Source organism: Xiphophorus maculatus, chromosome 5, assembly GCF_002775205.1.
Source record: "Xiphophorus maculatus strain JP 163 A chromosome 5, X_maculatus-5.0-male, whole genome shotgun sequence".
NCBI classification, from domain to species: Eukaryota; Metazoa; Chordata; class Actinopteri; order Cyprinodontiformes; family Poeciliidae; genus Xiphophorus; species Xiphophorus maculatus.
The window spans coordinates 23777107-23921285 of record NC_036447.1 but is presented as its reverse complement, the minus strand read 5'-3'; the positions used below and the strand labels follow the sequence as shown (position 1 = coordinate 23921285).

General features: G+C 39.4%; 5 protein-coding genes and 1 long non-coding RNA gene across 13 annotated transcripts in view; 5 read left to right on the top strand and 1 right to left on the bottom strand.

Annotated features, from left to right (window-relative positions):
• LOC102236256 (neuron-specific protein family member 1-like) overlaps positions 1–1140 on the top strand; it is a 13862-nt gene extending 12722 nt beyond the window's left edge. Inside the window, exon 5 of the mRNA XM_005806500.2 lies at positions 1–1140. This exon is cut by the window's left edge and continues 459 nt beyond it. The gene's annotated coding sequence lies outside the window, so the exon portion shown is untranslated.
• A 51203-nt stretch (positions 1141–52343) lies between these two features.
• Positions 52344–54689, top strand: LOC102218804 (homeobox protein MSH-C-like). Its single transcript, XM_005806517.3, has 2 exons — positions 52344–52907; positions 53565–54689. The coding sequence occupies exons 1-2, from the start codon at positions 52472–52474 to the stop codon at positions 53975–53977; spliced, it is 849 nt and encodes a 282-aa protein (XP_005806574.2). The 5' UTR covers positions 52344–52471; the 3' UTR covers positions 53978–54689.
• A 1891-nt stretch (positions 54690–56580) lies between these two features.
• On the top strand, positions 56581–60736 carry atp5pd (ATP synthase peripheral stalk subunit d). The gene is made up of 6 exons (XM_005806501.3): positions 56581–56666; positions 58304–58434; positions 59765–59861; positions 60128–60199; positions 60389–60451; positions 60553–60736. Exons 2-6 carry the CDS (start codon positions 58313–58315, stop codon positions 60682–60684), a joined length of 486 nt encoding a protein of 161 aa, XP_005806558.1. The 5' UTR covers positions 56581–56666; positions 58304–58312; the 3' UTR covers positions 60685–60736.
• Positions 60737–62838: 2102 nt separating this feature from the next.
• On the top strand, positions 62839–103953 carry pnpla6 (patatin like phospholipase domain containing 6). Of its 8 annotated transcripts, none has more exons than XM_023333153.1 (37): positions 62839–62922; positions 68386–68474; positions 70085–70138; positions 70844–70931; positions 71038–71120; positions 71467–71561; positions 71650–71790; positions 71890–72049; positions 73462–73542; positions 73950–74078; positions 75434–75514; positions 76535–76670; positions 77645–77716; positions 78450–78550; positions 78726–78905; positions 80361–80438; positions 80519–80724; positions 80923–81054; positions 82266–82389; positions 82481–82594; positions 83433–83508; positions 83641–83790; positions 83908–83971; positions 85275–85443; positions 85520–85702; positions 85805–85923; positions 88259–88415; positions 88562–88678; positions 89234–89303; positions 94386–94502; positions 97233–97349; positions 99448–99596; positions 99694–99846; positions 100315–100431; positions 100555–100642; positions 100929–101068; positions 102201–103953. In XM_023333153.1, exons 2-37 carry the CDS (start codon positions 68427–68429, stop codon positions 102264–102266), a joined length of 4155 nt encoding a protein of 1384 aa, XP_023188921.1. In that variant the 5' UTR covers positions 62839–62922; positions 68386–68426; the 3' UTR covers positions 102267–103953. The 8 variants fall into 8 exon arrangements, with proteins under 8 accessions (XP_023188921.1, XP_023188918.1, XP_023188917.1 ...); XM_023333150.1 differs by having other exon boundaries at positions 100315–100443; XM_023333149.1 differs by having other exon boundaries at positions 76535–76658; positions 100315–100642.
• Positions 98281–99454, bottom strand: LOC111608511. The gene is made up of 2 exons (XR_002752715.1): positions 99304–99454; positions 98281–98411 (listed from the first exon to the last, which is right to left on the bottom strand). It is a non-coding gene; the product is annotated as an uncharacterized LOC111608511 (long non-coding RNA).
• Positions 103954–105100: 1147 nt separating the features above from the next.
• LOC102236767 (ependymin-like) lies at positions 105101–107920 on the top strand. The gene is made up of 6 exons (XM_005806502.2): positions 105101–105222; positions 105617–105651; positions 105771–105905; positions 106733–106916; positions 107346–107433; positions 107671–107920. The coding sequence occupies exons 1-6, from the start codon at positions 105147–105149 to the stop codon at positions 107819–107821; spliced, it is 669 nt and encodes a 222-aa protein (XP_005806559.1). The 5' UTR covers positions 105101–105146; the 3' UTR covers positions 107822–107920.
• Positions 107921–144179: the final 36259 nt, after the last annotated feature.

The following is a 144179-nucleotide window of genomic DNA, read 5'->3' as shown; positions in this document are numbered from 1 at the left end:
TAGCATTAGGTCTGTATTTGTGTTTTTGTGTGAATTATCCAAATCTTTAAAACTACGCAGTCTATTAAAATCTGCAGCGTCGGGTCAAATCGTTGTGTTTAGAGACAGGAATGGGGTTCACTTTTAGAGCGCAACTCAAAAATGGATTTAAACAAAGTTTGCATTCTATATTTGCATGCGCTCATGTAAATACCCCAAACGCCATCATTGCCTACAGGCAGATATGCAGAGTATGCGTATTTGCGTTCATGGTTCCATGTGTACATACCTACACTGCATAATGTGCACTTATGTGTGAGAAAGTGGAAGGTGAAAGCAAAGAGGCGGTGTGAGATTTTTGGGGGGTGAGAATTGAACTGAACACGTTTCTAATCAAATCGCTGCAAGTCTTGAGCGCTGACATCTTGTAATTTGTTTGTCTTAGAGCAGAATGCTTAAAATAATAAATGAATGTGCCCTGCCCAGTTTTACTGTTGTAATATTTTGATTTCATGCTAGATTAGGCATAAATTACATTTTTGTACTGTTTGAATCGGAGAACATCTTAAAATATTGTCCTGGATTTCTTTTGCAAATCACATCTACTTTCTTTTTAAAAGCTAATCGTTGTAAATGTGTGTAGGGGATCTAATGATTCCAGAGCCATAAATCAACTTAATTTGAACAATCTTATGTTACGCATTGATATAAGCTTCTTAACGTATTGTGAATGTAGCTATTTATGTGTTACTACAGACAAAAAATACATCTCTATAACTGTATCTTTATGTGTGTTGGCTAGATGTAAACACAATGCAGGGAAGTGCCATCATTGTTTTTGCTTCTTTTGGTGTTTACATTTTCCATTAATTTTCTGTTTTTCTCAGAATATTACCTTTGTTTTCATTAATGCTTAGAATAATACCCACAGTATTACATCAAATGAATGTGTAAAATAGCAGCTTTTATCTTTTAAACAAATGTTATTCATGGGTATTATGCTTGCACTGAAAGATTCACTTGATTAATTTATCGCACATTAATGTTTTCTATCTTGAAAAATAGTTTTTTGTAAATAGACATCTTAGCGTAAAGGACGTCATTCAAAGTCAATCTTAATATTGTTTTTCAAGAAATAAACAGCACTTGATTGACAAAATTGCATTGTTTCGTATTGCTTTGTTCGCCACACATTTTCCCCGTTAAGTCAGCTCTGTTAGAAAACCAAATAGAAATAAAGTGTTACGTTATTTTTGCTATAAGCTAATTCTACTTCATTTGTGTGCAGCTCCATCCATCCAATGGCAAACGGCACTAGAAAAGCTTCTTTGAGATCAACAAACTGATTTTATGCTTTGATTTTATCTTCATCATGATTTTATCCTGGCTTGAATAGAAGATGTTCCTTCTGTAACAATACACATTATGCAACTTTTTTACCCCCAAAAACACTGACATGAAAGTCAACTGGTCCATGAGGACACATGGGCGGACTGGCCATGGAGAGCACTGGGACGTTTCCCTCTGGCCTGGCCCACTCAGTGACCCCTGAGAGTCTGGACCAAAGGCTCAGTTCGGATTCTATTTAATTAAAAACAATCTATTCCATTCGAAATTTGGATGTCCTGTCGCAGGAACACGCATTGCTCAAAACGGACTGAAATATGAAAGACAAGGCAACTTTTAAAAATGGGTCAATCACATTAACATGTTTCTTATCTATGAACACCCTGAGAAAGTTATTTATTTTTGCTGATTAATAGAAATATATATATGGTTTTAATCCCTTTATCTAAACATGTTTGAGTCAAATGTCTAAAGTCGGTGTGTGTGATGGAGTTTATGTTGTTGCTTCTACCAACAACACAAACACTTAGGCATTCTGTGACATCAAATCGCTGGAATGGGTGCAGTCTAAGAGAGAATAGCATTTATATCCACTGCTGATGGTAAAGTGCACAGTTTAATTTAAAATTTAATTAATTCCTGGTGATTTGCGTTAATTCAGTGGTGGTGGCCTGGGATGGTATCAAATTCCTGACAAGTGTTATTGCCCCAGTTTGCCCCTGCTGGCATTCACATGACAGCTAAGGAGTTTTAAAGAGGCAGAAACAGTCAATGCACCTCAAGGACAGCTAACCGGTCTGCGTGGATCAAAAATCTTGCTGGTTGGAAGGAGATCAATTGAAAAGGAACAATGATTTAATGTTCTTTTTATTATTTTTATTTGAGGTCAAATTAAACATTCATGCCCAGATCAGTGTGAACTTGAGGTAAAGGGCTTTTACGCAGTGGCACATGGACACACAGGAGGTGAAACTGGAACGACTTTTTGAATGTTTCTATTGAGCCACTACCATTCGGTTGGCATTGTAGAACTAAGCCCAGTTTAAAAACATTAACCGAAAGAACAAAAAGCAACAAAAGAGAAGAAAAATGTACCAAGAGTCAATTAGAACACAAAGAAGGCAATGGAGTCATTTTGTTTGCGTTTCACATTTTGACTTTCTCAACTCCTTGTATGACATAGTCTACTATGGGTGGCATATGCAGTATAAAATATTGTAGTGTTTTAGTGGAACATTTGCTGTACAGACCATTGTCTTAAAGCCAGAGGAAAATGTGCAGATCCTTTACACTCCGTTGCTCAGGGATGCTCAGAATGCACAGAATTTAAAATATGGCTCCTTCCTTCTCCTCAAACTGTAGTTTAGCAATTCAAAGCCAAGCCACATCCTCTGGTTCCCTCACTTTTTCTGGGTTCACTGGTGTGAGCCAGTCTGCATCTCATTTACAGTCACATTTTTTCACACCATTGCTTTAAACCCGGAGATGTGTGGGTCTGAAGTGTGTGCGTGCGTGTGTGTGTGTGTGTGTGTGTGTCACTAATCACTATGAAATCATTAACCTAAACTATGTGTTATAAACTTTACGTGTCTTGTGTTTCTCTAAGTGTGTGTGTGTGTGTGTGGGCGTGTGTGTGTGTGTGTGTGTGTGTGACAGAGAGAGTACATGTTTGGCCTATTAATTAAATCTACATTACACACAGTTTAGCCTGTAGGACATACTTTAGATGCTGTTGGCCCAGGGCATGGAATTAAGTGAAGTACTAAAAAATATTTATTAGGGCATTTACGGATCCCAGGTTTCATCAAAACAGAGCAAGTGGAGCCAGAAAGGCTTAAAGTCAGGGCCGGAGGAAAATCATGTAAAATCAGCCGAATAGTCACTTAGACTTTGTTGCACCAACAGAACCAAACAGTAAAAATAGCAGGTTAGCTTTTAATCTGTCCTGACTGTTTTGGAGCCTCTTCCACCTCGCTTTTTTAATTACGTTCTTTTTTTTTTTTACTCCTTCTGAACATTTTATCACCTTACCAAGAGTTATTTGGTTGTTAGTATCCCAAACCTCACATTCCTCTGAGACCTGGTTCACCCGAATCTGAAGCAGAGAAGAAGGGCTTCAGGGTGACTAAGCCTAAGTGCTCCCATCTTTCTGTTTTTCCATGTGTATCTCATCCCACAGTGTTTGGCTTTTAGCTTAAATGAAATGTACTGTGAAATAATACAAGTAGGTACATGGACTTATCAAACAGGTGCAGCTGAATTCTTGGACGCAATTTAAAAGATAGAAACACTTTTATTCAAAAACTAAAAGGAGACACGGAAAAGCATTGCTTAGTAACGAATGCTAATTACTGCTACTGCAACTGATGAGAAATTTTGTCCTGTCACTACATGCTACATTCAAGGCAGCCATATTGAATTATGAGGGCAATGCTGAACTTCCCATCTGGACCTCTCTCTTAATTTTTTCTTAATTTCAATTATGAAAATCTTAACTTTTGTGAGAAAATATCTGGAAATAAAGCAGCATCAATAGATGGTAAAATCCCCCAAAATGTTTTGTTCTACTGTTGTAAGGTGTCTGTCTTGATGCCGGTACTTGGAAAAATGTAATATTTACTGAAGTGGTGATAGAAATCTCTAAATCATTTTATTGTAGCTCTGGCTGCATGCTTAGCCTTGCTGTCCTGTTGGAAGTCGAGCATAAGCGTTTTGGTGCTTCCAAGAAGTGTTCTTCTATATTTATTTTGGTCCATCTTCCAATTAGATCTGACCAGTTTACCTGGAGCGATGGGGGAGATTGTGCCTCTCTCCGGCGGTGACTGGGCGAGAGACGGGATACACTCTCTACACGTCACCAGTCCATCACAGGGCAGCTCTCTATACCATGCTGTGTCTTTCAGTTTAGAATGGCGACCATGTCTCAGTAGGTTCATAGATATGTCTGTTCACAACCTTCTGAGGCCTTCACAGAACAGCTGTATTCACACTGAGATAAATCGCACAGGTCAGTTGGTTGCACTGGACTTCATTTAGAGGCATCAGAGTGAAAGGAGGCCAAAAATATCTTACAGTGGCCCACGTGTGGAGGCGTTGGTCCTCGGCGTGGCTGTCGCTGGTTCGATTCCTGGCTTGATGACCCTTGCCGCATGTCTTCCCCCTTCTTTAAAACCTTTAATAATAAAAAAAATCGAACAGTGAGGATCATTGTTTTTTCGATTGAACTGACATTGAGGTGCAATGTCTGTACTTTAACATATCTTTCTTTGTTTTTGTGCTTGATCGTGCAGTATGTAACTTTTAAAAAACCTTTATATACTGTATATACTGTATATATATACATGCTGTATATATATATACAGTATATATATATATATATATATATATATATATATATATATATATATATATATATATATATATATATATATATATATTTGCTGAAACTGTTCCTATGGTGTGACAGCATGGTATGAGACAGTGCCAAAATTCAGCGCCTTTGCCTTCACCCACTGCTACTAGAAGCAACCAATCAGAGCCTGGAGGCGGGTCTTAGCACTGTCAATAATAATCTCCGTCCCCCTCCAGTTCCCCTCTATAGCTACAGCTTTTCCCCCCCATCAGCAGATCCTGTTGTAAATGCTCAGGCTAGTTAGCATGGCTGCCAATAACGGCAGATAACTATTTTTCTGTAAGGGTAAATTGTTTCTCCGCCATTAGTACATTTAGCGGATAGTACACGAGGTTGAGTGACAGCGTTAAGACCCTCCTCCTGGCTCTGATTGGTTGTTTTTGGTCGGGAGCAGTGAATTTCTTCAGAGGCAACAGCAGCACAGATTATCTGTCTCATGACAAACCGTCACGACATGGTGGCAGTTTTAACAAATACGTAAATAAAATACTCTTTTTAAAAGTTACACACTGCAACTTTAAGCGTAATTTTCTTGTAGTCTTGGCTTTGGTCTCCTGTAAAACATGTTGGATTACCTTCTGAATAATACTAAGTAAATAACTTGCCTTGCCTTGGCTACCAGCACCTGTTTTCTATAACCCGCAGACATCCAGTGATAGTCCTGACTATTGTTACTGGTTGGACACATTATTTCACCGAGTTAAGCTCAGTAAAATAATGAGCTTGACTCAGCAATTACCAGCAGCGAATCAAAATTCGTTGCTGGTAATCAATCTCTTGTTCCCTGCAACGGTGTTGCTCCAACCAGACCCTGTCAAAGCAAATCCGGAGCAGTAAAGAACATGCTTCTCATCAACAATAAATGAATGTGCTCTCTCCTTTTTTCTTTTAGTTATTTAAAGTTTGAATATCCATCTAAAGGACACAACAAGTCTTATCTCTCGTTGGAGCTTCTGTGTCGCCACACGTAAACAACTGTGCAGCGAGAGCGGCGAGTGGTCTCAATCAACTGTGCCTCAGCCACAAACATGTTGCTTGGAGCATGGCAGTATGGATTCTGGTGAGAACCCAGCTGCTCTGCTGCATATGGAGGGACATAAAAGGGCTTTATTGGAAGCTAAATTAGAGTACGTGATTTCGTTTTTATTGTTTTTTCCAGGAAATGGCAATCTCCAACATACCATGAAGAATACCTCCGAAACCACATCCATATATTGAGCAACTGTGCAAACCGTAGCGAGACGGTTCCTGATAGGCTCTTCCTGCATGGCAGAGCTCGTTAAAGGTTACTGTTAATTGAAGTCTCTTGAAAAATGTTTCACTGATTGCTCTAATTCAGCAGCAAAAACCCCCAAAATTGGCTCCTTACGGTTCCTTTGAACGCAGTTTTAGACATTTAACGAAAACTCAAAAGGGTAAAGAGTTAATGGAGCTAAGGCAGGACAGAAATGTACAAAAAAAATAAGAGATAAAGATGGGAGCAGTGACGATCCCTGGGAACTGAAGACGGTGATGGTGAGGAGGGGGGATTTGAGCAAAAGAGGAGGAGGAGAAGGAAGAGGGTGGATCCAAGCTGACCCCCATGTCTGTGTGTGTTGTTGTGTGTCTCAGTGGGTTTCCTCTGCCCTGGCGCCAGCTGGAAATGCCTCCACTAAGCACAGGGAGCACACACATCATCCTCCATTCACCACCGTTCAGTCCCCCTTTGATGAGGGTAACACTATACATGCCCAGCAAGCCCCACGGATCACAACAGGCCGCTGTTTAAAGGCTGCGTGGAGGAGCCCGGCCAGCTGATCATAACTTACAGAAAGTTGTGCATCATGCAGGTTTTATTTTCCTAAGATAATAACAACAAAAAAAATAATATAAAGTGAGTACAAATGATACAGTGTTTTGTATTTGCAGCAATAAATCCGAGCGAGGTTTTTATGAGATGCATTGCCACCTGCAGGGCGCTCCTGGTTACTGCAAAAGAGAAGCCTCTACTTTGAGCGAGTGGTGCTAAAAAAGCCCTTTTAATCTCGATGTGATTGTTTCCCCAGTAAATTTTTACCTCATTGGTCCTAACTAGGATACCCTGCAATCAGATGAACCCCAGGTGCTGTTTAAAGTTGACCTTCCTTATTAGTTCCATTTGTAAAATGACTCAATATCCATGAAATTAGTCATTACTCTGTTACCCTGCAGTGATGTTACCCTCACGCAACAAAAACGTTGCCAGAAAATAATTATCCGACCGGCATGGCCCAAAGCTGCAGCCCAGACGCTCAGCAGGAAAAAACAAGCAGCTTTACTTCGCTTGGATTCAGATTCGCTTTGTTCTGGCGATTACAGAGCTGAAATATTGTCATTACTCACAGACCGAGTCACTTTACGACATCCTGCAATTAAACTTTAGAGGAATAGGTTAATGAGACAAATTAAATTTGAACGCAGAAAGTCGGTTTCTTTTAGTGACAGCGATGCAGGGAGGAGTAGGATACTGCACTCGCACACAAACAGAGAACAGACTGGTTTGATTTGGGTTTTTGCGGTTCCCTCCCGGTGCAGCTTCAGACAACCAGAGGGGACCAAAGAGAGAGAGAGAGCAGTGAACTCCAGTTCAGCCCGGTCCCTGGCTGTCTCTGCTCAGCTTCAAGTCCAAACCTCTCAAATTGGGTTTAATCTGTGTTTTGCTTTGCCAATTATCGACCCGCAGAGCTGCGTGGCAAACGGGAATGAGTGATGCCGTCGATGGGCCTGGTTAAGAGGAAGGTCACGCTGTGATTTATGGTGATCCGCTATTTGCTGAATCCGCGGCGAAAAAAAAGAGAAAAAAGTTAAAAAGTAAGATGGGTCGAGTCGTCAGCGCAAATGAACATCTGCAGGACAAATGCAGATCGCTGCGTAGCAAAAATGTAGCAGGAAACCAAATATACAACAAAATGAATTGTTCGGATAACCAAAGTGGTCGTGCAAACACATTTGTTTTTCAGCAAACTTGGTTTGTAAATGCCTCCAGACAGAAGATCTGGTTTCAGTCTCCTGTTATGTTGGAGCTGCGGTGGGAGCAGTTTAATGAAGATGAACTTGCTGTTTGGTAGCCTAATGTTCATTACAATCACTGGCAATTATTGTCAGAAAACCACAGAGCATATGATAGATTAATCTGGGAAGATTCAAGTTTTGTTGTTGGCTACGCTTTAAAATATTGTTCAGTGTAGTGCTTTACCAAGTTCAGATGTGGAATTTGATTTATTTAAAGAAAAACCATCGGTGTAGAATTTGCCAGAGCAAGCTGCAATTTTACATGTTCAACTCCCACCTGATTCCCAATTATAACACCACCCATCTGTCTGCAAACTACATATATAATATTCTCTCTACCTCCACTTTTGCACAACTTCTGCTGTCCTGCGTGCAATATTTTAGATTACATTCATCTGTTCGTGTGGGTGTTCTCATCTGTCTCTTCTGGTGTCACACAAAGCATATTTGGGATTCCATAATTTAATTATAGGATCACAATGTTCACAGCAAATTACTCATTACACCCCACAGCAACTTAGCTCTGACATTTTAATCTTAATTCTCATCCTCTGTTTGAAATACACATATTGTTTTATTGCAGAGTCTTGTCCATAAAATCCAACAAGGAGCTCTCGTCACGTAAATCCTAGCCCATTGAGTTCAAGGTAGTTTAAACATTGTTGTCACTTATATTAATGATGTCTAAATGATATAGATTTTATGTTTAGTATTTCATTTAACATGAATGTGCCCAATATCATGTTTTTTTTTTTTACATACCTTGCAACAATAAGTTTAGCTTGGACACGCTAGGCTAAACCAAGCTAAGCTACATTAAACAACCTGAGTGGAAATAATATAAACAAAACTAAACGAAACTTAGTTAATATAAGGAGATTTTCTACGATAAGATAAGCTAAATAAAATTGAGCTAACATATGCTAGGTTAAGCTAAAGTAAACTAAGCTGAGACAAACTAAACTTAACTAGGCTAAGTTAAGCTAAGCTGAGCTAAACTAAGCGCCCTTTAGCACTGGATAACGAGCGCTTTCTGATGTAAAAGTTAAACCAGAAGAAGTCCTGAGCTAAGATATCCCATGCTCAGCTAAAACAAACTAAGCTAAGCTAACTTAAACTCGGGTACCGTTCACATTGGGTGATGGTTGGTGCCTATCTTTTGCAGTCGCATGAATACACACTAGTCTCCATGGCAACACAGACACCTACAGTGAATGGTGCTGAGCGCTCACCTGCATTGCTTAAGGCTAATGAGTATTCCACTGGAAAATAGAAATTAATTTGTTTACTTGAGATGGAAGGAGGAAGAACAAAGTTCAAACAACAAAACAGAATTATATCTCATTGTTTTCCCATCAAACACAATTTCAAAAATTGTTTATCTAAGATTTTACCTATGGATGCTGTTTTGACGTTTATGCTAAATTTGACAGGTTCAAGCAAACAGCAGCAACAAGGCAAAAAAATAAAATAACATTTTTAAAAATCCTCAGAGCTCTACCAACACCTTTCAGTCCCCCAAGTTTCAGACGCTGATTTTCCAGAGTAAGCAGTCCGGCATGTGGGTTTCCCATAAAGGGTGTTGAAAATCCAAACCCCAAACCCAAATTTAATCATTTAACATTTTTCACTGGTGACAATGCAACAGCCAGCAAGTAGCACCTCTTTTCTCAGAAATGCAAAATATTTAAAAAACTTTGTGGGGAGAAGATATATCTGAGTTTTAGCGGGTAATAATTCATTTCATCCGTGTTCACATTTAACATGCGCTGTGGTGTACTAATTCCTATCTAGTAATAGGCTTCTACTCCACATGTCTTCCTGTTTGTCTTTTTTTTTGTCTTGTTCGTACAATAAATTCCTACATCCTTTGAAATTTAATCTAACAAATATAAAAGCCTACAATTAGTCTTTGCTGCCTCTAATCATGTCATCTTTACACTAAAAGTCATAATGATAATTTCCAAGTTTTACTCAAAAATAGAAGAAAATTCAAAACCACACCCTTTGATAGCCTCGAGTTATATGTCTGTATCTAATCTGCTGCATGTGCAGCATTCTTTAAAATTGCTAAATACTTTAAGTACCTTATGATATAATTGGTCTCAAAGCAGTGTTGTGAGTAGTCAATGTTTTGTGGTTTAGAGGCCTCCTTACATTTTGTTTGGATTCTAGGATAAATCCTAAGACATAGAATGAAGCTGAACATATTCAGAGAATGGAATAAGGAGAGAAGAAAGTGTCAGTCTGCACTGTAAGATTGCAACGTTATGCAACATTAGCGCTGTTTCGGTTTTACTTGCAAGTATGGCAACAAGCGGCAAACCTATTGTGTGTGAAACACGCCGCAAGTTCATGAATGTAAATCCAACAAATGAAGGATCCAAGAGACATCTGTGAAAAAAACAAAACAGGACTGAGGTTTGGGAATGTTCTGAATAACAACATGAACAACAACAATTAATTTAGTCATTTTCCTTTTGTATCCCAACTTGGCCAATATTTATATTTATCTGAGTGGAATATTGCTCAAGTGTGTGCTTTTCTTAAATGCTACAAGTATAACAGCTTTTAGTCGGTTTGTAAGACCATTTTGGATCCTATGGCCTCTTTGGTTACGCCATCATGTTCTGGTAGCACAAATTGTGTTCTTGGTACTGATCCGACTCATGCAGAATTAGGTTTTTGTACTGGGTGTTCCTCTGATACTTCATTGTAATCTTTGCTTTGTGCATGCAAATATTTTGTCCCAAACAAAGTTTCTAAAGGACATCCCAGATTGTTTTTTGTGATTTCCTCAAGCCTAATGATAAATTGACGGCTGCAGACTCTGGTCAGTGAACTGCATTAGTTTGCATTGGATCTGTCATCAACTTTTGACACAGCAGACTGCAAACTCTGCTACATCCACAGCAGAATGAGATGGGAATTTCTTTAAAGGTTTTTTTCCAGAACTGTTTTTTCCATGTTTGAATGTAACATGAAAAAATGTCCCTCCTTTGGAGAATGGTGTTCCTCAAGGTTCAGTCCAAGGTCCCATTCTGTTCCTTTTATTCATCAGATTATCAGAAACTCTAATAAGATGAGTGAGGCTTTTTTTTTTTTTTTTTTTTTTTACGAGTTCTGTCACCTTTGACACATTCTTCTTGTTATTGTGCCACACACACCCATGCTCTGGTTGCTTTTTAGCTGAGTGGATCTTATTTCTGAAAATAAAAAGGGAAAAAAAGCAAACACAATGCAATTGCTATTAACACAACTACTAATCACAAGATTAAGACTTCACACACATTTCAGTTCACTAAATTATACACGACAGAAACAAAGAACAGAAATGAAAAACAGACGAGCAAGCTGAGCAGATCAAAACAAATGATGGTTTTTAAAATTTGGTTTGTTCGTGTGTTGCAGCTCATTTAAAAGTCTATTCCTGCTTTTGATTGCAAAATCTTTGAGTGATAATTTTTGGGGTTTTTTCTGTTACCAAATATTTATTAATTGCACTATCACTGAAAATGTCACTGGTTTCAGTACAGCCATCACTAAGGGAAACACATCATGTAGATGATTTACACTCAGACTGTTGTGGTTGTTGAGGTTTGTGGTTTTTGTTATTTATACTTTTTACATTATTAGCTCTGTCTGTTGGTCTGTTTTCTTACGTTATTCTGTTGTTTCCCTTCCTCAATAGTTTCCCCGTGTTGTTTCTGTTGGTTAGTTTATTCTGGTTTAAATCATTTTATATCCTGGCCGTTTCTTTCCTTCCTCTCCAGGTTTTTCCAGTTCATTTCTACATTCATAGTTTATTGTTAATTCCTCTAACGTTCTTGTGTCAGTGTTCTGGTTTTCATCCATCCTCGTTAGTTTCATTTGTGCCGGTCAGGTTTGACGTTCATTTCTTTGTCTAATAAGTGTTGCTCTGCTATGTTTTTCTTAGTGTTACACTTCTTGTGTATTTATTCATTTTTCGAAGATTATTGTCAGGTTTGTTTCTCCTTTTGCTTCCTCAGTTCAGCTACTTTGTCCCAGTAATCAGGCCCATTGAACCCATCTGTGTTTCCTCGTCTTAGTCATGCCGCTCACCTGTTTCACCGGCTATTTAAGTTTCTGGCTTTTCTTTGCTCACTGCATGGATTGCCTGTTCTGTTTCACTAAGTCCAGGTCTGTTCCTTGTTCATGCCCAGCCTGTTTAAGTTTGTGCTTTGTTTTGAGAAAATAACTCACCCTAATGCCACACTCCAACGTTTGTCTGTGATTTGGCTCCTCAAGACCCACCACGATTCAGACGCATGATTTCAAGCCTCTTTCATTCCTGGTATTTAGGACTTACAGCTGATAAAAACACAACATTTAAGATTAGAATATTATATCAGACCAATTATAGAAAACGTTTATAAAATATATATTTTTGGACATATTTGTTGGCACTATCTCCATGTCGTGACAACATGATATGAAACAGATAATGTGTGAAAAAAATCAATCTCCTTTGTTTTCTCCCAGTGCTAACTGGAAACAACCAATCAGAGCCAGGAGGCGGGTCGTAGCGCTGCCAATCACCCACCATGTGCCCCTCCAGCTTTCCCACTTGCTCTCTGTAGCTAGCACAGCCTGTCATAAATGCTCATGCTAGTTAGCATAGCCACCGACGACAGCAGACAAACAGTTTTCCTGTAATGATGAGTTGTTTCTCCGCCATTAGAACATTGAGCAGCGAGTACATGAGATTGAGTGACAGCGATAAGACCCTCCTCCTGGCTCCGATTGGTTGTTTTTGATCGGGACGTTGCTCAAGCAGGAAGAGGAGGAGCTTGATGTTTTGCAGATTGTCTGCCTCATATTATACAGTCACAACATGACAAATATGTAAGCAATAACATTTATAAACGTTAAATGATGCAGGTTTAATACAGAAATGTGGGGTTGAAAAAAAATTATGCTTAACACCTGCTTAAAGGTTATTTCTAAAACAAACGAGCTTCATCAGAACGCATACTTTTCATAGCTGAATATGACTAGATATTGTTTTTAAGTTTTCAGCTTCAGTCATCACTTACTTACTTCCTTGTGAACACTGAACCCTGTGGTGCAGCTTGCTTCAGGTGGGGCCAATGCTAAACTCCACATCAGCACCTCCATCTGTCATTTTGGAGCTAAAATACAGCTGAGGTTGATTTTTTATTTTTTTATTTATTTATTTTCAGGATCAATTTTGAATGCAACCGCTGATGGCTTGATTGCCTGAAGCCCCGCTGAGAGGGGCCACTCACACAGAGAGTGGCCTGTCAGCAAATCCCACCGAGACTCACTCGGCTCGCTCAACGCAGGACAACACGATCCTCTGTCATTTGGAGGATCTCTGTCTGCCCGTACATGTTCCGTCCTCGTCGTCCTTCACGGAGGAAATTTAAACGTCTCTGTCAATTTCACACACTTTCTTCAGTCCGCCGGCTCTCGTTGCGCGGCGCAGCAAATGCGAGGACAAATAAACTCTTGCGGAGGTTTTATTGATATTTATTGGTTTGGCTATTCGGGGCGAATCTGCCGGGGAGAATCCCTCCAAACACGTCACATCCGGTGGGGCAACTCCCGTCATCTCTTCAGCCCTCACCTCAGGAAGCCACGCCCAGAAGTGGAGAAAACAAACGAAAAATACTTTCAGGGGAAGAAAAAAAAAAACAACAACAATAAATCTGGTGAGTATGATGAAGAACTGTCAACAAATAATGACGGTCGCTATTAAAAAAAATCCCGAAGCGTCCCAGTCGCCACAAGCCTCCCCGGAGGGTAGAGATAGGGGAGGCGAAGGAAGCCAAGAATAAATTGCCTGTCTGTAGTCATTTGAATGCAACATTTAGCTGTGATTTATGCGAAGGCAGAAAAGCATTATGAGAGGAACATTTTCCAAGTGCAACAGCTTGCAGCAATTTACATTATATGGGGGGAAAACCACTGAAACAAATATTTGACCGGACTCCCATAATGAAATGGATATATTTATACACGCTGAATTGAGTCAAAGGCTGAGTAACGAAGGCACGGCCTCACCAAAGAACTAATCTGCGTTCTTGTCGTAAACATTTTACTGACGCTTCGGGGGCCTCAAATGAAAGTTATTAGAGCCGTAATTCTTCCAGCGGCCCGAGAGAGGCAAAGATAATCCACATTTAGAGAGAGGGGAGGCACAAGCTAGCTGCTAGCAGGAGGTGGCTGCTGTTGGTTTGTGTCTGTGAAGGAAATGCGTTCAGATTTGCACATTTTAATCCTTATTACGCTTGAATTGACTTCATTTTTCCTGTATTATTAGGTTGTTGTGATTTGATGCCCCCCTTTTTATCTGTTTCCTTCAACAACAACAAAAAAGTCAATGTATTTTTAAAAAAAAACATTTTCAAATGTGACCACGTTTGACAAATGGGTCATTCCAGAATTGGGGAACAATTTAATAATTTAAGCTTTCACAGAATAAACCCTTTGATTTATACTGTATTTTTAACGTAAACTATCAAATAATTTGAATAATGCCACAGAACCGTCAAAACAGGAACATTTTATGATATCTTAATATTTAAAACCTAAAAAAAAAGTATTTTGACATTATTTTTTTTTCTTTTACTCCAATCCATATTGGATCAAGGCTTTCAAATTATTAAAAAGGCGACAAGCCAAACCCTCATGAGCTTAGCAAACATGAAGATTAATTTTATAAAAATAATGTAACTGGGTTAAAATTAGAGTAACAGGGATGAATGGATTATTATTACACATATTATTATTACAGTAGCAGGTTTGGAAAGATTTTTGGGGAATACCTGCTGGCCGTAAAATGAAATATTACTGCAAATTTCAAAAGTCAAACTTGGTTATATAAATAAATAAAACATTGGAGTTAATTCATATTAGTGTGATAATACAGGTAAAATGATTGGTTGGTTAGCGCACTTATCAAAGGCTGAAACATATCAACAAAATAAAAGATGACTGACCTGTTTGGTCCACTCTTGTCCTCAGCTTAAGGTTTGATGATGTCATTTCCTCCGTGTCATGTGACTTCATCATCCTAAATAGGTTTTGGTTGCAGGTTTGAATGCATGTCACGTGACACAACTCCAGCATATCATTACCATCATTTAAGAAATGTTGATTACTGAAGTAAATATTTACACATTTTACCAAAATCATTAAATAAAAAGGACATTAAAACTCATTTTAATTATATTTGATTTAATTTATATTATTTGGTATGGAAGTTTGTAGGATAAATGTTTTTCTACAACTACATTTAGTTATTATTATTTTTTGACGGTTCACCAGTGCATGTGTTTGTGTTTGGCTATGAATTATTGTGCGTTTCATGGATGGGCCAGAAAACATCCATCCGCTCAGTAAAAGCCCAAAAACTGTTTTACAGTTTTTACTGAACCCACGGGGGAGGAAAAAAAAAAGAAGATAAATAAATAAATAAATAACCGCGCTCAGTTGTCCCTCTTCCAGCTTGTACCTTTTCCTGTCAAGATTTAAGTCAGTTTTATCAGGCTACCATTAAAATTCCTGCAGGACAATCTCTGAAAATCAAAAGTATTTTTTTCTCCCCCTTTCTATGAGAAAATAAAACGGGAAAAACCAGCAGAACCATCAGTCATGCTCGTTCACGCTCCAACATCGCAGTGGAAAAATGTGGGTAATTTGTCACAGGGATGGTCACTGTGTGTAATTTGTATTCCTGGATATTCTCTGGCAGAGTCCAAATGTTTTAGCGTGCAATCAGAGGCAGGGGAGCATTATGTCATCTCTGATCGGCTCAGAGTAAAGAGGTCTGTCTCGCTCTCGGGGCTTAAGGGTACACTAATGTTCTGTTTTGAAGTTACAACAAAAGAATATAAAATATTATTCCTGTACTTTGCAGAAGTAATGAGTCATTTTACCATTGGAGTACTTTTGCTGCGTCATCTGGTTTGTCCGTTGTGGCATGTTCTGTAACAGCCCACGTCAATTTATAACCATCTTGTGGATTTATTTTGTGATGTGATTTAAGGTAATTTTCTGCAACCTACTGATACTGTAGGGAAATGTGGTCGTGTAACTCCATTAACATAGGATTAAAATCATATTTCCATTTTTTTTTCTTTTTAAAGTTGAGGCATCGATCTAAAACAACAATGAGAGTAAAAATAGTGTAACAAGTTCAGTAATAAAAATAAAACCCAATAAAATGAAATTACATGTGAGATTTTAAAATAAGTAGTTTTGAGTTTTTATTTTTCATAATTCAGCAATGTAGTTTTATACCAGTGCTATAAAACAAATAAAATGGCAACATCTTAGTGCAAAAAACTAAAAAATTCGGTTGACTTGTGTTCACACTAACATTTTCTAGACAAGAAAAGCAATTTTAACAACTTTCAGTATATTATCCTTTCAGTGTGCTAAACTTGTTCACTCTTATTCATCGGAGATGATCAGTTTGTATTACATAACTAAACTGAAGTGTGCAGACCTGTATAGCAATTAATTTTTACTCTACATTGCAGTTTTACTCAAACATCACTTTTAATACTTTTTAATATTGTAGCCGATTTAAATATTCCGACAGGGAAAGCCTGAAAACAAATCAGAGTTCATTTACTCATGTAAATACACCAGAGATTCTGGCAACAAATTGTAGAAAAACGTTTACTGGTAGAACCAGGTGGTGACTGTATGGTGGGTCTAATTACAGAAGGCACCATACATGAGCAACACTCTTTGGTGTGGAAGCTGTTCCTGAGTGAGGAAGACCTAACCAAGCCCCAAATTACTAATACTCATGGCAAATGTTTTCCAAAATACTCCATGTACATTGCTTAATTATCTCTTGAGAGATTCCTCCCCCATTTCCTACCAGAAACAAACTTCTTGGCAGAATAAAAAATAGTTATAAATGAAAAACTCTTTTCCGTCAAACCATTTCAAAATGAAATCAAGATAACAAACACTGATGTAGGAAGCTGTTTGAGCGACAACTATTTTATGAGCTGAGACATTTCAGGCTGAGAGAAAGCAAGACTTATAAGAAGGATAATCGCTTAGCTACTGCAAAGCTGCTCCATTTGACCCTTGATGTGGGCCTTTTTCTAAGATGTTAGATTCAGAAATGTTGGCTGCCTTTCTCAGAGTTAAGCTGAGACCCTCCTGGGAACACGCACATGGAGATTGCTGCTTTTGTAATGCTAGCTAGATTTAAGGTAGTCGAAATGTGTACCCTGTAATTGTTTAGTTGATAAAGAAGCAGTATTAAGTAAAAATAATTTTTTGAGCTTTACAACACCTTATCATGTTATTCCATCGTCAAAAACATTCCTGTAGTGTTGCCTTGATTCTTTCCTGCATGGTTAAGAAAGCCTTTAATCTCCATGGCAACCATTCGGATGTGCCTAAATGTTTGATCTCACGTTTGATCTTACTCTGAGATGCAGTCTCAAAGCTGAGTTTCTGCCTCACAAAGCAGCCCTCCTCCACCACTCCTCCACTCAGCTCCTTCAGACTAGCGGCAGCAGCAATTAGCAAACACCTGGTGCTAATTGCACCAGGTGTTTGTATGATTGCTAATTGCTTGTATGAGCTCAACATACAAGCTGCTTCTCGTGGAAACACTCCTAAAAACGGAGAAACGTTATTGTGATTATGTCGGAAAGAGACAGAGGCCCAATTTCAAGGCGTTAGATTGTGAAGTCAAATTTCTAACAACTGAAGGTGACATAGTTACTTGATTGTACTATAAAATGGCATGTATGTGTCTGGAAAATAAATAACACCACCCCTTTAAAACCTAGTGAAGTCCTATTTTGACATCAACCGATCTTTCTTGTACACGCCGCTCAGAGTCAGTATCCTGCGGCATTAAAAGAAAAGCTTCAGCGTTTGCGTAAATTCAACACTCAGCCAACCAAACTTCACATTGCTGTCGCTGCATCTGATGGGGCCCAGCTGAAAACACGCAGCTTGAAGTGAATGAAGTCGGCTCACGTCACCACCGTGAATAAATGTTCGGCAGCACACTTGTCAAAGAAGCTTTGTAAAGGAGTACCATCTGCCATGATGTGGTCAGAACATTTTATGCTCTATAAAAACATCAGTTGATACTTTCAAGGGCGCAGTTAGCATCTCACTCCTGTTCATTCGTATTATCTCACAGCTAATATACGATGGACAGTCATATTAGTACTGCTTTCAAATGCAGCTGCGCCTCCTCAAATACAGCTTCAGCAACCTTCTATAGTCACTCGTCTTTTTTTTTTTTTTTTGTCTGCTGTAGGTCGATGATTAACAAACCCTTAAAAACCCCCCAGATGAACTAGTTGCTGTTTTGATCCGCTCTCAGATCAGCACAACCGACGCCGCGTGCAGTCATTTGTTATCACGCGCGCGGAGCTCCGGCGGCGCTCATGAGCAGGCGGGAAGACGAACAGAGCTCTGTAATTAATATGTCACAGAGAAAATATTTTAATAGCTTACAAATGGGGGTGACTGTACGCTGCCCAGTGCCATTTACATGTGCTGAGGCTGAGACTTCCTGGCATGAGGCAACACATACAGCAAATTCTTAGACATCTAAATTACAGGGGACCCGGAGTGTCGCGGCTTCGGATACATGTGTGTTACCCCTGTGGTCCTCAAGTACCCCCCACACCTCCGACCCCCAAACCCCTGCTTCCAATTTGCGTCTTCCCTAATCAGTGCCAAATGCTGCTCTTTTTCTTCTCCGTCTTGGAGGATACCGCTGCACGGAGTGGAAGGAAGCGTCTTCCATTTTTGTTTTTCTCCCCGCTTCCCCTCCCCTCCACAACCTTTCGCATAAGGAGCCCTTACAATTGCCAGCGCTTTTATGTGTCACAGTCAGCGGTTGGTGGGAGAAGAAGGGCCAATTGGTTATAATTGAGAGGTATTTGTTTGGAAGCTGTGGGGTGTGAAATTCTCCATGCGTATGGGCTCTTTTTCTGTCATTTTTTTTATCGGTGTTCACTTGCTGTGTGTGTGTGGGGTGGGGGAGTGGGGGGGTAACCCCAGTCTGAATTAAAATGGGATCTTTTTTAAATGTGAGAGGAACAGATCTTTGCTAATTTACGGCAAAACATGCAGTCAGAGGGCCTGAGTTGCAACAGTTGGGGCACTTCTAATCTCATTTGCACCTAATGCCACAGTAAAAGAATTCCACTCTTCACCCAGCATATGCAAGCCATTATTAATGAAGTGTTTTTTTGTGTTTTTTTTTGCTTGCATTTTTAATGAGAGGGAAAGCCCGTAAAAATACTCTCCCTCATACCCAAGGCAAATGCCTCGCAATTAAACTTTACTATGTGTTTGTTTTTCGATAGATTTTTAATGTCCGGCTGATGCAACAGCTTGGCAGACGTACACACGAACGAGTTAAAGTTCCTAATGCGAAGCAAACCGAGCAGCAGCGAGAGCGAAAAGGAAAGGAAAGGTTTCTTTCTTCCCTTTCTTTGAAGGAAGATAAAGCTCGTGTGTTTCCTTGTATATTTTATTTTCTTTTGCTTATTGTGGTTTTTCTTGTCTTTTTATTGCTGTTTTAATTTGGTTGGAGCTCGGGATGGGATGTCAGCTGTTTGCCAGTTTCTAAATTTGCTGCCAGATATGTTAGTGGCTCAAATCGTAAAGGTTTGTACCTTTTTATGGCTTCACTCGTTGACCTTGATGCGTTTTTATTACAAGACGAATTGTGTATTTAAAGGTATCCGGTCAAGATGTATTTTCTGCTCAGTAATGGCAGATGGCAGATGGCAGACTTAAAACAGTAGTTTCAACTTTTTTGAATAAGGTTCTGTTAAAATATCCAAATTCAAAAATACTTTATTGATCCCGAAAGGAAGTTAAATGTTTCTGCAACTCATATTATTCAAGATTCTTCAGAGTTATTGTAAATAGACAAGAAAGGGCTTCTGTAGCAGTCTGTGTTGCAGTGAATTTGAAGAAGCCTCTGACTGAAGACTGTTTTCCTATGACAATCTCATGAAGAGGATCTTCAAGGTTGTCCAAAATGTTCTTAATTCTATGTAAAATCCTTCATTAAATTCCACTTCCATTAAATAACTCACCTGCAGTTGACAACATTCTTGGCATTTTAATTTTGTGTAAATCCAGATTAGTTAGTTCCAAAATGCTAAAGTGTTTTAAACGCTTGGTGAGAGAAAGGCAAACACCAAAATGGACTTATGTTACCATAAAAATATTATCTCAGAAACATCGTAGCTGTTTCACACAGGAAGGTTTATGGCGGTGCACCGTCTCCTCCTTCCATTTTCTGTGTAAACAATCATCAACTTGTGTGTAATTACCCATCCAATGCATACATGGCAACAATAAAAAGTCCACAAGAAGAAGTTGAGAAAGTGGAAACACTTCAGGACGACCATTAAAGGTGAAAGGTCAGACGCCTGTTTCTGCTCCAGTTTCTCATGATCTGTTTTACAACTAGTAAACGAAACGTAACACTAGAAATAGTAGTGAATTTTTGCTCCGTTCAGTAAAAATCTGAAGTGCAGTAGAGAAACCTCTTCATGGCGTTGCCACATGCCTGCAGGCCACAAATTGACAACAGGTGAAACGAAGCAGGTGTCTGCAGCAGCATCTCAAACAAAACCCAGCTGGAAATGTTCATTTTCCTCTCAATCAGCATACAGGCGACGGTAAGGATGATGCTTTGACACTCTACAACTTTAAAGTGCATTATACATTTACAAAAAGCTTTGATGAGTTAATTTGTGGAAACCCCAATGATTTTATTGAAAATAAATAATCCTTAGTGCAGGGATTTTATTCCCCTCATAGAAGAAATTGTTCAGTTTGTTGCTGCAACAAATGATGAATATGTTTTAAGTTGTTTTACACACCTTTACCTGTAGTGCCGTAATTGTTTTATTTTGTACTGCTTAAACTAAGTTTGTATTAAACTCTGTCCCATTTCAATCTAACAATTCAAAGAATAAAACAACAATTATTAGCTTTTTTCCCCCTTTTTTTGTAGCTCTTCTTGTTTCTGTTTTCGACTTATTTCCATTTACCTTGTTGGAGGTTTTCCCTCAGCGAACTTTTGTTGCTGCCGTCGTCTCTTCCTGATGGCGCAAACAACATGCTCGCTTCTTCTCTTCTCATCTCCAGGGGAAGTTACTCAGATCAACAGAGCAGTGCATCTCTGCAGTGATGCTCTGCTCGGTGCAGTATTTGTGTGTCAGAGTGGGGGGAATTACTGCCACAGTGTCATTTTGGTCCCGCTGACACGGCAGAAAAGCGTCTGGGTCACAGAGTCAGCTGGCACCAGAGCTAATGGGCCTCTGTGCATATGTGAGTGTGTGTGTGTGAATGTGGACACATGAGGGTCTTTTCTGTGTGCGTTTGACAGAGAGGCCCTCCCCGGACCCGTCTTTTGCTCCTGACTTCATGCACAATGAGCTGCGTTCTGAAACATGGAGCCGTGCGATGACAGGCCGATCGGCGGGAGACAATGTGTTGTAATTTGTGAGGGGCCCTGCAGCAGGAGGAATGATGGGTAATTAAGAGGAAGACACTGAGAGAGGCTGCAGGGGGGGCTCGGTTACAGGCAACAGGCGAATGGCTGTGTGTAGCGACAAGCCAACAAACCCTCCTCTGGTTCTCCGGTAACACGCCGCTCCGTTTCACACTCAGATACTAACGCAGCACTCAGACTCTTCTCCGCTTTTCCCACAAACATGACTGTGAACTTTTACTATGTTTTTAGAGCAAAGTTATAAATAGAAATACCATAAACATAAGGGGTTTTCTGCAAAAAAACAAAGTTTATTTTCACAATACTAGTTTTTTGAGGCACACATTTCTGCATTTATGTAAGACCATCTAGATGTTTTCTTAGAACATGAAAACTTTTTTGCCAGCGAAAAGTGAAACTGCTCTGCGGCCACTGCCGTTTCTTTTTAAATAAAGGCTCAAAAATATTATTCTGCTCAACAATAAATTAAATAAAGCATGTTTAAATTAAACAAGTGGTCTTATTTTTATAGAAAAGTGGTCTACAAATCATTGAGGATCTGTAACAAAATAAAAGGATCTTTTGCATTGCTAACAGAAAGGCTGCATCCAAGAAAGGGTCAGTTACACAATGGAGCAATAGGGCCACACTATGAAACTAAGAAAAATTCAATTGTTAGAACAAAGTCATAAAATTATGAGAATAAAGTCAAAATAATACAAGAACAAAGTGTCACAGCTTTACCCCAACATAAATTTATTCTCGTAACATTGACTTCATTCTTGTAACGCTCCGACTTTATTGTCATATTACTTCACGACTTTATTCTCATTATATTGACTTTGTTCCCAAAATGTACATTTTTTTCTTAGTGTGGCCATAATACTCCGTCGTGTAATTGGCATCATCTTCATCAAATTTGTACCATTTTTTAAATGTACCATCAGGATATATATTATATATATTCCTTTATTTAATCAAGTAAACCCCGTTGAGATCTAGATCTCATTTTCAAGAGGGACCTGAGCAAAAATTTGCAATACATAGCAACCTGGTTACAAGATAAAAACAATTAATACATTTGCACAAGGATGCAAATGGCCGACAGGCCGCGCGTTTAAGAGGTTGAGCTGAAGGAAAGCAGCATAACCCTGAGCTTTCTTTGTTTAAAGATATCTTCACTTACGTGAAAATATTGGACTACATTGTGTTATTAAGTCACATTTGCATACTATACGTATGAAAACGACCCTATTGGTTTGTCTCCTGCTTTGCATGTTTGCAGTGCAGTGCAAAATCTTTCATGAACTTCCACGCGTCTCATCACATTACAGCCGCATACATCAGAAGATTTTATCTGGATTTTACTTTATGTTGACAATAGGTCAACATAAAGCTGAATGGTAAAGAGGACGGGAAAGGATACGTGATTTAAAAAAAATATTAAACCAATTAAAATCTGAAAAGTGTGGTGTAAACTGCCCACCTGGTTCAATACTTTGTAAAATCAGCTGCAAGTTTGTTGGGCTTAGCACTTGTGCAGGCTACACTTTCTGCCTATTATTTCTCACAAATAGCTGAAGATCAGTCAGAATAGAAGGAGAGCATCTATGATAATAATCCACTTTTGGACTGAGAGTGGACTGTCACACTTAACAAAACAAATATAATCAGTTATATAGCCAATACACATTTCTGTGGACTGTAAATACAAGCTACAGTTTGACTGACAGAGACTCTGGCTCACAAGACCCAAAGAACGACTTAAAGAACGGTTTCTGTGGCACTTCAGAAAATAAGAGAACATTTTACCTGAAGGTTTTGAGGGCCAATCCCAAAGCCAATACGGTGAGTGACGATATTGGATACAAGCCAAACTGAGATAACCTTGAAAACACACTGGAGAAATGTTACTGTGGTTCTCCTCCTGCTGGTAGATGGTGTTTACCATCTACTGACAATATCCAGAGTGGTAGATATTGATGCATAAAATTCATGACTTCTGCTGGGTTTCCCGTCTTATCATCTTATGTAATTTCATCCATTTGAACACCAAATATATCCTCAGCCCAGCACCAAACTGACCCAGAATAATAAAAAAAGCAAATTACCATTGATGTAAAAGCCAAAATGCTGTGAATGGACAGCTGAAGGCTATTTAGACTTCCAGCTCAATATTGGGATAATTTAATGTTTTGTGGAAACTTGTTTCTGCTTCCATATTTTTTTTAAATTCATATAAGTTTCATATGGAGTTTCAAAGTTTGTTCTCTTTCTAATTAAAAAAAGAAAAATCACCGTTGTAATGTTTGTGCCTGGCTCCTTCCTGCTTTAGTGTCTTTCAGCACCTTATCATTTCCAGTTTTATTTTAACAGAAGAGTCAATTAAATCACCTGGACCATTATTATAATTGCTTTACGTTTGTTTCAGAACCTCAGTAGAATTTCATGTTCTGCACTCAGTTTATGTTCACAAAATCAATGACGGCACGCTGCCTCCTTTCCCCGTTTCCATTGGAAATAAACATCGACTATGGTTTAAAGTTTCATAAAACGGCGTTCCCATAAACCGCTTCGAAGTTTTTGAGGTTGCAGTTGTTTTAAGATGGTGGAAGTCTGCTCTGGTCCTGGCCCCTCCGGGACTGGCGCTTAGCTTCAGCCTCCAGCTGATCTGAAAATGTTTTAAGGACTTCACTTCAGGAATTCACAATTACCCATAAATCCTGACATCTGACTCTCAACGGTCAAATGAAAAACAGTCAAATCTTCTCCAAAGATTACAGCAGTATAAAAAACATGTTCTTTTCAAATGACAACACGCTTTTCTATGTTTCACAGTGAGGAAGTTGTTACCGGCCACAAGTGAGTTTTCACCAGTCACTTTTTGATTAAGCTGGGAAATGGCAACATTTTAAAACTAGAAGTACTTTAACTGCTTTAGCTTTTCCTTTTATATGAATGTATAGAAGTTTGACAGTAAAATGTTTGTTATATTCATTAAAATGCAAAAGTTACCTCAAATGTTTTAAATTTAGTTAGTGTGCTTTTTCTTCAGAGTGTTGGCTGCAGCAGTCAGATACTTGGTGTCGATATTATCAATATTTTTGATTGATCCACCCATCTCTAGTGAACAAATAAATCTATAACAAACTTCCAGAAAACCGCAAAACAACCGACACACTCACTTGCTTTAAATGAAGGCTTAAAGTTTCCCTTGATTCACAATTCATGGAACATTGATCAACATACTACGAGGATGATTATTATTGATGATTCTATTGACGGCATTTGACAAAATGTGATATTTTTTTATTTATTTATTTATTTATTTATTTCGAACAGACTTTAAAACAATCAAAAAGAAAATAAAATAAAATGGAATGAAACAAACTTAAGAAATAAAATATGAAACAAATTATTATGCCCATGTGACATGCAAAATTTTCTGTTCGAAAAGGAGCAGGTAGAAGATACATCTTATAATGTCCTGCCCCTTTCCTACTTGTCAATGTATTTACAATGAACTGTCATAACATCAAAAAGAAAATTTTTTCCATTTTTTCATCATGTATAACTATACAAAATTATTTTAAGTACTATTTATATCATCAATTACATTATAGCCTATTGGATATTAAACATCTTATACAGCATATTTTGAAATGAGCTCTGCTTTAATCAGCTTTTTAAATTGGTTTACATTTGTAATTTGTTTTAACTCATCATTCAATCCATTCCAGACATTTACTCCACACACAGATAAACAAAAACTCTTCCTGGTTGTTCTAATATGTTGTTTTTTAAAATATCCTTCACCTCTTAGATAATAACCACCCTCTCTGTCAGCAAACATTTCCTGTATACTGTGTGGAAGTTTTTGATGTCTGACCTTAAACATGAATTGTGTATCCATCGCTTGTTTCACAAGTGGTTTCTTTATGACGCCCCGTTGCTGAAACGTGCTACACAAATAAACGTGACTTGACTTGATGGAGGTTCATAAAACCTGGTTTGGATGAAATGCATTGACCGTTGTGAGTGGAGATGTTTTAACAGAGCGGCAGTCAGTCTGCTTTCGTCTTGGCCCGGCGTTGATTTGCTGTCAGCACTAAACTTCATCTCCTTCATCAAACCGCAAGATGCTAGGAGAGTCATCGTGTTCTGACAGAATATGAACGGGTCTAAATCTAACGGGACCGCACTCTACAACTGTATGCTCAATTTTGTAATATGGAGCTAAATGCAGTTACTTCAGAACTCGGTGAGGCTAATCTGGGTTCACGTTATTGACCAGAAATTCACTGAGTAAGAAACAGTGTTATCACATGGAATATATCTGCTTGAAGAATGTTTTATGTGTCCACTAGAAATGGGCAATCGATCCACAATATCCATAATATCGACACCAAGTATCACTCTCATGATAAGAGATACTTAAGTTTTTGATTCAATCTTGAAATTGTATTTTTTTTATTGTAGATCCTCAACTCTACCTCGAAAAGATTTTGTTGTGATTTACTCTCCAATTAAATCGTTTTTTTTTTTAACTTTTGCAGACAGCTCTAAACTTTATCCATATTATTTCACAGGTTTGAAGAAAACAATTCGGGGCAAAATACACACACAAAAAAGCCCATAAAGGTCAGAAGTTTGATATCAAACTTAAATAAAAAGTATGGGCGTCTGCATCAGATTTGGCGATACTGGTCCTGTATTGACTTGGTATCGGATGGATCCCAAAATATCCACTATTTTGGGATCTTTTAAGTTTTTTCCTCAAAACAAAAAGCAGCAGAAAGCAATCTTCTCCATTCATCAGTTAATACGACAGTCTGTTCTGAGTCACTTCATCACACCAGGAGGTTGCTCTCGTCTCGATTTGAACGCTTACGTTGCACTGAGACCTTCAAAGCTTTTCTATGGCACATAAAAACCTTTAGCATGTAAGAAAAAAAAAAAACTGTGGTTGAAACCAAACACTTACAAAAAAAGTCCAGAAAATCTCAAACATTCTCGTCTCCCGTTGCATTTTTTTTCTCTCTTTCTCTGCAAACCTTTTCATCTCAGCGCATTACTGCAGAGACCTTACACCACAAGACCCGAACCTTAAGGTGCACAGAGCATCGGCTCTCTTCCCACACACACCCACAAAACCAAAAAAAAACACGTCAGGCATGTCAGAACATCCTTCCCTCACATCTACCTTACAGCCTGTAAATCAGCAAAGCTCTCTTTTCTCATTAAATAAATGTGCTGGAGTCACTGACTAATTGATGGCGTTACAATGTGAACTGCTTCGTAGCAGCTTTAAATGAGAAACACCCAGGGAGGAAGACAGGGCCGCGTCGGTAGTGGAGGAAAGGAGGATGGGGAGAGAGAGCCCAGTGGAAATGTGTGGAGGGGAAAGAAGACGAGTGGAAATGAATGTAGTAGACACAGGAAAAAGAGTGGAAAATGATTACTTTTAGAGGTTTACCTGCACTGAATGAAAAGACACTTTTTTTCCCCCCCTCACTGATAAATCAAAAATAATTTCTATTTGCTAAACGCCACAATAATGAGAGAGCGAATATGTCAGATTTACTTATTAATGTTTTTTTAAATCAAGAGTTGAGGGATTACTGTCTCGTTAAACAATGAGGGGAAATCCTAGATGATGATGTCATCACTTTGGAAACTTCTGATAGGTTGACTGAGCCATTTGAGCTAATTGAAGGCACACCTGTGTCTGTGTTTCAAGGCAGAAAATTGATTATGACTCGCTCCGTTTTCCATTCCTACTGTCTGATGCAAAAAGTTTAGAAATAGCAAGAACTAAACCAACTAAGGACAAGGATCCTGATCAGTTATCTGGACCCGATCACGCAGACAGGAGGATGAAAAGAGAGGTAAGTAACAGACCTTATTTGGTCCATTTACAAGCTCATCGCATTATTCAATTAATCAATTAATCGCATGATAAATTAAAATGAGCTCCAGAACTTCCATTGTGATTATTAATATTTATTGAAAGCCAGTTTTTTTTTTTGTTTTTTTTTTACAGGCACATCATAATCCATTTTTTATGGTTTTGGTTGTAAGTTGTTTTTCTTTAGTGTTTTTGGTTGTTGTATTTTAAAATATCTTCCAGTTCCAGTATGAAGTTTTCTTTACAGCTGACTTGTCAAACTCATTTCTGCTTTGGGCCAAATCAAGATCATAAAAGCTCTTGAAGGGCCAGAATGTATTCATCAAACCTGTTCACAAACTGTTAAAATATCAATGAATCCTTAGAATTAAATAATATTGTTAAACATCTTTTCAGTTCCTCCAGGATTTTTGTGATTTTTTTTTTTTATATAATAAAATTCAAAGTGTTTGTGGTACTAATTTGGAAATATTTGCTATATCTGTGCTTATTTATGACGGTAAATGTGACTTTTTAAATAGATCATGGACTGACATTAACTAAGACTGAGGCAGCTCATTAGTACAAATCAGAAAGTTTTTGAGAAAAATCCCAATTATGTAATCCCAGTACATAATTGGGAATAAACTCCCAATTATGTATTGGTGGGAAAAAGTATGTGATTTGTTGATTTTGCATGAATTTCCACAATAATTCTTAAGAAACTGAAGGGACTGATTGATATGTTTTGGCAGTAAACCGATATAAACTGCATGGATTTGATTGATAACATAATATTTAAGCACACTTAGTGTTTAGTCCAGAATCTACAGGGCCACATAAAAAGCTATGGTGGTCCAGATTTGGCCCACGAGCCTTGAGTTTGACACGTGTGCTTTACAAGATTCAAGTTTATTGGTTGTCAAAACACAACAAGAATATTAGTGTTTATTGTGATATTTACTGGGGCAATTTATCATCCAGCATAGTTTGTCGTCGTATTAATGATCCTTGACATCGTGACGGATTATTGCTGCATGTGGAGCTCGATGGCAACAGATGCCATCTGAAACTAAGACGTAGATTTGTACATCCGATCTCGACACTTCGAGAAAACAAGAGCCAACATTTATATATCCTGTTGGTTTCTGCCCAAAATGTTTCTGTGTTGGTCCGGTTGAAGATTTAGTCGGACGGAGAGCAGCAGAGACAGAAAGCTGAACGAGGAGAGGAACGGTGAGCAGGGGGGACGGAGGAGGAGGAGGAGGATGAAGATGAAGAGGAGGAGGGGGACGGGGACGTTGTCTTTGATCTCCCTGCATGTCTGCCATGCTGCTTTCCTTCAAGGCTTCCTGGTAAGTTTCAGTAGACACCAGCGGGTCCGGTCTCAGCGACTGGACGCTAATGGATCAGTTAAAGGGGCCTATTCTTTATGGTGGGGCTAAGCGTTATCATCTGGGGTTTAAAGACGCTGACCATGGGGCAAACTCCTGCCGGATAGCCACTCCTCCGGGGATTACAGTAGGCCCAAATGTAGAGAGCCCAGTGACAGAAACCCTGATTCTTTTCGTTTATCTAATTTGAATCTCCCATTCTTCATCTAATTTTTCACCCCCCCCCCCCCCCCCCCCACGCCCTTTAACATCTCTTCCCTCCTCACTTTTCTTTCTTCACACACCCACCAGGGAATACCTCTCGAAAGCCCCCCGAATGCTGCTTGAAACCATTTGTCAGCTGCTGGAGACAGAAAGCTGACGATGGATTCCAGAGGTTGAGGCGACCCCTTTCATACGGCCGTTTATCCGTGGGACCTGTCAGGGCCGACCGGTCCCAATACGACGCAGGCAGGGCCCGCCAGATAACCATCACAGAGACGGCGACGAGCCTCCTGAAGAGACCGCTCCCGGCCCGTGTTTTTGTTTATCGAGCAGGCGAAGGGCTGCGCCGGCAGCTCACAGACTCCCTCTAATTGAATGTGATAGCTTGAGTCATTTAGTTAATTGGCAGCTGGTTTTGATCACGACCTGTCACACTCGCTCAGGCGCTTTACGGCATTATTTCTGCAGCTATGAAAGAGCTCACGTCTCCCAAACCCGGCCTCGACGGGGAAAACCTGACCTTTCACTCGGGTTTCTTTGTCGTCTCAACTCGTCGTCTTCCACTGACGCAAACGCAGCTTCGCCCGTTGCTTTCCAGGCCTCCGCCAAACAGGAAGAGAGATTTTTTTGCTGAATTTATCTACGTGCAAACCAGCGAAGATTTTGACAGCGAAGTGGTGATTTACAAAACCAGACACAAAGATATTTAGTGTATCACTCTTGGTAAAGTGAAATTTTAAAAGTTTTTTTTATGTAGAAACAATGACGTAGGTAGCGGCGGCTTGCTTCAAGCGTGCCCGCTATCGATTTCTGCACTGCGAAACCACAAGAACACTGAAGCCGATTTTATGGGCTTCTCCACATCAGTCTCACCTTATCTCAACTCTGTTTTCAGTAAACTTCAAAGGCGTACTAAAAAAAAGGTAAAGACTGAGAGGAAATGGCAACCGGTAAGAAAAAAAAAAAGCAAGAATCTGGGAGATTCTTTACTTCAGGGATCGTTTTAGCCATTAGATCTAAGCATGCGTTTTTCACAGCATGATAACCTTGAGTTAAAAGAAAACAACAAAACAATGTAAACAAGAAAATGCATACATGATCTACGGTACATGCTTGTATTTATTGCAGAAAAACATTTATTTGCACCAGTAGCTTTACAGATGCTTAGAAATCTGATTTTTCACACATTCAGATGCAAACTCCGATCTTACGACAGCTTCAGGGCCATTCTAGGAAGGAAACTACACATTTTAAAAGTGAAATGATAAGAATAAAGTAGTAAAATTCTGAGAACAAAGTTATAATGCTATGACTGTATTCTTGCAAACGTTTTACGTTTCTCGTAATTTTGTTTTTTAAAATGTTTCTTAGCGCGTGCCCAATACTCCGTCGTACAAGCCAGACTATTGAAAAAAAGTCTTCACCATGCCATAAAATTAACTTAAAATAATATTCTGTTTCATAAACCTCGCAAAGCAATTATTTTTCCTCCTTAATCGCGAGGCAGAAGAAATAATTGGTAGACGAAGACACACAGAATCATTGAAGAAGTTGCGCCTTTGCCAAATTGTAACTCTTGACTTGATCAGCATAAGAATTTGGTTGCATAGTTTGCATTCAATGAGGTTTGTTCACTGTTCTACCTTCTAGGAAGCCCTGCTGCTTTGCCTTCATGCACCTGCCACAGAAACGTCCAACAAGATAACAGCTGTTTTATCTAGAACTCACTCCTGAATAACAAAGGGGGGAGCCAGGACAATCTTGCGCCTTCGCCTCCCTAGGGAGAAAACCTTCAGGCTGAGTTGGACCATAGCTGAAGCCGTTAGTTTACACACACCGACTAAAACTGACACCTTGTTTTTCACTGTACGACGTTAAATCAGACCATATTTCTCTTGCTTTAAGTCAGTTACAATTACCTGAATTATTTCTATTTACTAAATGCTACAATAACGACAGAATATGTCAGAGATTTATTTAACACCGTCTTCAAAGTCAGAAATTTTCATTTCCCCAGTATTTGACAGCAGTGCCTTTGAACTGAATAAAATGGGTCAAACCCTTCGGTTTTCCGTCCTCGAGTTTCTCAGAACGGTTTACGGGAGTTCTGAACCGTTCAAGCTGACAGAACTGGTGGAACTGAGTTCATTTTGGAGGCTGCCTCGCTCACACGCGACTTTTCAGATCTACCCACAACTTCTCCATTGCACTGAGATCTGGGCTCTGTGATGGCCACACCAAAACATCGGCTTTGTTGTCCTTACGCCACTTTGTGACCTGATTGGCCGTATGCTGAGGGCCACTGTCCATTTGGAAGATCCACTTGGGCCAGAACTTTAACTTCCTGGTTGTTGTCGTTAGAAGTTGCTTCAATATTTCCACATCATGTTCTTTCCTCATGATGGCGTTTATTTTATGAGGTGCACCAGTTCCTCCTGCAGCAAAACAGCCCCACAACATGATGCTGCCACCCCATGCTTTACAGTTGTGTTGATGTTCCCAGGCTTAAGGTCAAACAGTTCCACTTTAGATTCATCAGACCACGGGACATGACTCCAAAAATGACCGTCTTTGTCCCAGTGTGCATTTGCAAACTGCAATCTGGCTTTTTATGTTTCTTTTGGATTACTGAAAACCTTTCATTGTGGGTAGTCACCCCGTCTTACCAACTTCGTCCAGCTTTGACAACGTCTTTGCCATTTTTCGGGGATTGATTCGCACATTTCGACTCGGTGTCTCTGGGACACAGAACCCGACTCCCTCCTGAGCGTTACGGTGGTAGGAAATTCCCATCATCCCAACATGTGTATCACCGTTTGAACAGGCGGCACCTTCAAGCATCTGGAAATTGTTCCCACGGATGAACCGGATTTGAGCAGCTGCACAATTCTCTTCCTGATATGTCGACTTATTTTCTTTCGACTTTACAGTTGTGTCAAACCAAAAAACAGTGTTTCTCCAATTAACTCAAACTTGTCAGCTAACTTGTCAGAAGTCTCAACAGTCATGACATCATCCTCATCATCTGGGCTTTCTCTCATTCTTTAAAGTGATGGTTATCATTCTGTATGCAAACTTCTGGTTTTGAAGCCACTGATAAATAAATCTCTATTGAGTTAATGGTCTCTTTCTTGTGACATTTAGCAAGCAGAAATAAAATTGGTAATTCTAACTGATCTTAAGAGAAGTTTGGAATAATTTAACTTCAGACAAACAAGGTGTATGTGTTGTTTTATTCAGTGTACGTACAGACAAATTAGAAACGGAAGCTGATGAGGCATGGACTCTGTTGAAGTTGTTGGATCTCCTAAAGTTTGGCGTTGACGTATGTGGTGCCCTAGCTTGATCGTGAATTAAGCTGCGACTTGAAGCTTGCTGGATTGAATGACTTCATTCATTTCCCCCAAGACAAGACTAGAACTCAAGAACAGCGCAGAAATCTATGTCATCGTTTACAATTTCTCCTTCCGTTTGCTGACTGACCCAGGTGAAATGAATCCTGGAAAATCAAGCTCAATGGGAGAAAGCCGAGACAAATCACTGAAGGCAGATGAGAATCAAGCAGAAGACAATGGCTGAGAATTGTATAATTAAACCAGATATTAAAAGTAATATGCTAGCCTAAAGATTATCTCTGAACACCTGTTTTATATATATATATATATCCTGGAACAGAACAGACGTCGAATCCATTACTGAGAAATCACAACTAAACTTTAAGAAGGATGGAGTCAATTCCTCACAACATCTCCAGAGAATCTTCCAGAGTTAAACTCCTCAAAGCACTTTGACGAACCCTAAATGTGAAAATCTTTATTGTAATCATATCAAAAAAGTTACATTTGGGGCTCATTCAGAGCAGATTTCTTTCTTCCACATGTTTTCTGTTCAGCTGTTCTCTATGCGCAAATCTGTGTCTATAGATTATTTACACTCAGGCGTTTTCTGAGGCTTAGTATTACTGATGATTTTGCTGCTCTGACTCCAGTTTCATGAAAAAAATATTACACAAAGATACGAAAAAATCAGGCATATTAAAATTAATAACATTTTATGATGTTCTGAAAACAATTTCTTCATTTCCTCAGACCCGCAGCTTACAAGCTAGCAAGCTTCTGCCTCACAGAGCAGACCTCCCTATGACTCCCCCCATTCAGCTCCTTCAGACTAACCAGCAGCAATTAGCAAACACCTGGTGGACCTGCTCATCTGCTGAGCTCGTTATAGGAGCTACTTCAGTGCAACAGTGATAAAAACGTTATTTAATAAAGGAGCAATGTTGTGATGACATCCTGAAGGTGGAGTGTTGTTAAGAGCAGGAGCTTCTTAAAGAGACAGAGGCCCAATTCCAAGGCATTAAATTACAGAGTTAAATTTCTTTGAAGTCATGTTTGACATACTTAGCGTTTCGACAACTGAAGGTAACATAGTTACTTGATTGTGCTACGATATGCCTGGAAAATACACAATACTGCCCCTGTGGGGCGTGCCGTGGTGGCGGAGGGGTTAGCGCGACCCACATTCAGAGGCAACGTGGCCTCGACGCGGCTGTCGCGGGTTCGACTCCCGGACCCAACGACGTTTACCGCATGTCTTCTCGTCTCTCTCTTCCCCTTTCCTGTCAGCCTACTTTGAAAAAGGGACACTAGAGCCCACAAAATTTCCCTTTGCTGGGTGACAAAAAACAAATGGAAAAAAGAAAAAATACTGCCCCTGTAAGCCTGTTTTAAACTCTTTCACAACTTTCTCGCTGCAATGTCAGCTGTGCTTTTTGGTCTTTGTTGCATTACACATAGGTAGACTCTAATGCAAATCGGTTGACTTCTGAAGATGGCAAATTGTTATTTAGGGTGACCAGATTAGAGGTAGCTGGAAAAAAATGCACACTTTTACATTTTTATTTATTAATATCAAAAACATGTACTCGTCTCGCTTTATGAGCTGTTTTAAGCAGGTTAACAAAATCCTAATCAAATGCATTTAAATTTGTAGTAGCAATGTCACAAAATGTTTAAAGTTTCGTTTCCTGTCACGTGTCAAGCTGAAATGTGATGTTTTATGAACAAAACAAGCTTAGATCAAGAGAAATTGATGAACTATGAGATAAAAAAAACCAGTAACCTGTACTTTGAACTGGCCGTGGGTTATGGATCGGTTTAGAAAACTGTCTGATTATCGGCCTGGTGGCGCTTCTCTGTGTTGATAAAGCACATGAAGCACCAGGGAATTGTGGGTGAATTAGTTTGCTGGGGCAGAAACTCCCGCAGACACCCAATTAAAGCTGCTGGCCTGCAGTCATGCGGCCCGCTCTTCCTGTTGACGGCTCACGCAGTTATTCGGAGCCTCCGGCGGCTCCTCCTCAGGTCTGCCAGAGTAAAACTTTTTCTTTTTTATTCTTTTACATCCAGAGCTATTATGAGAGCGTTTTAGGAAATCTCCATGGTTAGTTGGATTTGACCTGGGGTAAAAAAAAAATTTTTTTTAAAAGCCAAGCGTGTGTTTTTGAAGATTGTACAACGCACTGATTAAGTTCCGTTTTGCTTCTTTTTTTTTTTTTTAAGTCGCTGGAAAGTTGTTTATGCTCAAATGTAAACATACATAAACATATGAGGCAATAAGTGAAATCAAAAGAACAAAAAGGTACTCAAAGCAAAATGGGTTGATTGGAGTAAAGGCTAAAGTGGTGCAAAAGATGACAGGAGATGATTGCAGGGAATCAAGCTTTCCATTCGTCTCTGTCTCTCCGTCTCTGTCACACGGCAAAACCTACCGTCTACAATTTCCAGGATGAACTTTGCAAACTTTTTTTGTCCCCCCTCCCTCTTTCTCTCTCTCTCTCTGTCTTGTTGCTTTGGAGTGCCACAAGCTGTTATTACGGAGCCCTTTGTTCACATACGGGGCTGAGAAATACAATGTTTGTGCCGCTCTGCAAACGGAGCGTAAGAGTAAACACTGTTCCGCGGTGAGATGCCCGTAAGGCTCGCTAAGCGGAGTCAGTCGCTTTAAAAATGGCTGAGAGCTGAATTGTTCAGCTGTGCTTGTTTTCCCATCTCTCGCGTTATCTTCTTGACAAACGGCATGCAAAAAGTAAGAAGAAGAAGAAAAAAAAACCAGAAAACGTTTAGAGCAAAGAAAAGCCAGAGCGTAAAACTTCAAAGATGAAGCATATAATTTAATCAGGTTTGGTCAGATGTCAATCAGAGTGTCTGTCTGTGTGCCGGAGGGGCTTGAAATGAAAGAGAGGGGAGTCTGGCTCCGTGGATCGCTGTCATCCCCGCAGCTACACGGCTACATGCATACCCACTTAGGATGATGGCCTGGAAGGAGTCGACAGACGCGGCGGGCGTCAGCTGATCTGTGCCCGACGGCCACAAAAAGTGGCAAACCCTGCAGAACAGCTCCTTTAAAACCCAATTATTACAAAAGGCCGACATAACAAGATTCCCCCCCCACCACCACCACCACCTCCCATCAACCCTGCCACGATAAGGGACACATGGGTTCCATCACTCTTAATTGAAGCAGGGTTTCCTGAAGAAGAAACAACCCTGCAGCAGAGTCACAAAACAAACAGCTTTAAGAACAGAACAGCCGGAGTTGTGATACAAACATTTTTCACGTGGAAGTTGCTTCTTGGGGAGGCATTCGTCTTCAAAAGTCTCACGGCGAAGCAGCACAAAACGTGTGAGATTCTTTTCTTTTCTTTTCTTTTCTTTTCTTTTCTTTTCTTTTCTTTTCTTTTCTTTTCTTTTCTTTTCTTTTCTTTTCTTTTCTTTTCTTTTCTTTACTGGACATCGTTCTGTCTTGGAGAGCGCGCCGTGGCGATAGGCTTCCAAACCTTCCCGAATTTAATTACAGGTCTGCGAAAGCGCCTAACAATGCCGCGGTGAGCACGACAATTACAGTCGCGAGCCAAAGGTCCGTCTGTCTTGCATGTCTTTCTCTCTTCTTCTTCTCCCTCTCTCGTTCTGGTGACCTGAACCTGAAGACATACAAGTCTGATCTTTTTTTTTTTTTTTTTTTTTTTTTAAACTGGAAACACGTGGAACAAATTTACAGTAAAGGCAAAAAGAAATAAAACAGTTAAGAGGCTGATTATGCGCACACTCAACAGAAGAAGACAGACGTTTGAGTGCAATTTCAAGAAAATCCAAGAAGCAATTTGTTTTATTTTGTTTTGCGAATAACGGCGTGTAGAAAATAATTTCTTGCCCTTTCTGAAATGGTGTGGAAATCTTTATTGGTGTCATAACAATCACACTGTAACAATTGCTGACCAGCTTTTTTTTGCTTGATTTCGTTCCATTTACCTTCGGCAACGAGCTCCGTGGTTCAGAGCTGAATCCTGTTGCAAAAGACTTGAGATTGGAGAAGAGGTTTGCCTTCCAGCACTACCATATACGTTAGAATGGCCTAGTTAAAGTCACGATTTGAATTTGATTGTAAATATGCAGCAAGACTTCAAATTCTAACTGCCGATTTGCAGTAAAAAGAGTTTAGGTTCTTTTGACGGTTTTGCAAAACTGGTAGAAATACATTCCAAGAAGTTTGCTGCTTGCAGGAAGAAAAACAAATCAATTTAATAATGCCCCAAAAAAGAATGAATTGCCAATGCTGTAACCAATTTGTCATTTTAAATTTGATAAAGCCATTAATGCATTAAATGGTAAAAATGGTTTCAAGTCAGCGGAGTCTGAAGTGGGCGTGTCTGAAAGAGTAGGAGGTTCTTAAAGAGACAGAGGTCAGTTTCATGGCATCAGATACAGATATGATGTGGACTCGGATGTCTTACATATTGTGCTATGGAAAAATACATAACACCTCCCCCTTAAAATCATTTCAGAACATTTACGAATATAAGCTTTTTTTTGTCATTTTTTTAGTTTGTTGATTCATAAATGTTATGGTGGATGTCATACTCGTCATATTCGCTCATCTAGGATACGGACTAGGCAGTTCATTTCAGTGATTCAATCAATTTCTGTTAGGTGGATTTAATAGATTGATAACTGAACATGCAATAATTCAGGAAAAGAACATAGATCATGTGACTGATGCGTCAATGTTAACTAGCCAATAATGTAACACATTAGTTACATTATTGGTAAAATGTTCTGTCATTGGCTGGTAAAACTTGAATACATCACTGGAAGTCATTACATGATTTACTTTATTATATTTAAAATGAGGGCTGTCCTGATCTGATATTGATATGGGAAGTTGGTCTGATGTCAGAAAAAAAAAAGGAGTATCATATCGTATTGACCTGCATCTAAAATCTCAATATAAGCAGCAGATGGCATCACTCTGCTTCAGTATTTAGTAAATAATTTATATCCAGCAGGTTGTGTTCCACCATAAAACCCACTGGTTTATAAAAAAAAAATGGGTCGGTTGTTCTATTGTTCTCTGTCTGAGTAATATTATTTGATAAAGCCTTTTCTAATGTTCCACACTACGAAATAAGTCATAAAATCATGTTTGATTTGCGCTGACATCGTATCGGGTCAATATCGGTATTGGTCAATACTCAAAGCTGCAATACCTGTATTGTATCGGAAGTTGTAAAGTTGTTTCGGGACACTCCTAAACATTATTTGTTGCACACACCTGTTTGCATCAATAAGTTATGACACAAAAAGTACAACGTTATGATCCAGAGATATCACATAAAGTGGTTTGTAAAAAACAAAAAGAAACTGAAATCCACATAAACTTTTCTGTCCCCTTCACAATTAACCTAAAATTCACACAAATCACATTCAAGTTTTAAAGCTTGTAGCATGACAGAAAAAAATTAAAAACCTTCAAGAGTTATTAATACCTCTGTGAGGCACGGTATTTATGTAGACCTGAATAAAGACGAAGGCCGGTCTGAAGTACAGTAGTTCTCTACGTCTGGGCTCATACTGTTCCTGCCAATCTTTTTCATTTTACAGTTCCTCATTTATGGGGGTATCATTACCTCCCCGGCTCCGACCTCGCGTCTTCCGAACTGCGCCGCTTTAATATTAAGTCATGTGGACGATAAAGTCTTTTCCTTGACTTACAAGACATGACATCCCTGGAAACCTACGACCCGGGTCAAAGATGGAGCTCATTAAAGGATTGCACACAACCACAAATTTACAAGAGAAACGGTGGGGGGGGAGGGAATAAATGTTTAGCTAAGTGAGCTTCATCCACCGGGGCGGGGTGGGACCAGAGGATGAGAGACGAAAACGGTGCCGTGCAGCCCGCTCAGTGGGTCTCCCCTGTCTTAGTCACTTTACAACAGGCCGGTTGTGTTTGATATCAACAACGGCTTTTAATAAGCAATAAGAGGATATGACTAGGAGGAGATAAAAGCTCGAAACGGCGCACATTCTACTTTTCCTCCTCTGATGTTTAAATTAAAAGCACATTCCTCTTAAAAGGTCATATATGATTAGAAGCTGGTGCAGCTGTTTGTACACAAACGGATTTCCTCTTTGTCTCAACGGCACCAAGCTGATGCAACATTTTCCAGCATTTGCTTCTGGCATATAAAAGAAAAAAACAAAACGAAAACATAATCCTTCAAGGAATTTACCAAGCAAATCTCCAATGGAGTTGTTTGGTCTTCGCCGCAGCTACAGCCATGGGCCAAGCAGGCAGAACTATTTGTCTCATTAACTGCAGTTTGTAACTCATTAAATCAAGCCAGGGTAAGACTTAAAGACCCCCACTGACTTGCAAATTACAGAGTCACCATTGCAAACTTTAATTAGAGTTTACTAACTGCCATCAGATTTGGCGAGTTATTTTAAAAGTCAGATTTTATTATTTTATTTTATTTATTTTTTCCCCAACGGAAATCCCACAGAAAAAAAAAAAAAACGCTTTAGCTCCAGCATGCAACTTTACACGTTCCCCCATAACCGGTCAATAATGCCAGTTGCTTCATTTAGCAAGAGGCTTTTTATCGCACTCCCCTTCTCCTTCTCCTCCCCCCGCCCCCTCCCCATGCTAAATTACCCAACATCATGATGCAATTTGGGTTTTTTTAATCACCATTTTAGCAGTTACAGCTCGGCTGTCCGATTTCCTGCAACAAAAGAGTGTTGAGCCATTAGCGCGAGTAATTTCACACAGCAGGCCTCCAGTTGTGGATGTGATGGCAGCAGAAGGAAAACAACAAGCTTCACCATGGAAAACCTGAGCTAATGTCCTCAATCAGCCGACCTTGTTGTGGTTCTCTCTCTTTTATTGGGGCAGTTGCATTCCGAAAGCATTATGAGCGAGAAAGATCTGCAGATGACGACCAATCCTCTGCCTCCTGTGCTGTTCTGTGCTGCGGCGCCCTGCGCACGATGGCACGCCGCTTTTTCACATTTTGTCACCTTACGAATTAGCAGACAATCGTCAAAGGGCGGGGCTTCAACAGGTTTCACACACTCAAATTTAAGACTTTTTAGTACATTTGTAAGACCATTATGAACGGAATTTAAGTCCTATATATATATTGCATATATCATACATGTACACCTCACCCTGGACACATGAGAGTCTAATGCTAGTGGGTGAAATGGCTCAGGGTTTATTTCTTTATCAAAGACAAAAGAGAAATCCAACAACTTCTAAAATTTGATCCAACTCTATTTGTGTTCACATTTTGTGAAACAGAAAGTCGTGCTCTTGTTTTCTTTGGGAAATGTGGGTGCCGTTTCCTTCTGTGTTTTTTGGTGCAGTGCCCCCACAGGCGAGGGAGTGAACAGGTTTTTCAAAGGGTTTGGATCATTTGACAAAGTGCAGTGTGAAACCAAACCACACTAGAAAAATGTAAATGTAACAAATGTTGCAGTTTTGGTCCCTAATCGAACCGAGTTTTCAGGAGTGAAACCTCTCCATCAGTTTGTCGGCCACAGACATTTTTTTTCAGAGAATAAGTTTTCTTATTTTCTTACTACATTGGGTAGGCCTGTCACATAAAACCCCGCGGCGCTCCTCTGAAGTTTGTTGTTGCAGTGTAGGGAAACGTGAAAAAGTTCAAGGAGCACAAAAACTTTTATTACGCTGTGTGTTCAGGTGTGTTTACACTCTGTCATGTGGAATATAGAAATCCATTTCCCTAAAGATTTTCCAAATGGGTCTGGAGGAGAGCTGGAACATTACAGCAAGGTCAGCGGTGAGTCATGGAGCTGATGGCGGGCCGCAGGGGAGTGTGGTGCGCCGCTGCGATACTTTGCTACCGTGTCACTTTTGCACCAAGAGATGTCAGGGTCAAACTTTTTAAGCACTTCCACAAAGAATCCCCGATTCTTTTTGTTTTTCCTTCACTCTGGTCAGCAGACGTCATTATGTTGACAACTCCTAAAGTATGTATTTTTACATCCATGCGTCTCACCACAGCGACGTTCTCCTCCACTTCAGAATGACGCAGAAGTCAAGCAAGCAAAGCCCCTCAGCGGGGCAGGTATTGAACACGGTGTGCACTTCTATGTTTCCCCCCCCCAAAAAAAGCAAAACAGAGAGACGTCTTGTCCTGCTTAAACATTTTCTTACATAAACGCAGCCGGGGCTGGGGTGATATCTGATAAAACAGATCAAAATTACATTATTGGCTTTTATAGCCCACTGAAAACATAGCCCAAAGGTATGCTATTTGGCAGAGAGCGGCTCGTAATATGTCGAAGAATTGTTACCATCTGGCTCGACTGCGGGGAAGGCTTCTCTCTTAAAAACCTCAAAGTCAAAATGATACAAGTAAAATGCAGCATTCATAACCAGGTTGGCTTTTTATGGATGCCTGTCCACATTGATTTGGCTCCATGGTGTCTTGAGAATCAACTCGTGCACTTTAGGGATAATCATTTTTACCCCAAAAAGCAGGTCTTTGATGCCGCAGCATCCGAGAACAGTCAAATATTTCAGGCATGACAGATACTCTTTGTTTAACTTTGTTATTCTCTTTGTTTTTTCTCTTAAAAAGTGACTTCCAGTAATCTCTTTAGGCTGCAGCATTCCAGATGGATAAGGAAGAATCCAGCAGCCGACTGTTATCGGTTTGTCTGCATCAACATAACCCCCAGAATAAGAAAAAAAAAAAAAAAACGTCAAACGCAACCCATGCAGTCTGACATTTTCACCCGTTTTTGCCGAGCTACGCCCTTCTAATCGCACTTCTGTACTCGGTTTCAACCCCCCATTACCTCATTATGAGATTACAATGTCAGTGTGGTCAGAGTTGTGACAATTACAATAAGTGCTGGAGTAATTTTCGGCGTTAAATGGACTCTTTGTGCTCCACGTTGCTGTGTGTTTCCGCGACCCGTCACAGGTTGAAAGAAGGTGAGTCCAGTACTTTCTCATGTGCTCAATGAAGGAAGGAAACCAGATGCATGCATGCGTGTTTGTGTGTCCACATTGTGTTTCTTTAATCTCTACTGTCACAAATGTCATATTTTATTTGGATTTCATGTGATGGATCAACACAAAGTTGACCAAAATTGTAAAGTGGGGGACAACGTCACAAGTTTTCTTTTTGTCTTTGTATAACTCTTAGATAGTTGCTGCAACTCAATGGGCTTCGTCTCCACCAATAGAAATTTAGCTCTATTTGTCTTCAACTCTGACCAACTCTGACCAGCCACCCTGATCTGAGCAGACCTCAAACTTCGATCCCCAATGTCTGCTTTGATGCAGTATTTGGCGTGTTACACCTTTTCAGGTGCCATGCATTCAAATTCTGCACCCTGACAATACATTTGGTTTGTCAGGTGGATTTTCACTGCCTTTTGTGTCCACATGCAGTCTGGATCCTTGTCACCTTATTTCAAAAATGCTTCCATTTTTATTTTTTATCCCAAAGTTATTGTAATTCATATCATGCAAAAACTTGAAAAGAGTCGCTGTAGATGGTGATGATGTGGGCAGAAAAGATGTAGTAGCAGTCAGTCTTGCAGTGAATCTGGAGAGGCCTCTGACTGAAGACGGTCTCGTCATGACATGCCAACCCGGTGACAGTCCACAGCAACACGTCCTGGACAACACCATCGATCGTCACCAAGAACTGCTAATCCCCCTCCTTTGCTTTTGCCTCTCCTCTCTGCCTGGTCTCAAGATTATGATGATGAAAAGAAAGAGAAGAGTGAGGAAAATGCTGATGATTGCCATCGATATTGTCACAGCAGTACTGAACAATAATTCCACGTTTTCCTACCGTCATGCAGCAATAGCCTGCATTCGCTCTGCGCATTTTGCATTTTGAGATAAGGAACAGAATAGCGTTCCTTGAGATGCTCAACGATTGGTATTTTTATTTTCTACCCCAACCTCGCTTTAACTAAACATCGCAGTATCTTAACCTCTGACCTGTCTGCTGTGTTTTTTGTGGTGTTGTTTGTTCATCAGTGTTCACTAACAAACCTCTCAGGCCTTCACAGAACAGCTGTGTTTCTACTGACACACAGTATGACTCTGCTGGAGCTAGTGGGTTGTAATTTGGTGCTATCAGATTGATTTTTTTGTAAGAATGTTGATGACCATGCAACACTTTTAACGACCTTCACCACTCTGAGCCAGTTTGTGTTCATTTGTCACACAAAAACCACAAGCTTCAAGGTGTTGCATTGGGATGCTAAGTGTCAAAATAGGGGAAGTTTAAACTGCAGATTACAAGTTATTCCCTCATATTAGCAAATATGAATATGATTTGCTTAACGAAAACACCAATTTTGAGAAAAAAAAACAAGCTCACGATTTTCACTGAAACACTTTTGCACTAGGATGAGGTGGATTTCTTTGGCTCCATCTAAATTAGAGTATTTTGCATCAGAGACCCTTTTTTTCACGCATCACACGGGTCAAGTGGTCACCAACGGGATGTTACAGGCAGAAAAGACAACAGGAAGTAGCAGGAGGCATGTTTCTTAATGACTTACCCCATGAACAAACTTATTCATATATGATTTTAATCGCATTTCTTGTTTAACAGAAACCCTGGAACTGCAAATTTTGTGGGGGGGGGGGCTTTCCTCGACATTAGCAGAATATTGACAAAGTTTTGCGCAAATTTGAAGCAGAAAGGCAGCTGCTGATTGGTAGGCCTCAACTGTAATGTTCGCATGAAGCCTTTGGCTGCATGGACCAAGACTCTGGGTGGAGCGGCGCGCCCTATTGGAGGGGACAGTTTTCTCAATACCGCTTGGACCTGCCACTATTGATGATGTGTGTGCATGTGTGTGTGTGGGAGAGAATCCAGCAGACATCTACAGAAAGGCAACCCCCTCCAACCAACACCACCACCCTTCCTCTATCCTCTCACCCAACCCTTCCCCTCTGCCTCCTCCTCCACCCCTGGCGCCCTGGTATGAGAGAGAAAGCTGTTGTTAATAAAAAGTTTTCAAATAATAGGATGAAAAGGGAGGTGAAATTGAGCGGCCCTAGCGGTATTATTTCTTCTCCGTATGGGAGCTGGCCTCTCGCGGTCTCTCCGACGCTCCCTGACCGGGAGGGGGTCGCCATAGGCACGGTGACCATTCCTGCCCCGGGGCTAGGGCAAATGATTTGCCTCTCTGAGGCTTCAAAGGGGAGCAATTACACTTAAGTAACCAAATGAATAGATAGCCCAGCTTGGCAGCAGTTTGGTGGGGTTGAGGGTGTGGGTGTGTGGGGGTGGGTGTGTGTTGGGGGAGACAGTGGAGGCCTTTGAGGGAAGAGGCACCACACCTCACGGGTAATGTGGAACAGCTCGCATCCCTGAGAGCACAGAAGAAAATAAACAAGCCGATGGTCTGCTGCTGAATTCAGAAAAAAAAAAAAAAGCTGCTGAAACGTTCCAAAACCAAAACAACAACATCACCGAAGATGGTTTACCAATGCAGCCGATAGCTTTTAAAGTAATTATTGCCTGACAAAAATAGAGCGTCTACCGCTGGCCTCTGTGGCTGCACAATATCACATAAACTTATATTGTGTGGAGCATCCCATAATGGCAAACTTGGAAGAAATTAGACATCTTCTCCTGCTCCTCTGATGAGTCTGTACTGTGTTTTCCCCTCCGCAGGTTTGTTTTTCTAAGCTAATCATCTAAGCCAATCATGATCCCTCTGTTTGTTTACAGTGTAATCAATGCCTGAGCAGACTTCAAAAACTCTCAAACAAGATGTGAATCATTCTGAAGCCAAGTCAAACTGAACCAACGTGGACCGCAGGCCCTGAGAACATTGAGTTGCGCAGTCTGTGTGAGTGGCACACATAAAGTCAGCCTCTGCCCGGCTGATAAAAGGGCTTGGTGGGGCCCTATTGAGTAAAAGTGGAGACTGGGAGTTTGGTAGGGGAGCTCACCTGTGGAGAGGAGTCTATAGCTGCATAGAATGCCCAACAGCTGCCAGGGTTGTAAGTCTAGGCACCTAGCGGAGCCACAGAATGGGAAATGCAAGGGGCTCTTTGAATGCACTGCCACTTAGTAACAGAAGGCATGTGCCAAACTTGCAGAATGAGAATGAAAACTCCCCCTTTTGGAGTTCACTAAATATCAGCAGCGACTCTCTTTTCATCCAGCCCCCCTCCCCCAGCCCCGTCCTCTTTCTTCCTCTTTTGGTCTATTATAATTCCTCCATAAAAGAACAATGGCTGACTGAAAGACCCCCAAACCACAGAGATATACCAACAATCGGCGGGGAAAGTGGGGAGTTTGCGGGGGGGCATACTCGGCTGAAGTGTGGAAGCCATCAATTACAGAGGGCCTAAAGTTAACATCCCAGCAGGGTAGGTGCATTAGAATGCAGATATGGACAGGCCATGGGCAGCAGATGCCAAGCGGAGCGGTCAAAAGAGCAACTCATGACTCCTGACAGGACATATGCAATGTGGGAGACTCCCACCTCTGCTGCCGCCGCCGCTGCTGCTGCCTCGGCCTGGAATCCGCAGAAGAATGGAAAATTAAATTGAATGATGATTGTAGCAGTTGTTCAAAAGAACCATTGTTCGAAACTAACCGGAATTACGGGTTCGAGAAGTGACAAACAACCGACATCTTGCAAAACGGTCGCCAGCTCGCACGGCCGCAGTGCGAGTCCCAATAAATTTCACACATCAGCAGCTGACACTGATGTGCGAGACTGCAACAAGTGTCCCTTCGAGTCCAAAACATGCCAAGATCCCCCTGCTACTTGATTCCCTCACCCCCCACACTCTCTCTCTCTCTCTCCACATCTCTCTCCATTCTGATCGGCTCAGCAAGACTCTGCCCTACAGGCTTCCTCACTCCGCTAATTTACATTAGCCTGCAGGCTATCTTCACAGTCAGGACAGTGCAGTTGTTTTTTCAGTCTCATTAAGCAATAGCACAAAAAAAAATAAAGAAGAGGGGGATCCTTAAAACCTACCTTCCTTCCCCACCCCCTTGCTAACTTTCCCATCCGAGGTTCATAGGAGACATAAATAATGCCATAAAGAACTGCAGGAAAGTTCTAAATTATGGTTGTTTGTGTTTACTGCATCAAATAGTTTGGTATCTGAGGAAGAGGAGGAGAAGAAGGCGGAGAGGCAGCGGGGTCTCGGCCCTTGAGAACCAATCCGGCTGCTCCGTAGCGGCTCTATTCAGGGTCGACTCATGCCTGTTTATTTGAAAGAAGCCCCGCTCTTTTAACTTCCCACCCTCTCCATTGTTCGGCCGCTCACGGGGAGGACTTTGAAATTGTAATCTTGGGATATTCAAACACGCACATTTGTTCGGACCTTTGGTGCCTGCAATAACATTATTACTGCCAGACAAGCATTGTCAGCCTGAGCCTACAGTGCGTTAAGCCGCCGCCTGGCTTAACGCCGTCCGCACTTTGGCGTTTTATTGGCTTGCGAGCCTTTATGTGATGAGCGAGTTTACATGGCGGGGCTAATTAGAAGAAAGTAAAACTTCAGAAAAGGAAAAAAATTATAACACTGCATTTTGTAAACCTTTGTTCAATTCTGTTTATTTATGTGGCACCGAATCATAACAAATGCCTTCTCATGTCACTTCAGGAATAAAATATGCCAGTAATGTAACAAGTTTTCTTTTTTGTCCTTCTATCTCTTTTATATATTTGTTAAACATTTTGCTGGTAGATATTGTATTTGATGTTTTAGGGTTATATGTAATCTCTGTTTTTCCTGTTTTATGATTTACCTGTTTTTTTGTTGTTTTTCTTTTTTGTTTTAATGATGCTTCTGTCGAATGTGGTTATGGTTTCTGGTTTTATTGTGTTTTCCTTGTTTTGCAAATGTTGTTGATGCCGTTTCATAATGAGCGGTTCCGGTCTTTTCATACCCAACTTTTCCAGGCCTGTTTCACTTAGTGCCCGCTTTGGAGATATTTTGGTGTGCTGTTAAAATCGATCATTTTTCATATTTTTTCAGTTTTACATACTGCCACCTGGAAGGAAGGCTGTTACGAGATCCAAATCCACGTCTTACAAAAGTATTTATAGTCTTTGAACTTTTTCAAACTTTCACTGGGATTTATTTGGATTTTATGCAACTGACTGACAAAAAATTACAGAGGTCAAAAAACTAATTTTGCTGCAATTATATAGCTGCAATTTTTGGGTGTTTGACATTTTTGTGACGCGAACATCTAACAGATTCCCCCCTCCACCTGAGCTGTGGATCTCTGCAGCTTCTCCAGAGCTGCAATCAACCTCTTGGCTGTGTCTGCAATTAATGCTCAGTTTATTCAACCTGTCAGTTTTGTTGGATGAAGAGGTCTTGGAGTCAGGGACGTTCACAGATAGACACTAGGTGGCGCTAGAGCACTTGCCCTTTCTCCTCTGAACACAAAAGTGCCCTTCTGAAATCTTTCACTTTTTCTTACTGTGTATTGTGTGTGGCCGAAGACAGAAAATAACTATGAAATTGAGATAGGTATTCAACCTGTATCATTCTATGTATATATATATATATATATATATATATATATATATATATATATATATATATATATATATATACACTGTATATGGCCACAAGAAAAAAATCGATGTGTCACTACGATACGTAGGTCCCAATTTCCAAACAGCTGAATGGACTTTTCATCCTCTGTCAATCTGGGTCGATCAATAGTATTTTTTCAATGTAAAAATCCCGATGAGTGTGTGGTTGTGCTGCTGTGCTTTGAAGCTTTTAGTTAAAAGAGAACAAAACCAATTAGAAACCTCACAGGCAGTCAAATATGGCATTTTATCTGCTGTTTGGAATGATGCAGAAGTAACCAGGAAGAAAATTGACCTGTGTTTCTATTTTTGCAGGACTCTCACACCGTGTGTGTGTGGGGGGGTGGGCGTGTGTGTGTGTGTGTGTGTGTGTGTGTGTGTGTGTGTGTGTGTGTGTGTGTGTGTGTGTGTGTGTGTGTGTGAACAAAGAATTTACCTTGGCATCCCAAAAATGTTCATTTGCTCATTTAATACATGAAGTTATTTGAGTTTTTTTAAGGACATGCTTTTAAGTATTATTGAAGTCCAGTAGAAAAACTACTATACTGTAAAGCCTTTAGTAGAATAGTTTTTATAGGAAAATGATGATCTCGTTTACATTAAATTACACACGGTTTGACAACAATGTGACACAAAAATAAGAAAACGACTCGAGTTTTACTTCATAAAGTCTTAATATATATATTTTTTAATTAAGAGTAAGGTGGAGTAAGCACCAAATTGCAGTAATTTAAACAATAGTTGCTGATTTTTGGTTTCAACCGTGTGGTAAAAAGGAGAAAATTGACGCTGCTGCCTCTCAGATGTGCTCCATCACATCTTTGGCTGCAGGGAGCGTATGAAATTGTGGTAACATTCTTGGGTTTTGCGAATGAGACCACGGAGTAGCCGCACAGAGTTCCTCGTCCCAAGCGCTCGGCCTAACTCGCCCACTCGCATTGTCTCTAGACTTTCCTCAAGAATGTGGATTTCTATGGCCGATGGCAGGCCAGATGGAGCTGCCAACTGCATTGTCACCTCTCGTGGTTTTTCTCCATAACGATCTCCGCCGGCAGCAGAGGAACGACTCAATCAGTAGCAGCAAAAGAAGAGAAAGAGAAAAGGAAAGAAAAAAAGAAGGAGCGTCAGCATGTGAGCAAACATTAGTTTAAGCTTGAGGTCAAAATGTAGATTCCAACACCACTAACTAATGGAACCCACCCTGTTGTACGCCCGGTTTGACTCAACCCCCCCCCCCCAAAAAACGGAGCAATTGTAAAACCGCAGGACACTCCATCCCCTGATTGCTTTTTTACAGTCCAAAAAAGAAGCTGTGATGGAGGCAATTTGCTTCCCCTGCTTTCGCACGGCACGAATCTTTCCCTCATTACCCGGCGCTCAAACACAGGGCACTGGGATGCCACAAGAGGAAGTGGCTTTGGCAGAAAATGTCAAACCGGCGTTTAAGTGCAGGAGCCGAGCCAGTCTGATGTGGACGGAATCAACTTGTTAAGTCAAATGAAAGGTCAAAGATATCTCCCACAGCGCTAAAAACATAAATAACTGTAATTTGAGCTGCTGGTAAAAAAAAAAAATTTAAATAAAATCAGGAGCTCCACGTTGGTCACCTAATGTGATGAAGGCGAAGAAGTAAAAGCGTTCAGAGATGACGAAAATAGAAATAGAAGACGCAGATAGAGCAGAGTGTTGCTTTGCCACGACTTCTCTTCCGCAGTTTAGGGGAGGGAGAAAGAAAGTAAAGTGAAAAGAAAATACATCGTGTTTTTTATAAACAAAAAAAGAAGAAGAAAAAAACATGGACTACCTTTACAAATAAGCATAAACAGGCAACCTGTTTGGTAAATACAGTCCACATCTCCATATTTCAGTCGTATTACAAAGTCAGTCAGGCAGGAATACTTGCCAGAAGCTGCAAAAGACTTCAAGCAGGAAGGAGGTTTCACCTCCCAGCCAACCATAATGTTAGTACGACCTAGTCAAAGTCCAGACCCAAATTCATCTGAGAATCTATAGCAAGACTTGAACCGATCCCAGTTTGACTGAGTTCGAGCTACGCAGTAAACAAGTACTGGCGAAAAGATGAGCAAATTTGAAATAACCTGCAGTTGTGACACCAGCAGGAGGTGATTCTAACATATTTTGAACTATTGGAGGTAAATACAGCAAGATTTTAAAATTTCTTTTAAATATTTTTGAAAGCCATCTATCCATTTTTTGTCTTCCTCTATTTCATGTCGGACTATTGCATAAAAACCCAATCAAAGACGTTGAAGTTTGCAGTTTAAGAGTGAGGGTAAAGGTTTATGGCCTATGAATGCTTTTGTAACGTATTTCACAGGGATTTGGTTCCAAAGTTTGTTCTTTAAATAATGTTTATTTTTTCTCTGCAGCAGAGTTTTAAAAAAAAAGCCCATGAACCATAAGTGAACATTGGCACACCTTTAAACGCACTATGGAAAGCAACAGAAATGCACTATTTGCAGATGGTTTTGATCAAGTGGGTGCTTTTGTTTTTGTTGGGAGACCTGAGAGAAGAAGAAGAAGAAGAAAAACAGCAAGAGAATCACATGAAAAGTGTGTAGTCTAAATCTGTTTTCTCACACCACGCTACCACTTGGCCCTTGAACTTTACGGAGCAGATAAATAGTTTCATCAGAACTCCTCTGCTGCGGAGAACAGCTCATGCAGAACCAAAAACGTTAAAAAAAAAAAAGTTTCATTTTTGGAGCCAGCTGAGGGGGGGAAAGTGCTTCCCATCGAGCCCGCATCGACCTTGAGGAGCAGATCTGCTTTCAAACTCCCTAACACCTTCTGACACAACTCACTCGCCTGCATGCTGTTATAGAAAATGTCTTTTTGGGGCAATGGAGGGAGGGAGGGAGTAGAGGAACGGGGGACGAAGCTAAACACCACTATCTTTGGGCGTACCTGTATCGGATGGATCTCCACGGACTCCCATCCCACGCTCTCTTTGCGTGTCGGGACGCACTTGCTTGGCATTTAAACACAAACCAGCTGGGCGACGAGAAGCAGCGGGGAGACAGAGGGCTGGTTTTGTCTGATAGGAAATGAAAGGAGCAGACTCGACATCAGGACTTACTCAGGCCTGACTCATTGACCAAAAAAGCTGCGCCTCTCACCTGACGCAGGCTAAACTGTTTTCTGCACCTGAGGGCTTTCGAGAGGTCAGCCATCCGTGACCCCTGAGCATAAATTCTGTCAGTCAAAGGATCGCTTGTTCTTTGTCTTGTTGCGGGAAAATGGCCGTCTTACGTCGTGAGTCAGACGTTTTCCGCTCAACGGTTCTTCCATTCGGGAAGCGCGACCATAAAGTGGACAAATGAAGCTATTAAAGTGGCGAGGGAGCATCGAGACATTAAAAGGCCCGATGTTTTCCCGTCGCACCCCGGTTCGCCTGGGGAGTGTGTTTAGAGTGTTGACGGCTGCTAATGCTCCGTGGAATCTCGTGTCGGTTCGGTGGCCGCAGTGTGCTGCTGCTGACACGCTTAATGAGACATCAGTTTGGATGTGCTGAAAGACAAGAATTCAGATAATTAACAAAGTGTCTTCCTGTGTTATTGCATGTTTCCTCTTTTGGAAAATGTGAGCTTTTTTTTTTTTTTTTTAAACAAAGTATCTATTATAACACTTCGTCCTAAACTGCTGGAGGAATGAAGCCTTGCTTGTGAAGGCTTGGGAAAGTGAGGGGAAAAGTCCGCCTGTACGCTGAAAATCTATTGGTTCGATGCTACTTTGCATGCTACTGGCTGGCGTTTGCAAAACAGCCAATCCTGTAAAGCCATTTATTTTCCGTGATACTGATTGGTTGCATGCCCAAGAGCGGAGGTAAGTAAGGCTGTAGATATTAGCTAAGAGCTAAGGCGGTTTCCATTGTGTATATTAATGCGCATTAACATATATTTTGTGTTTGAACAAATAAAATGGGCAGTTTTTGTGTTTTTAGATGCCTTCTCAAGTATTTGTGGATTTTAGCTATTCGTGTCCGGTTGTGGTCCTTAATGTCCACTATAGAAATACACCAATACGAAAATTTGAGCCAATATCGATACCCGATATTAATATGGCCGATAACTGATATTTACCAATATTATATACATTTCGTTACCCTTTCAGCAACTTGATAAACACCACACGCCGCTAACTTCACTGCTGCTTCAGCTAAACGCCCCAAAATCTTGCACTGCATCACTATCGCTGTCACATGACCAATTTGTAAAGCGGATAAGTTGTGTAACTAAAAAGTAGAAATTCTGCAGAACAGTTGTTTGGTGTTAATAGGGGGGCCCAGAAGAACTGGGCTTGCCCAGGGCAGCATTCACACAAGAACCGCCACAGGAATCCAAAAATCTTTTTTTTTTTCCCCGAAGAGATTTTGCGGCGCTAGTGGCTCGTATTTTTTCTGGCAGTAGGCAGACAGGAAAGAGGGCGGAAGACAAAGTCTTCGACCTTTGCCGGGACCGGTTCTCGAACCCGCGACGTCCGCGTCGAGGACTAAGGCCTCCAAGCGTGGGGTGTGCTAACCCCCTGCGCCGCCACAGCATGCACCCCAAAAATAATTAAAAAAAAAAACTCTCCTTGAACTGGTCTAATTCTGCACTAGCGCGTTAGCTGCTACTCAGATCTGTTATACGGGAGCTTATCACAACAAACCTGATTAAACAAACCATTTCCATACTCACACACACACACACAACACCTTCCTGCTGTTTTATCTCCTGCTTTAGTTTAAAAAAAAAACACATGAAGCTCTCCAGCATGAACCGCAGCAGCCTTGCCTCCTTCTTCTTCTTCTTCTTCTTTTTCCTCCCTGCTCCACGCGGCGGACTATGAAATATTCTGAGGACAATTGGTTAAGTGGAGTTTACCCAGTTGCCTTTTTCTTTCCGTCTTTCTTTCTTCTCCCCGAGGTATCTTCCGGTTTTTTTGGGGGGGGGGGGTTATCCTGCCGAGCCTGGCGCCTCGCAAAACGCAACTTTGTCTGGCTTATTAAATAGTATGACCTGGAGAAAGAAAACGCCTGTTGCTTCTCAGCCGAGGCCATTGTGAACGAGAGGAGCTGCTGACAGGCCTTAAATTGCTGTAATGCTGTGTGACCAACAGTCATACCTAATCAATTTCTATTCGAAGTGTGGACGGATGTTGTTTCTTCTTTTGCTTCCCCTTCTTCTTTCGGACAATAAAATTCTGTCCGCGCTTTAATTCATTTGATGTTTTATGGATTCAATTTGAGACTTTCTTATCGCCTCATCTTCCTCTGATATTATCAGTTTTCCTGATCATATTTACAGTAAAAAAAAAAAAAAAACAACAACAAAAACTAACTCAGTACAGTTGGAAATGCGCTGTTAATGGATGTAAAATGCGCAGGGACGTCCTCCCCACTGCTTAATTGCGCTAAAATTGGTCAAAGCGACTTTGTGAGAGGCATCAATAACCCCCCGCTCTGCAGGGGGTCTGTATGATTAAAGTCCCCTCGCTTTCTCGCAGGCCTCTTGATCTGCTCCCCTCCCTACCAAAAAAAAAGAGTGGGCCAATCGAAACCGCACGCAGAGACGTCACAAAGACAGCACGAGAAGCTGATTGGATGGCGCGGGGAGACGGGAACAGCCCCTGTCCTTTTATAGGCGATCCCTGTCCCACTTGTGCGCAAAAAAAAAAAAAAGAAAAACGCAACTGGGCACCGCTGACAGGCGCAAAAACTCTCACAGTGGAGACCTCACGCTCGAGCCGCTGCGTTTCACCACACGGGCCACGCCGACGTGCATGGCCCCCAGCCTCTTCTATCATACGATGAATCCTGCGCAGCCTGGGTCACCGTCTCAAGACGCCAAACTGCAGCTTCACCAAATGGAGGAGAGCGCGGAGGGCGCGGAGAGCGACGAGCTCCAGCCGAAAGACATGACCACGGATAAAGGATACAAACTGCAGCGGAGCAGCCTGCCCTTCAGCGTCGAGTCGCTGATTTCTAAGAAGAGCACCTGTCGGACTTCTTACCCGGCCTTCGATTCGGCGCCGACGACGCCGACGCCCGGGGCCGGTCAGGGCGCGCAGTTCTCTCCGAGGACTTTTTACGCGGAGAGGAAGCTTTCCGGGGAGAGTTCGCAGGGAGTTGCCAAGAGCTCCGGGGAGGACTGCGCGCAGTTTTGCGAGAAAGAGCAGAGCACTTGGTTCCAGACGTCCTCCTTCTCAACACCTCACCGTAAGTCCGTCCCGTCCGCGTTATGAGAGGCGCAGCGATGCTTCGTTTATTGTTTCACCAGAAATCCTCGAGTAAATTTGTAACGAGTGCGACTGAGTTGTCAGAAAAGTTCCACTCTGTAATCCCTCGTTCCTCCAGCCGCCTGTGCGCACATCCTCTCTGCAGCAGATTTTATTTTCTTTACTCCTAATCGCAAAAAAAAAACTGTTCCAGGAAAGAATGTTTTCGTTACTTGCTTTTGCTCCAAACTCAACTTCAAATGCGTAATTTGCAGACCTGTGATGAGTTTGAGGCACAAGTTAAATTAACTGGATTAGCGTCAATTAATGACAAAATAGCCAGCCCAGGCTGCTGTAAAGTACAAACAGATCGATCGTGTCAATCGATACAAGCCGTTCAATTCAGTTGTATTCAGTTTAATTTGACAATCATTTACAGTTTAATTATTTTATCAAACGGTTATAAAAGTAAATTATCAAAGGAATTCAGCTGATTGCATCCTCAAGAGCACCTTACTTCATTTATCAATAAACCATGTGTTGATTGTTGCGCACTGTTTTGCGCATTTTGTGTCTGATCAGCTGCTCAAACTAACCTCTAACCTTTGTTTTGTTTGTTTGTTTGTTTTTGTTTTGTTTTGTTTGTTTTCTGCATCAGGGAGCTCTAGTCCGACTCAGTGTACCCTAAGGAAGCACAAAAACAACAGGAAACCTCGCACCCCGTTCACTACCTCCCAGCTGCTGGCGCTGGAGCGCAAGTTCCGCCAGAAGCAGTACCTCTCCATCGCCGAGAGAGCCGAGTTCTCCAACTCTCTCAACCTTACGGAGACTCAGGTCAAAATCTGGTTCCAGAACCGCAGAGCCAAAGCCAAGAGACTGCAGGAGGCCGAGCTGGAGAAGTTCAAGTTGGCCTCCAAGCCCGTCCTGCCCGCGTTCGCGCTGCCTTTCCCCCTCGGAGCGCACATGAGCTCTCCGTCGTGGGGCCCCTCCAACGTCTTTCCGAGGCCCAGTCTGCCGGTCCCGGGACTGTTCAGCGGACCCGTCACCTATGGGATGTACTATTTGTCTTAGGATCTCCGGGACGACTGCGCGAGGGGATGAGAATTTTATTTTATTTTATTTTTTCAAACATGCGCGCATTTCTGGGACTAAAATGACCTAAATTTATGTCCACTTCAGTTTTAAATTCCCAGAAAAACCCCCAACAAATCCTTGAAATGCCTTACCGTCAGGTGATCCACTGTGGTTCCGCAATAATATAAAAGTGGACGCTTAAATTAGTAAAAGAGAGAAATGAAACAGCAAAGTACTTATTATTCGGTGTCTGTGCCTTATGAAAGCGTCCTTATTGTCACTTGAAGTATTTTTTTCTTTTTTGTTACCCAAAATTACCTGTGTGGTTCTCCGGCGAAGCTGCAGACAGGATTGATATTTTTAACAGCAGCTCCTGTCAAGTTTTATATTTTGTAATTAAAAATGATAATAATTTTTAAAAAATAATAAAAAAAAAAAGGGACCAAATTATATTTTAGTAAATGGTATTAGTTTTTTAAACCTTCACAATGTGGCCTTAATGGGTACTATAGTTTTTTTTTCTTCTTCTTCTTTTTTCGCTGTAATTGTAAATAAAATGTGTAGCGTTCAAGAAAAAAAAAAAAGCATTGCAGCGTCGTTGGAAGCGCAGGGAAAGTGGTATTTATTGAATGTCTTTGTATCTGTACTGTGTACATTTCTTTGTAAAGAAAACTGACTTTAGTAAATAAACATTTAAAGACTTGAAAATAACTGCGTGAACTATGAACTGTGACAATTAATTAGAGTCGGAGCGTTTGCGTCTGCTTTTGCACATCACACCTTAACAATGGCTTTTGTTTTTGTTTTTGTTTTTTTGGGGGGGGGGGGGGGGGGCTGTCTTTTTTTTCAGTGGATGTTTTTTTTTTCTTCCCACAGAGACACACAAGACATAAAAGTTTGCCAAACCTCGACTCCTGATTGCTGCTGTCAACTTTGAGGAATGCCAAACAATTGCATTTTTTCCGTAGTGCTAGTTTCTTCTTCTTCTTCTTCTTTCTTTTCTGAAACTTGTGTATTAGGATCAGATGTCCTCATTCCGTGTTCTGATGCGCAAATTTGAATCCTGAATGTTGAAATCTGTTTTCCTCATGTGTCTTTCAGCACTTTTTAACCGGAATACAACAAGACCGCCATGTTTTCTCGCGTCTTTTTCCGCAGAAAATTCACTTTCAAAGCAATTAACGTTTTCATTCAGCGTTGAAATGTATTTTTCATGCAACATATGTTGTGTGAATATGTCAAAATTACAAACTTATTCGAAGTTGCCTTTAAAAATATATCCAGTGAAGTGAAAACACAGACATTAAGAAAATAAAACCTGTAATATAAAATGTTGGCAACAAGCGGGGCGTTTAAACCCACAAAGTTTCCCGTTTAAAGACGTTAGAAAACTTGCATAACTTTTTTTCTAAACGTTTAAAAGTTACGTGGTATTTAAACGATATTGGTTTTACAGCTGCACTTTCAGGACATGTATTATGGAGGACTAATGGTGCCATAATTCAACACATACAAATGTGTGGCAACTGAGAGAAAGAAATACAGCAACTTAAATGTGTTAAATGTGTAGCAGATTGTGACTAAATATAATGAGAAATATGATGCCTTTGTTTGCGTAAAACAGAATTAAGACGTTTTGGTCTACAGAGAGCCAAAGCTGCCACTTCCCTAAAACAACAACAACAACAACAATCTGCTGAATTGCTACATAAATTTTAATAGAAGCAAAAAAAAAAGTACATAAAAAAGCGATTCAGTGTTCTAAAACTGCTACAATTTGTTAAATTAAAAGAAAAGTTAAATTAGTGTCTGTGATAAATAAGTGCATTTTATAGTTATTATAATTTGTCAATACTTAATGGAATTGACAAATAATTATTTATGAAATCAATAAATTAGTATTCAAAATGTGGATTTCTTATACTTTACAAGTTATACAATCACTTCAGCATAGTGTGATTTCATGATAGTTATTCTCGAACTATCATGAAATATTTCAAGTTGTCACTTTGGTCCATCAAGCTGAACTCACAGACTTTGATAGAAGAGCAACAGCACAAGAATGGAAAAAAGAGAAAGAAATAAATGGTCTAATAATTATGAATATTTCATTATATTTGGAGATATTTTTGTACCCAGTTTTAATTTTCTTACTCTGCTTAATAAGCTATTGGCACATTTACAGCACAACATATAAGCGTATATTCATTTTACTTTCGTGTGTGTTTCCAATTTTATTTAAATGACATCTAAAAATTACTTCTTTACTTATTCAACTGTGCTACATTTAGTCCCTGATACTTGACATGATATCAGGGATTAAACGAAAACCTTTAGGAAGAATCCAATGATCCGACATTTAGGCTTATTATTCAAATTCTAAGCAAATGCTGAACTTTAATTCCAGGAATGTTGAAAACAAACATACACTATTTCTTAACTTTGATTCTCTTTCTTGTGCCTACTTAAACCGAGCCTTCAAATCTCTATAATCAGATATATAATCTGTGGTCACCTTGTAGCTGACGCTTTCCAAGACTTTCTGGAAGAACCAAGTGTGTTAAATCAACTGTAAGTGCTCAGTCGGTCCCCCAGGGGGCAGTAGTAGATATCCGCTTCTGCTCTCACTACTTCTCATGAAAAAGGACTTCCGTTGCACTGATCCGTCACAGTTATCTGCAGCGAGGTGAGTACACAACTGCATAACAGATTGAAGGATTGACGTGGAATAATTGTGTAGAAACGGTCGTGTTCTTTTCCACGGCTGTATCTGTATACAGAAAACAGTCGGGTGAACATATTTGCTTTGAGACACGGCTCTCGTTTTAAATCGAAACGTCTGACCTTGGCTAGCAGGCTAACGGAACGAGCTAACGTTAGCCTGTGTTAATGTTAGAAAATGTCAAGGACGGCGACTTTCCTACAAATGTGGTTCTGCATTTCATCTTTTTAAACGGTTTAGTTTTAATTTATTGACAGACACTACTTTGAGTAGTTTAATTTTAGGTTGTGGTTAAACGGCAAAAGATTGTTGCTTTTCGACCACGTAGATTATAAACATAGGTTTTATTTTGCGACAAAAGCTAGTTAAAAGGTCCTACCACATTTTATTCTCACTGACTTTATAGTTCTAAGTAACAGACAGGAACACACGCTTGATGGTCTTACAATATATTGTGGAAGTGGATGCATTGTTCTGTAGCCTGTTCGCACAAATAAGCACAATTATGACAGGCGCACTGTATTCCAATATGGTCGTGCGATTTAGGAATCATATTTCCTATTTATTTGTGCAAAGTTATTTCGATTAATATCGTTTTTTCTGCAGTGTACATTATTTTTTAACTGTTATACTTTGAATTTTTGACGAAGGTCGTAGTGTGCTTTTATTAGATTATCACTTTGCTGCTGTTCAATTGCATTATTTTAACGAGAGATGCATTGTGTGGGTGGCCAAACCAGTAGGTTTCCAAACAAGATATCCTCCAAATATAAAACTATAGTCACAACTGATGATTTAGTCTGCAGAGGAAAATGAGATTCTTTCCAGAGATCTGAAAATAAAACACTAAATTTTAAGAGACGACGTTGTACGAAAATGTATTTCCGAATACATGTAAAAAAATAAATAGTCTCAATAAAATCAGTCAAAAGAAGTAGTTCAGACAGTGTTTTGCTTTTAATCAAAATATATTTTACTTTCATATATTTAAGGTAGGAATTTAAGATTAAAACTATTTCAAATATTTTGGTTACAATCTGGATCTTGTGCGGATTAAGTAATTGTGTCAGATCTGGTGATTGATTTATTTTAGTATGTAGACCTGAAAATATTAACAAGCATACTGTTTGGTTTTTCTAACATTATTTACGTATCTCCATAACAAATCAACCCTGTCAATGTTGCAAACGGAAAGCGACTGCAAATGGCTAAAATGTCTTTTCCAAGTGGAAATCAGGATATTCTACAATCTAAAGAGAATTTCCTCTTCCAATAAGTTCAGTTTGAACTACACGAGCCTTATGTCAAAAAAAAAAATTACCCTGAGTTTTCTATGGTTATGTCTTCTCAATTTAGTAAAATTTTCCTAAGTAAAAGTATAAATTCTAGAATAAAAAAAGCTTTAAAAGCTCCTAGAGACAGATTTTAGTCAATTTGTGGAATCTGTGTGAAGAACAGCTGACCTATTATAAATACAGCCACATTTTAGAGACTTTACAGTCACCTCAGGTTTAACTGGGTGTCATAACTGAGGAACATTTCAATTTAAAGGGAAGATAATGGCAACGGCATGTGTGCGACTAAGGAATCTTCTTTTTCAGAGAGTGAAGATGGCAGGCCGCCGTGCAGCCCTGAAGGCCATTGACTGGTTGGCGTTTGCTGAGCGGGTTCCTCCCAACCAGCGGGGCATGTTCAACGCTCTGAAGACTCGCACCGATGCCATCTCTGCTAAGTATGCCGCCGCAGTGGTTAATCTAATTATGACTGTGACTTATGACTGTGACTAGCGACTCTAATAGACTAGACAAAATCATCAGGAAAGCTGGCTCTGTACTGGGACTAAGGCTGGAGTCCCTGGAAACTGTGGTGGAGAGGAGGACACTGAAGAAGGTTCTGTCTATTATGGACAATAAACAGCACCCTCTCCACCACATAGTGGACAGACAGCGGAGCACCTTCTCACATAGGCTGCTCCAGCTCTGCTGTCGTAGGGACAGATACAGGAAATCCTTCCTGCCACATGCCATCTCACTGTACAATAAAAGCTAAATCATTGTTCTGCACTAATCAGTCCAATTTTGCACAACTGCACTGTGGCACACTTGCTGTACATATATTTACATATACATATTTCTGCATTTTTGAATCTTTTGCAAGGTCTGCTCTAAGCTGCTTTTTATATTGACAGCATGTCATATTTTATTCTTATTTTATTTTGTCTACAATTGCTACTCAGTGGTGGTTGTCGTGTGTCTTGTCTCTATGCTGCTGTAACTGCGAAATAATTTCCCTGCTGGGATGAATAAAGTAATTCTATTCTATTCTATTCTATTTTTCAGAATGGGGTCGACGAAAAGTTGTTGTTTTTTCCGAGGCATGACAAAACACGTAGTGCACTAAGAAGATACTTTGTGAAAAGCAAAGCAATGAATTTCATCTTACTCAATATATTTCTCAGCATGCAGTAAGAAAATGGCCCAGGTTTCTGTTTCTGGCTGGGGTGGAAGTTGCTAAAAAGACATTTCTGCTCATAGAGATGGAAAGTTTGATCTTTCAAAGTAAAGCTCACAGATACTTTTATAAGTAAGATGATCACTGTCCTAATGGGCTTAAGCTGGCTGGCAGATTAGAATTTCTTCTTCTTTTCAAAAAGTTAACAGATTTAAAAAAAAATAATAATAATAATAATTTGAAAAAGTTGCAATGAAAATTGTTAATTTTTACATTCAAAATAATACTCAAATTATTCAGTCAATAACATAATAACCGTAGGGTCCCATATTACTACATTAAGTCAAATATTCTTGACTTTTTAATAAATAAAGCCAACGTTCTTCCAAATAAAACTGTTTTACATTCTATATCTTAACGCAAGTTATAGTCTCTCAAAATCTGTTGCTCATTCAGGAGCAAACGCCACTTTTTAGTTTCATTTGCGTACATTATAACTATTTTTCTTCTTGCTCCCCGTAAGGTTTCCATACATTTAATTGTTTACAGTTGTGTCTGCTCACTGTTCCTTCCTTTTAATCTGTTGAAACTGATTCTTGTGTTTGTTCCAGACTAGCCTCCCTGCCTGAGACTCCTGCAGCCATCGACTGGAGTTACTACAGGAGCGCTGTGGCTAAAGCAGGCATGGTCGACGAGTTTGAGAAGAAGGTAATTTTCCTTTCTAAACACAATATCGGTGTTACCACGAAATGACTCGCTCCAAAGACTAAAGAAAAAAAAGTGTGTACTTTCTGGTAAAATCCATCTAGAAATATTTTTTTAGACCTTCTATTTAAGGCGTTATGTATTTAAAATGAGATAAACGGCTTATTTTATTTGACTACATGATCATCCGGTTGAGGTATAATTTTATGAAAAATCCAAACCAGCTTGTGGATTACATAGTTAAGACATTAATTGTTTTATTTTTGCAGTTCAAAGCACTGCAGATCCCTGAGCCCGTCGACACGCAGACGAGCAACATCAACGCACAGGAGGCTGAAGCCGTAAGTGGCTACTTCAGAGATCTCAGTTTGGTTGTACATAAACATCTGTATGTATCTAGCATTTGAAAATTGGACACAAGAATTTAAAGCCAGGATGTTTTTGCAGTATTGCTAAATATTTATTTTTCAGTTTGTAAAGCGTGATCGGCAGTTTATTTTCAGACCTGTTCTTTCACTTTCTGCAAACAGAACAAGAGTGCAGTGGCTTACATTGAAGCTTCAAAGGCGCGCGTCGCTACGTATGAACAAGAGGTGAGATGCTAGTTGATATAGGGACTTGATGCAAGAGGAATGTCACCAGGAATGTTACTAATAAAGTTTTTCTCTGCTTTCTTATTTATTTTTTTGTTCAGCTGGAGAAATTTAAGAACATGATTCCCTTCGATCAGATGACCATCGACGACCTGAACGAAGCCTTCCCTGAGACCAAGTTAGATAAGGTCAAATATCCTTACTGGCCTCACAAGCCCATTGCAAATCTGTAATCCCATTACCTGGCACACATGTCCCAATAAAGTTTATGTATTTTAAGGAGAATCATTTATCGCCTCTGTTATTTCACAACATGGTGAAAACATTTAGAGCACTGCATTGTTTGAGGAGATCCAAATTATGATTACTGAAGTACACATGTAGTGCAGGGGTGCCCAAAGTGGGTCCTCGTGGGCCGGCATCCTGCATGTTTTAGTTCTCTCCCTGGTTTAACGCACCCGGATCAAATGATGGCTCGTTAGAAGGCCTAAGAAGAACATTGACCTGCTGAAAAGGTTGTTGGTACCACCAGGGAGAGAACTCAAACGTGCAGGATGCCGGCCCTCGAGGACCGACTTAAAGCGCCCCTGATGTAGTGGAAAAATTGTATGTTTTCATCTTTGTTTTGAATGTAGTCTAACAAATATAATTGGAAAAACTCAGTAGTTGTGCAAACATGTACATAGTTAAACTTTTGCGGCTTTGCAAGCCGTTCAAATGTGGTAACTTTGTGATGCAACAACATTGAAAAGTGGCTTTTCAGGTGAAACTCAAGTCCTCTGCTTCTCCGCAAAGATAAATAACTCCTGTTAAAAAACAAACAAAAAACTTTATTTTTTATGGTAAAACCTTTTATTTTACACATTTTTGATCATGTAATCAGTGATGTTGAATGATTCTTATTGATCACATTTGAGTTGCTTACACTCCTTGGTAGTGCTTTCAGAACTAGTGATCCAGTTACGCTTAATTTTATTACATCTAGTGTTGGAGAAAAATAAAGATATGCAGCTTAACAGTAAAAGCAGACCATTAGGTATTTACTATTTAGCCACTTTGGCTGTTTTCATAAAGTATTATTGACCAAAACGTAATTTTGACTTCTTTCTTATATTTATATTTAATAATTATAATTAATTAATTATAATTTATATTTCTTATATTTAATATTTACCCATGTTTTTCCAAGCTCCTTTAAAAAAGCTAGCCACTCTCCCTACAAAATGTTTATTCATTTTATGTTTGAAGTTTATAACCAATAGATTATCGCATGTAAGGTAAATTTTTAATATTATTCATGCACAATTTCAAGTGTTAAAGTGACAAGAAAGTACAGAAACAGATTTACATAAGAAACAATGGATTACATCCAAATAATGAGTTTAATTGAATTTAAACAGTCCTAATTAAAGGAGTCAACAGTTTCTTCTCGTTCAGGTTTCAGGCAGTTTGCTTGAGAACTGAGACCAGACCAACTTTGTCGCTTTTTGGTCAGTCAAGTGGTGGCACATAAATATAAACTTGTCATCATTTTAGGTATTAGAGAGGCCATTTAGATGTTGAAGAAAAAATGGCCTGAAATTAAAGCCTTAAGGAACCCCACACGTGATCTCTGTTTGCTTTGTGAGAAACGACATGTTATTCTGGGTCTGCTAAATAAGGTCTGACTGAGTGGAGAGCAGCACCAGGAAATGCCTCCTTTGTTTCCAATATATCAATCAAAATGTTCAGTGTATCAAAGGCAGCACTGACATCCAGTGAAATCAAGACAGAAGTTATCCATACTTCACTACCAAGATGGCCGTTATTCAAAACTCTTACCAAAATTCTCAGTGCTTTGGTGTTGCCTAACCTGACGGGAAAACATTTAAACAGACTTTTTGTAATCAAAAACGAGTAAATTACGAAAGTCAATTAAGTGCCCACAAGGGGATGCAATAACTTTAGTTGCAGTGAAATGTTTTTGCAGTAGAATTAAATCTTTCACTGATAACTACAACATATTTCTCTCGATAAATGTGCTTATTTAGTCTCTCACCGTTTAAAGTACCTAATAGATTACTGAATCAGGACACGACTGTTTTTAAGAAAAAACCTAAAAAGAATACAAGATAATACAAATATAAAAGTTAAGAAGACACTGTTCGACTTTTTGCTCTTTTAGGTACTGTCTGGTGGTTAAATATCAATTACAGGTAAGCGCAATGTCAATAATTTCCACCGCCGTCCAATCAACGCCTGAGCTGTTTGTTTCTCTTTAAGCTCATTGGACACAGCGTCTATCTGTAACATAAATGGGCGGGACATTACTGCTTCGTCCCTTTCCGTAGTTCCGATTGGTTCGGCGTCTATCTCGCCGGTTGTTGATTGGATAGATGTAATGTGGAAAAGGAGGGACTTCATATAACATAATTTCCGTTGTATTCTTCGCTTGAAAGTCAGTGACGATTGACGGGAGTGCATTAGCTTAGGTAAGTTCGACAGAAAAAAACCCCCATATTTCTTCAATTAGCTTGTGTTCACTGCATGTTTGAGCACACGGCGATGTAACTGTAGAAGCGTTTTGTTTCCGTGTTAGCTTAAATCGGGTCTAGTGTTTCAGTAAGGTTCTCTGTCAAAATGATCTCGTGGAGGTCAAAGAGAGTATAAAACATGACTGGAAGACGAAGACAATTGTAGTAATGGTTATTACATTAACATACGTGTTTGTGGCCATCCCCAAGGACTGCCATCGACACTGACTGCATGGACACTGTTAGCCATTAGAGGTAACGTTAGCCGGGACCGGGATTGGCGGAGTGCTGCCTTTCCCCTCTGAGATGTTGAATTTGCCTGTTTTTCCTCAATAAATTTAAAACAATGGACCAATCGAGATGCTAGAAGTTAAAATAATAAATCGATCTCGTTTCTGATCAACAAGGCCTTATTTATGTATAGGTTATTGTATTTGAGTAGTGTATAATTCTAGTTGGATCCACTTTATTCAATATTTCGCAGTTTAGTTCAGTCCTCAAGGGCCGCTGTCCTGCAGTTTTTAGATGTGCCACAGGTACAAAACACTGGAATGAAATGATTGAATTACCTCCTCCTTGTGTAAATAAGTTCTACAGAACCTTGCTATTGACCTTATTATTCTATTCAGGTGTGGTGCAGCAGAGGCACATCTAAAAGTTGCAGGACAGCGGCCGTTGAGGACTGGAGTTTGACACCCCTGATTATAAGCATTTCATTTCAGTCGATATTGATAATTATAGATTAGTGTTTTTGTTTTAAGTATTTGAAGTACTAACAAAACACAGTTTTTGCTCCACTATGTTATGAGGCAAGGTGGCAAGCAATTGAAACAGCTGCCCGGCAAGTTTCTCAACAGGTTGTTGCTAGGTAACCAAAGGGTGAGTTGATGCCACCCATCTTGTTGGCTGGGCATGAGAGGCTGAGCAGCTAAAGTCTTTCCTCTGCCTACATTCCCCAGAATGCTGTGTAGTTCTTGATTGAAGTTTAGTGAAATTATGGAACATTCTTTCCCATAAATTACCAATTGATATTGGTCTTGTGTCTGTTGTGATATATATTGTTATTGATTTATTGTGCAGCCCCAGTTTCCTCCTATCTATGGATTCTACTTTTATAAGGCCAAACACATCTTAAGGACCTGAAACTAAACGTTTGACTCTGTTGTCGTTGGTCTCATTGTTAGAAAGGTTGTTTTAAAAAAAAAACATTAAAAAAATCCAGCTGGTGGTTTGCGTGGGCTTGACCCTGAATTGTGTGGTCAACACTGGTTTCATTGTTTTCAAGAGGACAATGGAAGCAGGCCTGTACAGAGGGAGGCTGATGGGGGGCACAAGGGCTTGGATAATGTATTGTCCCTTTGCTGCTACAAGTCTGTGCAAAACTCCAGTGTGAAGAAACAAAACGACAATGTTGTGTCGTAAAAGGTTTCTTATGCAACTTTGTGATGTTTTTGCAGCACCTCCTGCACTAAATACTGTTTTTCAGCTCTTGTGACAACAGTGTCATTCTCTGGTTACAGTTTATCTACTGACAGTTCACAAGAAAATTTAAATGTAAACAACTTACAAGACAAACTGGACCAATTTCTATGTAGTTATTTTACTTCTGTTTGACTTAAGTCATTTATCTATTAAAGCCCAATCTGCTTTATCAAGTCGTTGACATCGTAGCAACCTCTACTCCCATTCAAGTATTTGGTAAAACAGGAAACCTCAAACTTTTAAGCAGAAGAAAACTACAGCAGAACCAGGATCATTGTGAGAGCCCATTGGGCTGAAATCAACTGGGGACTGGGTTCAAGTTGTACAAAACCAACAACAGAGAAGCAACGGACCTGGAATAGAAGGTCTACACAAAAAGTTAATGGCAGCAATAGTTCCATCAGTGACTTTATCTTTGGAAAATACACAACCAAAGAGAAATGCTGAACCAGAACAACTTTCTTAGAGGAAGGTGAAAAAGGGTGCACGAAAAATGAATGACAAGCAGATTTTGTGTTCATGGTACCTGAACTAAAATATATATCCGTCCTTTTTGATACTTTCTTGATATTGATTATATTTCTTGCGGTGTTTTTTTTTTTTTGTCATTCATTAAATCAAAGAGATTTGTATTGTATATTACTTGTACTATACCGTCATATTGTTTATAATGTGAAGCCCTTTATTGTACACTTGTATAATAAATAATGGCTGGACTAAGGAGTACATAAAATGGCAGTGGCCTTCAAAGCCGTCCTTCAAAACAGCATCCTGTTCTATGGTTTGTTTATGAATTACAGGGTTACTCCCGTGTAACACGACCCTCCGTCCTCAGCTGTGCACTGATTGAATTTCATCCATACAGCAGCTCATTACCACTTCCCTGCCTCCCAGTCACAGACATGCTGTAAAGTACATTAAGCAGGAAATACAGTACATCAGAGCAGACCTGACCAGAGTGCTGGAAAGTGTGCCAGTATCAGTGATGAGTACGGCATGTTTAGCAAGTTTCAGTCTAGTTTCACACAGAAACAATATCTTGACTGATTGTCACTTCAGTTGACATACTTATTTATTACTGTGTGTTTTCACCTAACCATAAACTCAAAATCTTAATGTTTTATCCTCATTGTGCTGCTTAATTAAAGATGTACTCTGGGCTTTTGTTTACATTGAATACGGTTGAAATTAGAATTGCTGTTAAGCTAAGTTATTAAGATGCTAATTAACTACAGATCTCTGGTTATAAAATCTTTTTAGAAATGAGATTTTGAAGGTTTAGTGGTGACATGTTTGAAGCAGTCAAACTTTTGTGGCTGGTTTCTGATAAGCCTTTGACTTATTGGTACCTATTTTAGCCATTTAATGATTTTTTTCCCCCAGAACTGCAATATAAGATATAGGAAAGAGCATTGAAACAGTTTTTTATTGCCCTTCTGCAGTAACTATTTATATTATAAGAAGTAGTGTAATTATCCTGCATTTTTTGTTTCAGTTGAACTATTTTAGAAGATATCTAATAATTAAATTTTTTTTATTTAAAATGATACATGGGACATAAAACAGGAAAACTCACACTAATACCTAAATGGCATATTCATACAAATTTCTTTCAATAGTAATAGAACTTGTACTTCAAAACTATTTAACTGTTTATTGTTATTTTAAAGGTTTCAGGTAATAAAAAAGAAGATAATATCAAAGATAAAAACAAGAAGTAGTTTCATATGGTGATTTCAGTTTCTACAAAACTGTAGCTGGATGTAGCTGCTCAAACCAAGTAATTGCCCTCTTAACCACACAGTGTGTTCAGCAGCAACAAATGCCCTTTCTAAGCTATTCAGGAGTCACCTTACTAGTGTGTTTAGCATTATTCTCTCTTTCTGTAACCTCAAGTGCACTTGAGCTTACGTTCTCAATCCTGGACTTTCTTCTACAGGCTTCTCTGATGGAGAGCAGAATTTATGATTACACCAATTAAAATAATTTCACATGGTCCTGATGAAGCATAGCACACAGAGACCTTTGTACCACCACTACACTGTCGTTATTCTGTTCTTTTTCTGAAATAATGTATTGATGTTCTGTCAGGATTGTAGTGGGATACTCACTTTCTAAAAAGTTTCAGTTTTGTCCCGTCAGTCCACTGAAAACTTTCCCTGAAATCCTTGGGGATCATCATGTGTTTTGGCAAATGTGAGATTGGTCCTTTTTGGTTTCCACCATTGAACTCTCCCACGGACGCCATTTTTGTGAACGTCAGAGTTGTTCTTATTTCCCCAAATGAGTCGTCAGTGTGGTCTTGATGTAATTCTTTTAGATGGGCCACGCCTGGGAGGGTTCAAAGATGCTCCATGTTTCCTTCATTGGTAGATAATGGCTCTCACCGAGGGTGGTTGGAATACCAAAGCCTTACAAATGGCTCAGATTTGTAACGATTTGGTCTCTTATCGGTTGTTGAATTTTTGGTCACGACATGATTTGTTTGTTTTTGAAGCATAATTTATGTTGCCAGACAAAGGATTTCTCTCCGAGGTTTTGGCAACATTTGCACCAGCGTGTAGCTAGTAAAATTGAACGTTGTTTTGGGTAGCCCCCCAAACACTCCCACCAAAAATAATTGCTTTTAAAGTGTCTTTATGTACAGTACAGACCAAAAGTTTGGACACACCTTTCTAATTCAATGGGTTTTCTTTGTTTTCATGACTATTTATAAGGCAATAAATCCCACTTATTAACCTGACAGGGCAGGTTGACCTATGAAGTGAAAACCATTTCAGGCGACCACCTCTTGAAGCTCATCAAGAAAATGCAGAGTGTGTGCAAAGCAGTAATCACAGCAAAAGGTTGCTACTTTGAAGAAACTAGAATATAAGGGGTATTTTCAGTTGTTTTACACTTTTTTGTTTAGTGCATATTTCCACATGTGTTATTCATAGTTTTGATGCCTTCAGTGTGAATCTACAATGTCAATAGTCATTAAAATAAAGGAAACTCATTGAATTAAAAGGTGTGTCCAAACTTTTGGTCTGTACTGCATGTCTAAGAATGCTGTATGGGCAACATTTTTGTGAGGGAAAATCTCCAGGCTAGCTTGCTAGAAAAGCTACCAGTTAGCTTTGGGTGCTGACTAGCAATTTAGCTACCTGACAATTCCTTTTTGTATTTCTTCAGCTTTTCTTTTCCTAACAGTAAAATTTATTTAATCAGAAACACTTAAATGTGAAAGGGTAAGATGGAAGTAATCTTCTGGCACAAATGTTTTCTCACTGCTTTGTAATTGTGGTGTATAAATGAAGTGAAGGAAGCAGAAACTGGCAGTTGCTTCATCTTTTGTCAGAGTTCGAACAGGGAGGTAATATTTGACCCATTTTATGGGAGGAGGCTTTTGCATTAAATATAGGAAGAAAAACATTTACCTTAGGAGGTGTTGAGCTTTAAATGGGACTAATTTGTTAGTGAGATCAAGGTTTGGTTTGTATGAAGAAAAGAAAATGCAATCAATCACCCAGTGGCTAATATGCAACATGGATTGCAACATATCTAGCAGATTTAGTGACTTTCCACATTCATTTCAAAGCACTCTGTTGCCTGCCATCAAAATAACCCATCAGATTCTGACTCTTCAGGCTGACTCACTGGAGAGGCAATAAAGGCTGTGAAACACAAACAAAAATGAAATCTGAAATGAAGACCTATCTTGAGCAAATGTCTTTAAAGTTAAATTCCTTACTAAAGTGGTGCCAGCTTATTGCGACAGTGAAGGTCGTTCCTCCTCCTTAGGAAGAGGACGGTAGTGTGAGGTACACAACCAAAAGCAGTTCATTTGTTTTATGGCTCACCCGAACAATTGATTAGATCAGCAACAAGGTCAGTAGGTCATGTGCGTTAGCCCCTGCTGTGATGCGTAGCTATGACATCCTCCTGTTTTGTCTGCAGTGGCTGTTGATGGACCATCCTTATGAAAACACAAAGCTACAATGGGACAGAATACCTCAGAGCAAGAGGACCAAGAAGGACCCTTCCCGGTAGGTTTTGGACTAATGCACGTGGTTATGAGTCCAGATTGATATGTTAGTGAGTTGAGTTAGAAGAGACTGGTAGTATTCTGAGGTGATTCAGTTGTGAGGTGACAAGCATGTCATGTGACCCGTCATGATCTACTGCTTACCCAATCCTGTTGAGTCCTTGGGCAAGGCACTTCACCCGCTTTTTCTGTGGCGCTGATTGAACGGCAACCTCACTGATGATATGATTGAACAAATGATTGCAAAGTCCCCTTTAGTCCTCTAGAGAAAAAGATAGTTGCATAAATGCAGTCCGTTTCTGTCTTTTTCCCTTTCTGCCAGATTGCTTTTTTTCTTTAAATTAAACAAGATACATGTCACATTACAGCTGAGTTTTGGCAATGAGTTAATGTTTTTTGGTGTCTGGAAAATGAGTCTTTTCAAAAACTTCCAGAATGTAAATTCACAAATCAGCAGGCAAATCAGCTGGCCCTCACCTAGCAAGCTCAGTCTGTTACCTAGCAATTGAAACTGAGCTCCAGGGTGTTTGGTCAGCTGGTTTTACCGCTGTATGTATAATGGCTGCTGGAAAAGACAAGTATTTTGTTATTGACTTGCTGTCCAGAAACCACTTGCTGCATTCTTGTCGGATGCACAGGAGGCTCCACTTCTGCTTTTCAAAGACGTACAGTTGTATAATTACGCATCTGTGCGCAGCCATTCTCACATGCGAGTGTAAACTTTGAGTTGGGGGGCGTGGCCAGCAGCAGGTTATTGGGATTTAAAGTGACAGAGGCCCTAAAGCGGCTTATTCTGAAAGGAGCCGTTTTAGGAAAGAAAACAGGCAGAAGTGAGCAGAATAATGTCTCATTATCTAAGAATGAATTTATGCAAAAAATGTAATGAGCATGTTTTGTATCGACCTATCCTAACCTGTTCACGGAAGCATAATAATAGGTCACCTTTAACTTCACAAAACCTGGGTGTGTACTTGAGAGATCCAGAGCATGTTGCACTCCTCTCCATTTCAGTTGTACTTTTGTCCCATCCAGCCCATTTACTGCCAAATAACGTCAAGCTTGCTACAAACGTATAGATAATTGCAGATAACACTGATAAACATCCACTGGCTCTCTGCCAAAACTCTGAAGACAAATTACCCTCACTTTTAATCTTATGATGTTAAATCATATGCTTGACCAAACACACACAAAGCAAACAGTCTTATCTCAGATATCTGCGCTCTCAACAGACATGCTTTTCTGCTTTTTAAAACTTTTTAGTGATCGCAATCGTTTTAATCAAGATCATTTTAACCTTACATTGCCTGGAAACAGGGAAGAAAATCTCTATGTATTTTGGTGATTTTTTAATTTGAATTATGTCCAGCAAAAAAACAAGAAAAGAAAGTAGATTGAGAAATATTAGTTTAAATGCAAATTTCCCCCTTTCTGCCGGGCATTGCTGCCTCCAGGGTGAATTCCTGATTCCCACATGCTTTCACAGCTCAGGCAAAGAAAGACCTCCATTGGGTCCACGTTTCATGCAGCAACATTGTAGTGTGAAACCGTTATCTCGTCGGCTTATCGCGTGCACTAGCATGCCTCTGCGTTTCTCTTTTTGTCTTTCAGGACAGATTTGAAAACCTCAAGACGTTTGTGGAGGAGGAGCTACAGACGAGCATGGTGAGAGCAGTTTCATTTCTGTCTTCTTTCAGCCGCTTTTACCACTGCAGCAGATTTTATTACCTTAAGCTAAACGGTTAGTCCACCACTCTCTGTGAATTCAAGCAGATTTAATGGAGAACCTGGTGCTCTCATTTTTCTTTTGCCACGCACAAATAGATATGTATACACTGTATATATATATATATATATATATATATATATATATATATATATATATATATATATATATATATATATACACAGTACAGACCAAAAGTTTGGACACACCTTTTAATTCAAAGAGTTTCCTTTATTTTCATGACTATTGACATTGTAGATTCACACTGAAGGCATCAAAACTATGAATAACACATGTGGAAATATGCACTAAACAAAAAAGTGTAAAACAACTGAAAATACCCCTTATATTCTAGTTTCTTCAAAGTAGCAACCTTTTGCTGTGATTACTGCTTTGCACACACTCTGCATTTTCTTGATGAGCTTCAAGAGGTAAGTCACCTGAAATGGTTTTCACTTCATAGGTGTGCCCTGTCAGGTTAATAAGTGGGATTTCTTGCCTTATAAATAGTCATGAAAATAAAGAAAACCCATTGAATTAGAAAGGTGTGTCCAAACTTTTGGTCTGTACTGTATATATATATATATATATATATATATATATATATATTTTTTTTTTTTTTTTCTTCTGTTCTCTCTCTCCAGATGGTGGGATTAGTTATTGGCGCTGGCGTCGCCATAGTCCTCATCGCCATCCTCATCTTCTTCATCTTGCGGCGGATCCGGCTCCGAAGTCAGTAAACGCAGAGTCCCATTTCTCAGCCTGCTCTGAAAAGTAGTCATGGAACCGGCACATTATACAGCTCTGGTTCATTTTGACGTTGACCTTTATTTCGCAGACATAGAGGCTGAAGAGGCACCGAAGTATCGCTTCCGCAAGAGAGACAAAGTCATGTTCTACGGACGAAAGATTATGCGGAAAGTGAGTGGCGGGCTGAAAATGTTTAGGTTTTTTGCGTCTGGTGGCATTCCATCCACAAACATCCACGTACTTAATTCAGATTTCATGTGCTAGATTAATTCAAAGCAGAAAATAGTTGAGATGTAGAAGAAAACTGAGATGGATGTTTATTTGTAAGATTTTTTGAAAATCATGCATCTCTTTTAGTCCACTGAAATCTTAACTTTCCATTTGGGTTTGTGGGTAAAACACAACAAAACATGTAAAAATTCTAGACAAAACACTTTAAAAAAAATCCTTCTTAAAGCAAGTTTTGCAAAAACAAACATTAGCACTGGAAGCCATACTCACATCCGTTTCCCCACAGGTTTCCCAGTCTACCTCTTCGCTGGTGGGGGCTTCCTCCTCTTCTTCTCGTCCACGCCTAAAGAAAAAGCAGAAAATGCTCAACATTGCCAAAAAGTAAAAGGCTCTTCATAAAAATTGCCCTCCCTTCTTTATCCTCCCCCTCTTTAATCTCTCTTTATGACATCGTGCGTTGCTCTTGCAGGATCCTGCGCTTCAAGAAGGAGGTGCCCATCCTGCAGGCGAAGGAACCCCCTCCCTCAGTGCTGGAGGCAGATCTCACTGAATTCGACGTGGCCAACTCCCACCTCCCGTCCGAAGTGCTCTACATGCTCAAAAATGTCCGGTAGGTTCGCGCGACGAGACGCTTTTTCGCTTTTGTAGTCGCCCTCTCGTATTCTCGTTTCCTTACCTTAGCCACTTTTTGTTTTGCTACTAACCGTAGGGTTTTGGGTCACTTTGAGAAGCCGCTCTTCCTGGAGCTGTGCAAGCACATGGTGTTTCTGCAGTTCCAGCAGGGGGAGCACGTCTTCAGGCCAGGACAGCCTGACAGCAGCATCTACGTGGTTCAGGACGGAAAGCTAGAACTGTGCCTTACAGGGGTGGTGAGGCTGCAGTTCATATCGCTTCACTCTCCTTGTTCATCAGCTGTCATTTATCTAAGCTTAGCACAATTTTAGAGTTAATTTAGTGCTGAGAAATGGTAGTTTTATTTTGTTGTTGAATGGGTTTGTCCAGATAATTAGTGTTTTGATGGAATCGACGCTCATTTGCGTACAAATCTGAAGACGGGGTTTGCATGGGTGCTTGGAATCCTTGAAAAGGCTTGAATTTCAATGTGTTTTCCAGGTTTGGGACTTGCTCGATTTCTGTATGAAGTCCATGCAAGTGCTTGAAAGTAAAACTGGAAAGTTTTGTATTAAAGTTAAATCTAATGCTTGATTAAAAGCCCAAAGCTTGGAAAACATTATTTGCATTTATCACCAGATGTTTTCATACATCTAATAAAAAGAGACACATATTTTTCTTACTAAATGAAGTTAAATCAGACCAAACTTTTCGTGTTATAGGTCAGTTAGAACACTATATATATTCCTTTATTTAATCAGGTAAACCCCGTTGAGATCTAGATCTCATTTTCAAGAGGGACCTGAGCAAAAAATTTGCAATACATAACAACCTGGTTACAAGATAAAAAACTATGCCACACTATGGGAATTTTAGTTAAATTACAAGGATACATTTATAATACCAGCATAAAAAAGATGCAGTTTTACCAGGAAAACATCTTAAAATTGCAACAACAACAAAAAAGTTGTTTTAATGATAAAACGGCTTCAATAGTTATCAAGCGTGATCGTATTCGCCCTGTGAGACGAAGCTACAGGCTGATGGAAACTTCTGGTCATTTTAGATTTTACATTTCTTCCATTTCTTCATAAACACACCCAAAGCTACACAGCCATATCAATCACCTTCTTACTAAGCTTTACATAGTTTGTCTTGTAAGCCATTCCAGGTTTTTGTAGGTCTGTCTTGTTCCTGAAGTCAGCTCTCACCCTTGGTAATGGAGAAGTTGAGATTTAACCAATTTTTGTGGAAAAGCATGCTTCCTACAGCTACGTTAGGTTTAGGGTTATTTGTAAATGACTTAATAGCTTTTCACCCATCTTTGGGAGTCAAAGCCTTTACAGTCGCAGAGGATTAAATCCCAGGTGTCGGCATTCTTAAAAAGTCTTAAATTTATCTATCTAAAATCAAGGCTTTAAAATGGCCTTACGAGGTCTTAAAAAGTCTTAAATTTGAGTCTGTGAAACCGGCAGAAACCCTGCAGCCTCTTTCACTTACAGACATGCAAATTTATTAATAAAAAATAAAAGTCTGAGATTGATTTCATGTTCAGCATTTGTCCTGATAACGTCTTTTCAAATCTAAATTGGTTAAAAAAAAAAAAAAGTAACGGTTAAATATCTTGTCTTGCCCCCCCCAACCTGAATCTCTCCTGTTTCTCTTCCAGGATGGCAAAGAGAGTGTGGTCAAGGAGGTTTTTGCTGGAGACAGTGTTCACAGCCTCCTCAGCATTCTGGATGTCATTACAGTGGGTCACGTCGCACAATGCAAACACACATCTGCACACAAAGGCGTTTCTTTCCCCCAATTCCCAGAGAAACTTTTAATTATTACCCTTAATAATTAAAAGTTTTATTATATTTTTTATTATTTTTATATTATATTTATATTTTTATATTATTTTTATTATTTATTATACTTTTATAGCATTGATTGTATATTCCTGATGTTGTTGATGTTTAGCTACTGACTCACAAAACATTCTTCCTCTACCATGAGTCACACAGACACGCCTGATTTCATTTCAATCCAAATCTAGTTAGGCTTTAGTGCTTAAATGATGTCGGCTGCAGTAACTCTGTTGAACGTCAGCAGCATCTCTGAATAGTGAATAGTGTCTGAATAGTGTAAGAATGAAGCAACATTTGTTTCCAGGGCCATCAGAAGCCTTACAGAACAATGTCGGCTCGAGCTGCAGAGGTCACCACTGTTCTCCGTTTGCCTGTCGAGGCCTTCCTCGCCATCTTTGAGAAGTATCCCGAGAGTCTGGTGCGAGTAGTTCAGGTGAGTTTAGTACTTCTCATTGCTTTATCAGCAACTAGTAGATAAGTTTTCTTTACCTGAGTGAAGCTGCCCCCCTCCTCCACCTCCTTCAAATTAGAAAGAATTGTGCAGCAAAATGTTTTGTTTGTGCCGCTATCATTTTAAAGATATTAAGAAACGTTTCCAGAGGTCATGACAGGTCAACCAGCCCACCCACCTTCTTTACATTAGGTAAAATTGGTGTCAATCTACTCGACTACGTTTGTGCAGCAACATTTTTTGTTTGTGCTGCTATGATTTTAAGATATTGGTGAAAGTTTAAGGGTAATTTTAATTTAGTAAAAGTGGGGGGACTGGTTGAGCTTTTGACTTTTAAGCTTTCATTAATATCTTTAAAGCCAAAGGAGCACAAGGAAAATTGACACCAATTTGATCTGATTTGAAGAAGGTAGGGGGGGTTGGTTGACCTTTCATGACCTCTGGAAACATTTCTTAAAATTATAGCGGCACAATCAAAAATTTCTGCTGCACAAACGTACCACAAACGTTTGAAGGTGGTGGGGGCCTCATTCGGGTGCTTTCTTTATATAGCGCCTGTCACAGATGAAAAAAATCTAATTGCTTCTCAAAGATAGAGCATAAAAATTGAAAAAATAAATGAAGTACATAACAAAGAAGAATAGAAAACAATATCTGAAAAGATTTAAGAAAAAGCATGACTGAATTTGAAATGAATCGAGACTCTTTTGGTTTGAGAGTCTCAGTTGGTGTGTGTGGCGTTAAGTAATTAGCCAGGCAGCGTCCTGATAGATAAAGTCACCATTTTAAAATAAATGTGTAGCCAGTGCACGGACGTGAAAACAACAGTGATCTAAGCTCTTCTGTTTGTTCGTCTGCTTGTTGAAAATTTGTCTAAAGAGCTTTTGAAAATGAAAGGTGATTTTTTTTGTTGTAGAAACATGTGATAAGTGTGTTACAGTTGTCTAGACGAGAGGAAATAATGGCATGAATAATTACCTCGAATTCCTGTTTTGACATCCAACTTCTATTGTCAAAATTTCAAATCTCAAGGTGTTATGAAGGAGATTCAAGAGACATTGATTGGTGGAAAACAACACCTAGATTCTTTCAGTTTGGCTGGAGAGACATCTTTAAATGTCCAATCTGTTGCCTGATCACAGCAGATCAGTTGAAGAGAGTAATTATTTTCATTAACTTTCAAATTGTATTTATTTTTTCAGAAATCTAGTAATTCAAACAATTTTAAGAAGTCAGAGTAAAATAAATGGGCCTAAAACGGAGCCTTGAGGTACGTTTTTTTCTCCTGCTTGTTTCAAGGTGATGCATAAATGACTTTCCGTTTCCTTTCTGTTCAGATTATCATGGTGCGCCTCCAGAGGGTGACAGTCCTGGCCCTGCACAACTACCTGGGGCTGACCAATGAACTGTTCAGTCACGTGAGTTATTTGAGGCACAAAACACACTCAGTGTAGTGTCTGTTATTTTGTATCTATGTCTAGGCCTGTCGCGGTAAACAATTTATCGCTTGATAAATGAAAATTATAATTTTAATTTATCGGCTTTGTCGTTTCTTCCTGCCTTTTTCTCTTTCTATAGATGAAAATTGTGTGTGTTTAGTTTTTATTCAGGTGCATTTTTTGTTAACGGAGCCTGAGAGTCCATTTTCTTTTTGTTTTGTAGTTGTTTTGTTTATTTTGGTTACCAGTTCCAGTGTTAAGTGTTCTTTTGAAAACAGGCAGGACGCACTTATGTCCTTATCATTACATCCGCTTAAAATGGTCTTCAAACAATATCATCGTTTATCGCAATAATTTTTGAGGCAATTAATCGCTCAGCAAAATTTGCTATCATGACAGGTCTATCTACATCTGATGGAGGTCATTTTAGTCACAGGTCCCTTAATAAAAAAAATCTTACCAAGTATTTTTGATATGGTTTCTATTGTAATATCTCAGTACACTTGAAATAAGACAAAACTAACAAGTAATTTTTCAGTAAACGATAGGAGCTTGTTTTAAGCCAAAAAGTGCAATAAGTGAAATAATCTACCAGTAGGACAAGACATTTTTTCCATATTATAAGTTACGGTAAGTCACAAATGGTATTTTTTCATCAACTTTAAGGAATTGTTGGCTTAAAATAAGCACCTATATCTTAGTTTTCTTATTTCAAGTGTACTAAAATATTTAGAATTTAGACCAAAAATACATGGTATGTTTTGAGATAAACATATACTGCACATACACTGTATAGAGTAGACTTATAATAATTTTTCCTCACTGTCTGACATTAAATCACACTAAGTGCATGTAGACGAAATTGTAACTTCAGGGCTTTTCAATGGGACACATAATGGAACCTACGTGAGCCAGCCTGTATTAATTTGCTCTTTTGTTAGGTTCTGACTAAAAGATTTTATGCCTCATGCATGTTTTCCATGTCCCGTGGTTTCACAGGAAATGCTTCCTTCCCGTCTCCCGCCGACGTCTCCCCACGCGCCGCGCACCAGCCCCATCCGCCATGGGAAGCGATTTGGCAGCCTGAGCGTTTCAGAGGAGCATCGGGAAGCTGCCGTTAAAGGTGAAGCTTCAGGTAACGTCGTTATGCTGAGATTAGCATAATGCCGCCGTGTTGGGAGGGGTGGATCAGTGAGCAGCACAAACTGCAGCAGTTGGTAGAAAACGAAGCAACTATTTAGAAAAACAAAATGTCCGTATAGTTTAGAGATAATAAAAACTCATGGTGTAGGTTACCTGTGTTGAGAATTTCTTTTCGAAATGTTAATTTTCCATTTTTCTTTTTTCCTCTTACTGTATCCTTCTACTGCAGAAAGACAACCTGCCGCAGCAAACAGACAATAGGGAACTAATGACGTGTAAAAATGAATGAATAAAACTAAAACCTCTCCCACTAGGAATCTATTTATTATTTTGACAAAAATATCTCTGATATTAAGAAAGAACTGGCTATTTCTGAATAAAATGCAGCTTCTAGCATGCTTCCGACATGTTTCAGTCTGAAAAAGTTTGAATAAGCATTTAATATGGTGATATGGCTCATTTTCCAGGTCTGGATAGGTTTGCGAAAAGATATTTGTGTTTCGATAGTTTCTTCCCTGTACCATCGCCGAAATGTTGTGTCCTTGTTTCCATCTTACTTCCTTTTCTCCTTACGTCTTTCCTTATTAGTTGTGCCCTTTCTTTTTCCCTTGGTCCTGCCTTTTTCCTTGCGACCTTCCTCTGTTTTTCCTTGTGCCATTAGTTTTTCTTTATGGAGACTTACTTCCTTTTGCCTTGTTTTTTCTTCTGTCCTTTTCCTCCCTCCTTCCTTATTTTTTTCCTTCCTTGTCTTTCTTTTCTTTCTTTCTGTAGTCATTTATTCCATGTTCCAAAAGTTGGCCACTATATTTTTCTGCCATAAAATCACTGGAAATCTTTTTACTTTGCACTTATAAATGGACTAAAAGGACTGGAAACGCTTTTAAAAAAATGTCTGGAAAAGTTATTTCCCAGAATTTTTTTTTCTTGTTGTTTTCTGTTGTTTTCATGCTTTTTGTTTAATCACAGGGGCGGACCAAGGAAAAGAAGGAGGTCCACCAAATCTCAGCAGGACAATTTCCATGCCGGTGGACATCTCTGGTGAGAGATTTTTGGTCATTATTTAACGGTTTTCCAGTTTCACCAACAACAAGTTTGAATTGTTATTCACTTTTGCAGTTTTCTCACTGACCTATTAACAGGTCGGGTTGTTTATTTGCAGTCTGCATGTTTGAAATGTAACCCAGCTGAGAAAAATTAAAGAAAGAGATTAAAGATGTCTCTGTGTAACCATGGAAACATCAGGTCTGCTTTGCTTGGTGGTGTGGTATGTTTAACCAATCTCTGGGCCTTTTTATCACATGTATTTAAGCCCTAAAATCATTTTTAATTTCCCCTTTATGGACTTTATAAGATGAACTGATTGCTGCTCAAAAGACAATATTTTCAATCCAGATTGCTTTTTTCTAAACCGTTCCAACTGCAGTTCTCTCACTCGGTCATTAGCAAGTAATGACTTGTTGTTTTATGGTTTTATGACTAAACAGATGGTGAGATATGAAGGTCGGCAGAGCGAAAAGCTTAGCTTGGCAGAATAAAACGAGACGACTGTGTGGATGTGCTTTTTGAAGTTATGACGCATCACAATAATCTTAATTTGTTCGCAGCAGATGTGCTGGACAAAACATCAAAAAGCAAGCATCGATGCTTTCACTTAGATGAAAACTCTTTTTCTTATGCATGTTTGTGTGCAGAAATGACTGAATTGTTTTACTTTTGTTTTTTTTTAACCAACATTAAAACAGTTTTCTTGTTTTTTGTTTTTTTTGTGCAGGTATTCAGAAAAGTGTGAAGTCAGATTTTGACATGGCGTTCGAACGAGGACGGATTTCTACCTCTGCTGAAGACGGCAACACACCTCCAACCTTCAGTCGGGTCGGTGCACAACCCAAATAAGATCATAAGCTCACTTCTGGCTTCTTCGCTTGAGTAAAAGTGTATTCAGTTTCGCTTGACAACAAAACCTGAAGCCTCTTTTAACTTGTGGTTGCGAGGAAGCAAAGCGACTCATCCACATGTAGCATTTTGAAACGATTGTGTTTCTTTGCAGTCCGTTTCCCACGAACAGCGTGAGAGGAAAGTGACGGTGGAAGAAGTTCCATCAGGGATCTATTTGTATCCTGAGGAGGAATCGGGCGTGGACAACATCTTCACACCGTCATCCAGTCGGTGCAACGCTTCGCTCTTTGAGGAAGCTCAAAAAGAAGTTCTCAGACTCATGCAAATTGAGGTATGGTTTAACTTTTCAATCAGTCACAAAGCACAATTTCTTTTCTTTTTTTTTCTTCTAGAATTTCTAACGTTTTTTTTGTTGTTGTTGGACTGTCCAGTGAGTCGCCACAATAAAAACAATACCAGATCCTGGTATATTTCATCCTCAGTTTTATAAGTAGCACCTGAGGGTCTTTCTTTCTCTGAAAAAAGTAAAACTGTACTTAATTCAGGGTGTCCGTGCATCCTTAAAAAGTCTTAAGTTCATCTATCTAAAATTGAGGCCTTAAATCCATTCAAGACAATGTAAGTAGGCCTTAAATATGTTAATAAAGTCTTAAATTTTGTCGTGGCAGGGCTATTTGATCTCATATATTCTATGTAGGTTTTTTTTTATCACTGGATTTTTCTATCAGGCAAAAGTTTGAGTTGTGCAGACATTTTCACTCACTGCCTTCTGCGACTCAATACAGTCAAGGCTACCGGTAACAAGCTAGACTTGCTTTCCAGCTAGCTAGTTGGCTAGAGAGTCATATGCCATGTGAGAAGAGGCACAAAAAAGACCTCTACAGGTTTTCCTCACACAGACGCACAGAGACATATTTGCATTTATTTGCAATAAAGAAAAATATTACATAAACATATTTTACTTGCTGTTCTCACACAGTTCAGCTGCAAGTGCGTTTCTTCTGCACAGCTCTGTTGTGGTATAAGCCTTAAGTTTTATTCATCGTGGTCTTAAAAAGGTCTTAAAAGGTTTGAGTTGGTGAATCCTTCATGAACCCAGTAATTACTCATTGCTGTAACATCATATCTTCATTTAAATAATGAAATAATTGCCTCGTGTGCTGTCGCATATTGTTGCTTGTCTAACTGAATTAAAACTCCAAATAATTAGAAGCTGTAAAATCTACTTATTAAGCAAGTTGATGGGTCCTGGCTGTACTGAAATCACTCTATACTATGGAAACCCAAAGTGTGCTTCGGTGACAAAAAACAATCCAGATTTTCCTGAAATTAAATATTCAAAAACAAAAAATTTGATCAATGGATAAAACTGAATTATATGCCAGCCCTAACATTTGCATATGATGTGTAAATGCTTTTATTTTGAAATGTTGGGACTGAAAGAGGCCATTCTTACTTTGCCTTTGCAGTTTCTTCTTTTTATGGGTGTAATTTCTTTTGACATTCAACCCATACCACTTGCTAACATTTCCTATGCAGAGACTAGTTTGTTTACCGTCACATTGTCTAAATTGTTGTTTGCAACCAACCAACCAATGCACTGATTAAAATGTTTGCTTGGATCCAAAAATAAAACCTTTTTTTGTGTGTGGTCATTCATGTATCTGACTAATGTGTCTGCAATCAGACTCCCAGGTGAAGCGTCTCCAAAGTGTCATGCACGCGCATTTTGTTCGACTTTATTTTCCCCCATCTTCGTCTTGACGCCATGTCTCCTCTCTTCTAGGATCCAGGTTTGTTACGTGGGAAAGCGTCTATGCACCACGCGAAAGCTGGAGCCGTTTTAGCAAGACAGGGAGACCAGGTACTTACCCTTCCAGACTCCGTTTGATCATGTTTGGTAACTGGCACGAAAACAATTTATTTCCGTTCGTGGTCCCGCAGGATGTGAGCCTGCACTTCGTCCTGTCTGGTTGCCTGCATGTTTACCAGCGAATGATCGACAAGCAGGAGGCCGTCTGCTTGTTTGTGACCCACCCAGGAGAGATGGTAGGCCAGCTCGCGGTGCTCACCGGAGAGCCCCTTATCTTTACCATTAAGGCTGTCCGAGACTGTACTTACCTGAAGATCTCAAAGTCAGATTTCTATGAGTGAGTTTTTTCCTCTTTTCTGTGGCCAAAGTAAACATGTTTGAAAAGATGCTAGTTATGAGCTTGGTTTAGAATCATCAGCATGTTTTCCTCTGAATTAATCTTCTTAGCCAAAGCAAATTGTCTTTTTATTTGTCTTTGCTTTTCACTATTGCCCTTCATTCAATCACTACTCCTCCTCGTTTCTGCCACCTGCAGGATTATGAAGGAACAGCCCAGCGTGGTGCTGAGTGTGGCCCACACTGTGGCCGCTCGAATGTCGGCTTTTGTCAGGCAGATGGACTTTGCAATCGACTGGATGGCTGTTGAAGCCGGCAGAGCCCTCTACAGGTTTGTCCAGGTTTTCCTCACACAGACGCACAGAGACATATTTGCATTTATTTGCAATAAAGAAAAATATTACATAAACATATTTTGCTTGCTGTTCTCACACAGTTCAGCTGCATGTTCGTACAATCTTTACTGATGGATGATGCTTCTTGGTAAACTAGAATGAAAGCTTCCATTTTTTAAAGTAAAAGTGGAACGTGGGAAACTTTGTTACAATATGATGGGATATATTTACTTTCTATCACTTTAAGGATTATGATTTAAAGCTAATTAAAAACTTTTCAATTCAGTTTCTCAGGGAGTTGCCATATTATCTGTCTCTTTAAAAAAAATGAAACAAATTCAAAGGAAAAAAGTATTTTTTTATTTTTTTTGGTACAGAAATCTTAAATCCACGTTATGGATTTAAGATTGACTTGCGAGTTGTCCAGCAGACTGTCACTATTGCATTAGTTTGAAATTTCCCCTGTCGTTTCTACCGCACTTTTTCCACCCACTTAACTTTCCATTATTATGGTTAGAAACAGAACTTGATTAACTTCTTTTGTGGCTTACCTGTGATTATTTAAAAATTATTTTGCGGTTCTAATTAGATGTAAGCTGTTAGCATGAGGTCAGACAGTTCCACTTCATCAAACCTCAGGACGTGTCTCTAAAAATGAATATCTTTGTCCCTGTGTGCATTTTTGAACTTCAATCTGGCCTTTTTGTGTTTCTTTTGGAGTACTGGCTTCCTCCTCGCTGAGTGTCTTTTCAGACAATATCAGCACAGAACATGTTTTACTGTGAATAATCACTCTTACCAACATGAGCCAGAATCTTCACAACATCTTTTGCTTTTTTTCCCCCTACTGAGTCAATTTGCACACTTCAGACGAAAATCAATTCATTTCTGGGACGCCGAAGCCGTCTGTTTAGCAAACTCATGTTGGTAATTCTGACTGATGATAAAACAAGAGAAGTTTGATCTTTTAATTTGGTGCAGGACGTCTGGTTTTCAGCTGTATGTGTTGAAACCAAAGAGAATATCATAGCTACCACTACTCGAAATGAATCCATATCGAATTAATTAAATAAATGTTTCAATCATATTCAGATTTACTGAGATGCATCAGTATTAAGACTCTTTTAGTGTTTTACTAGCGAAAACATCTCAAATCGCATCTGCATGTTTCGCATCGTTTGCAATGATGGCGGCTGTTTCACTGCAGACAAGACGACCAATCGGACTGCACCTACATCATCCTGAATGGACGACTGCGATCGGTCATCCGTAAGGCGAACGGCAAGAAGGAGCTGGTTGGGGAATACGGCAGAGGAGACCTCATTGGCGTCGTAAGCATGTCTGGTTTTCTCTTCTCTTGAGCAGACGCTCGGCTCTGAATCCAACTCTGGGTTTTGGAGCAGGATCTTGTTTGTCCTCCAGGTGGAGGCGTTGACCAAGCAGCCCAGAGCCACCACCGTGCACGCCGTGAGGGACACGGAGCTGGTCAAGCTGCCGGAGGGAACGCTCAACAACATCAAGAGACGATACCCGCAGGTGAAACGAGCGCGTCGTTTAAAACGCCGCGATCTCCGCAGCATTCACACACGGTTCTGAAACATCTAACTAGGTCTGGATAAGTATGCTTAAAAAAAGGAAAACAAGTAGGTTTCAGTCTTTTTTTGGTTGTGTCGTTTGAAAGATTAGAAAATAAGGAGAGTTTCTTATAAATGAGGCACTTTTCACTTTTTATTGAAGTGGTACCTTTAGTCTTTGACTTGCAGCGCCACAATTTGAATTTTTATTAAATTCTTTGATTGCTTTGCTTGTTGAGAATCCACAAATGCATGCAGAAATAAAAAAAACAGGATAAAACGTAATACTTTTTTGTCTTGTAGACCTTGTTGTTTCAGAGTTTTGAAATGAACTTGTGGTTCTTAAATTTTTGGAAAACCATAATTAATTGATAACATTTATATTATAATTTACTTATTTTACAATTCAGTTTCATTTTTGAGAGCTTTACTTGTTTTCCTCTGTTGCTCAGCTGGCAGGGCGATTGGTCTGCAGCTGGTTGCTATGAAGGTTACCAGAGATTTTGGGTCTTTCTGATGATCAATAATGACTAGTGTCACTTCTCTCCTTAACATGAAAAAATAAATAAATAAATAAATACTTCAACAATTACATTTACACCACATGAGATAAATCTGTATAAAATATTTCCAAATTTTATTACATAGGTACATAGGTGCTTTTTGAGTTGCACATCACTTTTATTTTTATTTGTTGACATTTTTATGTTATCACATACATAAATACTTGATTAATTTATTGAATTGTGTAATTTCATGGCTGATCTTCTGGTTCACATGTTTGTTTGTTTTTTTCTTAGGTAGTGACGAGGTTGATCCACTTGTTGGGCCAGAAGATTCTGGGGAACCTGCAGCAGGGTCGGGGGCCGTTCTCAGGTCAGAGGATGACCAAACACACCTCCGTCTCTCTCTCTCTCTCTCTCTCTCTCTCTCTCTTTGTCTCACTCTTGCTCTCTCTGACTGTCTGTCTCACTCTCTCTCACACACTCTTTGCTCCCCGCTCACCAGGTTCGGCGCTGAGTTTGCCAAGTATGAGGAAAAGTGCAGATGTCACCAACCCCGCTAGTAACCTCTCCACCGTGGCTGTGCTTCCTGTGGGTGACGAAGTGCCAATAAGCGCCTTTAACTTGGAGCTCAGCCACGCCCTCAGTGCCATTGGTAACTTCCCCCCTTTCACTTTCTGGACATTTTTTTCTCAATTATTTCATATTGGCGTGTTCTCTTAATCTTGTTTTGGTTTATTTATTTTACCTTGTCCCCGTTTGACACTCGAAGGCCCCACTCTGCTTCTCACCAGTGACATCATCAGGGAGCGCCTGGGAGCCTCTGCTCTGGACAGGTCAGTGTGGTGCTCAGGGAAGCATTTCCCTTTTCCAGTACTTTTTCTTACAAACATGTTTTCCAGAAAAATTGAAAACATTTCTACAATTGAACAAATTCTCTAATCCTTTTCATATATTACATTTTTTGAAGTTTATCCAGAGACCCTTCACTGTCTGAAAAAGTAAGGAATTTATTTTCCATATTTTCCAGGCCTGGTGAAAAATGTAAAATGAAAAGTGGAATGTGAATTTAACTTGCTTTGTTTAATTTCTTCAGATTTGATACGATACCTCTTTGTCTAAATCAAACGTTTGCTATGGATCCAGTCCAAGGAGTCATTTTGCCCTCGGCTCACAAACAATCTCCCTAGATATAATTTGTAATTTTTAAAGAAGCACCATTTTATTTCTATTTTTAAGTTTTAAAATACAAAAAAAGACCCATAAATCTCGAAAAAAGAGAAGACTGAAACATGTTCTTCCATAGGATAATGATATTTGTGTATTTTTTTTAATCACATTTTTCAAAAAAGAAATATCAATACATATATTAGTTGTACTTTTTGGTCATTCTGTTTTCAAAATCGTATGCAATTAATTTCATAAAAATAACTGCTTTTGTTTTATATCCATGGATTAAAAACACGACAGTATTGGCCGTCTCTAACCACGCGAGTAAAACGAAATTATGAAAACTAGAGAGCCACTTTTTTTTTTTTAAAGAAAAAGGCTTGCAGCTGTGCATTTTAAAAGCTCAAACATAAAAACATTGTTTGTTTGTTACATTGTGTTCCATTTCTCTCAAATTTAGATTATTACAGAGCCACAAATGGACGTGGGATCCACAATTTCAGATTATATTCAAACTGTTTGAGTATGTTTTCGTGTACTGTAACTCCAAACACAACAAATCCTAACATATGCAAAAGAAAAGGCAGCTTGGGAAGTTGAATGTACCTCAGAGCAATGCTTAATGACAGGCTATTGGCTTTTCACAGCAGCCAATCCAGGGGCCCCATTCATTTTCCTTGGTGCTGATTGGCGGTACCTGCAAGAGCTAAAATAAGGAAGAGTGCAGGTGTTAGCTTCGGTGGTAGTGCAACTATAGTTGGTTTCAGCCAAAGCTATTAATCACCACTCTGGAAGATCCAAAGAGAACTGTCCGCCATGTTAATGTTTATGCAATGTTAAGTTTTGTAAGGCTTTATCATGGCGACATTATTTAACTGACATCTCGGACCTTTAAGCCCTTGTTTTCCTTTAATAACCTTCGGTGTTGCTGGAATAAAAAGCCGTTCCTCATCTTCCCGTTGATTTCAGCATCTACGAGTACCGTCTTTCTGGCTGGCTGGCCCAGCAGGAGGACATCAATCGAATCGTCCTGTACCAGACGGACAGCAGCATGACGCCGTGGACGCAGCGCTGCATCCGGCAGGCTGACTGCATCCTGATAGTGGGCGTGGGGGATCAGGAGCCCGCTCTGGGGGAGGTGTGTGTCCGCCAGCAGAGGACTGTAAGGGCGACAACTGCACTGTAACGCTTCTCTCCTCTCGTCGTCCCTAAAGTTGGAGCAGATGCTGGAAAACACGGCCGTCCGCGCGCTAAAGAAGCTCATCCTGCTGCACAGAGAAGATGGACCCGGTCCGTCCAGAACCGTGGAGTGGCTCAACATGCGCAGCTGGTGCTCGGGTCATCTCCACCTGAAGTGTCCCCGCAGGGTCTTCTCCAGACGTAGCCCCACCAAGCTGGTACATTTTTGTACACTTTAAAAAAAAAACAGAAGAAGAAAAAAGTTTTCTGAATCCAAGAGATCATCTTCATGCATTGCCGTTTGTATTTTGTCTCCTCAGAGGGAAGTTTATGAGAAGGTGTTTCAGAAAACGGCGGACAGACACAGCGATTTCTCTCGGCTGGCCCGAGTTCTCACTGGAAACAGCATCGCGCTCGTGCTGGGTGGAGGCGGAGCCAGGTGAATCTGAGTAGCTAACTAGCTGTTTAAGGAGCTGACTAGCTAACTAGCTGCTAATATACATTTGCTAGTGAGGTAGCTTCTTTTGCATCTATCACAGATAAAGTGTAACTTTATTGCCAAATGGCTGAGCAATGTTCGTCTTCACCACTGGCTCACTTCTGTTACCAACCTGTACGATGCTACAGTCATTCTATTCTAAAATATAAATATTTCATAAAAAACTTTTCATTTGTACATTTCTATCATGATACAGCAGAGTTTTCCCCCAGTATATTATAAACCTGGCGGCCCGCCATGCTTTACTAGCCCCCCCGCCAGGCTAAGCATGGCTTGTTTTTAAGAACATAATAAAAAGTAAAAAAAAGCTTTTTTTCAAATCAAGCCGGATTGCAAGCTTCTCTGGAGCTCTGAGCTTTTCACTGGCGGGGCAGATTTATTCCTAAACTATAGGTTTATAGAAGATAAGTTTATACTTTATGCATTTAAAGCCGACAATCACACAGCCGAAGCCTCTGCGCGTTACCTTGAATGCTGTCGCTGCTTTATTTTTGAAGTTTACCTCAGGGGGGATCGCGCACTCCTCCTTTCATTCAAACTGGACACAGGCTGACATGTATGGATATTTACATCAACTTCCTGTGATTAATTATGTCTCTTTGCAGAACTCTGCATTGAGGTAAGAGTTTAAAACTCACCGTTTTAGCTCTGGTTGCGCAGCTCTATGTGAATCATAGAATTAACTTGTAGTTGTGCGTTGAGGGAGCAGTGAGAATGAATTATCTTTGTGAACAAAAGATTTTGTAAGGTGTTTACATCCCAGCACGATGTCCAGCGCCTGGCTCTGTCTGCGCTGATAAAGTTTGTCTATGGTCCCATTTGGCTGGTCTGTTAACGAACCAGCGCTAACCTCATCATATCGCGCTCTCCTCGTAGTCACGCAACACGCTGGTTTTATTATTATTTCTATTATTATTTTTCTGGTTACACGAAGCATCAAACCATATCAAATGCGTTGACCACTTAGTCAGACAGAGTTAATGCGCGCGGCCGCATGGAGATTTGAGAAACTCGTCCTTTAAAACTCAAGCAACCAAAACATTTTTTGATTCTTATTAAAAACTCAGCAGACACAAAATGGAAGAGCTACTAAAGCCACATTAGCAGCATTTAATTAAATCTCCTGTTTGTTCCGCATCTGTGCGCGCAGTGCAGTGGAAATAACTCATCATGCAGGGCTGGTCCAGGGCTGTATGAGGCCTTCAGCAGAATTTGACTTAGGCTCCCCTCTTGTTGCTAAAATCATCAGCATCTCTAACAGTTTCTGTATAGGTCTTAAATTTCATTCGTAGCGGTCTTAAAACGTCTTAAATTTGAGACACGCTGTACAAACTTTCTTAAATTAATCGACAATAATTTCTTATTGTCGATTAAGACAATAAGAGCATTCTTAGATTTAAGTGTATCTAAGATTGTTTTTAAATTAACCAAGTCCCGTAGTTCGAGGATATTTCACTGAATAAACAATCAACTACCAGGATATAATATTTTTCTTTTTCACATTTGTTGGATGCATTTAAAGAAGAGGTGGTTGGGTGGATGTGTTTTATAATCTGTAAATCTATCAAAGTACACACACATTTTATTTTTAAATATGATACAGTTCTTGAAAATAATTGATCCAAATCAGTAGTTTTGAAACGATTAATTGGATTAATCGTTATTAACTGAGTATTGAAATAATCGTCAACTAATTTAGTAATTGATTAATCGTTAACGGGAGTATACAGAGTCAAAAAGCAAGCTGTTTGAGGAAAGAACAGCATATTCAGATCAGCAACGAAGGCAAAACTGCACAAAATAAATATAAATTTTGCATTTAAGATATAAAACCTCTGTCTGAGAAAATGGCGTAGTTTTAACTTTACCCGGTTCAAACTAACTACAGTTTACAATAACGTAAATTTGTTTTGTATTTAAGATATGTTAAACTTATTTGAAAAAGGAATTTATTAATTTTTCATTTGAATCTTTTCATGCATTTTGAATATCGTTTAGAAAAGACTTGAATGGAAACTCTGCAGACTGTTAATTTTTTTTATTATTTTTTTTATCCAATTAATCGTCAGAATAAGGAATAGAATAAGTGATTACTAAAGTAATTGTTATTTGCAGCCCAAAAATTCATCCTGGCAGATCAGATTCAAGAAAATAAACCCTGAAACTTTAAAAAGAAAAGTACTTTTAGTGCATATCTAGTTAATCAACGATTATTTTGCGCAAATAATGTGAAAATTGACTTCATCTTATACATCCTGTGCATTTTGTCCTGCAGAGGCTGCTCACATGTGGGGGTGATTAAAGCGATGGAGGAATCCGGGATTCCCATCGACATCGTGGGCGGCACGTCCATCGGCTCGTTCATCGGAGCTCTGTATGCCGAGGAAAGGAGCGCCGTTCGGACCAAACAGAGAGCCAAAGAATGGTCCAAGGTTCGGTGCAATCCCTAGCTGTATCCATTCTTGTTCCATTTTCTTATACGTAGTGGCTAGTTTACATGTAAGATGGAAGCAAGTCACCAAGAAGCATTGTTTCTGAGCTTTCAGAAACAAAGTGTCTTTGTTTTTTGATTTAACAGGCGATGAATTCGGTATTTAAAACGGTCCTGGACCTCACCTATCCCATCACTTCCATGTTCTCCGGCTCGGCCTTCAACACCAGCATCTATAATGTATTTGAGGACAAGCAAATTGAGGTAAGAGATGGTTTCTTTGTTCTCTAGTAAGAATTTTCATAAGTAGTCGTTTCCCACTCGCTGGGTTTGTACCGGTGCTTGAAATCCTTAAAAATGCTTGAATTTCATTCTGGTGTTCTCAAGGTTTAGAAAGTTTTTAGAAAGTCCTTGAAACTGTGTGGTTTTGGAATACAAAACCACACTGTAAATGTATCGACAGTTGAAACCAGATATTTAAAGATAATAAAAAGACACTTTTTTCACTCTGTCGAAAGTTAAATCAGACTAAATTTCTCTTGTTTTAGGTCAGTTGCAATTAACAAAAATATTCCTATTTGCTAAATGCCAGAGAACTTAGCAAGTGCTAATAAATGGTATTATAAAAACTGTCTTCTTTAATTCATTTGTGTTGTTTTTATCTCTAAAGTGGTCCTGGGAAAGCTTGAAAACTTACCTTAAAAATCCTTGAAAAGTGCTTAAATTTTACTGTGAGAAAAAAGTACAAACCTTCATTCTGTGAATAGAACAATACTGAAAAATACAGCAGCAGTAAAAGACCCTGTCTTTGACCTTCAGGACCTGTGGCTCCCATACTTCAACGTCACCACGGACATCACAGCGTCGGCCATGCGCGTCCATCAGGACGGTGAGTCGGAGCCGGGCTGAGTTGAGCGCGTTACAGAACCAATGCAATGGCATGTCGCTGCAGTCAGTCAACCATCAAAAACTATTCTGGACAAGTTTTGTATCTGCTAGTGTTAAATCTAAAAATAATAACAGTTTGAATAACCTGGAGCACAAAACGGACAAAAACCCGACTTTTAGACTGATTGGGCTTAACGATGGCAGAGATGTGCTTTATGATTTGTACTAAAGACTGAAACTGCTGTGTTCATAACCTCCACTGAGGCCAAACACCTGCAGAAACACTTCGGGGAAGTACAGTATAAATCACACTAGTAAGAGTTTGCTGGATGGCAAGAAGAACGTTTTAAAAACTTTATCAAAGCGTAAAATATTAGAAATGAATGAATGAATAGCTTCTGGAAGGTCCACTGGAGATCTGCATGTTCAGCAGAGGTCAGACCAGGCTAGAAGGTCAACGTTTCGACCATCCTTCAGGCAGATTAACAGGAGCGCTTGAAAATCAGTGTTAGGGACGACTTGATGTCAGGAAGCTGCAGCAGCCAGCGCAGTCTCTCTTTCACTACGGTAATTAAGTTATTAGAAAGAGAGATTCACAAAATAGTGTTCACAGCCTTTTGATGCAGTTTTGCAAGCTGCACGTGAAGGTAGGCCGGGACTAAAACTGAAAAAACGTCACTTGAAGTGAGACTGTGTGGCTCTCTAATTGTGAAGCTGACATGAAGTTAGGCTGGGCGATACGGTTTCAAAATATTTTTTTATTATTTATTTATTTTTTTTACCAGATCAAATTTTTGATTTTTAAGAATCCATAATTTTCTTTTCTAGAAAAGAAATTACAAATGACAGGAACTATTTTCAAAAAAGTGACTTTTGTTTCAATTATCCCTTCTGTGAGCTGCGAGGATATGGTCCCAACATTAGCAGAATAAAGACAAATGTATTTTGTTTTACTCATGAGAAAAAAGCTTGGATATATTTTTGTTATTTTTTCTGTTGGAGTTTTCATAAAATTACTACTTCATTCTCCCAATATCACGATTTTATTCTCGTAATGTTAATACTTTATTTTCATATTATTTCAACCTTGTTCTCGCGTTAAATCATACTGTTAGAAATAAGTTTGTAGCATTATGACTTTTGATTATTATTATTTTTTTTAAATCTGAGCCTGATTCTTACATTTTGTCGTAAAGTTGGCCTGATTTCAAAGACAAATAAATGGAAGCTGTGAAACACGCTCTTCAAACAAGATGGCGGCTTTAAGCGTGCTGACATCACTCTGCACCATGGAAACCCACAGAGTGCATTGGTGGGGGAAAAAAGCCAGATTATTCCAAAAATGTAATCTTCAAACACCAAAAATTTGATAAAAATCGATTTATCGCCCAGTTCAAAATGTATCTTCGTTAAAAGATCATGATTAGCACAGTAATATTGATTAATCATTGCCCATTAACCAGTTTTCTTTCTCCATTTTCTTATTAATAAATTTTCTAAACTGTGATTCACCTCCGAGAACCTCAGGCACCTCGTCTCCAACCCTGACTTCCAAAGACTCGTCAAGTCTTGTTCAAGTCTCTCGTTAGCGTTTGGATGAAGTGGAGGTGGTGGACGTTAAATGTTCTCCCCATCAAACAATTTAACGGCAGACATCAAAGTCCAAAACAACTTTAATTCACATGTTCACTGTTTGCGATCCTGCACGAATAATCCTCTACTTGTGTTTGGATTAGCTTCAGATGAAGAGCTAACCTGTTTTAAGCTGCATTTTCTGAATGTGTACAATCAAATCCAGCACTCTTGACTTCCAGTTAACGTAATGCTAAGCTATCCTTTGCAGCATTGTGCGTCACATTGACATCTTGCTGCTTTAATTGCATTTTAGCTGCTGGTTTTATGGAGCTTTAGCGCTGGATTTGATGAGTTGGTAGTCCTGCAGGAATGCTGCTGATGTTTGCATCTTGGCTTGTGTTTGGACTAACTGCTGAAGCGAAGCCTCTTCCTCTGTCACTGCTCCCGTTATGTGCTTCTTCTAGACTCTTTCTTCCTCTTCTTTTCTCACGTCCTCTACCCTTCCTTTCTTTTCATAAAGTGCTAATGTTTTTTTTTTTTATTATTATTATTTATTTTAGTGTAAATATTCCTTACTCTGATAGCCTTTTAAAGCTTCTGCCCTAGATATAACCTGTGTGGATGCTGATCCTAAATCACAAAAGTGCCCTATTACGTTGGTGTCAACATGTAGGATCCAGAACACATCACCTCTTAAATCTTTTCCATTCCCCCCCTCCAGTAACGTACTATGTTGTTTCTGTCCTATGTTCACTTTCATTCTTTGCTTCCTGTAGTTTTTATTTGATACCATTTCAGTACTCCAGGTTTGGGAAGGAAAAACTTAGAAAGCGACTTGCTTTTTTTTTTTTTTTTTTGGCCGTATCCCGACGTCGAAGCTACAGAGATGGTACAAATGTTGCTAATTTCCACATTAATCTCCTTCTAATGGAAAAAATAATTACATCTCTAGTAATTCAAAACTGACAGTCTCCTCACTCACTCTTTCTCTTCCTTTTTCTCTCTTTTGCCGTTGTCTGAGTGGTTCTCCCCACGTCACCCGTTTGAACTGGTCTCCTAACAACACTAATGCTATGTGAAGCTCAATTTTAAAGCGCCAATCATTCAGAAGCTGACGTTCTAAACAAGTTTTGTTGAGTAATTCTCAATCCTCAACCATTAAGTTTGACTGATACGAATCCAATCAAGCTTGTCTTTGTTTTAGTTTATTATTCAGAATTTGTCTGCCTGTTTTTGGAGTCTTTAAAACAAATCTGGCTGCATTTGAAAATATACAACTGCAAGTTTGAATTAAAAATGTATACACCGTGTTCCAAATTATTATGGAAATTGGATTTAAGTGTCATAAAGATAAACATTTTTATTGTGCTATTAAATGTATAGATGGTATTGTGTGTCAGGGCTCTTTGAATCACTATAATTAATTTCAGAGAGCTGGTTGATTAGTTTGTCTGGTGAGCTCAATTAAAGGAAATCTACTTAAGAAGGATGTTCCACATTATTAAGCAGGCCACAGGTTTCAAGCAATATAGGAAAGAGAAAGGATCTCTCTGCTGACGAAAATCATCAGATAGTGTAGTGTCGTATGACAAGATATGAAAACATTAGATATTTATCAAAAACTGAAGCGTTATCAAACTGTGAAGAGATTTGTGGCTGATTCAGAACAAAGATGGGTTTGTACAGATAAAGACATAATGAGGAAGGTTTCTGTTAGACAAATTCATCGGATTAAGAGAGCAGCTGTTAAAATGCCCTTACAAAGCAGCAAACGGGTATTTGAAGCTGCTGGTGCCTCTGGAACCTCAAGGTGGAGGATCCTCCAGAGGCTTGAGGTGCATGAATCTACTATGTGGCCCCTAACCAGAGATCACAAGCAGAAACGGTCGCAGTGGGCCCAGCCGTACATGAAGATTAATTTTCAAACAGACTTGTTCACTGATGACTGCTGTGCAACCCTGGATGGTCCAGGTGGATTCAGTAATTGGTGGTGGATGGCCACCACGTCTCAACACGGCTGTGACATCAGCAAGGAGGTGGTAGAGTCATGCTTTGGGCCGAAATCATGTGGAGAGAATCATTGGTCGGCCCCTTCAGAGTCCCTGAAGGTGTGAAAATGACCTCAGCAAAGTAGATGGACTTTCTGACTGATCACTTTCTTTCATGGTTCAAAAAGAAGAGCCGTACCTTCAGTAGCAAAATCATCTTCATGCATGACAATGAATGCTGCAAGGAATACCACTGTGTCATTGGCTGCTATGGGCTTAAAAAGGGGAGAAACTCATGGTGTGGTCACCATCCTCCTCTGACCTCTGACCTCAACCCTATTGAGAACCTTAGGAGTTTCCTCAAGCAGAAGATCTGAATGCAGTTCATATCCAACCAACAGCTCTGGGAAGGTTTTCTGACATCCTGCAAAGAAATTCTAGCAGAAACTTTCCACAAACTCACAAGTTCAATGGATGCAAGAATTGTGCAGGTGATATCAAAGAAGGTCCTATGTTAACATGTAACTCTGTCTGTTAAGATGGTTTAGATTGAAATAGCTTTTGATTTTAGTACATGCGACCATTTAATGCTGCACATTCAAAGAATGACCGTTTGCAGTTTTTATAATCCATAAAATGTTTAGAAAATCTGCTGTGCATAATAATTTGGAACAAAGCATTATGAGTTTATTTTTGAAGAAAATACTGTTCTCATGGGGAGCTTTGTTCAGTAAAATTTGATTTATACTGTAATAGTTCATGACTTGAAAATTATGCTGACCATCATTTGCATTTAGGAAAACCTGAGAAATTATTACTTGCATAATAATTTGGAACATGGTGTAGTTCAGTACACAAATGCTATACTTCGCTTCAAAACGTGCCAGACTTTCTTGATGACTTTTGAAGTGATCTTGACACAGTGGTTTCCCAAGTATGGCAATCCTTTGGTGTCAAAAATCAAATATTAACATGTTGTAAATAACGTGATGCGCCGTTTTTGCGTGGAAACATGTTGTGAATCTAAACATTTGGTGGTGCAAATAAAGCGCGATCACATAAAAAAATGCACGGTGGCTTAAATAACGCCACCATTAACTTCAAACTTGTGCACCTTCGTTTTGCTTTTAAAATTCAGGTTGTGTGTCTTCTAACAAGGAACAGTTTAAATGCATTCTTAAAAGCCAATAAAGAGAGCCTTTTATTACTATGATAAGTTGACCTGCGCTGTATAAAGAACTGGGATGCCCCAAGACTTTTGCACATTACTGTAAGTAGACTTTAGTGCGGAAACATCCCGTATCTTTCTGTTTCTTCTCTCCTTGGAGCCTCTTTAACTTTTTGTCTCTGTGTCTCAAGCGTTTCTTCCTCTCCGTCTTTTGCCTTCTTCTCTGCTCCTTTCTCTGTCCTTCTCGTTTTGTTTTCTTTTCCTTCTTCTGTTTTTTTTTTCTCCATCTGTGACGTGGAGTCCGGCTCATATTTGATGTGATCCTCCTTGTCCATCTCCATTTCCCCGACAGGTTGCGTCTGGCGCTATGTTAGAGCCAGCGCCTCCTACACCCCCTATTTACCTCCCCTGTGCGACCCCAAGGATGGCCACTTGCTTGTGGATGGTTGCTATGTTAACAATGTCCCAGGTCAGAGTTCAAACACCCACTCACCAAAAATCACCTCTCTCTCTCTCCCCACGGTCCCTGAATCGACAGTCAACCACTTGGCTACCCTCCTCTTTACTGTTACCCCAGTTCTCATTTGTAACTAACCCATCCTTGACCAGGTGGACATTGGGAGCCCATGGTTTGGAAGGAAATACTTTATAGATGTAGTTTGAGTATCCTGTTTTATACATCCTATTCTAGGTCCCACTGGCTTTGTGATACACTCACATAACCCTTTCTGTTCTTAAATCAGTGAGTTGGACTATAATACAGCTATGCAACATTTCCGAGTTCTGAGATGTTGCCCGTGCATGTTTGAACGTCTTATGCATGACTATGAAGTTTCTTTTTGTCCAAGACATTTTAGCTAAAATAATTTATTTACCATTGGAAGCTTATGATATGACACAAAAAAATTATGTCTATGCTGGCTTTTTTGTTTTTTTAGCATATATATATTTTTCTACAATAAGTTGAGGCTTAACAAGTTGATTTCAAAGCCCCAGACATGGAGATGGCGATTTGTTGCGAAACTATGCACGTTCCTTGAACTTTTTCACATTTTAATAGCATTTTATGTGTTGGACAAACACATAGATTAGGGCCGGGCAAAAAAAAAAATCAATGGCAACACATATGGAGATAGATGCATGACCAATATTGATAGATAATACATCCGGTAGAATTTTCAATACTTTCACTGAACTCCAATCCAGAACCGCACAGCATTCTGGGTAATGTAGACAGATTGAAAGATTTAGCCGCCCAACCTCTCGTGGCCAGCTAAGCTAGGTTGGTGGCATCAACTAACTCACTCGCTCTTTGGTTACCTAGCAACAACCTGCCCCATAACTTGCGCAGCAGCAGTTTCAGGTTTGGCCACTGTGCCTCATAACCGCTTAAAAGTAAACGACTGTGTGGAGTGAAAACTGTGGATAAAACAGGAAATGTCATATTAGCAGTTTGGCTGGATATTTAAAAGAAAAAACTAATCAATAACTATTAACATTGAGTAATAAGAAATCCTTATGGGGATACAGTTTTAGCCACATCGCCCAGCCATAACATGAATATAAACATTGGCCACAAATTTTCTGTTTTTTATTTGTGAAAGAAAATATTCGCCTTCAATTTCACTGTTGGTCTGTCACATATTGTCCCTATAAAATACTTTGAATTTCATGGTTTTAACATGAATAAAATGTGAAAAAGTTTAAGAATAATGAATATCGTTGCGGAGCGTCGTATGCGACTCTGAAGTCTCCTGAAACATCAAACCTGCATCGTGTGTTTTCTGTTGTTACGGATCGCTCTGCGTTTCGGAGGATCTAAATGTTTCTGTCCCCTGGGCTGAACTGATGCCGATTTTCCCCCCGGGAGCGTGCCACTCTCCTATTTTTTACTTCAATCATCTCTGCCTACAGGAACATGTTCAGCCTCTCCTGCTCAGCTCCTGTTCTCCTCCCTGGCTTTGCTTCCTTTTATCTGCATGCCAGTTCTTGAAGATCAGCTGTAAATGTGAGAATATGTGTTCTGGATCCTGTTGTTGCACACTTTAAACCCTGATCTAAACCGAAAAAAGCCCTTGAATTGAAATTTAAGCCGGTTGCCTCTCTATAGTCATGTTTTAGTAGAATAATCCCACCTTAGCAATCAGCATACTACATGCACAGCGGCACCCCTCGCTTTTCTCTGTGGTGCTCCTTATCCTTCCAACCCATGCAGCGTCTAGCCTTCTCCTTCCCCCTGCTGGCTCTGAACTGTACTGCAGGACTGAGTAGGCTGGTTGCTTCTCTGCCATGTTCACAGTATCAGACCTTGAAATGTTGTCCAGTCAACATCTGCTGCTGCTTTGTCAATAGAAACATTGCAAGTAAAGGAGTTTTGCTTTCTAGCTAGCTAGATATCCAGCTATATTGTTAAGTAGATATATGGCTAGGTGTATAACTAGCTAGATATCTAAATATATCTAGATATTTAGATTTATATATCTAGATATTTGGATATGTATATATCTAAATAACTTTCTAGCTAGCTAAATATCTAGCTAGATATCTAAATATCTATCTAGATATAAAGATAGATATCTAGGTAGATATAAATTCAGATATCTTGCTATATATGAAGATAGATATTCAGATCTAGCTAGATTCGGATCTATCTACATCTGGTTGTCTAGATATCCAGATATGTTTAGATATCTGGATATCTGTGTTTAAATATCTAATTTAATTAGATATCAAGCTAGTTATCTAGCTACCTAGCTATGTAGTGAGCTAATTATCTAGCAAGCTAGCTAGTTATGTAGCTAGCCAGCTGATTAGGTAGTTACTAGCTAGATCATTAGTCAACTAATGATCTAGCTATTTAGCTATCTATCTAGAAATGTACAAAATAAATAATTTCACACAATTAGAAGCAATGAAGCACTGTTGCTGGGACACCATTTGGAGGTCTGTGATAGCCTCTGTGCTCTCTTGGGGGGTTCTTGCCATTTGCTTTATTTCCTTTTGCACAAGTCTCACAGAGTCTAAAGATGAGCAGCACGGCAGTCCCAGCATACGCAGGGATCAGCTGCGGCCCTCTGGCTGAGCTCCCTCTGCTGTTTGGGTTGCGGTCTGTGTCAGCACTAATCAAATAAGCTATAGGAAACGTTATTGAGATGTTATTCCCCCCCTTCCCCTCCCTTCCTCCTCCCTGGTGTGCCAGGCTCTCTGTGGCGCTATGTACGGGCGAGCATGACCCTCTCGGGGTACCTGCCGCCTCTCTGCGACCCCAAAGACGGCAACTTGCTAATGGACGGTGGCTACATCAACAACCTGCCAGGCAAGTACAGGTGGAGTCCCTCAGGCCCCTCCCTCGACCAAAATGCTCCATGCCTCTGAATGTCTGGCCAGCTCCAGGCGGGGTTAGGGGAGGCGGAGCGATGGATGGGGGAAGCACCGTATGAGGGGGAGCCGTATTAATCAATTTACTAATGTTTACCTGTAACGGTAAGTAAGGAGGCAGGGTTAGATGAGGGTAGTCCAGTGGTGATGCTGAGTTTTCCCAGTCTAAAAAACATCAAACCAATATACATTGTTACTCAACTCATCTAATCTCAAGTGAAATATTGATTTATTTTTGGCAATTCAGTTAAGATAATGAATATCATATTTTACAGAGATTCGTTACACACAGTGATATATTTCAATCCGGTTTGTGTTCATTCTGTCGACTTGATGCACAGATGCATTAATTCAATTTCACATAGAAATTGAATTAAATAAATCAACTAAGGTTCTGATTATCCTATTACGTACTGAAATGCACCTCTACGTAAAGTTAAGCCTAAAATTATTCATACCCCTGGCAAATTTCAATTAAAAATTGAAGTGAGATCAGCTATTTCTCAAAAAAATAAATAAAAAAAGGAAACTCAGTTGTGAAAATAAATATAATTGATCTGTTCCCATTATGGCTGAGTAGATTTTTACAGTTTATCTCATCTCCTGGGTTTAGATGAGAGGTGGTGACTCTTTGCCACCACCTTAATCTGTATCTCCCTTCTTATTAAGTCACTCCAAAATGTTATGGTTACTCCCATTCAGAAGGAAGTGTAGTTAAAATTGAATAGACTAATCTAAGCTTAAATCTGCCAGGGATATGAATAATTTCAGACCATGAAGGGGAATGTCTCAAATACGTCTTCCACCAGTTCAGTTTTATTTCAGTTAAATAAATGATTAAATGTTTACTGAATACAACTCTGGTGTAAGGATGGGAAAAGTCAGCATTTTATTGAACTTGGTCCTGATGAGTTGAAGTGGCTGAGAGGATTTTGCCCCGTCAAGCAGCCTGGTGTGGATTAATTAAAAATTGGGTGGAGAATCCCCCTTCAGTCTTGCACTAAAAACAAAAAAAACAAAGAATATTTGCTTTTATTTTGCACAACACACCAGTCTGTTCTGACAAGAAAATCCAAATTTGTTAAATTGGTATTTCTGATTTGTTGTTGGGCTGGGCGGTTTAGTATGCTGTCATTTATCTCATTTTAGGTATTTACCTTTATTTATTTAACAAAAGGCACAACTGAAGAACTAAATTGGCTCATTTTTGATTTATTATGGCGCCCAATTTTAACTCGCGCCCAAACTGATTCCCAAAAATAGGCAACCCCAGTCCAAATCGCTCAGCCCCATGTCTGCCTGTCATTTTGAAATTATGAAGTCAGTTTCTGTCAACTGTGAAAAAAATAAACATTATCGGTTTGTGTTGATACTGAGGGGAGGAACTTTGATTTATTCATTCATGCTATAAATAATTACATTTACCACTTGAATGCATTTAAGGCAGCAGCACTAGGCCTTTATTGGACTCGGGTTAAACCCAGACTGCTGATTTAAGCTGTAAATACACACATTGTACTGATTAAGACTCCCCAGAGGAAATAATCAGATGAAACACTAATATTTGGAAATTGTGTCTCAACAATGAAACATGGATGCTGTGTTTTTCTGACAAGCCAGACGAGACTTGAAGAAACCCCTTTAAATCAGTATCTTACATGTAATGAATTCAGCTGTTTCTTATTGTTTTTCCTGCCACATACTGAAGGTTCATTGTTTGGGGGTTTCTGGATAGACTTCCTGTTTCTGTCCCTAAGTAATTCAACGCCACAAAATTCTAAGACAGACAGAAATGCCACGATTTGGACTCCATACCTGTCGAACTGGATATATTCAGTTTTTATCTAACAAATTGACCATAAATAATCTGAAGTACGTCGGCATAAACCCACATTTTTGTGGTTCAAGCCCATCCAGACTCTGTTCCACCCTGAGTCGCCGTCCAAACAATCGGATCCACGAACACGGTGGTAACTTTGTTCTGCTTTTTTGCTGCTGATTTGTGTTTTTCCGGGTTGATGTTAAACGTCCAACAGCGGACATTGCGAGAAACGTGGGCACCAGGACGGTCATCGCCATCGATGTGGGCAGCCAGGACGAGACGGACCTCTGTAACTACGGCGACAGCCTGTCTGGCTGGTGGCTGCTCTGGAAGCGGATCAATCCCTGGGCAGAAAAAGTTAAGGTAAAGTACGGGATGGACTGCTGGAAAAAATAGATAATTTACGTATGAATACAATCACAATACTCCGGCGGTATGTTGACCTAATTTCCTCCCTCAGGTGCCGGACATGGCGGAGATCCAGTCACGCTTGGCATATGTGTCCTGTGTGCGGCAGCTAGAGGTGGTAAAGAAAAGTGCCTACTGCGAGTACATCAGACCGCCCATCGACCGCTTCAAGACCATGGACTTTGGCAAGTTTGATGAGATCTATGTGAGTGACGATTTATTCCTAGAGCACATTTAGAGCATGAGGCAGCACACCAATATTTACCATGCAGAGCTGAGGCTGGATCTCAATGAAGTACATTAAAATTAGAGAGTTAATTTAGTTTAGTAATTAAACTGTTGCGATGATGTGCTGAAGAGCAGGAGCTTTTTAAAGAGACAGGGACCCAAATTGAAGGCCGTATCTTGCAAAGTCAAAAGTCTTTTAAGTCACGTTTGGTATGTACAGTATTTTTTATAACAACTGAAGGCAACACGGTCACTTGATTGTGCCTTGATTGTTTGGAGGTGTAATACACACACCTCCAAATGGAATATAAACTCAAATACTTCAGTCATTGACCATATCTTTACATATTCTATCTTCCTAAAGTCCGGCCATGTTATATCTATAATTAGCTGGGGGAAAAAAGTGCTTCCTAAAATTTTCAGCATTTTTGAACGACTGTTGCAGGAGATCGGTTATCAGCACGCCAAGATGCTGTTCACCGGCTGGGCTCGGGGCGACATCATCATGAACATGCTGAGGGATCACCGCTCGGCTGACTACAACAATAGCAAGAGGACGGACGTGAGCCCCGCTGTAACACACACACACACATCAAGAATACTATTGGTTTCCTCTAGAACATACAAGTTCACCCCAACAGATGTGGATTTACAATATAAGGAAGGTGATCCTTTTGTCTCTCAGATCGGCACATGTCCCGGAGCTGACTTCACGGATCTTGCGGAGATCGTGTCCAGGATAGAGCCAGTGCAAAGCTACGTAGCTACAGAAGGTGAAACCTGCTTCCCAGAATGGAAGAAATGTCCGTTCTGCTCTTAACGGCATGTTTCTAGAACAGGCGTTGCTTTATTCGCGTGTTAGGGTTAGGAATAAATAAGATTTGGAGCCTCTTACTTGGTCCTTTTAGTAGTAATACCAATTAAAGGGTACAGAATACCAATTAAATTAGAATGTTTTGCTATTCTACATAGCACCTGCTACTAATAAAGTAGGTGTTATTTATATTGGGGGCTCAGTTGAGTGGTCTCTGTAATGGTGCTTTAAATCTCTGTGTCCAGCGGATGAGTCAGACTATCTGACGGAGTACGAGGAAGATGGGATGGACACGGTGAGAGAGGAAGAGGGGGATGAGGACGAGCATGAGGAAGCTGAGGACCACTCCCCAGGAGAATGGGGTCAGAATGGCGTTTTCCAGACCGTGAGTCCTGAAAAAAATAAATAAAAGACACCAAAAAAACAAGAGATTTGTGTCTGCTTTTGGTTTCTGGTTCATGTCTGAACCGTCAAATATTCTGTAGGTTTTTCAGGGTGTTAAACTCATCTATCTAAAATTAAGGCCTTGAATTGATTAAAAAAAAAAAATGTAAGTAGGCTTCAAATACTTTAATCAAAGGTCTTAAATGTTGTCGTGGTAAGAGTATTTAATTTCATACATTGTTTGTAGGAACCTTTCTATCAGGCCAAAGTTTGAGCCGTGTGCAGACTTCTTCATTCGCTGCGTTCTGTGACTCAAGGTGGTTACGGCTACCGTCAACAGGCTGAAAATACTTGCTAGCTAGATAGCAAGCAAACAAACAAAAAAGCCATTAGCAACCATCGTAGCACAAAGTTTCTACAACTTTGTGCTACAAAGACTCTAGAAATGTCACAGTTTTGGTCACTTGCATGTCTCTTGTATATCTCTGTCGTGATATCGGTCTTAAATTTTATTCATAACATGTTTTGTGTTTTTCCAGAATGTGTCGCTGTTTAAAATCGTCCGATGTTTACTTATCGTGGTCAACTGGGCAACATCAGCGACAATAAAACTGAAACCATTAGTGAAAGATCTGTTTCAAAGAATAACTTCTTCTGTTTGATTAATGGATTAATCTGTATGTTGTACTGTTTGAGTAAAGGTTAGGGCAAAAAAAAAAAAAAGTTATGTTGTAACACATGTTGTTTCATTGACACATGGTGAATATCAACATGTTTGAATTTAGCACTTTAGCATTAGCTTCAGCTAAAGACATTGCTGTTTTAGCGTTAGCCGAGGCAATGTTTGATTAATTTACGCATTAGCCTTACTCATTTTCATTAGTGTTGTAGCGTTGGCCAAGCTAATGTTTATGATTATTGCTTAAGGGTTAGCATAACTAACCTCTTAGTTACCACTGGTAATAACCAATCGGAAATTCTTCGGACACTCATGCTGCAAAGCTTGAGTATTCAGGGTAATATCAAAAGCATCGCCTCCTTTAGGGCCCTGGTTTTTGGAAAACACGATTGAAGCAGAAACAGGCCTCGAGTGTCACACTTTAACTGTAAAATGACTTTTTTCTGCTCTGCAGGATGAGGAGAAATCTGTGAGGCAACGGTGGAAACTTGCCAGCGAGTCAAACGCTTCAGACAGCTGACAGAAGGGCCCGGACCAGCAGAGGACAAAATCGAGGGTCAGACGACCGAGGGGCCATAAACTTATGACTTAAGACTTGAAATGTGGATGCCACACTCAACATCTGAAACTTCTGCAACGTCGGAGCAGTGTTATTTAGGGGGTTTTCTTTGTTTTTCTTTTTGATCAACTTCAAGAACCAGTTTTGTTCCTATTGTGTCGCATTTGCTTTAACATCTGTGGTCCTAAATGTAAGCAGTTTCTCCTCTTACAGACACTAAGCTGACCTGAATTTATATCACTAAACAAGCTCTCTAAATTTGACTTTAAGTTAATAATTTCTAGAAAAATACATTGGATTTGGCAAAGCGTCTCTCTATTGAGGGTCTGTTTTATTTCACGGTCCTCATTTGCTTTTGTGCGTTCGCTTGTATGGGCGTGTTTTACGTGTGCCATTTTTATTTCAGATTGGAAAAGCTTCGATTAGCTTGTTACCAACACAGCGCTAGGAAAACACACTGTTAGACAGGCAAAGTGTAAAGGTAAATATATGAAAATCAGGTGGGGCTTACGGTGAATAAAATAAAGCAGCATTTTATTTCACAGGAAAAACGAAACACAACTTGTATATTTAGAATTCAGCAGAGCAAGGTGAACTAAAGGTGCTTTTTCCAGACTAGATCCGTTGTGAGGAAGGGATCAGAACAGCCTAACGACTAGATTCTGAGCATTTGTAGGAGTCAGAAACTGTTTCATTTTAGAGATCATGTCGGAACGCGTTAAAGCCTTTTTAACCACACTACGCGGCGGTCAGTGAACGCGACTGCGGCGCGTTTGTTGGACTCGCTTCACTAAACAAACAAGCGTGTTGGTTCTGTTTGCACAATGTCAGCACTCAGGGTTCCTGCGTATAACTTGATGTTCACAGGGGAAGGCGGCAAAAATGCAAACAAAAAAAACAGGTGAACAACTGGGTTTGGTTTTTTTTTTCCTTCTTTTTAGCTTGATTCTCCAATCGGGTGCACACACACACACAAAGAAAAAATCCCCAAATCTAATGTAAATATTTATTGGGCACAAAAAATACGCAGAAATCCCGAGTCACCTCAGCGATACTTCTGTCTGTTAGAAACTGTAACAAGATTAAAACATGTTTAATAACGTCAGAATTCATCCATGTATATGGGAGCGATTTTGTAAGTTGACGCTTTGCTGCATAATAGGGAACCTAAACCAAAAATAATAAGTTGTTCTCTAAACACCTCTTATGTTTGTTTCAGCATTTGCTGGTCTGTTTTGTTTTATTATTAATTCTATTTATTTTTTAACTTATGCGTCTACCACTGGCTGTGCAATTTAACGAAAGGCGGTCAAGTGTTGTTTTAATTAACATGGCTTTAGCTTTTTGCACTGAAATGTTTGATGTACTCTTTGCTAGGACAAGGATTACACAGAGGTTGTAATTTATGATGCATATTGGGAAATAAACATAACATTTACCCTGACCTGCTTGAAAATGTTGTCTTAAATCACTTTGTTTAAATGATGATACAACGCAATTCACACGGTTCGTTGGTCGGTTGCGGAGGTCGATGTTTGCTTTTCGACACGTGCAGCTGAAGTTCTCCACACGCAGTTTGCAGTTTGTTTTTTTTGGATCACATTAGTGCATTTCTCAGAATTGAAATAAACCACCTGTTCAATCTTCATATTGCGTCACTTTTTCATATCAAAAACGCAATCCAACCTCAGGATTGCACTTGAAAACATAAGCCAGTACCTCTTCCTGCGTCTTCAGTGAATTCATATTTTACATTTTTAGCAATATTCAGTAGTTCAAGGTGCCGAACACGATTAAAGCACAACATGATAAACAAAAAGAAACAATTCCAATGCAGCGGCAGAATAAAGAGAAGTCATGAAAACTGTGATCTACTTCCCAGATATTTCTCTATCTTAACAAGCAGGGTTTTAGCTTTGATTTAACGGCACTTAGTGTTTCAGCAGTTTTGCAGTTTTCTGGAAGTTTGTTCCAGTTCACAGGAGCGTAAAAACTGAATGATCCTTCTCCATGTCTGCATCTGGTTCCGAGGATTGCACCTTTAAGAACGAGTATGTTCACACATGGAAAACACTTGACCAGTAAAAGACTTTTCATATTTTCTCATCATGATTACTAAGTTAGTTTGCGTAAGAAGTTCTGTCTGTGGGAATCTGACCTGTTGCTACCGTCCCGATGGAAGCCAAATAAAAATAGCTTCGATCATGATTATGAAAGCTTTGTAAACTTCTGGCTCCGTCAAAAAAAAAAACGTGGGTTGTTGTTTGAACAGTGGAGGAGGGCGTGGAATATGCTGAACTTGGGAATATTCCCATCTGGAGTTAAAAAGACAAAAATAAAACACTCCTGGGGACGCCTGAGCGGCAATTCATGACACGCCATGTGATGCTGATTAATCTATTTTACACACATTATTATTATTTTTTTAAATGCTCCAAATGAATAAAAATATACTTTGCCGAGAGTCAAATTATCGTGTTTTACGAAGTCTAACAAGATTCGTGGTGTCTTGGAGAAACTTTTCACAACTTGTGATTGTTTCAGATTTTTTCCATCTGTTCCAAAATCTCCACTGTGCTTTATTTTATCAGCCCAGTCCTCCACAGCGTCGCTGCTCCAACACACCAGAATGAAATGGCTGAATTCCCTCAACAGCATTTAGTCGTTCAACTCTGTAGAGATGGTAACGCGCCATTTTTTAGAGAGCTCAAAGAAGGCAGAACAGAAAACAAGATGGCTACTAGCGCAACACGTGAACACAGTCAGCTGTGTGCTGCTATATAAGGAGGACTGTGTTTGGGTTTTCCTCAACAGGTTGTCCTGCTCCAGACATTTCTCACCATGAACTCCGTCGGATTGCTGTTCTGCTTCAGCCTGCTGCTGGTAGCTGCTACCAGTCAGGCACCAAAACCCTGCTGTGAGCGTTTCTGGGAACACGGGAAATGTTCTGATCTCTTTTCTATTTGGAGTCCGTCGCCGTAGTTTATAGACAAAACGGTGAAAACGTGTTTAGGTTATTTTTGTTTCCCCCAGTTAAAGGGGGAAATTGATCAAATCAAGTTGATTTGATTTCTCATATCAAATTGAGAAGCCTCAATTATATATATGAAGGATGAAGGATATGGTTGTGGAGGAGCCTCATATCAAATTATCACGACATCATGACGGTTTTAATAAACATTTAAAAAAAAAAACGTTTTTGTAAAAGTTACACAGTGCAGGTTTAAGCTGTGTAAAAAAAATAGCGTTACATTTTTAAATGGATTTGGATTAAGAGCGTTTCTCAATGATTTTAATTTGTTTTTCCATAGTTGCTCCAGAACTGCTGACTGGTGGCGTTTCTGTGGTGCGTTCACTGACTTCTCGTATCCTTTTTAAGATTTTTATTGCTGGACTCTCATCTAGATTGAAACTTTGGATCTCTGAGTTCTTACTCGCGTTCTGCCATTTGAATCTCCTCACCAGATGGCCGCCGGTGGATTAATGACAACATCAGGAGCAGTCGCCTACGACGCCCTCGGACAGAGGCTGCGGGCCAGACACTATGGCAGCTTCGGGAATCTAACCGTGGCAGTGGACGAGCTGATGCTCTACCAGCAGGTTGGTTAAACTAACCTTTTATCTGGAGGAACCTCCCACAGATTTTTTTTTTCCCTGAATTTATTTTCTTTCCTTTAGAGATCTTCAGTGTTTGCATCAGACCACAAAGATTTTCTGTTGTTTTTTGGGGTTAAACCGTGAATTGGAAATAGCTTTTCTTTGCACCTGAGATATGTTGTTGTTTTTTTTCCAGTTATATGTTATTATTTTAAAACAACTCTTTGATTGGGACAGAGAAACACAAATGAGGTTTTATGTGATTAATGATTAACTCATGCTGAGTATAATATGCATGAAAAAAAACATTCATTTTTTTTTGTCTTATTTCCTGACCTTCAGAAACATGTTTTATTACAGAAAAATGGCACCAGTACATTTATAGTGTTCATTCTCTCTTAAATAACTAAAGCAAAAAGGAAAATGTGTAGGCAGGGACAGAGACTGTCTATTCAATATTACTATTGATAAGGCTATTTAAGTCAAAATCATATCAGTTTCATTATTTTCATCCCAAATTTATCAATAATCTATTTTTAAAGACATTATTTTTACTCAGTGAGCTCTAAGTGCGTTCTTTAAAATGATAAAAACAGATGCAGGGTTTCCCCCAGGAAAGCCCGGTGGTCGGGCCGCCGGGGTTTTGCATTAGAAGATGTTAGGTTGACAGGAAAAGTAAAAATATTACTGGGTAATTACAAATGTTACGGGAAGACATTGTCAGTGAAACGCTATTTAAACCCGCAACTGTAGAGTCTTAAAAACAACAGCAACAACAACAAAAAAAAAAAGTATGAAGTTGTGATGACTGCCCGCATCTGTTCTTTCAGGAGGTCATGTATGAGATCAATTGGAGCGCTCAGACGTGCAGGAAGTTGCCCCTGGATACCTACTTCATACCCATGCAGGTTCCTGAAGACGCTTCCCTGCTCGGTCAGACGATCCTGGGCTCCAGCTCCTCTTGGGGGATGGGTCTGCTGACCAACACCTGGGTGGGGCAATTTCCCAATAACGGTGAGAATGAACCCTGACCATAAAAAAAGTAGTTTCCTCTATCAAACAGGGTGGTAGCAGTGTGATGATCTTGGGCTTAAAATGCTGATTCAGGACCCAGATGATATGCCCGAATTAAAATAAGCAATACATTGGATTTTCCTGCAGGAAAATATATCTGGTTTATGACCTTAAGCCAAAGCACACTCGGGTTATGCAGCAGAACAATGACCTAAAGCACACCAGGAGGTCCACCTCTGAATTATTTTTAAAAAAAACTTCTTTGGAGTGGCCCAGTTAAAGTCCAAACTTAAATCCAATTCAGAAGCTGTGGCCAAACCATAAACTGACTGATAATGCTAAAAAATATTGGCTTTGCAATACAAGCTCTCCTTGAACTAACGTCATTTTTGGATGCAACATATAAACTCGTGTTTCATGTTTGTGCAGACTCGTATTTACTCACCTTCACTGAGATCGGCTGCCTTCCTGTGACTTTGACAAACTACTCTCCAAAAATAGGATGGACCACCATCAGGTTGGACAAGCACAACCACACAACAACCAGCCCAATGCAGAACATCAATACATCTATTTTTTCTACCAAACTTAAGTAATCCGTTGCAGTAAGAGATTAGTGGTTTAAAAAAAAAGAAAATCCTACAGAAATCTATCTCTAGCTAATAATTAATAGACAAAGTGTAAAAGATTGTCCTTTTAAAATTAAGTTTATTAAGGCAAAATTAACAAATTGTTTTTTTTTTCTGTGTTTCAGTACCTACAACTGGGTGATTGGAATGTCTAATCCAGAGGATTTCTTCCCTCCTGCTTTCTGTTACGACGCAAAAATGGAGAAATCTGCCAAGCCGCAAACCTTCTTCTCTGCCATGGAGTCCCTGGCCATGATGGTGCAGTCTATGAAGTGAGCACCGGGATCTTCTTAAAAATAACTTTCAGATTATGCTGACGCTATTTAGGAAGTGCTACCAATAAAAATGTTCAAATAGAAATCAAATGAAACATAATTTATGGTGTCTTTATTGCTTTTCACTCGAAAAACATGGCTGAAAACGAGTATTAATTTATGAAAATGATGGACAAAATATGTTTCGCTGGGTAAAACAAGAATATCAGGAAATGTCAAGAATACCAGGAAATGTGGTGACCTTTTGGTGACCCACGCCAAAGCAGTCAGCGCTAGTTCTGGGCGTATTGATCTAAATATCGATACTGTCGACACCAAGGTGTCATTCTGATGACATCGATATTTCTGTCTGCAGTTTCTCTCCCTTATGTCCACATCACAGAGTTTATGCAGGAATTAAAATGCCAAATATCAATACATTGTCAATTTTAGCAGGATTTTATACCTTTGTAGTGTTTGACAATTTTAATAGGGCTGAATATGATAACGCTTTTTTGTTAAAAATAGTACTGCTACTTAGGTTGTATGCAGACTACAGTTAACGGCCTAGTTAATAAACATTTGTGTGTAGTAAAGGTGAAAAGTGAACAATTTTATTTATTTTCTTCTACATTGCTATGTTGTCCATTAAAAACAGTTATTTGCCAAAAATCTCTGCCCTGTATTTGATCATAATCATAACTAAGTGAAGTCCAATCATTACGTTACTCAGTGATAAAATTGACTAACATAATATTAGTCAATTTTCAAGATTGACTAACAAGATTGACATTTTATCTTGAAAGACATTTCAAGATAAAATGATCAGTACTGGTATCGGTTTCGGATCCGATACTGGTCTCGATATTCGTATCGGCGATACTTTCCTTGTATTTATATAGAATCAAATCTATACCAAAACTCCCAATATTCAAATGACCCCTTTATCCATCACATGACACCAGTGGAGTGGGCTGGTCCAGAGGCACCCAGCAGTTAGCCATGCTAACAGTTAGCCACGCTCACCAGCTAACTGATTGAAAAGGGCACATTTTTGCAGGTGAAGTTTTTGCTGTTGAATTTAAAGGGGGAAAAATCTTGTACATGATTGCACGGTGCTATAAATTCAATTACTAAACAGTCTGACTCTCATGTGACTATATTTCTTCCACACATTAATAACTGAGCGACGGTTCTCTTATTCATTAGAGGTTCGTCGCACATTACCTCTCAGCCTTGAAGACTTCTTCTAATCGTCGTCTGTTTGGTCAGACGGTCGTCCGTCCTCGCTGTCTAAAATTACTCATCTGCCTCGTGTGATTAACGCGATGTGAGTCTGCTCTGGAAGCATCAGCTGCAATAATAGCATTGCCACTTCAATTATCAGACTAATCGTTCTCTGGCTCTGCGGCTGTGTAGGAGAGGAGACGCAATTTACTGTACCTGAGTATTAGTGTGGGAGACGCTGAAACCATGATTGTTAATTTTCACACTGAATACATTTACAGGCCTCTATTTTAACATAGATTCTATAAATATTGAAGCACCAACTTCAGCCAGAGGCCACACTCTATGAATCTACCACAAACTCTTAAATTAACTGTCCTCCTCAAGACTGTGGAAATCTTTTTCTTACATATTTTTACCCTCCACTCAACTTTCCAGTAGTAGTTTTGACTTCCAGTGGTGTTTAGATTTTATTGGTCAGCAATATTAAATTCATTGTTTTACATCAGATGCATCATTGTAATGAATGGGAACATTGGGATTTTTTTGCCATTTCAAAAGGTGACTAGGCAAATTCCTCTGTTAATTTTGGCCCAACTTTAAATATCTGGGGAAACAATTTTGCTCTAACAGTTTAACATGTTCATGTCAAGATATTTATAGATGTATTTTGTTTATCTAAACAAAAGCACATTGATTGCTAAAATAAAAAAGTATGTGTAAGCCTCACTGTTAAGCTACCAAATGAAGAAAAGTATTTTTATTCTATAAAACAGAAATAAAAGGACGAATTAAACAATGTTCACGTTAGACTTGCTTGAAATAGACACTTTGTTTTTGGCTGCTGGGTTAGTAGAAGCCTGAAATAATAAAAGTTATCTTAAAGTTTAAAAGTTTAACCAAATACAGGCAACAAATGATCAGTCAGGTTTTATGTAAAAGTGTATTACCTAATATCAGTCAGCAGAGGGCGGCAGTGTTGTTCTCTACCAGACTGCACTTTCAGTTAAAAACAAACCCTATTTTATTTAATAATCTCTTTTTCAAAATGCACCTTATGTACAGCTTTTTTATTATTAGATTAGCGTAATCTTTCCTTAAAATTTTATCAGAAAAGGATGAATGTCTTCCAAAAAGAAAGGAAATGATGTTAAATGCTTTGACCAAAGGCCAAGATTGAAAGTTCCTGTCAGTGCACAGTGTGATAAACTAAGTGTGCTTTTTAATTTTTTTTTTTATGTAGAAAGCATCCTACCATAAACATGTTACTATTGCTAAAAAGATTATTATTATTATTATTATTATTATTATTATTATTATTATTAATAGGCCTTCGCAGCGCTGCTTCTTTTTATTATGCTTCCGTCAAATGAATTGGCTTTTTGGGGGCTTTATCATATTTAAAAACTCACCAAAGTTGGTGGACTTGTCAAGTCTGCGTGAAATTCACGTATTTTAAGGCCATTGCAAAAATCACAACAGAAACGGCTCAACGGCGCCACCTAGCAACTTTCAAAATACCGTCCGCTTTGACCTTGCTTCATCGTAGAGACATTAAATTTGGTACACTTGCAGAGCTCACCAAGACGCTCAGAACTTACAATTAATGTCATAGTGCAAGTTAAACAGGAAGTCGGCCATTTTGGATTGAAGTTCTGATTTTGATCCCATTTTGTCCGTTTACAAGCTTCGTATTTGATCAAACTCCTCCTAGGGATTTCGATTGATCGGCTTCAAACTTGGTCAGATTGTTCACAAGGCATGGCCGATTAAAAAGGATCAAAACAGGGGTCAAAGTTCGCCTACTCGCCATGAAACACAAAACTGTTGTATCTCCTACACAAAAACTCACAGAGGCATCAAACTTTCAGTGACTGATCATCATCGGGTGTCCTACAATACCCAATGGTCAAATGATGACATCACTTAAGCCACGCCTCCTGAGAACAGGAAGTGTCATGTTTTACTGTGAACGGTCGCTATCTTAGCCCTTTGACCTAATCAACATGAAACTGTGTCCAGAGACAGAAGACATGTTGGTGTGATATATCTTATCACACCATTTGCGTTCATTTGCTTAGACAAGCATATGTCTAAGCAAATGGTGGTCTACGCATATCTAAGCATTCATTACATATGAATGTTTCTCTAAGCATTCATATGTAATGAATGCTAACATATATATATATATTGAACACATTTAGTTATACAAAAGCCTTTTTTGGTAACAACAATTAGGAGACATGAACCATCCTTTGTTGGTTCTGCGGGTTGTTTTTATTTACTCTGACTTCTTTCCATGGATTTTTAATTTGATAAAAGAGCGATGACTGGCCCAGCCGTTCTATATGTTTTGCTTTATTTCCACAAAAACAACCGAGAGTTTCAGAATGTAGCTTTAGTTTAAAAATCCACACTGACAACTTCTTCTTATCGTTAACAGCAATATCCAATCAGCCTTCAGTTTTATGAGCTCTGCTGGTGCCATGCGCTTCATGTAAAATGCACACCAGATTATTTTGTCCCAGCATTTCACTGACTTGTTAAAACATTCTGTAGGAAACTTTTAACAAGCTAATTCTCACATATAATATTCTCACGTCTAATAATGTTTTCACCCTTTGACTTGAACGGCATTTACCAAAACATTCAGAAGTTTATGCATGCAACTCCATGGACTTTAGATTGTTTTGCAAACAGTATGGCTTTTCCATCTTTTTGCTTAAAGAAAAACGGTTTCTAAATACTGAGAGATGTCAGTACTTATTCCCTTACCTGTTCCAATGTTTTGTCCAACTTTTTGTTAGGTTGATGTTTTTCTTCTCTTCTATATGTGGATAACTTTTACTGCTGCTAAAATCTGGTGTGGATTTTAAGCCATTAGATCCATCCATCATCCATCCATTTTCTGTTCACTCTTGTCCCTAATGGGGTCGGGAGGGTTGCTGGTGCCCATCTCCAGCTACGTTCCGGGCGAGAGGCGGGGTACACCCTGGACAGGTCGCCAGTCTGTCACAGGGCAACACAGAGACATACAGGACAAACAACCATGCACACACACACTCACACCTAGGGAGAATTTAGAGAAACCAATTGACCTGACAGTCATGTTTTTGGACTGTGGGAGGAAGCCGGAGTACCCGGAGAGAACCCACGCATGCACAGGGAGAACATGCAAACTCCATGCAGAAAGACCCCGGCCGGGAATCGAACCCAGGACCTTCTTGCTGCAAGGCAACAGTGCTACCAACTGCGCCACTGTGCAGCCTATAATATTTAAACTAAGAAAAATGTTGACATGTTTGATATTTTACCCACTGAATGCAGTTTCAACTTTGTTGCGTCTTCCACCTACACATTCAGACAACTCTTTGACATTTTACTCTTCTTTAGTGAACATCTCCAAAGGCATGTTTAATATACTAAAGGCTGAGTGCGCCCTCTGTTTCTTCTTCTTCCAGTAACGACACACTAACCCAGCGAGCGTCACGAATGATTCTCTTATTCATTAGAGGTTTGTCGCACATTACCTCTCAGCCTTGAAGAGTTGTGAGTCGTCTTCTTCTAATCATCGTCTGTTTGGTCGGAGGCGGTCGTCCGTCCTCGCTGTCTAAAATTACTCATCTGCCTCGTGTGATTAACGCGATGCGAGTCTGCTCTGGAAGCATCAGCTGCAATAATAGCATTGCCACTCCAATTATCAGACTAATTGTTCTCTGAGCGCGCTGGCTCTGCGGCTGAAATGTGTGCAGGACGAGAAGCTGCTGAATCTGATGTTCCTGTTGCAGTAAGAAAAATATATTGTTAATTGTCCATTCCACTCCTAAATATTGCCAAAATTCACCTGAGCCTGAATGTTGATGTAAGAGACACAACAATGCTTAATCATTTAGTCTCAATGACAGTCAAAGGCAAAGCCTGTAGGAACACAAAGCAATTCCTCAAAAACTGATGGTCTAAATTTAGATGAAAATTAAGAACTGGACACATAATCAGAGAAATCAAGTAAACTAACATATAATATGAATTATGTTTATATGCGATGCAATGCCGTGATTTTGTTTTGCAGAGAAGTGCAGCTATTGGAATAATGATTTTAAACCTGCTGTCATGTTGGTCAGTTTGACTCGAGAATTATAGACAAGACTGCTTTACAAAAAACACTTGCATTGGCAAGTATGTTTTTGTAATTACATCATTTTGAAAAAAAAAGAATCTAACTGGATTTAATTTGTTCCAATCTAGATTAAAATAACACTTAATTATTCCTCAGTGGAGAAATTTCAGGGTAATTTGTCAGATTAAAAACACAAAGACAGTTTAAAACAATAAATTGTCATTTTTTTCTGTTAATATTAGTAGTGCAACAAGTAGCTGTGTTTATAAGATATTATATTACCAGCTGCTGGTAATATAATCTGCTGGGAACACATACATGTGATGCACAAAAGAGAAAACTCATTTTCTACCAGTCTTTTCTTCCTTTAGATCTTAGTTGACGGATCGACTTCACGTCTGGTGCAAGATGGCTTATGAAAACTTAGGCTCTTTGTGTGATGCTGTCAAACTTTCACATCCACAACTTGTGGCTTAATCAGATCTGTCCAAATTCAAGTTACCCAATGCTTTTTATCCTGTAATGTCCGTCTATTGAGCAGGGTCACCTGGGTTCAGACAGCTTGAACTTGATATTGTGAGCTTGTTCTGGAAGACGGCCTTCTTTAGTTTCTGCGGTTGCATGGTGGATGCCTTTTAAACATTAGTTTAAGACGGTCTTTACGCCATCACCCAAAATGTACATATAAAGTCTTCCTGGATGTATTCTCATGTCCTTGTTTGACTGTTTACACATAGGGAAAGGAAACAGGAGAGTTTTTTCCACCACTTTCAGCCTCATCATGCGGCGTTTAAATACACAAGAAGTCACGCCGGCTTCCCTCGTCCAGTCCGATTGGTCCAGTTGTAAGGGACTCTGTTTATTGTTAAATGATTGATCAATCCTCTGTAAGATGTTCAATAGTTGAGATGTTATTTTGCAACCTAACCCTCTTCACAGCGGACATGTCTGCTGCTTTCCTTTGTCGTCATGATTCTTCTCCCATTTTCTCTAACAAATCAACTCAGAACTGCTAGAATTGGCACAACCCACATCAGCTGGCTTTAGTCCTCGATGTTGCTGTCGCAGGTTAGATTCCCAGCCTGGCGACCTTTGCCGCATGTCTTCCCCTTCTCTCATTACCCACTTTTCTGTCAATTAACTATCAAATAAAGGCCACTGGAGCCAATAAACCCCCCCAAAAAAGAACTTCTAGAATTATTCGTGTAATAATAATGTAACTATAATTGGTAGCTCCTATTTGTCATTTAAAGAGGCAGTATTATGTGTTTTCCAGCCCCAGTAAAGTGTTTCATATCAATCAAGTATCTGTTGCCTTGAGTTCTTCAAAAAACTCTATATATCAAACAAGCCTTTAAAAAAATGTTACTTTGTAATTTACCGCCTTGAAATTTGGCCACTGTCTCTTTAAGAAGCTCCTGCTCTCTCTTAAACCCCGCCTTCAGGAAGACTTCACAACATGGCTTCTCTATTAACCCTTTAATGTTTCTACCAGTGTTGCACTGAGAAGTAGCTCGTAAAATGAGCTCAGCAGATGCGCAGTTCCATTAGATGTCTGCTAATTGCTGCTGGCTAGTCTGAAGGAGCCAAATTGTCGAGTCGCGGGAAAGGGCTGCTCTGTGAGGCGGAAACTTGGAAACAGCAGCTATGAGGAGGAGCTTTGTCCGCGAAGGCGGAGCTAGGTCCAACCAGGCGTTTTTGCACAGACGAATGGTTGCCATGGAAATTAAATGATTTCTCAAAATCCAGGCAAAACTCCAGGTATGTTTCTGATGAGGGGATAGCATTATGACATGATGTAAAGCTCAAAAAATCTGATTTTACTTGATACTGTGCCTTTAATAAAATGCAAAAGTTTAATTTCAGCACAAGGGAGGGAAAAACAGTCGATGCCTTCCTGAACTTAACCCACAGCACACAACACATGCCCACACTCCGTGTGGTTTTTTTTCTTTTCAAGTGTACTTTTTGAGTATCCATCCGCCCTGATCAAAGAGCTCTAATTACACGCATTAGTGAATAATGAGTCCAGTGAGTGGGTACTACACGCACAAAGGAGGTAGAGTTTGCGAGGTTCCAGGTTTCACTGTTTGCGCATGAGAATTTGTGGGAGGATGAGAGCTGACGGTGAACCTTGGCGTCCGTTCCAGCTCGCGTTGCGGCGGAGAGTTGTTTTTCCACCGTCACCCTGTTATTCTGCACAGGACGGCTAACGTCAGAAGATCACACCAATTATCCTCTTTTCACTGATGGAGGAGGTTCTGCATCTGCATACTCTTTAAAGTTAATCCACTCTAATCCACTCACTCTCTCTTTGGTTGTCAATTATGCTGTTTTTTTTTAATCTCCCCTCCAGCTCCCAGTATATTTATCTACCAGGAAACTTAAGAGTAAAGAAGAAAAAAAACCATTTTGCCAAAGAGTCTAATATAAATGAATGTTTGAGCAATCAACCGAGAGTGGGTGCTGTGGTTTGGGGGCGTCACGACATCCAGCTCAGCGGCGTTCAGTATTAAAAGTTGCTTAGGGTCTCTCTTTCTCTCAACAAAAAACAAACTGCTTGATTAGAGAAAAAAAAAAAGATTTTTGCAAGATTAAAGGGGAATTTTTTATTTTGCAGGTACCTGGACCCATTTTAAATAACCGTTCAATCCTTCAGTTTTTATTTTTAAAAAACTGTATAGATAAAACATGGCTTAAAAGAAATGTATTCTTGCTTTTGATACCTTATAAATGGGCCTCTGTCTCTATAAGAAGCTCTTTTTTTACAGAGTCAGCGCGTCATCGCAACAGTGTTTCTCCATTAAGCCATTAACAAACTGTTCTTAGGAGCGTCGGACTGAGAAGTAGTTCCTATGTTAAACTCGGCAGGCTCGCGGTTCCACCAGGTGTTGCTAATTGCTGCTGCCGCTAGTCTGGAGGAGCCGAGTGAACTTTTTTGAGTATAAAGCTCAAAAAAGTTGATTTTACATAATATCACCTACCTTTAATGGATGAATGTTAAGCATTTTATCGGGAACCACTAAGGCTTAAAGAGATGCGAGCTCTTCATCAAATGTTTCAAAAGTTCCTGAGTGGAAAAAGTTCTTCAAGCACCGGAACTAAAAACAAAGAAGGACAACCTCGGGATGGCAGAAATGAAAAGCAAGCATATACATCTCGGATTTTCCTAACTATCACTTATGAGTCCCAATAGAGTATTGAGTTCAGACTGAGGTGTCTTTAGGCCACTAGTGGCAAAATGTCTGAAAATGTATTTTTCTTTTTCCCCCCCCCCACAGTAGTCCATGTCCCGTCAAACCAGTCGGTAGACGATGCTGCAGCAGATATGTATCCAAGAGGGTGACTGGAATGATAAGTACACATTAACTGACCTTATTAGACATTTCTTCCCCACACAGAACCAGAGACGATCCTCCAGTCTTTGACCAATTAAAAGAATAGAAATCTCAAAAATACTTTTAATGAGGAACGTGGAATAGCAGCAGTAACCCGGTGCACATTTAAAAATCCTCTGAGCCCAAATCAGGAGTTCAAATGAAGGATTAGTGTCGTTTAAACGTGTAATTAAAGCTGATGCTGTGCATGACCTGATTCAACAGCCGACTGAACGTCCTGATGTGGTGAAACATATTTTAGCTAATTAATTTAGAAAAAAAACAGATATCTTGTGCAGATGGTATGCTCTCAATCACTGTCATTTTAAGAATTTTCCACAAAGAGAAAAATAAATATTTATCAGTTCAGACATAGCGCCTGCACAATGTAGTCTGACATTATAATTAGGTAATTGCTGCGACGTTTTCAAAGAATTTATGCAAATTTTGTAACCATGAAACTAGACTTTGGCAAATAAGAGCATCAGTTTTTTTTTTCTAATTTGCATTTATTTCATTCCTAGGGGAAAAAAAGCAATTTTGTTAGCCTGTTTAGCAACATGATTTATTTTCTTTTACTAAAGATGGGCATTTTAAGGAAAACGCAAGCTACCAAGCCGCCTCGGGGCTTCCATCGTTTGTACGCCGACTTCTCTCATCTGTGTGTGGTTTGCCAACCTGCACTGAGGCAGACAAGAAAACACTGCAAAGATCTGCTGAGACGACCCAACAGATCACAGGACGGCGTATCTCCTCCAGCAAGAATCCTTACAGTTCCTCTTTTTCTGACCAACAAGCTGAGCGCTTTGAATCAGCCCAGACACTTCCTGTTTGAATTGCTGCAGAGGCATTAGGAGATGTGGAAATGTTCTTTTAGCATAAGTTTGGCCATAGCTCTGACATTAATCTATACTTGATCCAGTTTTGCATAAAGACCTAAATAAATAACTAATCTTTTTTTTGTTTTTCTTCATATTTTGGCTGGTAAAATTAGTGTACGCGTGTGTTGGACAGGTTGCTGAATGTACAGAAAACCTGCAGAAGGTTGTCCGAGAAAACCTTCAGGTGGGGCAGGAATCTGATTCCTCAGATTTTATGCTTAAATTTGGAGGAACATAACCAAGATGACCATTGACATCTTTCTTTTTACCTAAGTAAAAAGAAAAAATAGTCACCACTTTTTTCTTTCCTAAAGATGTTTTAAGGCACAAAAAAAAATGACTTTTGGAAAAAGTGACTTGGGCAATTAAACTAAGTAGGTGACAAAATTCATTACTGATTCTGAACATGTGAGACAAACTGATTTTAAAACCTCCATAGAAAATATATAGAGGTTTACTAAACAGGTAAAAGTTGATCTTGTCTGACCTTTGTCTCTTTTTTTACAGGCATTCATGGAGAAACAGTAGGTTTCTCTGCAGGCTGAATCCTCTTAGCAGAGAGACAGGAATGTGAAAATTTGATTCATGTACATAAAAAGATGACAAATAATTGTTTTTTTTGTTTGTTTTTTTGACTTGTGTAGTGATTACCAGCTTTACTGTGGAAAAACACCTACAGTAGATTTGCATGTTGAACTGTTGTTTTTATATTTTATTTTTTATTACAGACTACAGTAGTTTTTGGATCTTAGTCAAACCATTTCAACCAGTTCAGTTTCTGTTTGGAAATCCTGAAATACCAAAAACATCAAGAGAGAAGGTGCGACGGGTTATCTGGATGTCTGAACATCAATACGTGTTTCCTTGACTTGCAATACATCCGTTTACAATATAAAGTGTATATTTTGCCAAAAACATGCTGAACGGTACAGACAAATATCTGAGGCATCCTTGTAAAATGTCTTTAAAGGTCAAACTCAGACCAGAGCAAAGATATTTTCTAGCTTGACAATCTGATTTTCTGCACTCACAAGAAAGTTGCTTTTGCCGACTGAAGGAAAACAAGAGATCTCCAGAGAAAACATATTGTTTCAAGAAAACCTTATCTCTGAGTGCTCCATCTGAGCCTGATATCCCCTCACAGACGGTGACTTTTAACAAAGTTTAGCAGGATTAAAATCGGCTTTCCTCAAATTCCTTTAAGTAAATCGAGCCATTAACAAAACAGGTTGACAGCATTTTTTCCTGTCATCTTGATTTGGACCATTTTTGAAAGTACTGTTCTCAAGAAATGTGTGTTTCTACATATTTTATTGAAATACCTTGGTCACTTTACATTACAATTTAACTTATTAAAATTAGTTTAGACTAACGTAACGAACAACCAGTCATTTTTTAAAGAAAAAAACAACAACATTCATTTGAGAAAGTGATGTTTAATTCATTTGCAGAATTAGAAATCAATAAACGTATGGATGACTGATTGTTAGCTTATTGATCAGTCACAATGATTTACTATTATGAGGAACTAAGATAGTGGCTAGAACGTAACAGAAATCTCTTCCCTCATGCGTGACCTCATGACCTTTCTACTATTAAAGTCCTTCATTTTTTAAGAACGATTAAGAAATAAATGGGAACTGGTTCATTCTGAGACTCAGTTCAGATTGAGCAAGAGGTGAACTTTGAACACCAACTCAGTTTTAACACTGTGAACTCAACTTGTAGCTAGTTCTTGATGAGGGTGAACAAAGGCGCCCCATTCCTGTTGTCCTCCAGTCAGCAGAGCAAAACCAAACGTTGGTCTGAAATCTTTGCTTTCTCTAAAATCATAAAATCTTTATCAGGATCCTTGCAGGCTCTGGACACCAGCAGGCTGTAGATTAGGCAGGCCTCTCTAAAAAAAGCAGTGAAAGAGTCAAAGCACAAAGAGATAAAAACAACTAGTGTGTCTTGTTTTCATGTCAACATGTTTGTAACCATCATGTTCCAAAAGCAGAGCAAATTCTTTACATTAATTAGCAAAAAAAAAAAAAAAAAGAACTGGACGCTTTATGAAAACAACGAAGTGTAGCTGGTGGAAAAGTGTAGCTGTTGAGGCCAAACCAATAAAATTTTGACTTTTTTTTTCCATTATTATTTTTGACACGTCCATCATACTGTAACCTCGCCTGGTTTTCAATTCACCTGGAAGCGCATCACAGAAAAACCCCACAGGGGCGTAAAGGTCAGCTGTTGCCTTGACATCTTTCTGTCAGAGGTACAAGACTTTGAACCTGTGTGTTGTTTTATTTTATTTACTTTTTTTCTTTTTCATTTCTCTAAAGAGGTAGACAGGCACTGAGTATGAAAGCATCCCAAACCGGGGTCATCTGAGGCCAAGAACGTAAACACGAGCAATCAGTTACCTGGAGAAGTGGAATTGGGCCGTTTGTTGTTGCGTGTAAGTTTGGACAACATGACGATTTGAAACCAAACAATTCACGACTTTAATTAAGAGTCTATAGAAAACAGATTGATGTTCAACAACGCAGCTAGAAACCTTCAATAAGACGACCAGACAAAGACAGAAAATCAAAGTTGTGTAAAATAGATCTCGCCCTCTATAAGACAAAATGTCAGTTTGTTTTTCCAAATTGGCATTTCATCGTAAATTGTGAATTAACCGGATAAAGTTCACCATTACCACCACTGGCATTCTGTGCACATGAGATGTCATATTAAGTGTAAATTTACACAATAGAGTATTGCTAAGGCACTCATTGTACGACCATTTGTGCTTTTCTTGACATGTTCAATTCATGTTTGTTCTTTAGTGTTATTGTCAATGCGGCTGCATAATTACCCCAGGAACTCTGTTTGTCTTTAGGATAATCAGCCGGTGAAAACAACATGAATCAACGAATCGTGAACCAGTTCAGACGAGGATGGACATGTTTTACTTTCAAGAACCAATTAAATGAAACCTGCCAAACAACTTTTGCGACCGGAGATCTCTCTCCCGACTCAGGTGAGAGATCGTTCCCAACTCCGAAGTGATGATGCTTTTATCGGGTATAGCAAGTTTTCCTGAAACATCCCACTCTTCCCAGTCTTATCTTATTGCTGGGTCATATCCTCACCTTTACAGGGAAGTGAGGTCTGCAGTGCTTCGGAGGGTCTTTCGTGACTTCCTGTACGGGTTGTGTTGCTCTTTCAGCCGACTTCATCTTGTCAGCGAAGTTCTGTTGAAATGAATTTTTGATTTGTACACGTCTTGAAGTAATCAGGCCTGGGTGTAGCCGGAAAATTGTAACCAAAAAGAGGATTAGTGACATTTGATTAAAAAGGCGGTGCAATCGTAGTTTCACATTGTGCCAGGTTGGTTTTGTAGCATGTGATTGGTGGTCGTCTCTAAGCTGCCGGTGTGATTAAGCTGACTTCAGTTGAACAGTGAAGGATTTTATTTTTGATCTGCCCATATCACAACAGGAGGAGCCTTAATCAGATCTCTAGATGCAGCCTCTTTCATAGACCTCTAGACAGCTCGGTATCATATTTGGCATTACCTAATGTATAGATTTGAGTATTTTTTCCTGTAATATTTTAAATTTGAAACCTCTAAAAGTCATTCAAGTAACTTCCATGTTACATGAATGACTCATAAATTAGACTTTATTAATAAACCAAGTTCAGCTGCCTAGTTCATTTCAGCAACAAGGCAGTTCAAATCGCTTTACGTCATAAAAACATTATGACGACTGAGCTCAAAATGAACTCTCCTGTTATTTTTCTACTAAGATTAAGTGCGAATTTGAGATTTATTGCCAGGAATCGCATGTTGAATTTTTAAGGCGAGTTCTCCTTTAAAAGTTTTATGCACTGCTCCTGAAACTTGCATGAACTCCTTTAGTGAAGACTATTTCTGCACCGTCAGAGACCCGTTTTTCAAATAGTCTAATTTATTAATGTGATTGAGATTTAGGTGGAAACATGAGCCATACAGTGTAATTACACAGATGCACACATATTTCTAGAATTAAATTTGTGTATAAAAGCCATAAAAATGAATAAAAAGAAACCAAACAGAAGACACACACACGCCTGCAAATTTCAAGAGAATTTTATTTTCAGAAGCTTATATGTTAAAAGGCTGAGAAGCCCACATTAGTGTTTAAAAATCGGAAACTCGCTCCCATTTCAAACGGTCGCTTGGCTGCAAAAACGCACTGCAGTAATTTGGACAAAGGTAAAAGCATTAGCATGGCTACAGAGCCATCCCAGGCAAATAGTTACAATGTTAGAATACTAGTTATAAAGCTGTAATTTGAAATATGCAAATGCGACTGATAAACCAAGCCTCTCACAAATGTCTCTTTATATGTTACACATTCTCAGATGGAATGAGCTCAACAACAAAGAGACTTTTGTTTAACATGGCACCGCCATCTCTCAGATGTGTCTGCTAGATAAAAGAGCACGGCATGCACACGTTGTCATCCCAGACACTTTGCTTTGCAGCTTAACATTAACCAGTTTGGTCACTTGTTCATGCTGTGAGAATCTGTTGATTTATGCTTCTTTGCTCAGTGGGAAGCCAGTGAGAGATCCGGCTGGACGTCCGTCATCCAGGGTTCATCGCTCAGCGTGTCAACGAAGCCCGACGAGCAACAGACTCTAGGACAACTTGAACTTGCGTACATGTGTAAATGCTGCGCTGTTTTTCTTTTCTTCTTCTTTTCTTTTCGTTTATGTTTGCACTCAGAATGTGTGTTTGAGCATGATTTCTCTTTTGTGCCCATGTGGGAGGATTCAGTTTCAGGACAATCAGAGATTAAAAAGTTCCCTGCAAGAACTCAGTCAACACTGACAGAAAAGTTTTGGAGTTTATTCTATTATTTTATCATTTTTTTGTGTGTAAAAATGGACAGGAAATAGTTGGGGAACTGCAGCTGAAAAAACAATGAAATCAGTAAAAAGTAAAAGAAGAAAAAGCCATTAGTTGTTAAGATTTTACTCATTACTTTTCTAAAAAAAAATATTTTAAATGAAGTTAGACATCATCTATTAAAAATAGGCTATTGTACATTTTTCTTTTACTTGTGCTATTTTTTCATTAAGTTTTTTTCGAAGTCATTTTCTACATTCTGCACAGTTTAGTGAGAGGAAATGACTTAACACCTTTAGGAGGTTGTTTAGTTTGTTTGAGAGCAGCTCTACCAACATTTGTTTGATCAAATTCTGTTATGTTTTGTATGAGTCGGCTGGAAGTTACTGGAATTGATGCATAAAACAAAATGTTAAAAAAAGAAATATACAACTAATTGAAATTACAGAAGACAAAAGTCTTGGAAATGAATGAAAATGTTTAACTACAAAGAAAAGTGAACTGAAACAAAATGGTATAAGTTCAGTCTTTTTTTTAAAGATATGAAATAGACAAAGAAAATAGGAAAATGCAACAGGTAGGTTTGAATAGGGGATACAAATTGGTCAATGTGAGGCTGGTGATGGATTAAACCAAAGAGTTTGGAAATAAGTTATTTTTTCCATGACAAACCTTTCTAGCACCTGTAGAAACGATGCGCCGATTAGAAAGTTGGGAACTGACTGAATGAAGGCCTATTTCAAAAAGATACTTAGAATGATACAGGCCAAAATCTGATCAATCTTTGGATTTTACATTTTTGAGCAAGAAGTGATCAAAATAATGTAAAAGAAAAAAAAACAACTAAATTGGAAGCTCAAAAACGAGTATCTCTGGCATCGACCCTATCCACCAAGAGTGATTGTCAGACAGACTTTGACCAGCCAGTCCCACTGCTGGTACCACCTGTCCACCCTACGGCAGAAGTCCTCACCTCCAGTCCTCGAGGGCCGGTTTCCTGAAACTTTAAAAATGTGTCTCTGCTTCATCACACCTGAGTCAATCAATGAGATCTTTAGTACCTGATTACTGGAGATCAAGGAGAAAATGACTGAGTAGTGAGGAGGTGATTCATCCATTTGATTCAGGTGTGTTGGACACATCTAAACGTTTCACGACACTGGCCCTGAAACGTTTGGTTTCATCTCTAGCCCTTGTGGACCAGCGATGAAGACCCCTGGCCTATAGTGAAGTCATCAATCCAGTCTATGCCATTGGAAAGACGTAAGAGAGAGAAAAAAAGAGTTCAGTAACCAATACCATGTTATCTAAAGTACGTCCGATTAGCATCGTGTTCTCCACGTTCTTGCGCTTGCATCAAATCGGTTTGTTCTGAAACCTAAACTCTGTATCAGCAGATTCAGCAGCAGAGGAGTTGGGGCGGCGGTAATAAGCAGGGATGATGGATGTTGGCTCACTGTTGAGGAAATGCTGTGTACAAGAGACACCGAGTTCCTGGTGGTTGTCCGTCAGACATATTACTCTCTACGGGGAATTTTCGCACATCATTTTCAATAACGGCTCACATCTCAGTCTTGGTTAATGCGGCCCGCAGCCTCTGAGCGCTCACGTACCGTTTGGTCACAGCTGGAGACTTTTCAGTCACTGCCACCTTCATATTTCAGGGACTTCAATTGTGATTGTCTGTTTTCCATTCCACACTAACCCAGTGAGTCAAAAGTGTTGCAAAAGACTATAAAATGCTAGACTTGTTGGACATAAGATTCGTACAGCTCATTAAGTCCAGGCTTTTTACATGCCTGAGGCGAAAAGGACACAGAGCCACCAAGAAAATGAGGAAGATGAGGAGTGGTGACTTTGAGACTGGTGAGAGTAATGGACTATTTCAACCACATAAGAAACTGTAGAGAGCCCTTTGCCAAAGAGACCAGTGTGGCGGTCACTTCTGACATTAATGCCACGCTCAACAAAGAGAAAAAGGCATTAAGATCAAGGTAGAAATAGGAGCTAAAGCAGAAAATACAAATAACAGCACAACAATTTAACAAATTTTGAGAGAGCTCACAATCCACAATCCATCTTTACACAACCTTCTAAACAAAAGATTAGCACCGTCCTAGCACAAACAAAGCATCTCCTCAGAGTCCAAATTGCTCATCCAGCAGGTGACCAAGTGACGAGAAACCTTGGTGACTGACTGTACAGAAACAGGCTGGAGAGGGACGCATGTCATTACTCTGTTTCAAACAGCTTGGAAAAAATCTGGTCACTCTGGCGCTTTTTCTGGCGTCTCGTTACACGGACGTCCAAACATTTGATGGGATAGTTGTACCTCACCCTGCATTGTCCTGCTTTTTACAACTAGCAGGATTAAGAGTTGCCATTGGAGATCAGGACTGTTGTTTCTTCAGCGTCTTGTACTGGAGGTTGGCTGACATTCGACTGAAAAGACAAAAGACTCATTAAACCCTAGTAAAGGTCAAAGGGGAACGAAAGGGAGTCGCTGGCGAGAGTTGGGATTCAGTCTGCTTAATCCTCCAAGTCCATCACTGGACCAACACGCCACTGATGGACACACTTATATTAACTTAGGGTCTCCTAATGTTGGCTAGATAATGAGAGCTGAGAACTCGAGCGACCCTGAACGAGGTCCGAACCTACAGTATTCTTTATGTGAGGCAATAGAGGCGTTGTAAGCATTTGCCCATCGTCTGAACTGATAACAGACTGTCTGGAACAAACAAGAAGTTCAAGCTGTAGTGATAATGAAAACATACACAAGCTCAATGAGAAGTACAAACCACTGAAATGAGACATTTAGAGAACTATCACTTTGCTATGTTGCACAAATCGGGCATTATGGTTTCAATTTACAGCATCTGTTATCTGTAGGAGGTTTGGCAAAAATATCCACAGCTGTTTTGATTATTTCATTTATTTATTTTAGATTGGTAAAACAAACAAGCCATTCTTGTTTATGGGTGAACCAAAAGGGGTCTTGGATTGAACCCAAAAACACCTGCCTCCGCTGCGACTGTAACACAAGCAGCCAGCCGCAGATGATGGGAGGAATAATGGGACCAGTCCATCAACCACCTGCCATTACCGACTCGTTAATCATCACGTATCTGTTTAAGTTCTGCGTTCGTGTCCCTGTGTTTGTCTCTGTTCCTGCAGCTGCTGAAATGGCTCTCTAAGTGGAGCCGAGGTTAAGAATAGTCGGTCTCCATTACTTCTTTTGCTTCTGCCAACAGATTGGGTTGTTCTGGTGTTCCAGAGCCGACTTGTTTTTCATATTTGGGCCATTATGTGTTTGAGGAAGATGAGGGAACATTCTGCATCTCTGTTTGTTTGTAGATGATCTGGGTTCATGACTTCCCTCCATATTGAGTTTGTGATAGTGCCACGGTCATACAATTGGAGAAGAACTGCACATAATAATGTCTTCTGTGTGTGTGACGTAACGTATTTATCAAATTTTTTCATTTTATAAATTTAAGTGTCCCACTAACTCAATCTAGATGACTTCTGTATTCAAAGTAAATGTTTTTTCTCTTGTTTTTCTCTTCAGTCATTGACCTGGTTATCTTTGTTTTTGTATTTCTCTAATTTTACATGCATCCTCAATCAAAGTGTGGTCAAAAATGTTCCCATATTCCTCCTTCCTGACTTTTACACCTCTAAGTTTTGCTTTTCAAATCTGAACTTTTCATTTTTTCCGTTGGAGACATGTTTTTGTTTTTTTTCTCCATGTTCTCCAGTGCAGCATTGCCAAAGCTGCACAGCATGGATACGGTCCTGCCAAGCCGAACACTCAGCATTAAAGGTTTGATGCCAAGCTCTCTTCAAGAGAGACTGTAAAACATCTCTTTGTCGCCCCTGGCGTTATGAAACCTGTTCTCCAGTCAGCCTACTCCTCTGCTCCTCTTCCAAACTTTGTTCCCCGCTCAGGCTACTGAGACAATTTCACTGCTTTGTTGTGTTCTCCGGAGTTAGCCACCGCTTTGGGTGATGCGTCGCTTTCATTGCTGATCATGACTGTATGCTTGGCTCTTGGCCATTAAAGTGATTTGGTGCTGGTGCCATCTGAGGGCCCATCTGAAAAATGATTCCTTATTTGTCCCTACATATTGGCCTTTCCATCACAGTCCTCTTGCGCTTTATTCATCCCGCTCTCTCACGCGGGATCACCAGCGCTCTGCTCTTTATTCCTTTTCGTTCGGGGAATAAACTTGCCTAATAATAAACACTAGGTAACTGTCGATGATTGCTAAAAAAAAAAAAAAATGTTTTATTATGCTTTAAAACGTTTGCCTCACATCAGATGTGAACTATTCATTTGCTAAAACCTAAACAGATCACTTCTGACTCTGACTGAATTTCCCAGACGCTAAATGTCCTTCGGCCTCTATTCTTTCTCCTCTTCACTGCGTCTGAGTTATAAAACTCCATTCTTCACCAGATTTTTCTTCCTCCCTCCCTTCCAACTGGAAAACGTTTTCTATTTATGCAGACATTTTCTCACTCTGTCAATTCAAATCGCCAACTGTGAATTTGCATCTAATTGGGACTTTTCGTTTGCTTGCATCCATGCCACTTCCAAAAATGCACTTTGCATTCTGTGTGAAATCTGTTTGACAGGTGTAATTATGCGAGTCCTGCCTCTTGAAATGATTGGTAGCACAAAATGACAGGACCGTTTTCTCCCACCAGGTGTGATCATAAGAACGAGAAAAGCATTCATCTATACACTGAATATTTTTATTATAGAACCTATGCATGAGAGTTAAATTGGTCGTCTCTTTAAGGGGGAGGCAAATCAAGGATAGAGAATGGCATTTGAATATGAATCAATATAAAGACCTTTTTAGTTTAAGTATTATGAGGTTTTAGGCCTTTAGGAAACGAAGAAGGAAAACGTCTGTATATTTTCATTCAAAGTTTTATTTTTTCCATACCTTTGAGGAATCCCCTCCACTGATGTTCTATCAGAGCAACGTTTAGTTTCTACGCACATTTCAAAATGAGTAGGAAGTCATTTTGTCACAAGTAAACTTCATAGCATTGAACTGGTGCATTACAAATGTCTGAAGGAAACGTTAGCGACTGGGCAAAATGTAAAACCTCAACAGAGTCCCCACCTCCAGGAAGCAATCATCTCTTAATACCCGAGAGTCTAGACTCTGGAATAAACGAAGGATAGAACAAGTGTATGCTCGTTTCCAGGCAGAGGCAAACGGTTTATTTTTAACATAACAGTTTTATGTCTTTTCCCAGCTCAAATAATTTTAAGATATTTCAATAACAATAGGTGGTTAGCAGCAAGAAGGTCCTGGGGGCTGGGGGAGTCTTTCTGCATGGAGTTTGCATGTTCTCCCTGTGCCTGTGTGGGATTTCTCTGGGTACTCCCACAGTCCAAACACATGACTCTTAGGTTAACGGGTCTTTCTAAATTGTTCTTAGGTGTGAGTGTGTGTGTGTGTGTGTGTGTGTGTGTGTGCGTGTGTGTGTGTGTGTTGGGGTGTGTCTGTGTAGCCCTGATAACCTCTCTAGCCGTCCTGCGGTCTTAGTGCAACGTTCAGGAGGAGCTCGGAAAATGTCAAGGTCAGACGGCAGGGAAGCAGGGGGTTATCCCATCAGATAGATAGTTAATTTCCAAAACCACTGAAAAACAAAACTTTGTGAAAGCCCACATGTGGTCGGTGCGACCCTGCCAGACTGCGCACAGAGTAAAAAACTTGTGGGGTCTAAATGACTCCATATCTTAAAACTGAGGAAGAGCTAGGGTGTACACCACCTTGTGTCCAGTGGCAGCTGGAGATAGACACCACCCCAATGCAACCCTATTTAAAGATGATGGATGAATAATAACAAATTTTAAAAAATTCCAATATTCTGTCACACATGTATTCTGATTTTCATTAGTTACAGGCCCTAATTATCAAAAATGAATACGTCTCCCTGTTGGTGATGAATCTATATAGTTAAATGTCAAATTAACTAAATTAACTTTTTGAAGATGTTATAGATCTTTGAGGTGCTTTCATTGCCTTGCACGGTCGCCCCTCGCATTTCAGTTTATATTTTCACGCCGCACTAACAAATCCGACAAGTTTGATCCCTGTACTTATTCTCACTGACTCACCCAAAGAGGAGGACGACTGACAGCCCGCAGATGGTGCCTAATCTCCCAGAGCAGCGCGCATACCTCAGCCAAACCTTCCACGCCGAGCCCCCGATGGTCCGCAGCCAGCAGAATAACATTTACAAGGAAATCCCCCCACCTGGCCGCCACCATCCAGACACAGATGGTGCTTATGGTTTCAGTTTGTGAAGCAAAAAGGATGCGACAACAGGCACCGTCGGCATCCGCGCGTTTGCAGACATAAGGAGAAGACGGTAGGATGTGATGGACCGTCTCGCTGAGAGTTGTGGGATGTGTTTGTTCTCAAGGCCGCCAGAGGTTTCTGACTTCTTCGGTGAAAAGGTGCTGAAAGCAGGATAATAGTTGCAGGCCGGCTTCACGGTGACAGAGCACTTTGAGAACGAGGGAACAAAAGTCAGTTCAATTTGCATCTTGTCTAGCTTGTTACATTGCAGGCTGAGAAAACTAAATTGGCAAATTGGAAACTGTAGTAAGAAGACGAGGAGGAGGGGTTGCTTTTTAAATTAGCTTTCATGATAAGAAATCTTTCACCGGCGTAACGATGTGGGGCGGTTTGACAGCTTGTAGCCAAAGAGTGGCAGGAAGAACATTACCCAAGCTGGCATTAGGTGCGACTTATACAGAGAGATTTCCAAATGCTACAGTCAGCTAGGATTCGTTTAGTCGCTGATGTGGTGCGGCCTTCTTAGTAGAGGTGGGCGGATCGATCCTAATATCGATACCAATGCTGGTATCGATATCGAACGATAGTCATGTAAAAAGATCTATACTCAAGCTCTTTCTCTCTCACGCCTGCACTGACCGCTGTGCATGACCGCGGATTCATCAAAGTCTATTCTCTGTCAGAGCAGCGCTGCGCTGTCACACCACATGGCGCAGCGCTGCTCCACCCTCTACTGGAGTTCTCTATACTGTCCTTCTCCCACAGACAGAGTGTCACCACCAACATTCCCAAGGAGCTAATCAGATTAATACACACACAGAGAAAAATGCAACCTTCAGTTAAAAATGGGTTTCAGACAGAATATTCTGTGCCTAATAATAATCGCTCCGCCGTCGGTCTGGTCTTGTCACTCCGCAAGGTATGACAACTATTTACTTATCGCCTGTTGCTAAGCTTCTGACACACTGAGGCAAACTGTGAAGGCTAAAAAGAGAAACAATGACTCTGTAAGACTGAGTGAGACATAATAAACTGATTAAACATTGTAAGATTAATATTAAATAAACCTCTAATAAAAGTAAACACACTGTGAATAATTATTTTATTCCACATCCATCTTGACGTTTGATAGAGGCTCACAACTGCATGGTGGTGATTCTGTTTTTCTTTTGTTTGTATCTTATTTATTTATACACAATTTTAATAAGTTAACATATTTAAAACTCACCGACAAAATTCTGCTAATGTCAACCAAGTCTGAATATTCAGTGGAAACAAAAGTGTAAAGTCTTGATTATATGTGGAAAGAAAATCCTTTTGACTTTGATTTCATAACCACTGTGTTTTCTCACTTGTGCAATAAGCTCAAATCAATAACAAAGCCAAAAAGCTGACAATGTATGTTGTTGTAGTACAACTAACCAGACTGTAATCACATGTTTTAAGAGAAGTGATGCTTCGGCTAATATTGAACCTTGTTAATCTACGTTTTCTTTATCAACAAGAGGTGGAGATGTTTGACACCCCACGGCTTCCTAAAATGTTAATTACATTCGAGGTAATGCCAGAGAACGCCCCCAGAGTGCTTCTTTCATCTCTTTCTCTACATGACTCTACTTCACCGATTCAGGCACTGAAACGCTTTGACTGCGGCTGCGAAGAATTGGATTTTACAACAACAGCATGTATCAATTTAGAAAGAACAACAAAAAAAAACTATCTTAAATGTCATAATTTCCAAAGTAAAGATGTTGTTTGCTTTGCAAATCATTTTGGGGACTTGAAGGCAAGCTGAAGTTTAAGATCCGGTTCCACAACAGAGATAACTATATCCCCTTCTATTGAAAAAAAAATGTATTTATCCACCAGTAAACCTGAGGTCTGAGAGCGAATCGCTCCATCAGGAGCATATGGACCAATCAGATCTCTGATGTAGGATCATCATGTCATGACCTCCTTAAATAATGGCCAAAAGATGATTTAGGCAGGAGACTCACTTTGGGAAAAATAACTTTATTCCAAGAAGGTGATATGTGAAAAGGAGAATCTTGAACTCTATTCTGATTTAACATTGAAGGGAAGTTAAAATAGCAGAAATTAAGTCTCTGTTTTTTGTTTTTCACAGAATTTTCTGATGCAATGTTTCCAATAAGCTGAAGGTTTTTAACTACATTTTATTGACAAGACATAAAACTTTGTGGGTTTGACTCAACTGGCTCCTCTTGCTTCAGAAATGTACATTTTAAAATGGCTTATATGCCTTGAAAGTCAATTAAATAGACAATTATGAATTATGCATGATTTTTACTTTCTATGATTTCATTTATCATTTTGTGTGCTTCATTAACGAATTTGTTTATGACAAAATGCAGAGGATTGATGAGATAGTAAAGTTCAAAGAAAGTGATTTAAGTGTAAGATTTGATCAGGCATAAAGTCCAGAAGAGGATTTTTTTGAGGATTTGAAAATAAAATCTTTGCTCCATAAACATAAAATCGAAGCAGATGCTTTCATTTCAATACATTTAAAACAAGTTATTATCCCTCTTTGAGAGAGGAGTTATTTTTCTTTTCCAGCTTTTGAGCTTAACTGGAAGAATCAAACTACTGGGAGGCACAAATTCCTAGGGATCAAAAATCTGTTTCCTTTCCCCTCCACCCAAAAAAAAAGAAAGAAAGAAATTCAGATTTTATGTGAGAGTAACCAGGCAACTGAAGTCTCTATGATTATTATTCAAACCACTTACTTCTACTGGAAAACCATTTCACAGCGAGGCCCAACGACGCAGGCTTTCAGTGAAGCGAACCAAGCAGGCTGAAACATTGTTTCTAATCCTCACATTTACTGTTTTCTGCATCTTACCTGTGATGAAGAAGTGATGTTGAAAAGACAGAAGGTCACTAAATGATGGTTTGGGGAAGAAAAGCAAAACGTCTGTTTTTACAATTTAATTCATAAAGTATTATTTATTTTCCAAAAGCAGAATGTTCTGTAAAGTGCTCCTAAACTACTTTATGTATACTGGCATTATGCATGTTTTACGACTTATTGCTAAGATCTTCTCTCTTTGTGGTAACATCGCTTGTATGAGTCAATTTAACTATATAGAAATTTCTTGAGCTGGAAAAGTTTATAATATAATATATTAATATATTAATATAAGTTTATAATCTAAACTTTGAAGTTACATAACATATGAAGTGCATTAGTATTTGTACTTGTTTGCATCTTTTGTACGATTTTAATTTTGTTTAATAGGATCTGTTTAATAGCCTCATTCAGATCAATGTCAAAGTCATGAAATCCATTTCGTAGAAAGTTTTACCTTGAAACAACCTTTTTGTATTTCAAAAGTTGAGGGGGGAAAAAAAATGTTTTAAAATGTTTTGTCAAATGGAAGATATTTATCTGACACTGGTTGGTATGTGATAATGCAGTCGTGTTCATCGCTCAGCGTAAACTACTTTAATCAAATTTCTTCTGTTCTCTAAATGCATTCCCTTTAAAGCTATTTTAGTTGCTGTTTTCAAGATCGACTATATTAACATTATGCATGCATAAAGTACCTTGGAGAACTATTCAGTTCATGGTCATAATCGTGAAGCAGAAGGGTAAAATATATTTTTAATTCATTGCAAATAAAAATCTAAGATGTGTGATAAGGGTTAATATTCATCCTCTCTTACTCATGTACCCCTAAATGAAATCCATCGCTGAATTGGACAGAACAGAGTCCAGCTGATTTGTTTATTATGAAACTATTTTGAACAAAGAGAATCATGAAGACCAAGAAAAACAGCAGTAGGATCGAGTGTAAAGTCTAAAGCAGGATTCGTGTCAGGATCCAGGCCTGGTTAGTGTTTTCTTCCAGTTGCTTCTTGTTACTTAGATTTGGTTTCATGGTTGATTTTCTAGTTGTTTTGCTCATTACCCTCCTCTTATGTTCAATAAGAAATCGTGCAACGCAACATGAAAGACAATCTTTTCTTTTTTGAGATGAATTTATTCCTTCAATTCTATTTAGCGAGAGACAGATTGAGTTTAACTGGCGAAATCTCTTAAGCCTTTGTAGCTTTGCAGATATTTCCATTTATTACACCATGATATAGAAACTTGGTAATGTTGCTGTGAAGTCCAGACGTTGAAGCCCTGCTAGAACCAAGGATGAACAATAATCGTGTGTAATTCATCAGAAAGAGCCCAGAGGGGCCTACTACTGTCTGGTTAGGGTTTGTGCTGTACTTAAACTTTTTGTTGGCTTTACTCCAAACTCCAGCTGAGTTTTACTTAAACTTGTTTACATCCCCTTCCATGTGAAATAACCCACTAAAAGAGAAGATTCACTAAAAGAACAGCTGAATAAGCCACTGAAGACCAGGACCAGGCACTGAAATGTACTGACAGATGGATTTAGGAAGCGTTTCTCCACTCTGCTCCTTTTTGTAAAGGAGAGGGGAGCTGTTGATCATCCCTGTGGGGCTCAGAGCAGCAATCTGTGGGAACGTCTGTAACAGTGGAAAATACTTTTGGCGTACTCCTCCAAAGTCTCTGAGGGCGCTCCTGGTTTGTTGTCGTCTCACATGTTTAGAACCGGGTAGCTGTTTTGTTGACACTGCATGACTTCGCAGCTGTTGCCATTAACCTAAGTTTATTGAAGTAAGTGGAAAGTTTGTAGTTTTAGAAAGAAAATCCCAATCATGGGATATACCAGGATGCCGTTTCCAGAATAAGCCTAAAAATAGGGTTTTGTTGCATTAGGAAATGGTTTTGTTCTCCATAAGACAGTTTTCAGAAACCTTTTCCAGAAAAGATGAACAAATAGCCGCACATACGCATGATAGTCCGGTAGATTCAACACAAAATTTCAACATTTGTTTTGTTTTCAGCTGGTACGATTCACTTTCACACTATTAAACTATCCAAGCCCTTTGAAAAACCTGTTCCCCTCCTCGCCTGTGGTGGCGCTGCACCAAGAACCACTGAAGGAAGCGACACATAAACCTCAGAAGAAAACATGAGTGCAACTTCCTTCTTTATAAAATGCTAATAAAAACGGAGCAGCATTAGATTTTAGTAGTTGTAGGATTTCTCTTGTCTTTGGCAAACACCACAAGCCATTTCTTATATTAGTACTGGACACACAAGTTTGTTTTTGCTTTTGTTTGCCCAGAATGCAGTGCGTCATAGTCCGCTTCCTGCTTTTGGAGCGGGCGTCTGTCTGCTTGCCTCCCGTACGCATTCAAACTAAACCAGAGTTCACTTCAACCAAACCGAAATGCAGGATTTTGGACGGATCAGAGTTCTTTTTTTTCCCTCTGGGTTTCCAGTAATTATGCCACCACTTTTTATAGTGAGAATCTGAATGGGACTACACTAAAACGAAAAAGAGACCCATTTTTATAGTGCCAAGCCTCATCTAATCAAACGAGAAGCTGATATTCAGCATTTCTTCCTTGTGTTGGTAAAAGGTCACATTGGTGTCTCCCTCCTGCTCCCAGTTGTTCTCTCCTCCAGCCTTCTCTAATTGTGCTGTAAAGTTGACTCAAGAAGTGAAGCTCAAATAGAATTAGCCCCGTTCTGCCTCATTTGGCAGAGGCAGAATAATCTAGGCCCCCTCCAACAGCAGTGAGCGCTGTGGTCTGACGTTCACTGGTTAAACAGATACTGGTAAACGGAAAGGAGGCAAAAACCACAACCTTCTCCTCCAGCAAAACTCTTCCGCGTTTACATTTTTTTATTTTTACAAAGTTGACAATGAATCGTCTCGTTTCTGGTTGTGTGTCTGATAAAGTGAAATTGATCGATTTTTCAGGGCCATAAACAGATGACGTTTTACTCATCAAGTCCCTAAATTAAAAATTATGCTGTCTCATTTGATTTGACTCATTTACAGGGAAAACATTGAGCTGCAGCTTAAACTGGGAAGCAGACGTTGATCACAGACACTTGAAGTAACTATAAATCACGTAATTAAATTATAACAAATTAACTTTCCGTATTCTAACAGTCGTTAAAAAATACATTAATTAACTAAAAAAAAGTAAAACAACTTTGTAAAGATGAAAGAAACTAAAAAAAAATCATATCTAATGAATGAAGAGGCATACGCTGCAAGGCTGTTGTAATATTTCTTTAAATTAATTTTTTCCTTAAATCCTTGATATACTGTATATCCTAATTATCAATAGACTAAAACATTTAATGTACACTGCCGTGAACAAGTTTTTGCCCCCTGCAGATTTAATCTGTTTTTTCTGTAACACTACAATCTAAAGACAGGAAGTTACAGTCATATTTCTGTCTTTTGGATAGTATTTGCCTGAACATCTTTGGCAGGAAGTTCAGTGCTCGTATATAACCCCCCCCCCCCAAGTGTTAACCTAATTATTAGCTGAAGGAATCAGAAAATAGTTAGGACTAGGTACTACTACTAGTCAACCATCATTTTGACAGTTGTGTAACTTTCATCACAGCTCTTCCTTCAAAATCTTTTGACGTACACAAAAAGTCTACACATGTCAAAGCTGGAGATTAGTCTTTGTAAGCTGGTATCAGGCAGGCAGAAAAGCAATTCTGGGCCTGTATTTACTTACAGTCCTGCATCTTTAGTTACACAATAGGCTGACCGGGCTATATGAAATGATTTGTTCTGGACCAGCTGTTTCCTCAGGTTAGTCATTAGTGCCTGCATCCAGTCGAGCTATTACTGGAATCAAATAAATCACAAGAGCTACTTTTTCCATTCTGATATGCTGATGACAGGAGGGAGGGTTGAAATTTGAAGCAATGTCAGTGATACCAATACAAATAAAAAAGATCACATTCAAAAGCTTTCAGGTGTCTAATTTTAGCAATATAATGTGAACAGTGCACAATGAAATTAACGTCATTATCCAAATAGAGTAGAACGAGCGCCGCTTTGTGTCATTCAGGTAATTAGTTCAGCTGAATTTATGCATAAAGTGTCTGAGTTGTACAACACGCTGACTGCCTTCCCGCTTCCTGTGAGTCCTAATTTTGTTGTTCTTCATGTACTGCACTGTGTTGAATTCCCATGTGATATCGTTAATATCAGGCAGAGCTTTGCGTCTGTAACCAATCAATTTAATTTCCATTTCATCTGCCCTCCTGTGTTGTTTGAAAAAATAAAAATGAAATAAAACAAACACTTAAGATTCCAGGGCTTTTCACCAAAACGTTGCAAACGCAGCGGAAATGTAAAATAATGCAGCATGCGTCGGTGCGATGAAGACATTTTAACAACAGCAGGTTTAATTTGGGCGTGTTAGCCGGTTACCGTCTGTTGGTGACACTGAGTGGGAGCAGGTCATACGTTGCGGTGGTGAATTTGTATGAAAATTTCTACTGGAACAGGATGAAGAGGAGAGGTAGGAGGAGGAGGAGGAGGAGGAGGAGGAAGGGGACGAAGGAGTGAGCAGCCTGAGGCTAGTAAATAATACCGACCCGTGCAATGAGCTCCAGGCTGAACACAGACATCTTTAAACTCACTTATTGATTTGGACAAATCAGGCGGAGTTGAACCTCCGCTGTCAAATCTGGAGGTTTGTGGAAGAGAACAATGATGAAGCGTTTTAATGAAGTTTGCTGCAACTGCTTTTGTCTCATTCTGTTCCCTGTCTGACGAAGATGGATAAAGGCGTCTGTCCGCATGAACTATGATCACGAAAGTGTACATACTACTCTTGTCAAAAGGTTTCTGTGCTCTAAAAAGGTGAATATGAAATACAGTTTAAAAATGATTAGTATGCAAACCCTTGAAAATATTTTGTTTAAACACCTTTTTATTTGATCTAATAGTAGTTTTCTAAGGGGGTCTAGTATTAACAAAACATGAGCTTTAGCTACTCTTATTTAACATTTTCATTGTTTTAAAAGCCACTTTAAAAAATATCAATATTATCTCATTGTATAAAGACAGTTTCTCCTGTAACCGGTGGGTTGTCGGTTCAAACACCCACCCCGTCTGTCCCCATTGTTGAGTCCATCGTTGGACAAGACACTTCCTCTGCTACGCCTGCTGGTGTGTGTGAATGGGTGAATGATTGAATGTGGTGTTAGGTGCTTTGAAGACCTCTTGACCTTATAAAGTGTTATACAAGTACAGGCTGTTTGCCATTCACCAAAGAAATCAGTCTGGAGAGGTATACAAAATATCCATCCATCATAAACACTTGTGCAAGGTCAAGAGAAACTAGCATGAAAACATATTTGTCAGCAGATAGCCTTAAGCTGTATTCTCCATCTTTGTCTACTAAGAAATGAGGTCGACAGTAGAAATAATCTCTTCCAAAAAATTTTTAAAAAGCAGGCCTGGCTAGAATCTCCCCAAACATTGTAGGACAAGGATTTATTTAACCTGTTACTAACCACTGGATAGTTTAGGTCCAAATGTGTTTTCAAGCTGCAGCATAACTCTTCTTCACATACAAAAAAATGTGTCATTAATACATTTCCTTTTTGTACAATTTTGTTCCACTTTTAACCAGGATATCCCTTTAATACTCACAGCTGGACTGTTTTTAACACAGTGCTGAAACTACTCATTTCAGCAGCTCACAGCTGTTAACGTTCAACATTAGCTTTAGCTGTTAACATTTTAATATTTTCGATGTTCATCTTTAAAACCAGTAAACACATGTTGCTCACCCCCAAAGGCATATTAACACTACTACACAATGTAAGGATACAAAACAGAGCTTGTATAATGTTGAGGAAAAATGATTATTTTTAGTGCTTAATACAGTTAATCTTACGGCATGTGTAAAAGGCATATTGAACACTCTTATTTTGAACAAATTTCTTAATTTTGAACAGGTTTGTGTTAAGGATTTAAAACTAAACCAGAAGTATTCAAAGTATCTCTCAAATGGGCCTCCTGCTGTGTTGTCAGAGCACAGGAGGCCATAAAATTAGCATCTGCTGAAAGGCACTATCACTTGAGCCTGTGGGAGAGAAGCCTGTTTGGTTCACAGAAGATCAAAAGTCTTCCAGAAACCAACATCTGGGATGGTGTAAAACTGAATACAACATAGAAGGTTGAAACCACTAACATTTAATTTCTAAGACATTTTTCTAAGTATTAATACCATGTTTTTAAAGAAGATTGTATTATCTCATTTTAGAGCTGCTGATCTGGTGAATGATGGATGTATTTGAAAATTGTACTATCTGTGATTATATCAGAATCAAATGGAGATTGTTTGAATGAAAATGTTTTGTTTAGTATTAGAAAATTGTTCAGGAATTATACCTCATTTTGTTCTGTTGATTTTATGTGTTATTTTTGGCAGGACTCAGTCTTTTGGGGTGCTGAGTGCAGAGGAGCAAAACTGGGGGTTGTAAAGATAACCTTTCCTGGAACCAAAATTACTGGATTTAAGTTTTTCATGAGAATTTATGTAAGAAGAGATAACGGGAGAGACTTCGGATTTCACAGGTATCTTATCTCATGTTTCTCTGTACCCAAAATGACCGTAGAACCCAGGAGGCCAGGACGCAGCTGTTGGCTCTTTTGTTGAAACCAGAGAGCAAATGGCCTTTGATCTTTGGCGTAAATTAGGGGGAGTTTCTAAGTTTCTCTGAGTGTCCAAGGTAGCTTCCAGTTGGTCAGCCGGAGGTACGCCTTAATTGAATATATTTAAAAGGAAAGACACAACTTCAGTATAAGACTTCGTGCACAGGACTAAAAATTCAGAGAGCTGCCACTATTTTGCGTTTTTGCATCGCTCTCTCCAAAGACGCGTCTTTGTTTTTTGTTTGTCTTTGTCTTTGTTGGTCTGTCTTGTCTGTCTCAGGTAAAGAATGCATATCTCTGTTCCTCTGCAGCTTTGTTGTTGATTCATACGTTGCTTTGTATGGGATTAAACTCTGTGATTCTGTGACGTCAACACGCATTGTTGTTTTCCTTGTGGCTGCACGTCGCCCGCTGAGAGGACCCGGGAGTTCAAGGAAGAGAGAGAGCCAAACTTTGTTCCAAAGTTAATTTATAAATTATTCTTCCTTAACAATAATTAATCAGTAGTTTGAAATAAATGTAAAACGAAATCAAAATGGCGCCCGCCGCTTCACCCTGACTTTGTTTTCAGTCTTTTCATACAGTTAAAAACGCAGTTTATGCACCAACATTTAATTGTTTTTCTTATACGTACTTAACAACCCCTTCCATGTAGTTTTAACCCATTGTTCACCTCTAAAGCACATAGAAATAACGGAGGGGAGGCTGATGACCTCGCCTTTCTGTCTCACGGAGAAATGCGCCACCTTCTGGCAAAGGGGTGAAACTACAACTTTAACAAGCTTATCCCCAGTGGCATTTTCTCTCATTTAAACCAGTACAAATACTTAATGTGATTACACTTTAATGTGTCACAATATCCCAGCAAAAGTGAAAAAGATTTTGAAATGATTTGCCATGGTGTCATTAACATGTTACAAAAGCATGGCATTAACCGCCGTCTCTGCACTTTTCAGATCCACTGTGGTATCGCCAACCTCCCGGTGCTTCCTAATTTGTTCCTAAGAAATAATACAATCAGAAACCCATACTCTGTCCCCACAGGTCACTCAACCACATGTGAAAATCTGTAACTTCTGTTGCGTTCAGAACCTTTTCATTGACACTGTGGCACCAACACCTTTGCATCCTTTCTGTGCCCTTTCGCACCATTAATCTCGTCCTGTTTGCTCAGGTTATAATCACTCACCCAGACACCTGTTGGGAGGGTTTAATGACAGCTACTGCAGACAGACAGAGTCATGTAACCAGCAGACATGGATGATGATTACTTAATGTAGTGACGATTAGCTTTCAAGCTTTACCTTCATATTTATTCCCATGTATATTGAGTCTCTGAGAGTCTTTTCCATTTTGTTGAACCTGTTCTTCTTGTAAGACTTTAAAACAGACCACTCCTATTGTAAGCTTAAGCTATTCTTTCAGCAGGCTGTCTTTTCGATGTTGAACATTTTTGCCGTAGGTATCAATATTGTATTTGATGACAAAGCGAAGGTCCTTCTTCTCACCCTCGCGGTGTTTCGATCAGTCACTGAAGCACATTTTATCTCTCCAATTCTTTTTCATTTTCTTGCTCCCCTCATTCCTCTGGTAAATGGTTTTCCTGAAAAAAAATCTCTTTTTTTCCCAGTATCTCATTTCTCTGAGTCCCCAAGCCGACATTTTCCCGCCAAGAGATTGTATTGGCCGACAAGAAAGGCAAAGTACACCTCAAAATCTGCTGAAGAAAATGTTCTGGGTCAAGAAAAGTTGCTTTAAAGGGAGAGGTAATATGTATTTTCCAGGCACGTATGCCATTTGTGAACAGTCAAGTAACTATATTATCTTCAGATGTTATGAAAATGGTGCATATATCAAACACAATTTAAAAGAAATTTGATTTTGCATCGTAACCATATCTGATGCCTTGATAGTAGCTTCTATCTCTTTAAGAACTTCTTACCCTTTCCAACACATTGTCACAACGATGCTTCTCCATAATGCTGTTTACAGTCAATTGTTGTAGTTTGTATGATAAGTTCAACAGATTTGCAGCTCCCCCAGATGTCCGCTAATTCCTACTGCCGCTAGTCTGGAGGAGCTGTGTGTGGGAGGAATGCTCTGAGGGGCCTTGGGGTAGATAGGTGGGTCATTGTATGAGCAGGCGCTAAGGCGCCCTTGAATGGCTGCCATAGGAGATTCAAGGATTTCTCAAACATGAAGTTTTCTTTCTGTTATAGTTCTGAAAAGGGTGGAATTGAGGAAAAAAATTGCATACATTTTAAATGTATAAACATTTTTGAATGATTGTTGCGATTTTTCAGTTTCCAGAAATAATTTTTTACTGTCTTCGTGCTGTGCTCCAGGCCTCCACCAGTAAGGTTGTTTTAAGTGTTTAGTATAACCAGTAGATGTCAGTCATCCTATTATTGCTATGTAACTTCTTTATCTTTATCGTCTTTATGCAATTGTAAATGAAAAATTGTAATGTATGATGATAAATGGAAATGGCTGACCTAAAAGGATTGCTAAGGGTCACAAGGTGCAACATCCTCAAATGTACATAAACAATATGGAAAATTCAATGAGAAGTAATTTACTAAATGCAGGCGCAGATTCTAATGAAACTGAAGGGAGTCATCACAAACAAATTTAAATGAATCGATTCTCTTCCTCCTCTACACTGTGACAAATGTAATCAAAAAAAGTTCACTACCTCAAAGCGAGGGATGGTTGGGCGTTGGATATTAAAAGTTCATATGCAAGCTCCTCATTTACAGCTCCAAAGTGCATTGCTGTCATGGAAACCATCTGCCATCACCATAGAGAAAAAAAAAAAAAAAAACTAAGAAAGTGCCTCACCAGACAGAGACGCGCAGTAAAAGGCTCTGGTTACCTTTCTGCACATTTACTTTGAGGCTAACTTTGATTCATCAGAGTATTAACACCATTCTTTATTCCTGCAAATTCAATTTTCCCACTCTGAGGGAGGAAGAAGGAAGGAGGCCATTCTCGCCTGAGTCATATTCAAACAGGAGGCAACACGGTAAATAGAAGAGATGATCTGAGCTATGTATTCTGCATGTTCAGTATGAAGCCTGTGAGACGGACAATGTAGCACGTTCCTGAACCTGAAGGTTAAAGGTTAATAACCTTAATGATGGGTTTGGCATCACCTCGCACAAGGGCTTTCTGTGTGGTACATGTGAATGTCACATTCGAGATTTCTCACTGATCTGCCGAATTTGCAGCCAAAAACTGCCTTTTAAAAAGATCCAGCAAGAAGGCATGGTGATAGTGGCATCACCTTGATGGCTTTTAACTGGATAAAATTACTTCTATTGCTTGTAGTACATGGAAAAGTTTAACCTACTCTTTTAGGTAATAGGTAATTCAGAGTTTACCTATTAAACTTAACAGTGGGTATGAAATTATTTTCCAACTATTCATAATATTTATCAATGCTTCTTTCTTGTTGAAAAGGTCAATCATTGCAGTTACAACAGGGTGTCTGTGCATCCTTGGAAAATCTTTAACTTCATTTACAAAATGTAAGTTGGCCTTAAATATGTTAATCACAGGTATTAAATTTTTATTTGCTGTGTTCTATCTCGACTTTTTTTCTCGTAGGACTTTTTTGGCTGTCAAAAGTTTGAGTCGCCCAGAGATATATCATCATTGCCTTCTGTGACTTGAGGCGGTTGAAACTGCAGGAAAGTAGCTGCTAACAAAGCCTGGCTAGCTAGCTAACTTTTTTACATCTATCATTATAATATGCTATTTTTTGTACATTTCTGCTGTGATACAAGTCTTAATTTTAATTAATAATTGTCTTAAAAAGAGTTGGTGAAACCAGCTGTATAATTCAAGCAGAGCTCAGAAAAGTCTACAGCTTAATCAAACTCAACACTTTTAGGGCTTTAATGCTGCCTTGTCTCTCTAAGAACCAGTTATGAAGCATCTAATAAACATGATAAAGACTTAGCCACTCGTAGTTCTCTGACAATGAGATTTGATTGTCTCTACTCACGAGTGAAACTTAAGGTCTCACCCGGTTATTTTTGCCTTATTAATTAATGCTTCGCTCATAGATATGGACAAGTTTAGGTAAGTAGCTCTTCATAAATCTTTCTCACCTGGAAAGCAACCCAAACATTGTTATGTTCACCAGGTGAAAAATAGGTACCTGTAAATATAGATTTTGTAAACTCTGTTTTGCTTTCATTTCATGTACTGGTTGTAATTCTTGTTTTTGTCAGCGTGTGGCGCTGTGGTTACAGAGAGGTCTAAAAGTGCCAGAAGTAGAAAAAACCTCTTGTTTACGTATTCTGGCTCTCTGGCTCTTTTACTCGTCAGCTTCCGCGTTCGGGAATAAGGGGCTCGCGGTCTATTGAAAATGGTATTTTGAAAATGGTGTTTGCAGGGCTTGTCCAAGGTAACAATTAATGATGTACATCGATCCAAAGCCCCAACAAGTAAGCTGGAGAAAGGTTTTAAGATGTTCTCCTCATTATACATTAACAGATACGAAGGTGAGTTTTACTTTCTTTAATTTGTGGCTAACTTTAGCTTATGCTAGTAGGCAATATTCTCGGACATTTTTCTTGTAAAAATGTGCTAAATAAGTATCTAAACATTTTTTCATCCATTCTAAAGGACAATGTTTTTACCATATTTTCAAGTATATTACGTGGTTTATTGTCGTTAGTGTCAGAGACCAAGTAACGGGGATTTTACGGTTCAGGCTTTTTGCTTCTGAACCCTGAGGAACAACAAGCCCATAGCTTAACAGTAGAGCAGCTCTGGTGTCAGAGTTCTAGTTCAGCTGACTGTTCAGGTTCAGAGTTGTTGCTTTTAGAAAAATATAACTGTGTTCCTTAAGGTCTCCGTGTTACTTCGCTTTATTAGTTTTGCATGCTTCTTGTGAAGCAGGACGGTGTTTACAGCAGTTTGTACAGGCGGATCAGTAGCTCGGCTGTCTGGCTCTGGTCTGCTCTCTCCTTCCCATAAACTCTCTCTATCAGGCTGAATACAGAAGTGATTCCATGGAAATAACACAGGGACGGTTCCTTCATTTACCATCCGTCTCCCCCGGTAGTTTTAGGCCGAAGAAGCTGATCCGGAGTGAATAAAGGCTGCAAACGGTGCTGTGCGGCGTTAGCTTTAACTGGTAGCGACGAATATTTAAAACTTAAAATTCCATTATATTTGGAAGATAACAATGTTCATAATATTACTTTATTTGCTTCTGAAATACAATTTTGTCTTTTCTAGCTGTCATGGTAACTCAAAGCGGAAGCAGGAAAGCCGCATTTCGCTCATGCTGATGTGACGTCATCGCTGTAGCTGCAAAGAGCCCATTAGGGGTTTTATACTAGGATTATACAGACCACCATTCATGTCAAAAGACTATTTTTGCTCCATATATTGAACTTTATATATTTTATTTTTTACAACTCGGGGAAAATTATTCTTTTTGAGAATAAAAAACCCTTTTGATTTGAAGCTCTGTGGGCTTTCTTAATTTTTCTCCCTTTTCCTTGAAAATATGAATGCATGTTGTAAAACTGTAAGTAGTTGTCTCTAATTTTACTTTTTAAAAATTCAGGGATTCAATCTTAATTCACGAGGACTGGTGCTAGAGACTCATGAATTAAAAGTACTGAATAATGAAAACTAAATTATAGAGAATATCTGAATTACCAAACGATGCTTTTCCCATATTGTGTCTGAATAAATTAACGCAAAGTATAAGTTTGACTGGTGTCATGTCATAGCACTTACAAGTTGAATTTAACACATTTTATTTATTAGTTTTATTCATAATGTGACTTTTAGAATTAATGCAGATGTCAAAATAAATTCATTGTTCATGTGTATGTAATGCCACAGGTGTGAAACAAAAATATAGGTGCATAACTGTTGTTTTTTATTCTATTTTACCACTTAAGGCTCTTTGTGCGGATAAAATCACAACTACAGACTGTAATCTAACACAACAGAAAATATCAATCTTTAATGTATTTCATTGAAATAAAAATCTGAACAGTCAGAGCAGAAATGACGC

Coding starts and splice junctions, on each gene's coding strand:
- atp5pd (XM_005806501.3), top strand. CDS start 58,313: ATGGCAGGCCGCCGTGCAGCCCTGAAGGCCATTGACTGGTTGGCGTTT. Junction 59,862..60,127: donor TCGACGAGTTTGAGAAGAAG/GTAATTTTCCTT, acceptor TTATTTTTGCAG/TTCAAAGCACTGCAGATCCC. Junction 60,200..60,388: donor ACGCACAGGAGGCTGAAGCC/GTAAGTGGCTAC, acceptor TTCTGCAAACAG/AACAAGAGTGCAGTGGCTTA.
- LOC102218804 (XM_005806517.3), top strand. CDS start 52,472: ATGGCCCCCAGCCTCTTCTATCATACGATGAATCCTGCGCAGCCTGGG. Junction 52,908..53,564: donor CTCCTTCTCAACACCTCACC/GTAAGTCCGTCC, acceptor TTTCTGCATCAG/GGAGCTCTAGTCCGACTCAG.
- pnpla6 (XM_023333148.1), top strand. CDS start 68,427: ATGGGACAGAATACCTCAGAGCAAGAGGACCAAGAAGGACCCTTCCCG. Junction 72,050..73,461: donor AACTGTGCCTTACAGGGGTG/GTGAGGCTGCAG, acceptor TTTCTCTTCCAG/GATGGCAAAGAGAGTGTGGT. Junction 77,717..78,449: donor CATGCCGGTGGACATCTCTG/GTGAGAGATTTT, acceptor TTTTTTGTGCAG/GTATTCAGAAAAGTGTGAAG.
- LOC102236767 (XM_005806502.2), top strand. CDS start 105,147: ATGAACTCCGTCGGATTGCTGTTCTGCTTCAGCCTGCTGCTGGTAGCT. Junction 105,223..105,616: donor TCAGGCACCAAAACCCTGCT/GTGAGCGTTTCT, acceptor GTTTTTCCATAG/TTGCTCCAGAACTGCTGACT. Junction 105,652..105,770: donor TGACTGGTGGCGTTTCTGTG/GTGCGTTCACTG, acceptor TCTCCTCACCAG/ATGGCCGCCGGTGGATTAAT.